At 39.7% G+C, this 144,179-nt stretch overlaps 4 protein-coding genes across 7 annotated transcripts in view; 2 read left to right on the top strand and 2 right to left on the bottom strand.

Moving 5' to 3' along the window:
• Positions 1-17,469, top strand: part of ATP6AP2 (ATPase H+ transporting accessory protein 2) — a 20,008-nt gene extending 2,539 nt beyond the window's left edge. The window contains exons 2-9 of the mRNA XM_004435030.3: positions 3,716-3,846; positions 5,857-5,988; positions 11,513-11,608; positions 11,753-11,890; positions 13,261-13,314; positions 14,270-14,419; positions 15,280-15,399; positions 16,419-17,469. Coding sequence (XP_004435087.1) covers positions 3,716-3,846; positions 5,857-5,988; positions 11,513-11,608; positions 11,753-11,890; positions 13,261-13,314; positions 14,270-14,419; positions 15,280-15,399; positions 16,419-16,613 — 1,016 coding nt within the window. The 3' untranslated portion in view covers positions 16,614-17,469. The remainder of the gene's footprint in view (positions 1-3,715; positions 3,847-5,856; positions 5,989-11,512; positions 11,609-11,752; positions 11,891-13,260; positions 13,315-14,269; positions 14,420-15,279; positions 15,400-16,418) is intronic.
• An 18,027-nt stretch (positions 17,470-35,496) lies between these two features.
• On the top strand, positions 35,497-35,940 carry MPC1L (mitochondrial pyruvate carrier 1 like). The gene has a single exon (XM_004435083.3). The coding sequence runs from the start codon at positions 35,497-35,499 to the stop codon at positions 35,938-35,940; it is 444 nt and encodes a 147-aa protein (XP_004435140.1).
• A 5,760-nt stretch (positions 35,941-41,700) lies between these two features.
• CXHXorf38 (chromosome X CXorf38 homolog) lies at positions 41,701-56,949 on the bottom strand. Its single transcript, XM_004435029.3, has 6 exons — positions 56,710-56,949; positions 56,397-56,531; positions 51,390-51,509; positions 49,664-49,813; positions 49,192-49,371; positions 41,701-42,302 (listed from the first exon to the last, which is right to left on the bottom strand). The coding sequence occupies exons 1-6, from the start codon at positions 56,923-56,925 to the stop codon at positions 42,141-42,143; spliced, it is 963 nt and encodes a 320-aa protein (XP_004435086.1). The 5' UTR covers positions 56,926-56,949; the 3' UTR covers positions 41,701-42,140.
• A 3,996-nt stretch (positions 56,950-60,945) lies between these two features.
• MED14 (mediator complex subunit 14) lies at positions 60,946-128,312 on the bottom strand. Of its 4 annotated transcripts, XM_004435028.3 has the most exons (31): positions 127,709-128,311; positions 122,480-122,506; positions 119,581-119,686; positions 113,888-114,061; positions 113,106-113,235; positions 112,510-112,638; positions 112,077-112,184; positions 111,393-111,525; positions 110,471-110,621; positions 109,873-109,984; positions 103,560-103,685; positions 101,621-101,699; positions 97,875-98,034; positions 94,660-94,854; positions 94,139-94,273; positions 89,147-89,223; positions 83,444-83,604; positions 83,211-83,357; positions 82,458-82,549; positions 81,066-81,218; positions 80,474-80,743; positions 76,877-77,017; positions 75,173-75,284; positions 72,313-72,444; positions 70,276-70,458; positions 69,118-69,353; positions 66,700-66,879; positions 66,502-66,609; positions 64,952-65,077; positions 64,373-64,565; positions 60,946-61,558 (listed from the first exon to the last, which is right to left on the bottom strand). In XM_004435028.3, exons 1-31 carry the CDS (start codon positions 127,921-127,923, stop codon positions 61,485-61,487), a joined length of 4,365 nt encoding a protein of 1,454 aa, XP_004435085.1. In that variant the 5' UTR covers positions 127,924-128,311; the 3' UTR covers positions 60,946-61,484. The 4 variants fall into 4 exon arrangements, with proteins under 4 accessions (XP_004435085.1, XP_014646544.1, XP_087283919.1 ...); XM_014791058.2 differs by lacking the exon at positions 72,313-72,444 and having other exon boundaries at positions 127,709-128,312; XM_087427793.1 differs by lacking the exon at positions 80,474-80,743 and having other exon boundaries at positions 127,709-128,312.
• Positions 128,313-144,179: the final 15,867 nt, after the last annotated feature.

The following is a 144,179-nucleotide window of genomic DNA, read 5'->3' as shown; positions in this document are numbered from 1 at the left end:
GGAGGGGAAAGGATTCATGAGATAGTAACAAAAAATGATCGACGGAATTCAGTGGTTGATTAGCTGTGGTACTGAGGAAGGATTTAAAGATGATCAATTCCAGCAGCTGCGTGGAAGGTGGTGTCCTCCTTTGAGAGAGAGAACACAGAAGGAGCATGTGGAAAGATGGTAAATTCAGTTCTGAGCCTGTTGAGTTTGAAGAACCCATGAGACTTAGAAGGAAATGCTGAGCAGACTGTTGGGTATGTAGGTCTAAGGCTCAGGGGAAATCTAGGATGAAAATAAAAATCTGGGAGCCCTCAGTGTGTTTTTGGCGTCTGCAGCCTTGGGAGCAGATGGGCTCAGCCAGGGAGAGAGATGTAGAACAGGAAAGCAGTGAGTCGAGAAGGGACGCCTCAGATCTCCAAAGAGAGTATACTAGGTGATCTATTGGGATGCCAGAAGAATGTACTAGAATTTCAATTTATACCTATTTTTTTATCTCATTTTTTGGTATAATAATGATCAGATATTTTGTAGAATGTCCCTCAGTTTGGGTTTGGCTGATATTTTCTCATGATTAAATTGGGAAGAATGCTACACAGGTATCTCATCCTTTAAAACTGTTTCTATTTTTGTGTGCTTTGTAATATATTTTGAATATGTAATCTATTAGTATACTACAAGTGTATACTTTATAAATAAATATATGTATATTGGGACTACTTTCAAATTTTGTACTGAAAGGGTTGAAATCTAAAAAGTTTGGACGTCACTGGCTTTAAAGGACCGGAGGAGAAAGAAACTGAAGAGAAGCAGGTAGAGGGATTGGAAGGAAAACCAGAGACCTGGGCTTCGTGAAGGCCAAGGAAGGAGATTTTTAAGGAGAGTTGCCAATATCAGATGCTTTGGGAAGTTAAATAAATCAAGGGCTGAAAATTGTCTTTGGATTTGGTGAGTCGCGTCAGTGGCGGGATGGGGTCAGAAGCTGTGGCTTCGGTGGGTGGTAAAGGCGCGATGAAGAAGCAGAGAAGCGAACAGTGACTGGCTCCTCTTCCAGGATTCTTCCTCTGAAGGGAAGCAGAGGCCCGGAGGACCAAAGGAGTTTTTTTGTGGTTTTAATTTTAGAATGGGACCACCCTAGTATATTTTTATGCTGAAGTGAAAGAGCCAGTTGAGAGGGGAAAATGGGTAGTGCGAGGTGTGGCTTCATTCACTCATTAACTCAACAAGTATTTAGTGAGCACCAGTGTGTCCCGGCACTGTTCTCAGCCCTGGGGACATTGCGTGAACCAGACAAACTGCTTCTACAGGGCCAGCTTTTTATGCCTGCAACCATGGAGCCACCCAATTCCTGATATGTTGTCTGTCCCAGAATAGTGGCTTACTAAACATTGAATGAATAATTTAATAGGGGAATGAGTGAAGGTCCCTAAGGAGGCAGAACCATGGGATTATTTTAGAGTGGAGGAGGGACATTGCTGCCAGCATCTGGAGGGAGAGGAGAGGAGGATAGGGGCGTGTGCACATAAATTTGTGGTGGGGAGAGAAAGCAAGTAGCTGGAGGAATCCCTCTGCTTTCTCTTGAAGCTGAGCTGAGCTTATCTGGTGAGACTGAGTCTGTAGTGATAAAATAGGAAGTTGAAAGAAGTTGGGAAGCCCATTTCAGTTCAGTACAAGGAAAGGACTAGAATGTTAGGACAGTGGAGATTGCTGGCAAACATAGTGTGTGTGAGTTGAGGTGGCGGCCCCCATCACTGGTCGTTTTCAGGTAGAGGATGGGGGACTGTTGATGGGGGACCTTGTGGGTACCTGCCTGAAGCAGTAGTTTCTCTGTATAGGAGTCCATCTGTAAGGTTTTCTAAAGCTCTAGGCTCCTGAAAGACTGTTTTGCCGGCACAGAAGTGGAATCTAACTACTACAAAGTTGAGGCAAAGTAGTTTAGTATAGCTTTGCTGGGGTTGCATGAGTAGGGCTGTATCTCAAAACACGGCTTCTCCATATCCAAATATGGTTCTTTAAATGTGTATGCTACTTGGAAAGTAGAGGTCTCTTGCTGCCCAATTTTCCTTAGAGTTTGCAATAACTATTACATTAGTGAACCAGGATGTCTATCAGTTACAAACGGCTGTTCTGCTAATTTTTTTGTGGTCTGCCTTTGGCTAGAACAATTTGGAAATTCCTGCTCTGGCGTCTGTGCTCAGTTGAAACTCATAACTCTTCCTGTTGTATCAGCACCATCCTGAGGCCTTTTATTTACTGTCAATACTGCAACACCAAAACATTTACTGTTGTTTCCAACTTTATTCCCACACTCTGTAAGACGTACTTTCCTTAGGTCAAGAGAATAACAGTGATGCTTTATTAAAGTCTAATTTTCTCATATTAGGTAGGCATGGCCAAGATTTGTTTTGGACTTGGAGCTGATCTTTTCATAGGAACCCGAAAGTTTCCATTAGCTACTTTTCCTTCTGTAGGCTGCACATTGGGTTAACACATGATGGCTTAAGAGGCCAAATACCTCATTCTTAGCCTTGGAGGGCCTATAAAATAGTCATTTTATTTTCATCCTTCATCTTTTTATCCCAGGCCTCATACTCCTAGACTAACTGGCTTTATTATTACAGAATACCTTTTGTCAGCCTCTTGATATGTCCATTGGAAATACTGTTTCCTGGACTTTGTTTGTAAAGTCTGAAGTGTTTTATATTTTGACTGGTAACATGTACCCCTGTGTGGTAGTCCTCATTTCACTAGGTTTGCCTATGGGACATAAGGAAAGATAAGATCTATCCTAAGACATCTAACGTGATAAAGGTTTAGAGTGAAATACTAAGAAATTTTGTGAATTTGCATTTTGAAGAGAGGGTCAATGGTAGAAATAATTCAAAGATTTCAAATTTTTTTTCTTTTTAGTTTGTGCCAAGATTTCATTTTTTAAATTCTGGATAAATGCCACTGATTTCTTTTGTTTGTTTGTTTGTTTGTCTTTTAATTTTATTTATGTATTTATTTTTCCACCAAAGCCCCAGTATATAGTTGTATGTCATAGCTGCACATCCTTCTAGTTGCTGTATGTGGGACGCGGCCTCAGCATGGCCAGAGAAGCGGTGCGTCGGTGCGCGCCCGGGGTCCGAACCCGGGCCGCCAGCAGCGGAGTGCGCGCACCCAAACGCTAAGCCACGGGGCCGGCCCGCCACTGATTTCTAATTCTTGCCAAACTGCTGCTTGCTCTTGTTGAAGGGCCATCTGTAGGAAGACATCTAGATCATTAGGAGCATCCTGTTTCATAGTTGTACCTTTGTTACAGCAGAATGTATGGACTTAAATTCTTTTTTTTTTTTTTAATTTTATTTATTCATTTATTTTTCTTTCAAAGCCCCAGTAGATAGTTGTATGTCATAGCCGCACATCCTTCTAGTTGCTGTATGTGGGACGTGGCCTCAGCATGGCCAGAGAAGCGGTGTGTCGGTGTGTGCCCAGGATCCCAACCCGGGCTGCCAGCAGCGGAGTGCGCGCACTTAACCGCTAAGCCACGGGGCCGGCCCTGGACTTAAATTCTTAGAGTGATACTTTGAAAAAGAATTTGTTGATATTTAGAATTCAGCATTTTGTCCAATCATAATTTAGTATGCTAAGTCAATGGAGAATGGGGAAACATATACTTAATAATTTTCAACGTGGATGCAAAAGATTTATGATGCTGATCATTTACTAATGTGTTTTTTCTTTTCAGGTGTTTTGGGAAACGAGTTTAGTGTATTAAAATCACCAGGGTCTGTTGTTTTCCGAGATGGAAATTGGCCTATACCAGGAGAGCGAATCCCAGACGTGGCTGCATTGTCCATGGGCTTCTCTGTGAAAGAAGTATGTGTATTTTTTAAAAAGTATTTGGAACTGTTTCTGAAAACATTTTTGTTAATTTCTGCTAACAGCCCAAGAAAGCAGCAAGCAAACATAGGTACATTTGGTACAGGTTATAAAAGTAAAAAAGTTCATTTGTAGTTGGGGAGATTTGGATAAGTGCTTCAAGCTTGGCTCATGAAACCAAATCATTATAGATCATTAACCATGTAAGAGTTTATTCTTGGTACTGACATTCTTTGCACATAAGAGAATGCATCTGGCCTACTATTAATAGGATGTATAATTTTATTTGTTCTTTTTAGTACATGATAGATTTGTGTCTCAGTCAGTTCGGGCTGCTATTACAAAGTACTATATATAGACTGGGTGACTTATAAACCACAGAAATTTATTTCTCACAGTTCTGGGGGCTGGGAGTCCGAGATCAGGATACCAGCGTGGTCAGGTTCTAATGAGGGCCCTCTTCCAGGTTACAGACTGCCAACTTCTTGTTGTAGCCTCACATGGTGGAGAGAGGGAGAGAGAGCTCTCTTGAGTCCCTGTTATAGGGGCACTAACCCCATTCATGAGGGCTCCATCCTCATGACCTAATTACCACCCTAAGGCCCCACATCCTACTACCATCACATTGGGAGTAAGGATTTCAACAGATGAATTTTGGGGAGATACAAACATTTGGTGCTTTTGATGTGGTCTCTAGATATCATCAATCACTCAAAGGAACTTTCCTCTTAGGTCCTGGGTGCCCTTGAAACCAGAAGTAATGCATGGGAACTCCCTCTCTGCTGGGTCTATGGGTGGTGCCCCTGAGCTCCTTGCATGAACATGACTGGTTGTTTACATTTAAGGATGAAATTTGTACCTAGTTCTTTACAAACTTAAATTTGACTACAAAAGGCTGTCAACCTTTAGAAATAATTATTAGTAAACTAATATGAGTTACTCTTAGCAGGAATTTTATTTATAAAGGGCTTAAAGAGAATGTTTTAATGATAGTCTTTCTATGTCACTGTGAAAGAGAAAAGTGATGCTGTAGATAAGGGCCAACAATGATATGGGGGAAGAAAATGTCCATAGTTAGATGAAGAAGAGAATATTTTGTAATCTGGAATTTGAAAAGTACCTATGTTTTGTTTACTTACCTGCTTTTTTCCACAAAAGGTTTGAGATGACTTAACTATTAGATTTTAATATTTCAAATCTGTAGAAATTTATGATGATGAAAAAGGTAGAAATCAGCATCCTTGATTAGGAGACTGCAGCTACAGTCATGCGTCACTTAACAAGGACACGTACTGAGAAATGTGTCATTAGGTGATTGTGTCGTTGTGCGAACATCATAGAGCATACTTACACAAACTTAGATGGTGTAGCCTTTTTTTTTTTTTCTTTTGGTGAGGAAGATTAGCCCTGAGCTAACATCTGTTCCCAATCCTCCTCTTTTTCTGAGGAAGATTGGCCCTGGGCTAACATCTGTGCCCATCTTCCTCTATTTTATATGTGGGATGCCTGCCACAGCATGGCTTGATAAGCGGTGCGTTGGTCCACGCCCAGGATCTGAACCCACGAACCCCGGGCCACCGAAGTGGAGCACTCGAACTTAACCACTACACCACCGGGCTGGCCCCTGTAGCCTATCTTTTTTTTTTTTTTTTCCCCCAAAGCCCCAGTAGATAGTTGTATAACATAGCTGCACATCCCTCTAGTTGCTGTATGTGGGACGCGGCCTCAGCATGGCCAGAGAAGCGGCGCATCGGTGCGCGCCCGGGATCCGAACCCAGCCCTGTAGCCTATCTTACGGCACCACTTCAGTATATGTGGTCCATTGCTGACCTAAATGTCGTTATGTAGCGCATGACTGTACTGCCTTAAATAAAATGTTTACTCTCCCTGTGAATTATCATTGCCGGTGTCATCCCGAAACCCCTTAACTCTGCTTATTAGATGGTATTGGGGAAATGGTTTTCTGAGTTGATAATTAAGCACTGCTTCATGCTTTTCAATGGTTAGGACCTTTCTTGGCCAGGACTTGCGGTGGGTAACCTGTTCCATCGTCCTCGGGCTACCGTTATGGTGATGGTGAAGGGAGTGGACAAACTCGCTCTACCCCCAGGCAGCGTCATTTCATACCCTTTAGAGAATGTGAGTATTTATTATAAAAAACTAAAGGGATGCATTTTAAATTTTGTCTTGCCAGCTGTCATTATTGATTGTGTTCTAAGCACACTTGTCTTTTTTGTGATGCAGTGATTGATAAGTAAAACAGTTTCTTTTTTTAAAAAAATTACATGGTGACGGTAAATTTATTGAGACTTGGCTGTTGCTTATGGGTGAAACTACTTTCTAAGGTAAGAGGTAGAGCAATTGCCCCACTCTCAGAATAGTCGGAGGCTCGAAAAAGAGAAACTAGTTGAGGGTGTATGTTGATATTTTCTTAGGCATGATCTTGTCATCTTCCCTTCAGAATTTTACCTCATTTTTGTGTAAGGAGGAGACTGGAAGCTATTTTGCTGGCTCACTTATTTCTTCACTGGCCTTTCAGGCAAGAAGGCTGACTGAGCTGTTGTGACAAACCTTCTTCCACTGCAAGCATATAGAAGTCCGCACAACATTTTTACATGCATCACTAAACTTGAAAGCAAGGGAGGGATACACACAGGTGCCAGATATGAATAGAAAACTCAAAAGCCACAGTGGTAAGCAGGAGCTGAAGCTGGAATTGTGTTCCCCGCAGACAGCCGGGCGCTTTAAAATGCTGTCTTGTTCTTGAAAGGAGGACTAGTAAAACCCCAGCTGTCCTAGGGCTACCACCGAGGAGCTGGCTTGCCACCCTTGGCTGTGGGGCCCAAAGAGTCCCCTAAGAGAAACTGGAACTACAGGCTTGTGCTGTGCAGAGTGGTGTGCTCCAGATTCACATGACCCACCCTATACGGATACCTCCACAGCCCAGGGCTCCTTTGGTAAAAAAAATCGAAGATGAGTCAAATTTACAAAACACTTGAAGAAAAAAAATGCCACGAGAGAGTCAGCAGGTGCACCAAATAGAATTTATCTCCCTAGAACTACAGATAATAGACCAGTCTCAAAGAGATTTGAAAATACATACATTAAAGTTGTGAGAGTTAAAGGAAGGGATAGAAACTGTGAGGCAGTTATAAGACATTTCTGATATGTGGTGCTTTCATTGATAGTCACTTCTAAATATTTCATAATTTTTTTTTTTTTTTTGTGAGGAAGATCAGCCCTGTGCTAACATCTGCCAATCCTCCCCTTTTTGCTGAGGAAGACTGGGCCTGGGCTAACATCCACGCCCATCTTCCTCCACTTTATATGGGATGCCGCCACAGCATGGCTTGACAAGCGGTGCATCGGTGCACGCCCAGGATCCGAACCAGCGAACCCCGGGCCACGGCAGTGGAGCGCGCACACTTAACTGCTTGCGCCACCAGGCTGGCCCCATAAATATTTCATAATTTATATTGTGATTTCTTTAACCCAGGAATTTAGAAGTGTTTAATGTGTGGGTTCTTTTAAAATAATTTTTAGTTTTTCAACTTCTAATTTCATGGCATTGTAAGACTGTGGTCTGTATGATGCTGATTTGGGGGGAATTTTTTCAGACTTTTCTGTGGTCTAGTATAGATTATTTCCAAGCACACATGACATGCTTACAAAAAACGACCATGTACTAGGCCACAAGGCAAATCTCAACAAATAATAAAGAATCAGTATCATATAAACCACCCTCTCTGACCACAATGCAGTTAAATCTGAAAACTGTAACAAAATATTACCTTAAAAATGTATTTGGAAATGGTAAAAACAAACAAAAGATATGACCCCTCAGGTTTAAAACACTGAACACCAGGGCCGGCCCAGTGGCGTAGCAGTTAAGTGCATGTGCTCTGCTGCGGCAGCTGGGGGTTCCCAGGTTCGGTTCCCAGGTGCACACCGATGCACCGCTTGTCAAGTCATGCTGTGGCAGTGCCCCATATAAAGTATAGGAAGATGGGCATGGATGTTAGCCCAGGGCTAATCTTCCTCAGCAAAAAGAGGAGGATTAGCATCGGATGTTAGCTCAGGGCTAATCTTCCTCACCAAAAAAAAAAAAAACAAAAAACAAAAACCAAACACCCACTAGGCTAAAGCCAAATCAACACCTCGACCTAGTGAAATTGAAGAACCACAAGAACACTAAAAATCTTACAAGCTATCAGAGAAAAGACATTGTCATTACAAAGGAGTGAGAGTAGAATGATAGCAGATATCTTATCCATAGCTGTTAGGAACCAGAAGAGTAAGAACGGAAAAGCAGTAATTGTATAGTATAAAGCTGGGCTGAGAATACTGTTTACATAGTCATAATAATGAAATGATATTGAGCCAATGACAATTACCATATAGCTATTGGGAGGGTGGAGAGAGAGAAACAATGCATGTATGGGGCAGGGGGTGGGGCTGTGGGTGGTGATGTGGCAGAGCTAAAACCTCTTTCTATAATGGGTGATAAATAGATAATGCAAAAAATGAAAAATCAAGATGTAGTAATATAAACATTAGTTAGAGGTGGCGGTAAAAGGAAAAGGAAACAGAGTTTGAAAGTGAGGGCCTCAGAGGAAGGGGAAATGAAAGGAGGGGTAAACTTATTTTTCATAACAAGTCTTACAGAACTATTTGTCTCTTTAAACCATGTGTATATATCTGTCTCTTTTTTCTATATAATTCTTGAAAATTTTTTTAACAAGTGAACAAGAAAAGATAATTGGAATAGATGCACTCCTAAATAATTCATGGGTTGAGGAGAAAATCACAGTGAAAGTTTTACAATTATTTGGAACTGAATATCAGTGAATGTACCATATATTAAAAAAATTGTAGGGTACAGCTAAAGTGGTAAGAAAAGGAAAATTTATAGCCTTAAATGCACCTGTTAGGTAGTTTAAAAGATTGGGAATTAATGAGCTAAAAAAAAAAAAAAACAGAAGAATTTCAGAGTAAATGGAAGGAAGGAACAATAAAAATCAAAAGGCAGATTTAAAAAAAATCTTTTTTAATCTTCACAAGCATTATTAAGCATGTGATTATGTGATTTCTGTGAAAATCATTGTGGAAGATCCCTTTAAAATAAGTATATTAAAATACAAAATGCTGTTAAGATTTTCATTAGCATACAATCCAAAACTGAACTTTTTTTTTTTTTGTGAGGAAGATCAGCCCTGAGCTAACATCCATGCTAATCCTCCTCTTTTTTGCTGAGGAAGACCGGCCCTGAGCTAACATCTATTGCCAATCCTCCTCCTTTTTTTTTTTCCCTTTTTCTCCCCAAAGCCCCAGTAGATAGTTGTGTGTCATAGTTGCACATCCTTCTAGTTGCTGTATGTGGGACGCGGCCTCAGCGTGACCAATCAAGCGGTGCTTTGGTGTGCACCCAGGATCCGAACCCGGGCCGCCAGCAGCGGAGCATGCACACTTAACCGCTAAGCCACGGGGCCGGCCCCCAAAACTAAACATTTTAAAACAGACTAGCCTTATTTTACATAAGTAGCAGTTGGGAAAAGAGCTCATGTTGCTTGACCCCAATTGACTGCTCTTAATACTTTTCCTGGCAGTAGGTAGTGAATGAGATACAAGGCTCGGGGTAAAACCCACAGAATATAAAAAAAATAGAATGTCTTAGAATTCCACCTACAAAGCTTCTATTTGATTAGTTAGCTGTTTTCATTAGAATTTCAAGTCATATAGATACAGAAATTCCATTTTTTCCAGGACAAACGTGTATCTTTATAATACAGTGGAAGAAAACAATCATTAGAATTTTAAGCAGCTGAGCTTTATCCTTTTTGAGCTTAGTGCTCTATATAATTTCTCTTTTCCTTCAGTTTGGCGCTCATCTGATTCAGTAGCTCCTCCAATTTGGTTGCTAGGGATGTGTTACCTTTAATCTTCAACTTTCCTGCCACGAGTGCCATTTCACTAGGTGAAGTAAGGCTGGAGAGGTTGTGTTACATGTTCTCACATTCCCTCCAAAGCCTGAGGAGGCAAACTGTGTGACTGCAAAAGGAGAGCACTCGTAGCTGACTCAGGGAGCTGGTAACAGGATGCTTTTCCAAGTTGGAACTCTCTTCCCTCTTCTTCAGTTATTAACTCATTTTAAGAGAATTTTGGGAAAAGTTAATATGCATCTTGAGTAGGAGAAAAAATTGATTTTATTTCACAGTATCATGAAATTGATAAACTTAATTTTTTTTTTTTTTTTGTGAGGAAGGTCAGCCCTGAGCTAACATCCATGCTAATCTTCCTCTTTTTGCTGAGGAAGACCGGCTCTGAGCTAACATCTGTTGCCAATCCTCCTCCTTTTTTTCCCCCGAAGCCCCAGTAGATAGTTGTATGTCATAGCTGCACATCCTTCTAGTTGCTGTATGTGGGACGCGGCCTCAGCATGGCCAGAGAAGCAGTGCGTCGGTGCACGCCCAGGATCCAAACCCGGGCCACCAGTAGCGGAGCGCGTGCACTCAACCGCTAAGCCACGGGGCCTGCCCGATGAACTTAATTTTGATGTTGGGATTTCATCAGTAAGATTTATATAACCACATTTATTTCTGCCTGTACTATATTAACATTGATTTGCTACATATAAACACGAACCTTTTAATAGTAAAGGGAATTACTGAAAAAAAAAATCATTGTAAGAAATCTCCATTAAAACAAAAACACTACTACTATACTGCTTGTTTTAATACTTGTAATAATATTGAGAATAAAATAATTTTTTGAGGGGAAAAATTACCATAATTTGTTTTTAAACATAAGGTGGGGCAAAAACAGATCTTTGGGGATAGAAGTCAAAATTTTGCTTTCCCTTGAGGGTGGAGCGAGTGGGTATGGAGGCTTCTGGATGCCGATAATGATCTTTGTTGTTCTGGGTGGGTTATATGAGTATATCCACTTGTAAACGTTCCTTGAGCTGTTACCCCAAGATTTGTTTACTATATTATATATACATTACACTTTAATAAAAACTTCAAGGAAAAAATGAAAAATGCTGTCAGACCTCTGTGGTAGATTTTATGACAATTGGTTATTTTAGTTTAGTAATAACATATGGTCCTAAGATAAAGGCTTCAAAATTCTGTGACATACTTTATGCCCTGTTGAGAGTCTTTAGTCTATCTGAAGGCAAACCCTAAATCTTATTAGACATTTTTTAAATTTTGAAATGAAAAATGAAGTCTATTTCTCTTTTAATTAAATTCAGTTCTTCAAATTCCTCTGACCTTCTTTTAAATGCAAGTTAATACTTTACTATAGAATATACATTCATTGTGGCATGTTTAATTAATGCTGAAACTAAATGTATTGCTGCTTAAAATACACAAATGACCGTCATAAAATGATGGTTTGTGCAAGACAGTGTCGTGTCCTGCCTGTTGGCAAGTAATTTCCCTTTGGGCACATGGAGAGAGACAAACTCGTTGGCCCACTAGGGCTGTTTAATCTTCTGTGCCCAAAAGGCTCTTTGTGTTTGGATGTGATTTGGTGGGTCTTTTGAATTTCCATAGAAGAAAATGCTGGTGCTTTTTTTTAAAAGCCTCCTTTTTTAATTTGAATGGTTTTTCTTCCCACTTTGGTTTAGATAATAATTAATGTCTTATCTCTTAAATTTCAGGCAGTTCCTTTTAGTCTCGACAGCGTTGCAAATTCCATTCACTCCTTATTTTCTGAAGAAACTCCTGTAGTTTTGCAGTTGGCTCCCAGTGAGGAAGTAAGTGGTACAGTTTTTATTTGAAATGGGCTAAAGAATAAGCTTTCATTATTAATGAAAATTTAAAACTAATTTTATGAAAAATGCTGTCAGAGCTCTGTATGTTGGAATTAATCTGTAGAAAATGTTGGATTCTTCTTGCAGCGAGTGTATATGGTGGGGAAGGCAAACTCAGTTTTTGAAGATCTTTCAGTAACGTTACGACAGCTCCGCAATCGCCTGTTTCAGGAAAACTCCGTTCTCAATTCACTTCCGCTCAATTCTCTTAGTAGGAACAATGAAGTAAGTGCAGTTATTGAATGAATAAATATCATTACTAGTTTCCCATTTCTTATGCTCCTGACTTCAGAGCAAACTTGAAATTTTGGAAAATGAAAAATTTTTCAGATTTACTGTTGGAGTCAATTGTTTTTCTTTTCTTCACTGCAACTTTCTTATGAATCTCATAAATAAACTGACTCTTTTCATGAGTTGAGCTGTAGTAAATAGTATTACATTCTAGCACGAGGGTTGCCACCAATTAATCCAGACAAACCAGAGATCACGGTATTTACTTGGTGGCTGGTGGCGCTGTGTCGATCTGGTAATGTGGGAGCCATTATTCACTGCCACTTCTGATGTCTTGCTTCATTTTTCTCATTCATTCTTGACAGTACAGTGGAGGAAGCCACCCTTACTTTTGACTCCTGTCTGTCAGCTTCACCACCTGCTCATGCACCCTCTTAACCACATGGCATGCCACCTTTGTGGAAGCCTCCCCTCTTTATCTACTATGAATGACCAGGGCTACCATCTTTTATTCTCCCATGTGGAAAGTGTTCAAGGGATGTGAGCAAACTGGGCCATTGGCAGGACCTCGTTGCAGTGCGCCACAATATTCTGATGCCCTGAGGGGAAGACCACTTTAGAGTTTGCATGCTTTATCAAAGCTGCATCGAAAATACAGCTATTGAGCAGTAGTCACTGTGCTGGGGAATGACCATCACCTTTTTCTTAGGAAATAATGTTTTAGATGCATTTTTTTTTTTTAAAGATTTTATTTATTTATTTTTCCCCCAAAGCCCCAGTAGATAGTTGTCTGTCATAGCTGCACATCCTTCTAGTTGCTGTATGTGGGACGTGGCCTCAGCATGGCCAGAGGAGTGGTGTGTCGGTGCGCACCCGGGATCCGAACCCGGGCCGCCGGCAGCGGAGTGCGCACACTTAACCACTAAGCCACGGGGCCGGCCCTGAGCTTTGTGTCTTTTTTTTTTTGGTGAGGAGATCAGCCCTGTGCTAACATCTGCCAATCCTCCTCTTTTTTTTGCTGAGGAAGACTGGCCCTGGGCTAACATCCACGCCCATCTTCCTCCACTTTATATGGGATGCCACCACAGCATAGTTTGCCAAGCGGTGCATCGCTGCGCGTCCGGATCCGAACTGGCGAACCGCTGGCTGCTGCAGCGGAGCACGCGCACTTAACCGCTTGTGCCACCGGGCCGGCCCTAGATGCATTTTGAATTGAAATGAACCTACCAAATGGAGGACAGTTGTTGCATAAATTCACTTCCATGCTTAACATTTGTAATATCCTATGCCTTACTTGATAAATGGCAAATACAGGTCTCAGATGCATGTTTATAATAATGCTCATTTCTTTCGGCTCTCTGCAGGTTGATCTGCTCTTTCTTTCTGAACTGCAAGTGCTACATGATATTTCAAGTTTGGTAAGTAGGCTGCTCTAATTTTTCAGTTCCATTTGTTTTGGTTGCAGAACACATTTCTGGAGAATCCTTGAATAGTACTGAAACCAACTGAAAAGTCTGATTAAGCATGGCCTAGATATATGAGCCCATGAAAGTTGAGAAATTAGTGGTGGTGTTGGGAATTTTGAGCTCATGTTACAGTCAAATTATTTTGCATTTCTACTTTTAGGAGAGACAGTTAAGTATATTCTCCAAGAACACAGACCTGGGAGTAAGGCCACCCTGGCTGTAGTCTAGACTGTTGATTTCTTGTCAGACGTTAAGACTTAATTCCTATATATATATATCTTTGGGTCTAAAATAGAAATAACAGTTTGAACTAATAATGCTGTCAACCAAGTCAGGAAGGAAGGGAATAAATCTGCCTGAAAGGGTTTTTTTTGGTGAATGATTTCTTTTTAAAATCCTCCTGTGACTGAAATAAAAAAACTTACCTGATTGCTTTCTACTGAGGTTGTTGCCCAAACTTTTCAGCACGGTTGGTTCAGGAAGTCTAGAAGCATAGTGCTGGGGGCCGGTGAGGTAGTCCACGAGGGCATATACAAGGCGTCTGCTCTCTGAGCACCAATGGCTCATGCTCTCCTGGGATCAGACTGGTCCAACCATCTGTTCTTTCATACCCTGGGCCTGTATCTGAGGTTTTAAACTAAGGAATTTTTTAAAGAGCTTTTATTAAATGTTAGGGAGTACTGTAACTGCCGCTTTACCCCCTAAAAATGAGATTTGTGTTGAGATTTGTGTTGGTGTTTTATCAGAAACTCCTATTTAAACCAGTTCCATTTCTACCATTTTACACTATTTGTCTGTTATAGCACACTGGTGTGGTCCTGTTCAGCCTAGTTTAAGTTAGGCCTGAAAATTCAGCTGGCTCTGTTTGACATTACTTTATCTACTTCCTTTTGTTTGTTCTCCCAAGTTGTCTCGGCATAAACATCTAGCCAAGGACCATTCTCCTGATTTATATTCACTGGAGCTGGCAGGTTTGGATGAAATTGGGAAACATTATGGGGAAGACTCTGAACAATTCCGAGATGCTTCTAAGATCCTTGTTGAGGCTCTGCAAAAGGTAAATTATCGATAGGATATGAGACATTAGAGTATGACCATTTCACTTTTAGCCTCTTAATAGAAAAACCTGCACAGTGAAAGACTGTTGATTGAAGTCTCACTCTCCTTCTTTGGAGGACCTCTAATTTTAGTGACTGAGGATAGAGGAGGTCAAAGGTATGTGAGATGTCTCTTTATAATGCTGGCAGGGGCAGCATAGGAAATGATCGATAACTCCAACACAATACGTTTTTCTTTTCTTTTTTTATCTGGATAAAATATACATAACATAAAATTTACCATTTCAGCCATTTTTAAGTGTACAGTTAAGTGGCATTAAGTATATTCACATTGTTGTGCAACTGTCACCACCACCCATTGCCAGAACTTTCATCTTCCCCAACTGAAACTTTTTCCCCTCTGTTAAATGAAATAATTGAAGGAGAACACTGAGCACAGTACCAGACATTTAGGAGATGCGTAATAAATGCTGGTTTTCCTCTGCCCTTAAAGTTACGTACCTGTACATCTTCAGTGAGGCCTCTCAGTTAAATCTTTGTGGATGTTTGTGATGAACCAGAGACCGCTTAGGAAGATTTCTTCATTTCCTTTTCCTACTTCCCCAATTTGTATGCCAACACATTCAGTCTCTTCTTCTTAAAGTAATTTTATTTTGAACATTTGAATATATGTTGAAGCTTAACGCTGTTCTGAATATCTTAACATAATCAAAACCTTTAAGACTTGCCTATTTTAAGACACAGTGTATTTCATGAGCCAATAGGTAAGTGTATATTGTTCTTGTAGGTGCACAGAAGCTTTACAAATAATTTTAATAAGTATGTGTTTGAGATTCATGGGATGTCAATAACTCTTCAGTTTGCAGATGACATGTACAATCTTTACGGTGGGAATGCAGTGGTAGAGTTAGTGACTATCAAATCATTCGACACGTCCCTCGTGAGGAAGACGAGGACTATCCTTGAGGCAGAACAGGCGGTGAGTAGTTTTAGATCCTGCTTTACAATTTTAAACTTAACTTTAAAAAAACCCACTAAACCCTATATCACCTATGGGCGCCATGAATGAGCAGTCAGTAAATCTGAAAAACAGTTTCAGTTAAAACATAGGTTTCTTAGGGACGTGTGTTTTGCCAGTGATGCTCAGTTCTTGGGGGTCATAATCAGATAATGCAAGAAGCTGAGTTAGGGATAAAAGCAAATCTGTCAAAGCCGATAAGATAATTCAAATGTTGGTATTACAAGGAGGCATCAGAAGTTAATGTGAGGCTGTGATGTGGCTCTCTCTGCCTGTGGACTCTGCTTTTCCAGGAGGTACATTATCTTCATGGCACACTCCCTCATTTTCTGGGATCTGCTATGTACACTCTATAATTTAATTTACATCTACAATTTTTTTGCCTGGATCTTGCTTTGATTTTAAGCATTTAGTGTGTCATAGGCAAGGGTGCCAGCCATAGCAAAAAACGTGTGTACATGCTCATTTACAAGAGCAGCAGTGTAGATACTCGAAAATGTTGTGTGGCCAAGAATATTCCTTATTAAATAAACAGAATCATGTGTTTTTGTGTGTTCTTTGCTCAGTGTTAAAAGTCACGCAAGCTGATAAACATAGCTGTAGTTCAGTCATTTTATTGCTGTCTGTTCCAATGTGTGGATATGCCACAATTATCCATTCTGTTGATGGATGTCCTTGTCCATGTCTCTTGGTACACATATAGTAGTCTTCCCTAGGGTATGAACTTGCTGGATCACAGGATATGCACACCTTCAACTTTACTGGCATTACCAGATTTTCTCAAGCAGTTGGACTGGTTTATACTTCCCCCAACAATGCACTTATCCATGAAGGTGCTGCTTCTTGGTTCCCCCTAGTATAAGTAGTTCTTACGCCACTTATGAATAATTGTTAGATAAATGAATCAGAGCTGCTAAATTGGGATAATTTCCTGTCTTAAAATCCTTCTCTCTTGATTTTCTTTCTTTTCTTTGTTGTAGAAGAAGCCATCAAGTCCCTATAACCTTGCATATAAGTATAACTTAGAGTATCCAGTGGTTTTCAACATGGTACTTTGGATAATGATCGCCTTGGCCTTGGCTGTGATTATCACCTCTTACAATATTTGGAACATGGATCCTGGATATGATAGCATCATTTATAGGATGACAAACCAGAAGATTCGAATGGATTGAACTTTCCTTATGCCAAACTTAGAAAACGGGTTTGGAAATTGGCTGTTTTGTTAAAATAAATCTTTTAGTATAGAGTAGATAGTATACTTCAAATTTATAAAAAAGCAAATTTTGTTCTCTATTTTGTGTGTGCCTGTGATGTTCTTTTAAGAGTGAATTATAGTATTGATGTGAATAGATTTGTGTGATATAGATTCCATAATATGCTTAAATATTATGATATAACCATTTAATATAATTTCATTCCATCTAATATTTGGAAATATACACTGAAATATATGTAAAACATTTAGAATAGCTTGTGTTATTTATGTTGGGAAAATGCACTGAATTTATTAGAGAAACTTAGGAATGCTTAACTTACACAGGATAGGTGAAAATGATATTTGGGCTGTTAAATACTATGAACCATTTGTAAATGTCTTAATTTGATGTAAATGTCTCTGAAACAACAGAAAAGGTTTTTAACTTCGAGCAGCCCTAAACTATGAATGTGCTTATACAGTTGCTTGGATTTAGAACTACATCTAATTGACAGATGGCCATTTTTTAACGGTGATCGGGATAGTCTAGTGTGGATATTAAAAATATTACATAGATCTAAGAGGAAACTAGCTTTGTGGAGTCATAGATATTTGTAATTATATACACAAAAACAAATATTTGGGGGACATCTTGGGGCATGAATATAAAATCTTTTTATTTCAATAACTTTTCCCCTGGTATAAGTTAGTATAGTTTGTGGTACAGCATCATTCTATAGACTATTAAGTGGAAGTAGATGCTCCCTACTTTTCATGTAGAAGTGGACCAATGTCTATAAAGAGTGACAAATAAAGTTAACAATGATTCCAAATTTGTGTCATTTCAATAGTAAATCTGTTTGTTTAATATTGATTGTAAAAACCTGACTAAGCAGGGTTTTATTTAATCAGAATTGGCTGTTTTGTTACACAAATGGTTCCATGGGTTTTTTGTTTGTTTTTTTGTGTGTGTGTTTTTGGTGAGGAAGATTAGCCCTGAGCTAACATCTGTTGCCAGTCCTCCTCCTCTTGCTGAGGAAGACTGGCCCTGGGCTAACATCCGTGCCCATCTTTCTCTATTTTGTATATGGGACACCTGCCACAGCATGGCTTGATAAGCGGTGTGTAGGTCCGCACCCCGGATCCGAACCCGCAAACCCTGGGCTGCGAAAGTGAAGCACGCAAACTTAACTACTACGCCACCAGGCTGGCACCTCATGGTTTTTTTTTTTTTACATTTGTTTATTCTCACTGCCTCCTGAGATTCAGTACCAATATAAAGAAGACATTTTAATTACCATTCTTATTATTGAATTTATACAGAATATATGATAAATTCACACTAGACTTTAGGTAGGAAAGGCTTAAATTTCCCAATAGCATTTTAAAAGATGAATAAACAACTAATCGGTTAGAATATGAAGGACTATCTAAAGTAAAGGCTTAAAGGTTATAATTTTCTTACAAGACTTACATATTAGAATTTTAAATTTCATGATTATGTAGCAAAATTCTTTTAGTATGCCAGTTGTGCTGCCCTGTTCCTGGGAATCTATAGTACTAGCTGTTTCTGCCTCTTTGGAAAGATCATCAAATCATTTTTATATAACATTGAGGTTGGCAGGTTTGAGAAGATGGAGTCTATTTAGTTGTTTTCTGCCACTTACTGCAAGATACCTTTGACAATTACAGTGTTAAACCTCCATAAAGTGGAGGAAATTTTTGTTTTCTTTGTGCCTCTCGTTGAATTATAAATAATAGTGAAGCTGATAATCAACTCCACAGGGAAGAAAGACTACATTGTTCTAAAATCACTCAAGTATTCTCCACTGCTACCTCCTGCCAAGTTTATGGGGTGAGGGGTTTTCAGCTGCCGAGCCCCAAAACACTCTGACCCCTGTGGAACCCAACAGAGCCTCTGGGGAGCAGGAGTCTATAATGCTGCAGAGTGGTTAAAATCCATTTTTCTTTCACAAGTTTCTTATATAAGCATTTCCATAGAAGTTAGATTGTTATTAAATATGAAGTAAACCAATGCCTTTGTAATTTAAAACTGATGCGGGGCCGGCTCCGTGGCTTAGCGGTTAAGTGCGCGCGCTCTGATGCTGGCGGCCCGGGTTCGGATCCCGGGCGCGCCCCAAGGCACCACTTCTCCGTCCAGCGCGAGGCCGAGTCCCACGTACAGCAACTAGAAGGATGTGAACCTATGACATACAACTATCTGCTGGGGCTTTGGGGGGAAAAAAAATGAATAAAATAAAATCTTTAAAAAATAAAAAAATAAAAAAAATAAAACTGATGCGACTTTAAGTTCTAGGGGAAGAAAAAAAAATTCATTACATGACAGCACTAATCCTTATAGGGTAAATGGCATCAGCACCCTTCTATCTATGTTAGGCAGAAAGCAATTAATTAAAATAAATGTTCTGCCAAGATTATTATACCTGTTGCTGATGATTTGCTCTTAAATTAAGTCTAATTTGTTCAGGAACATATATCACGGTGTCGAGATTTGTGTGAGAGGCAGAAAGCCAGACTCATGGCAGACTATTCCACTGACATTGAAAGAGAAAACCCAATCACTTTATATCTAACTGGTGGAATATTCCAGGTTTATAAAATATCTGAGATTCTGCATGTGCTAGATATTGCTTATGGCCTAATTCTATTAGGAATAATATAGAACTGATTTTTATTTTCTTTGGCTCTTTTTTGAAAGAAGGATATTCTGAATCCATTTTCATTGGTACCAAATAATGTGAAAGCCATAAACTTACTTTTTAGTGGATGATCAAACCAATAATTTCCAAGGGACACAAGAACCAGAGTCAATGACCAGGCCTACTGAGTCATGCAATGCAATGGCATCAAGCCTTCTAACCTAGAAAGAAAGCTTGGACAAAGGCAAAGTTTCTTTCTAGCCTTTTTGTGACAGAGTGACAATGCAGTGGTTTCTTGGAAAAATAAAGAGTTGTCGGAGAAGGCCATCAGTAAGAAGCACTGTGATTAAAATGTATTAAGAGTCATACAGGGGTCGGCCCGGTGGCATAGTGGTTAAGTGCGTGCGCTCCGCTGCGGCATCCTGGGGTTCAGATCCCAGGTGTGCACCGGCACACCACTTGTCAAGCCATGCTGTGGTGGTGTCCCATATAAAGTGGAGGAGGATGGGCACGGATGTTAGCCCAGGGCCAGTCTTCCTCAGCAAAAAGAGGAGGACTGGTAACAGATGTTAGCTCAGGGCTAATCATCTTCCTCGCAAAAAAAAAAAAGTACAGATGAATTCAGTTTACCGCTTCACCACTTACTAGCTGAACAATCTTGGGCAAATCCCTTAATCTCTCTGAATCAGAGTTTTGTTCTATTTTTTTTTTTGGTGAGGAAGATTGGTCCTAGGCTAACATCTGTTGCCAATCTTCCTCTTTTTGCTTGAGGAAGAGTGGCCCTGAGCTAACATCTGTGCCAATCCTCCATGTTGTATGTGAGTCGCTGCCACAGCATGGCTTGATGAGTGGTGTAGGTCCACGCCTGGGATCCAAACCCACAAACCTGGGCCACCAAAGCAGAGCACGCCAAACTTAACCACTATGCCACCGGGCCTGCCCCTGAATCAGAGATTTTAATCTATATGATGGGGATAGTAATACTCCAGGTTTGTGAAAATTACCATTCAGTGGGAGAATATGTTCTATGGTTTGTGAATGCGTAATATAAACTGTAATAACAGTACTAAATTCAAGGAACTCTGCTTGGACCCATCATGGTACTATTGATATATACTAGCCAGTTTCTCGATTGCAAACAATAGCAACAAACTTCGGTTAAATTATGTAAGTTGTCCTACTCATGACCTTTTGCTGGACCAGGATCCAATTCAGGAGCACACATTGCATTTACTTGTCATGTCTCCTTAGTCTCCTTTAATCTGGGACAGTTTATTTTTGAAGAGCAATGGCCAGTTATTTTATAGAATGTCCCTCAATTTGGGTTTGTTTGATACTTGCTCATGATGAAATTCAGGTTATACATTTTTGGAAAGAATACTACAGAAGTGGTGTTTCCATCTCACACATCCTTATCAGGAGGCACATGATGTCAATATGTCTCATTTTTGGTGACCTTAACTTTAAGGTGGTAGCTGCCAGGTTTCTCCCCTATAAAGTTACTATTTTTTCTTTTTTAATTAGACACTTGAAGATTATATTTATATCCCATTTTTCATCATACTTTCACCCATTCATTTTAGCATCCATTGATGATTCTTGCCTGAAATAATTATTACTGTGGTGTTTGCCAAATGATGATTTTCTATTTCAATTATTCCTTCTCTATTTATTAATTGGAATTCTACTGTAAAGAAGAGCTTCCGCTTCTCCCCCATTAATTTATTCCATTATTTATATCAGCATGAACTCACGGATATTTGTTTTAGTGTCTGTGTTACAATTCATTACTATCATTTATTTTGTTGCTCAATTGTTCCAGATTTGGCCATTGGGAGCCCCTTGAGTTGGCTCCTGTAGTCCTTTTGACATGTCCCCATCATTTATTGAGCACTTGTTTACTTTCTGGCACCACATGATAATTATGGACTAAATTTTCAAGTTCACCAACATACCTTTATGTGATGGGGAGAAAGATGGGTGCGGGGGCAGGTAAGGAAAGAAAAGGTGGTATCGGTTGGAATATGTAAACATACATGACAAAATGAGGAAGGAATTAGGGGTAGCTGTTCTTGTTCTTGTCACTTCAAAAGACAACAAGGTCATGGTTGGATTTTAGGACTTTTTTTGGTCTACTGCTCCTTCAATGTTCCCTTTACCTTCAGCTAACATCTCAGCTAGTTCTTCGCTCATCACAGAAACCCTCTATCCCTGAAAATCAAAGGAGTCTTCCAGTAACTTGCCAGTGGACCACATGGGCTGCTCAAAGTGGCCTGTGGACTTGTGCCAGTCTGTGGGCTGTTACCAGTCTGCAATGTGATAAGTATAAAAATTGAGATCAGTGTTGAGAAATTTTTATAGCAATTTGACATTACATGATATCCAAACACATGATCAATAGACTTACCTCACTGAACAAGGTACAGACCAGTTTGGGTGTTGTAAAGCCTGCGTGGTGAGTCACATACAGAACAAGCTGCATCCCAGCCATGCACAACAAAACCATGTCATAACGGGAGATATTTTAAAGTTAGTTTCCGAAGTGTTACCCAAAAATATAAAAAACTCAGAATTTATATTTAACTCTAACTTTTACATCAGAAATTGTTGGAAATGGATGAAGATTTGAAGACATATTTTGGGAATAAATCATCACTTGCTTTTATTTTGGATGAAAATTAAAAATGAATATCCTGAGCTTGCTGAATTACTTTAAAATATCTTCTTCCATTCCTGTGGACATAGCTCTGAGACTAGTTTCTCTACTATAAATGTTATTAAGACAAAACAGAGAAATAGTTGAGCTATGTATCATCCCCTACATGTACCATTGTCATCAATCCAACCTCAATTAAATAGGTTAACAAGCAACCAAGCTTATCTGTCACGTTTAAAACTTTGAGTATTAATATACATGGTTTTTGTTCAAGCATAGGCATTTAATATGGGGAAACTGCTTTGACATAACTTGACAAATATGGAATGATAAAAGTTATGAATATAATAGTGATTATCTCAACTGTCTATACATTCACTTTTAATGTATACAGTTTTTATAATTTTTTATGTTTCTTATTATATTGATTAAAAATGCAATTTTATCTGTTAAATATAATAAAACAATTTGGCTTGTATTTTTTTGTCATTTAAAAAATTCATTTTCAGGGCCGGCCCGGTGGCACAAGTGGTTAAGTGCATGTGCTCCACTTCAGCGGCCCGGGGTTCAGATCCCGGGCGTGCACTGACGCACTGCTTGTCAAGCCATGCTGTGGTGGCGTCCCATATAAAGTAGAGGAAGATTGGCATGCATGTTAGCTCAGGCCTAATCTTCCTCAGCAAAAAAAACAAAAAACAAAAAAAAACGAGCATTGGCATCGGATGTTAGCTCAGGGCTGATCTTCCTCACACACAAAAAAATTCATTTTCATTGTATTTTACAAAAACACTGGTCCACAACAGATTTGAAATTAGAAATTAAAAACTGGTCCTTTACCACAGATAGCACAGAAGCACTGCCCCAGTGGAGCCCCTGCCTGTCCCTCAACCCAACTCCCGCCTTGTGGGGCAACAATCCTATTTGCTCTTTGAGAGGAAGAAGAAGATGTTATTGAACTAGCAACTCTGTCCACAAAATGCCTGGGAGTAGGGGAAAAAATTTAACTCAATGCAAAACTATTTTAAGAAAACAGAAAATAAAAATCAGCTGATGAAAATTCTCCCCACAAAAGCCAACCATGAAGCAGAAGAAACTCTTAATACAGAAATCCAAATGGAATTAAATACTCTCAAGCATGTTTTTCAATATAAAAAATCCTAAAATCAGAAATGTAAAAACTAAGAATGGAAATGGACAAAAAAACAGAAATGCAAGAGAGTTGATTGAACTCAGGAAAGAAATTGAAGTCAAGGTAAAAGACAACCATCTCAGAAATGAATAAATTACAAGGCAGCCAAGGGAGAAGAGATTCAAATGAAAATTTAATAAAGGATACTGAATAAAGATGGGGGAAAAAATAAGAAAAGCAGATAAATAATAACAAGGGTCAGAGAAAAAGGTGGTTGAAATGGAAAATATGCAAGAAAACTCCAATATATATATAATTTGGGTCCCTGAAGAAAAACAACAATGGAAGAGAACTGATTTTTTAAAACTCTAAGAAAACTTTCCAGAAATAAGAGAAAACTTAAATCTACATATTCAAAGGGCCCACCATGTACTTGGGAAAAGTGACGTGAATCTATCAACACTGAGATGTATCAATAAAATTTTAGACTTTTCAGACAAAGAAAAGATCTTCAAGGCTTCCAGGCAAACGGTCAAATTACTTATATGAACAAGAAAATGTGCCTGGCATCACACTTCTCAAGCATAATACAAAAGTATTGCAAGAGTGGAACAGCATTTTTAAGACACCCAAGGAAAGAAAATGCAAGCCAAGAATTTTATATCTAGCCTGGCTGCCCTTTAAGAATCATGTATATAGAAAACAAGTTTCAATTTTGAAATACTCCTAAAAGACACAAAAATAGACTTGACAAATGAAAAGACATCTTTTTGAATAGAACAACATGTATATCACTGTGCTCCAAAAAATATATGAAATAATATATATTTATATACAGACACATATATATACACACACAGAGATTTATTTTAAGGAATTGGTTCATGGGATTGTGGGGGCAGGGCAGCAGGCTGGACACTCATGCAGTATTTCTATGTTACAGTCTTGAGGCAGAATTCCTTCTTATAAGAACAACAGTCATATTAGAGTAGGGGCCCACCCTACTCCATTATGACCTCATCTTAACTAATTACATCTGTAAGGACCCTATTTCCAAATAAGGTCACATTCTGTGGTACCATGGATTAGAACTTCAACCTATCTTTTTGGTGGACACAATTCAACCCACAATAGCATCATAAAAATGTCAGTCCTCCCTAACTTAATGAACAAATTTAATGTGATCCCAATGAAAATAAAAATATTTTTATGGAGCTAGACAAATTGATCCTAAAGTTTATATATGTAAAACTAAAAAAACACAGAAAAGGAAAAGTTACAAGGGTGAACTAGCCCTACCAGATATTAAAACATAAAGCTTCTATGATTAAAACAGTATGGCACTGGGGCATTAACAGACAGACAAACCAACAGAATGGAATAGAAAGTCCACAAATACTGAAGTGCATATGGAAATTTAGTATATGATAAAGGTGGCATCTCAAATCACTGGGCAAAGGTAGACTTTTTAATAAACGATGCTGAGGCAACAGGATACCCATTTAGGAAAAGATAAAACTAGATCCATATCTCTCAGCATACGCAAGAATAAACTCCAAATGGATCACAGATCTAAATTTTAAAAAGAGAGAAAGAGGGGCCAGCCCAGTGGCACACGCGGTTAAGTGCACACAGCCGCTGCGGTGGCCCAGGGTTCGCCGGTTCGGATCCCAGGCGTGCACCGACGCACCGCTTGTCAAGCCATGCTGTGGCGGCGTCCCATATAAAGTGGAGGAAGATGGGCACGGATGTTAGCCCAGGGCCAGTCTTCCTCAGCAAAAAAAGAGGAGGATTGGCAGATGTTAGCACAGGGCTGATCTTCCTCACAAAAAAAAAAAAAAGAGAGAGAAAGAAACCACATAAGTACTAGAAGAAAACAGGGTGAATTATTTTATAGCCTGAGTGTAGGGAACAGCTTTTCTAACTTGACTCAAAATCCAGATGCAATAAAAGAAAAAAAAAATTGATAAATTTGTCTATCTAAAAATTTTTAAATTTTTCTAATTTTATTGAGGCATATTTTAGATATCATATAACATACCTATTTCTGTTTTTGTTTTTTTTTTTTTGTGAGGAAGATCATCCCTGAGCTAACATCCATGCTAATCCTCCTCTTTTTGCTGAGGAAGACTGGCTCTGAGCTAACATCTATTGTCGATCCTCCTCCTTTTTTTCCCCCAAAGCCCCAGTAGATAGTTGTATGTCATAGTTGCACATCCTTCTAGTTGCTGTACGTGGGACGCGGCCTCAGCATGGCTGGACAAGCAGTGCGTTGGTGCGCGCCTGGGATCCGAACCCAGGCCGCCAGTAGCAGAGCACACGCACTTAACCGCTAAGCCACGGGGCCGGCCCCTAACATACCTATTTCAGCTATACAATTCAATGATGTTTTAGTAAATTTACCAAGTTGTGCAACATCACCATAAATCAGTTTAGAACATTCTCATCACCCCAATAAGATCTCTCATACGCATTTACTTTTAATCCCATTTTCCACCCTCATCCTCTGTCCCTGGTAACCACTAATCTATAAATTTCTCTACAGATTTGTCATTTCTGGACATTTCATATAAATGACATCATACAATATCTGGCTTTTTGAGTCTGGCTTCTTTCACTAGGCATAATGTTTTTGAGGTTCATTTATGTCATAGCATTTATCCATAGTTCATTCCTTTTTATTGTTGAATAGTATTCCTTGTATGGATATACCACATTTTGTATATCCATTTCTAATTTGGGGCTATTATGAGTAATGCTGCTAAAAACACTATAAAAAAGTCAAAAGACAAACTAGGAGAAAATATTTGCAAAATACATCACAGATAAAGTACTAATATCTCTAACATACAAAGAGCTTTCAAAATTTGAGGGGAAAAAACGCAAAATTCCTATTTATAAATGAGCCAAAGACAAGAATAGACAATTCACCTAAAAAGATATTAAAATGGCCCTTAAACATATGAAAAGATGTTCAAATCCACTCATAATAAGAGTGCAAATTAAAACTATACTGAGAGGGGCGGCCCCCTGGCGTAGCAGTTAAGTGCACGCACTCCGCTGCTGGCGGCCCGGGTTCAGATCCCAGGCGCACACCGACACACTGCTTGTCAAGCCATGCTGTGGCGGCGTCCCATATTAAGTGGAGGAAAATGGGCACGGATGTTAGCCCAGGGCCAGTCTTCCTCAGCAAAAAGAGGAGGATTGGCATGGATGTTAGCTCAGGGCTGATCTTCCTCACACACACACAAAAAAAACTATACTGAGAACACCAACTAGGATGGCTATAATAAAAAAGACAGAGAATAACAAGTGTTAGGATGTGGAGAAGTTGGAACCCTTATACACTGCCAGTGGTAATGTAAAATGTTGCAGCCACTTTGGAAGACAGTCTGGCAGTTCTTTAAAAGATTAAACAGAGTTACCACATGACCCAGCAATTCCACTCGTAAGTATCTACCCAAAAGAAATGAAAACATACACTCACACAAAAACTTGCACACGAATGTTCATAGCAGCATTATTCATAATAGCCCAGAGTGGAAACAACCTAATGTCAAATCAACTGATGAATGGATAAACAAAATGTGGTCTATCCACATAGTGGAATAGTATTCTACCATAAAAAGGAATGAAGTACTACCACATGCTACAGCATGGATGAACCCTGAAAACATGCTAAACGAAAGAAGCCAAACACAAAATATTACACTGCATGATTTCATTTATACGAAATGTCCGGAAGAGGCAACTCCTTAGAGTTAGAAAGTAGAGGTTGCCTGGGGTTCCAGGGAGGGAAGAATGAGGAGAGACTACTAATAGGTACAAGGTTTCTTTTGGGGGTGATGAAAATGTTCTAGAATTGATTTTAATGGTGGTCAAACAGCTCTGTGAATATACTTAGAAACACTGAATTGTGCACTTTAAATGGGTGAATTGTATGATATGTGAATTATACCTCAATTCAGCTGTTATATAAAAAAAAACTCAGTGAGATATCATTTCTCATCTATCATATCACCAAACATTCTAAAGCTTGATGATATACTCTGTTGACAAGGCTGTGGGGTAGCAGACACTCTTGTACATTGTGAGAATGAAAAATGGAAGGTGAATTTGGTAATATCTAACAAAACTAAATTTGTATTTACCCTTTGACTCAGCAATACCATTTCTAGGGCCTTACTCTTAAAATACACCTGTAACAACAAGAAAATAAACATGCACAAGGATATTCAGCATTACTTGTACTTGCAAAATAGTAGAAACTACCTAAGTGTCTAAATAAAGGATACTGGCTAAATAAACTATGATACATCCACACAATGGAGTATTATGTAGCTGTAGGAAAAAAAAAAAAAAAAAAAGAACGTGGAAGATCTTTATGAGGTGATATGGGGTGGTTTCCAGGACATACTGTAAAGTGAAAAAGAGTAGAGATAGTCTGTTCCCATTTGTGTAAGAAAGCGGAAATAAGTAAATATAAATATATCTCCTTATTTTTGCAAAAGGAAACACTGGAAGGATGAACCAGAAACCAATGAAGTTAGTTACCCATAAGGTGTGTGTGTGTAGGGTAGACAGCATGGAATAAATCAAGGGGGAAACAGCCCTTACAGGGTATATGTTTTTCTGTAGTTTAATGCCAAAAGGTCGGAGGAGACAGCTTCAAGGGGCTCCCACTGTCCAAATATGGGCCAACTGGAGCATCAAAAGTAAGAGGACAGTAAAAGATTATAAACCACGGGATAAAATAGCAATCCATGAGACCATGTTAATAATAAATAGGTAAGTATAGAAATGGAGGGAGAAGGGAGGTTCTTCCTTAGAGCAATGCTGACTGATATATACGGAAGGACTGGTGGACTTGGAAAATTGTCACTTTACATACATCACAGTAAATATTGATTTGGACAAAAAGCATCGATGGATGCTAACTCTATGGGAGAGAAAGTCTGATAAGGAACTGGATATTTACATACTCTTAAAGTATCTACCTACTGATCGTTTATTAGATGCAAGGGGCAAAGTTGTAACTCTACAGTGGAGAAACTGGACAATGCCTTGACTAGGTGATCAAAAGGTACGTTACCAAAGAGGAGCAGACAGACGTGTGCTTCTGGATGTGACACTCTGAGAAGGGCACAGATCACTTTGATAGTATTTTGGCTGAGAAAGTATAACCTGAATCTAACTATGAGGAAACATCAGGCAAGCCCCAATTGAGGAACATTCTATAAAGTAACTGGCCTGTGCTCTTCAAAAATGTCCATGTCACGAAAAACAAAGACAGGCTGAGTAACCGTTCCAGATGAAAGGGGGATAGGAAATGTCCTGCATGATACTGGACTGGATCCTGTACTGAAGGAAAAAAATGCTATAAAGGACAGTGGGACAATTCACAAAATTGAAATACAGACCATAATTATATAAAGTATTGTGTATAGTATTATATCAATGATAACTGTGCTATGGTTACATCAGAGAATGTCTTTGTTCTAGGAAATACACACTGAAGTAATAAGGAGTAAAGAAGAATGACGTCTGCAATGTTCAGATAGAATGACTCTCAAATGTTCAGATAAAATAAATAGTAATGTGTGTTTGGACATACATATATATTACATATATACAGATACACACATATAGATAGACACACACACATACACACACACATACATCATAAAGAGAATGATAAAACAAACATGGCAAAGTTTAAAATTGGTTGCAGTGGTCTGTTCTGTGTCAGCCTGGTTAAGCCAGAATCATGTTTCCCAGAATCCCCTTCCCTGTATGATTCCAGCTAAGAGTTGGCTCAGAGAGCACTGTAAGAGATTTGGCATAAAAATATGACTCTCAGAAGGCAGTCAGGGTTAAATGCAGTGGAAGACAGAGGCAGAGGTGCTGGCAGATGCCAGCTTGTTCTATTCTCCTCCGCTCCGTGGCCAGCTCTTCTGCCCAACTGCTGGTCTTACTAACCAACAGTGCCCCCTCCCCAGGCCCATCACTAGACTCTTGGCTGCGGCATCTCAGAGGGAAAAGCCCCCCGAGGCCTCTCCGCCAGCCTCCCTTCAGGGCCCCAGGCCCCGCTCTGGTGGCTGAATGGGCCTAGCTCCGCACGTTGACCAGAACCCTCTTTCAGACACCATCACCTCCCTCCACAGCTCTGTTCCAACTATTCCCTATAATAAATCATTCTCGCTCACAGGGCCCTACTTCCCTGATAGGACCCTGACATTGGTGAATCTGAGTAAAGGGTGTATATATGAGAGTTCTCTGTATTCTTGAACTTTTTTGTAAGTGTGAAATATTTTCAAAATAAAGTTTAAAAATAGCAAAGTTCTATGTTTTTATGTATTTTTCTAAGATTTAAAATACTGGATGATCCTCTCACCAAAAGGTTAAAAAATATTTTTTATTTCTGGTACAAAGATTAAGTATGAGGAGTAGGCACTAACCTATTTCCTATGACAGGACCCTCCAAATGAGGCCCTGGCAGGAGAGTGGGTGGAGGAAGGCTTCGCAGCCTTCTGCTTGTTTCACCATTGACCTGGTCTGTGGTCACATGAATAAGGCAGAGATGAAATAAAAGATCGGGAGGAAGCAACGGTGCACTGAGGGCTGGACCCAAGTGACCCCCTCCTGCCACTTGATTGCATCAAGCGACCCAGACCAGACTACCACACAAGGGGCATTTTATAGCTAGAGAAACTCAGGTACAACACGCTTAACTGACGTTCTCGAAGCTACTGGACGATGCTGGATAACCACCCAGCCTTCAGCTATTGTATTCACATGAGGAAAAAAACAGTGTAAGAAGGCAAAAGATTAGAATCAGGGCCACAGATGGCTCTAAAATTACTTTCAGCAGTAAGTGAAAATAACAGAGCCAATATATCCGCCTATTGTTTTATTCATCCAGCTTCTCTTGAGGCACTATGCTATTTATTCCCTTTGGTAGAATTTAAGAGCAAATATTCCATGGAAATCAGCATAGGATGTGTGTGGCAAAAAAAATTCATAAAATACCCAAATCCTAAATGTTTAGTTTTCACAGCCATAATTCAGGAACAGTCATATGTTTTGCAAACATTGGCCAGCATTCCAGGGCAACTTTAATGAAATACAATTTCTGACTTTTGTTTTAAACCACAAGACAAAAAATCATTTAAAAAATAAAATGTTGCCATCATTAGAGTAATACTTGATTCAGGCAAGAATCATCAAAGGATGCTAAAACTAGTAGGTTAAATATTTGATGAGGAAATGGATATTTACATAGTCTTAAAGTATCTCCCCACAAATTACTTATTAATTACAAAGGGGCAAATACTGACTGTACAGTGGAGAAACCTGGTGAACACTACCTTAATATCACCAAACAGACATCATGTACCTCCTAATGTGATGCACGGGGGACAGAACATCACTCCTGTGGGGTTCCTGCCAAAAATGAACACCCTGAAGGTAATCATGAGGAAACATCGAATGAACCCCAATTGAAGGACATTCTATCAAATAGCTGATCGGTACTCTTCTAAAATGTCAAGGTCGTGAATGCCAAAAAAAGGTGGAGGAAGGCACAACTGTTCTAGATTAAAGGAGACTAAAGAGACATCACAATTAAATGCAACATGTGATCCTAGTCTGGGTCCTAGACTAAGAAAAATAAAATTGTTACACAGGACATTATTGGGACAATTGGCAAAATTTGAATAAGGATTATAGTATTATGTCAACGTTAAATGCCTTGATTTTGATGGGTGTATTGTGGTAATGTGAAAGAAAGTCCACGAGGGGCCGGCCTGGTGGCGTAGTGGTTAAGTTCACGTGCTCCACTTTGACGGCCCAGGGTTCACAGGTTCAAATCCCGGGCACGGACCGATGCACAGCTCATCAAGCCATGCTGTGGTGGCATCCCACATACAAAACAGAGGAAAATGGGCACAGATGGTTAGCTCAGGGAAAATCTTCCTCAGCAACAAGAGGAGGATTGGCAACAGATGTTAGCTCAGGGCCAATCTTCCTCACAAAAAGCAAAAAAAAGAAAGCCCATGAGTGTCCATATGCTTAGGAAATACACACTGAAATTCTTAAGAAACACCCTTAGGGGTAGAGGAAACTATAAAGTGAATGTGGCAAAATGTTAACAGTTGGTAAATCTGGGTGAAGGATATACGGGAGTTCTTTCGACACTTCTTGTTTTGTTATCCTTGTTTTAAACTATTTTAACTTTTCTGTGAGTTTGAAATTATTTCAAAATAACAAGTTAAAAAGAACAATTAACAAGATGCGCTCTCTATGGTCCGCTGCATTGGAACTCACTGAAGAGTCATGCAGGTCCAGGGTCGTTAACGTCAAGCAGGATCTCATAGGACCTGTGACCTGGAATCTTGGTTAGAAGCACGTGTGCCATGGCACATTATCAATAGACTGGGAAAAGGTATGGATCTTTCTGTATTTGCTTGTCTTCTCCCATTGTTTTCCTTTGAAAGATGATCGTGAACTTGCCAACCATGTTCACGTTAGTGTCTCCAGGTTGAGTCACCAATAGGCCCTGACAACTTTATACCTGAGAGGCAGCACAGAGAGAACTCCTACTTCCAATAATATTAATGGTAAAGAAATATTATTTAAAATACTGAATAACTTTTACCTGTTTAGTCTCATCTATTAAAACACAGTGAAATCCACAGCAGGACTAATTCACCTGTGCGAAAGGGTAGTCACAGGACAGCGTTACCGATGTTCTCGAATCCTAAAACTGTTTTGTCACTATCTTGGCTTCAGCCAGGTAGAATTCTCTACAGCTTTGCTCATTCCTCACCCTCTATTTGGCTCAAGTCTCCCTTCAAGTGCTGGCCAAGTTCCACTACAATGTCTTACCCTTGGTTTGGGCCATTCATTGCAACTGTAACAACCAACAAATATCTACCAGGCACAAAAACCTTATACAAAGACTCTATTTGGCCAGCATCTACCAGCCTGGAATCTACCAGGAAAGTCACTTACACCTTGTCTGTACCTCCATTTCTCTAGCCATAAAATGCCCCTCTGAATAGGCAGACCTTGTATTGTTCAATCTGGGCCACGTCCAGTACAATACATTAGGAAGGCTTGTGGGAATGAACATTTCATTTGGGAATGAACATTTCATTTGGTAATACATTCCCTGGCCTGAGGGAACTTACAACATAGTTGGAAAGACAGAAACAGACCAGACGTTAAAGTGATTTGTGCAGAGGATTGACATGAGAAAAGGAAACCTTAATCCTGGTCTACCATGACTTCACTGTGTCACCATGGCAAAGGACACGATCTCTTAAGGCTTCATGCCTTATTTGTAAAATGAGGGGGTTGGACTGGATGATAATAATGATACTAACTAAAATTCACCGAGCACTTATATACCAGGCCCTATCCTAAGCACTGAACCTGGATTAACATACTGAAACCTCACAACACTGCTGGGAGGTAGGTACCACTATCATCTCCATTTCACAGATAATCTGTGAGATCCTTTCAACTCCAATGTTCTACAATTACATGATTTCAAGTTAAGTAATATGGTAAACTGTATTTTCCAAAAGTGGCCACAACAATATTTTCTATCCCACATGCTCTTCTTAAAGTGCGACTTCGACACTCCTGTCTTTGATAGGTGGACTATGCCCTCTCTCATTGTATTTGGGTGGGCTTGTGACTGGAGAAGATGTTATATGACTTCTGAGGCTAGATCGTAAAAGCCAATATAGCTGATATTAGTTTTCTATTGCTGCACAACAGATTACCACAAATTTAGTGGCTTAAAACAATACCCATTTATTCAGTCTGTAGGTCAGAATTCTGCACACAGCATGGCTGGGTTCTCTGCTCAGGGTCTCACAAGGCTGCAATAAAAGGTGTTGGCTGGACTGAGTTCTCAGCGAGTCTAGGGGAAAATCTGCTTCCATACTCATTCATGTTGGCAGAATTCAGTTCTTTGTAGCTGTAGGACTGAGGGCTGCCTCTCCTTGCTGGCTGTCAGCAGGGGCTGCACTCAGCTCCTAGACGCTTCCTGAACTCCTTGCCACGTGGCCACCTCTACCCTCAAAGCCAGCTACAGAGAATCTCCCTCATGTCAAATCCCTCTCATACTACAAATCTCCGACTTTCTCCATCTCTGACCTCTAGACCCAGATTGAAATGGCTCATGTGATTACGTCAGGCCCATTTGGAGAATCTCCCTGCTAAGGTCAACTGATTTGGGACCTTGATTACATCTGCAAAATCCCTTGTGTCATATAATCATGACAGTGATATCTAATTATATTCATAGGTTCTGCCCACACTTAAGGAGAGATTATGCAAGGGTCATTGAGGGTCAACTTAGAATTCTGCCTACCACATAGCTTCTGTTTGATTCTCTTATACTTGTTCTTAGAGCTTAGTCACCATGCTGTGAGGAAGCACAAGCAGTCTGCAGAGAGGAACCAAGGCCTCCTGGCCAACAATCCCACCTGAGCTCCCAGCCATCAACCAGTATCAACTTGCCAGCCATGTTAGTGAGCCATTTTGAAAGTGGATCTTCCAGCCCCAAGGTGAGCTGCCCCACTGGCGATGCATGAAGCAGATGAGCTGTCCCCATTGAGTCCCAGTCAAATTGCAAATTTGTGAGTAAAAGGAAGGATTGTTGTTGTTCTAAGCCACTATGTTTTGGGGTGATTTGTTACATAGCAATAGGTAATCAAAAGCAAGTAACAACCTATGTGAGATGATCTACAAGTACTGAAAGCTTTTTGTGGACAAGGAGCAGTATCTTACATTTCTTTTAGGACACTGGAGCATCTGGCAGTATAGGCCTAAAATGTCATTCAACTCATGCTTGCTGATTTATTAACTCAAACTTACATTGAACTGATTTACACCAGTATACTAGTCATCCATATTTGGAAGCCCAGCATTTTAAAATGGTTATCTAAAAATTATGCTGCTTTCCTTTTGAGCAATGGCTATGCCACATATTTTAAAGCTATATTTGTAAAATATCTGGGATATAAATGAACATAAATTATGAATGTATTAATTTTTAAAATACAATGCACTTGTTTATAAATCACTACTTAAAGTATTAACATTTCAATGTATACTTGTTTACTTTTCAACAATTGTTTTTATTGGAAAAAGTGGAAAACGGGGAAAATAATCATCAGTTTTGTCACTAAAAATTTTCATCAATGGATATTAACGATTAGGTGAAAGACTGTTGGAGAAGAGAATATCCATACACTCTCAAAGAGGCTCCCCCTGGATTATTTGTTGGTTACAGAAGGGAAATGGTACCTTTACAATGGAGAAACCTAGCAGACGACTCCTTAACCAAATGATCCAACTTAATATCACCAATGATGGAACAAAGTGACATCATGTGCCTCCCACTGTGACACACTAAGGACACAACATCACCTGTATTCTTGCCAAAAAATGTTTAACCTAAATCAAATTATGAGAAAACAGACAAATCCAAATTAAGGACATTTGGAGACACCACTGACTTGTACTCTTCAAAAATGTCAATGTCACAAAAGACAAAAAACGCTGGGTAACTCCTCTAGATTGAGAGAGATTAATCCAAAAGAGATGATAACTAAATGTGAATCTTGATTGGATCCTGGATCTCCTCCCCTCAACCAGAAAAAAAACAGCCATAAAACGATAAAATTTAAATATGCACTGCATATTAGCTAATAGTACTGTATTAAATGTTAAGTATCTGAGTGGATTATTGTATTGTGGTTAAGTAGGAGAATGTCCTTATTAAGAGCCAGATGCTGAAATATTTGAAGGGGAAATGTCACTGTGTCTGCAAGTAACACTCAGGCAAACTGTGTAAGGACTAAAATTCTGTACCTGGTTGAGGAATTTCGTGTCAACACTGTCCAGAGTGGACAGAACGAGCAAAGTTTCCCTTTGTGTAGCTGAGGAGAAGCAGGCAGCCGGACTCTCACCTCCCTCCTGGGGCCCTGAGAGCTTTAAGGCGACCGCAGCACGACAGGATGTGAAGGACGAGGCTAGGGTTCTGTCTCTGCTGGAAGGACACCCCCCCACACACACACGCACCACACTCTACACACTTTACAGCAGTCACGCTAAGATGGGAGCTGCTGGACACACACACACAGACACAACACACACAACACACACACACACTCTCTCACACTCTCTCTCTCTCTCACACAACACTTTACGGTAGTCACACTAAGGCGGGAAGGCGAGGCCACACCTCTCGCCCCCAGAGGCGCGCATGACAGCGGCACGTGCTGTCCGACGCACTTTACGGCAGTGACGCGACGGTGCGAGGCCTCGGGCAGCCGCCGAGGCCCACGTCACTGTGGCCTGGCTGTTAGTCCGTTGGCGTTCCCACGGCTCGACGATCATGGCGGCGGTGGCAGCACTGTGGCGCAGAGCGAGGGACTACATGAAGACCAAGGAGTTCCGGGAATACCTGATGAGCACGCACTTCTGGGGTCCAGTGGCCAACTGGGGCCTGCCGCTGGCCGCCTTTAAGGACATGAACGCACCACCGGACATCATCAGCGGCCGCATGACGACAGCGCTCATCTTCTACTCCATGGCCTTCATGCGTTTCGCCTACCGCGTCCAGCCTCGAAACTTGCTGCTGATGGCGTGCCATGGCACCAACGTGGTGGCGCAGAGTGTGCAGGCGGGCCGTTACCTAATTCACTACTACGGCGGCGGCACCACGGCGGCCCCCGCTGCCCCCACCGTCACAGCAGCCACTGCCACCACCACTACAGCTACCACCTGCGACCCTGAGGAGGCCGGCTCCGGCCAGCCGGCCGTCAACCTCGGTCTGTAGTCCCCGAAACATTGCTGAGAGGGCCCGATTGCATCTTTGCGGCTTGAAAGCACTGAACTATTCTTCTTCCTCAAGAAAGACCAATGAAAAGTTTGGTTTTGACTCTGAAACAGTGCGAATCTGATTTAAACCTGCAGTTTGGTTAATAAAAAATGGAAAATAGCACAGAACTGAGGCTGTTGAGTGTTGTTTATTTCGTGATCTGGAAATAAAATGTGTTTGAGAAGGTGAGGGTAGATTGGCTGGTCTTCCTCTTTACGGGACGGGATCTGCAACTCGAGGGTTAGTTTATGCAGGGGAGGGACACTGAATGAAGATGCTTCAAATTATCTAACTCATTGCTTTTTTTGTTGTTTGAAGTTCTCTTGGGGAACGTGTTTTTGTTACTTGTTTTGGGTATCCAGGCCAAATAAGAGTGGTTAGTGACACACATGACCTAAAACTTGGTACAACCATAAATCTCGTTACACCAAAAAATGCGCAAAGGCAATTTCTACTGAGGGCGATACTTCGAAGTGGGTTTAAATGAATTCAGTGAGATCCAGTTTAGACTTTTAAGGAGGACTTAAAGTGAGAACCTAGACTCTCTTGGTGATCAAGAGCAGTTATGGAATCTTTCATGGAAACAGAATAAACAACTCTGAGGTCCGTTGCTGTTAACCCTCAGTGCTAGGTAATTACAAAACAAAAATGACAAAATTATAATCCTTTCCTTTTTTCCTCGTGCCTAAAAATGGGGGAAATGACAGTTTGTCAAACTGGTTAACCTATCACCCTGTGTTGAACACTAGCTTGCACTGGGAGTGAGGGTCAGTGGTCACCAGTAGTAGCCCAGAGTATCCCCCCTAGGATTCCTATGGATGTTAAGGACTTTTCTTAAAGCAGGGAGCATGAGGAGGGAAAAGAGAAGGGTGGGACAGTGGGTGTGAGGCCATTACCTCTGCAACAGGGGCTGCCCTGTAGGATTTGACCCCAAATCTCCACCTGGCTCTGGAGGATGCAAGAAGTTCCAGAAACTGGGGAACGTTCCAGTTCCATACACTGGGAAACTCCAGTGTATGCGTTTAAGAGTGCTTAAACTCTGCTTTTGTTAATGATTTCAAATGCAAAGAAATTGAAAACAACTCTGAAAGGTTGTGAAGACATCAGGTCTTGGATAAGACAGGCACAATGTAAATGGAACTCTGGAAGATTCCCCTTTATCTTCTGTGGCATCTAAGCAGTAATCCTGTTTGTAGGCAGTTTCTGCATTTCACCTTCTGCATACAGGGGTGTGGGGGGGAACCCTGGAAAACTATAGTGTATTAGTTATCTATTGCTGTGTAACAAATCACCCCAAAACTTAGCTTAAAACAACAAATATTATGTCACACCACTTCTAAAGGTCGGGAATCTGGGAGTGGCTTAGCTGGGTGCTTCTAGCTCAGGGTCTCTCAGCTGTCAGCTGGGGCTGCAGTCTCTGAAGACTTTCCTGGGGCTAGAGGATCCACTTGCAAGCTCACTCACACAGTTGTTTGCAGGAGGCTTCAGTTCCTCCTCGTGTGGGCCATAGGGCTGCTCACAACATAGCTTCCCCCAGAGAAGATGTTCCAAGAGATAGGAAGGCCAAGATGGAAGCCACAGTCTTATAGCTTAATCTGGGAAGTGACAAACCATCGCTTCAGCTATTGGTCACATGGACCCACCCTGGTACATTGTGGGAGGACAATACAAGGGTGAGAAGACCAGGAGGCAGGGATCATTGGGGGTCATCTTGGAGGCTGGTTACCACACATGGTTCTGAAATAAAAGTTGTCATGCCTTTCTGAAACTCAGTAGAAAGTAATAATTTGTATGTAAGGTCGTTGCCCACCTTCCCAAAGAGATGTCAGAAAATGCTTAGTTTACAGTTTTGTGGTCATTACTAACGTGCATATATCATAGAGCATGGGTTTGAGAAGCAGGAAAGAAGTCTTGAAGATAGTGGTAGCTCCTAATATTTTAGATACTTCAGACTGTAATGCAATAATAAAAAGTAGTTCTTAAAGTTCTGAAGTGAATCATAACCTTTTATCAAGATTTTTATTAAAACTTGAAAGGATTTTTTTCCCTTCACTGTTACATGAGTAGAAATTAATATATTTTTAGATTTGTCTTACAAAATGTATTTTGTAATTTGAGTATTATATTTCAATAAAAGGCCTCTGTCTGTTGAAGACATTTCAGAGCAGGTAGGTTTCTAATTAACCTGGTAAGGGAAAAGGAGGCAATCCCTGCTGATCATTTCCTATCACTCTACATTTCTAATTTAGAGGGCAAAATGATTAGAGAAAATATCCAAAAGATTGCACCCCTCCACTCCATGCCATGCTCCACTTATAGGATCTAATTCATAGTGTGCCCACCCAACTAAGAGGTCTAACCCTTTGTTGCCTAGGATATTACTGTTTAAAGCCATATAAGTGATTAATACTGTAAAAAAAGTAAACATTTCAAATCATTAGGGTGACAATGATTTCATAATCTCCCAAAACTCTCAAAAGTAATCCTTTCTGGCCTTGGCAACTTGACTGTCTACAGATCTCTACTACTACTTTATGAAGCCAATAACATTTTCTGAATTGGCAGTTATTTTTCCAGAAGTTTTTGTTACTGACACACTTTTGTTAGTTCCCAGAATTCGTGTTTATTTTTTTGGTGAGGAAGATTGGCCCCAAGCTAACATCTGTTGCCAATCCTCCTCTTTTTGCTTGAGGAAGATTGTTGCTAACATCTGTGCCAATCTTCCTCTATTTTGTGTGTGGGACACCGCCAGAGCACGGCTTAATGAGTGGTGTGTAGGTCCACGCCCGGGATGTGAACCTGAGAACCCTGGGCTGCCGAAGCAGAGCACACAAACTTAACCACTATGCCACCGGGTTGGCCCCCAGAATTTGTGTTTTATACTGAGTTTAATAATGTCTTTCTCCTTAGGTCCTCTGGGTTTCCTGACAATGCATAGGCTAAAATCCAAAGAACTGCCTATCTTTGCAACTATAATGCTAAAACCATTTTTCTCCTCTAATTCTTTCAAAACTATGAACCACCTATTGTGTCCCAGGGAGAGACTGAGAGCAAATCACAGCGCTGGGTGAAAACAAGGCACTCTGAGATGAAAGAGCCCTGTGCGGAAAGGAAACTCCTTCCTGGGCTTCTGACGCTGACCCCTCACAAGTGCCCCCGGAGGTGGAGCTGATACCCACAAAATTGGAGGTGACATCACATTTCAGGAAATGTGACACATAAGGCTTGCAGTTTGAACTTATATTGTTCATGTCTCTTTATTATGTTGAAATTAAAAATTTTAATTAAAAAACCTCAAAATTCATGAGTGCATGTTGTAAAAATTTCATATGGGAGTATACAAAATAGAAAAGCCGAATTTCTTCTAACCAACCCCCTCAACTCCAGTCCTTTCACAGAGGGAACACAGCAAAAAAGCCTGGGAAAAGCGCACAACTTTCCAGACCTCTAGTATTTGAAAATACAAATAGTTTCACAGCATGCTATGCATTGTTAAACATTCTGCTTTTCTATTTAATATGTCTTAGAGACCACTCATATTACTGCATTGCAGCATTACCTCATTCTTTTTAACACTTGCATAATACTCTGTAGCATGGACATGCTGTGATTTGTATAACCAGCCCTCTCTTAATGGCTGGCCGCCAACGCTGCTGTGAACACCCTTTTGAGCATGCCCTGCACCCACGTGCACAGATCTGCAGAAGAGGCCCACAGGTTGATGGCCCTGTACATGCTACATTTGCTTTTAAAGCCCGCTCTGGGCATGTCTTCCTTTCTTCATTTCAATTTCAATGTAATTAAATGTTGACAGTATAATGTTTTCTGAACAATCTCTCTATCAGAGCAGACAATAAATCCAGTAAAATGACAGCTCATATACCATTGTCTGTACCTCACAAATCCTCACATTTGCATCCACTGCAGTGCCCGGCACATGGTTGACAGTTGAAAAATGTTTGTTGGATACGTAAGGAAAAACTAACTAGATACGAGAGGTATGAAATCAAAGTGTTCATAACCCCAAGTTCCTAAAGTTAGAAATCAGGTCTTAAAGTGGTTAGTGAAACAAGATTTAATTTGGTCTCAAGTTTTGTATCTTATATCTAGCAGCTGGGAAATATTTCATTAAGTTTCTTAGTTTGGGGGGGGTTGCAAGATGAATGAAAATTCTTACTTTACTATTGAAGTCTTCTAAAGGAACTGCGTGAGATAAAGGGAGAAAGAAAATGTAAGATTAAAGACCAAATAGTAATGGGAAAGGTTAAAGCAGGAAGTTACAGGCACATTTCCATTCACCCAGGTTTTACAGAATTACATTAAATGCATTTTAATCCAAAGATATACCAAATATACCCTACCCTCCACCCATTCTCTACCGATCACATCCTTGACGGGCAGCTGGGTAAGCCAAGGAGCAAGGCTTCACTTGGGCTCGGAATGGAAGTACTTCCTCTGGGCAGTGAGGAATATGGCAATTCTGTCCCTGAAGGTCCATAGGCGACATGGCCCAGTTAAGTACTGGGGGCTCTGGAAATGAGATGTAGGGGAAGGTGGTGGTGAGGCTGATCCCACAGACCACTGTATACAACAGGACAGCGGTTTCACAGTTCAGGAAACAAATAGGACAGTCAGAAGTGGATGACTTTTTGGGTAAAAGGAATAGAGGAAGCATGAATGAATTTATGTATTTGTTGAAAGAAAATGATGTCTCAATTTCCATAAGAATGTTGGAATTTCCTTCCTAAATGTCATAACAAACGACCACGCTTAGTTAATAGTATAACATTTACGTCTCTGAATACTCCTCAGCTATCAGTTGACCTTCAGTCAACAAATATTCATCGAGCTTATGAGGACACGCCCTGCGCTCAGCACTCGGGATATTACTGAACAGAAAGAGCTGTGACTGCTGTGGGAGTTTGCTTTTCCTAAGGGTGCCATACACAAGCCAGCCACTGCGGAGCTTTCCCCAACATCCCTGTTTGTGATGCTGGCCTGGGCCCTCCCCCTGCTTTGGTCAGTCAAGTCACTGTGTTCGCCAGCCCCCACAGACCAGCCTGAGCCCATCTCCTTGCCCTGCTGCCTCAGGCTACCAGAAACACCAGGTAGTAACACTTCTGTACTAACTGGAAATGGCTAGAAAATGGCCTGTCAGGCAATTTTTTTTCTTGCCTTCTTCCAAAAAGGAAGGATTTATATCTCAACATTTATATCACAGCCCACCCCTTGGGCATCTCATGAATGAGACTTTCAGGAAGGGGGAGCAGAGGCAGGACTTGTGTGTCAGTGGGCAGAAAATTGTGTGTGACCCTTCACACAGGCCTGGCCGAACACAGCCTTTACTGTGTTAAGCAACTAGAGTTTAGGACCAGAAAAGAATCTCATCTTTTAAATAGCAAAAAAAAAAAAAAAAACACCCAAAGAACAAAAAAAAGAAAAACCCCTGGATAATAGCAAGTTTTGGCACAAGAGTATCTAATATTTTTTGGTTGGTATAGGTCAAACAACATCAAGCTTACGAATATAAAAAAAAAAAATACTCCCAAAGAGTCAAAGGAAAGTCCAGGAAAAGAGAACAAAAATTCCTTTTTGTTTGGGTGGAGTACTCTTGTAAGTTTTTCCCCTTGTACAGAAAAGGATGGCTGAGATGGATGCCATACTGACTTCCATAGAACATGCCTGATGTTTGTCAAAGGGCAACCTAAAATCAAAGAATATATTTAGTTTTCTTTATTTGAGGGGAAAAAAGTAAAATATTGAAGACAGTTATTTATTTTCACAAGTTTTTCTTACGGAAATTAACGAGTTGCTATTGATGCCGCAGCTAACAGCTAGGCATCATCGGCACCACTTTAGGGCTGAAATGCTTTTTGATTATGTTATCAAGTTGATTCACTTAACAGCAGACCCATGACTTAAGGTATATTTGACTCAACAAACCTGAGAGGGAGTTTATGTTGAATTACTTCACCGATGTGAGAATTATCAGTTAGAAAGAGCACAAAGCTCAGTGTCCTTTCTTTCAAATAATAAGGACATAGGGAAACTTCAGATGAGACTAAGTGGTGTGTTCATTATGGCCTTACATAAGAGAACAGCCATCAAAGAGATGAGGTTATCCTGTCCTTATTTAACCTCATATGCCTAAACTCATCTCAGGCCTTCCCTTCGGGTGTCTGTGCCCCAGGTTCCTTTGAATCCGGTTTTTGATGCTGTAGATGGAGGCTGTCTAGCTTCTGCACATCTTCTGTAAGACCATTTCTAAGATCCTTGTTGTCTCTCAGAAATGCTTTCACCACTTGCAGTTGATTCAAGATCTGCAAGAAGAAACCATACAATGTACAGCTGAGATAATTTTATAGCAGACTTGTAATTCAAATGAAAAACTTACTAGCTCCAAGACTGGCTCCTGCTCATGTGTCCACCAAGAGACAGAAACCTTGGCTACAGGCATCTTTCTGCAGACAGGTTAAGGTTGGAAAAATAAAACCAAAACATCCTTTATTTTATTTATTTATTTTTTTGTGAGGAAGATCAGCCCTGAGCTAACATCCATGCCAATCCTCCTCTTTTCGCTGAGGAAGACTGGCCCTGGGCTAACATCCGTGCCCATCTTCCTCTACTTTATATCGGATGCTGCCACAGCATGGCCTGACAAGCAGTGCATCGGTGTGTGCCCAGGATCCAAACCCCGGGCCGCCAACAGCGGAGTGCATGCACTTAACTGCTACGCCACGGGGCCGGCCCCCCAAAACATCCTTTAAAACAAAGCATCCTCGACTCAAATAAAACAAGACCCAGGATAGCTGGTTCTGGGCCACACAAGGTGGTGTTTGCTTGTCTCCTCAAATTTTTTTGCTTTAAAACTTCCTGCATTTGTATGAAAGGGCCACACACATATATATATCACATGTATACACATATATATAAAATAAAATGAAGTCCTTTCATTTTGAATTTTGTACCTGTACGTGTATTACTATTAAATATATATACACATATACATACATATGGATACCCACGGTATGTATGTATGTGTATATACATTTAATAGTAGTATACACATATACATACATATAGATACCCACGGTATGTATGTATATATGTATATATATTTAATAGTAATATATGTATGGGTACAAAATTCAAAATGAACACAAGGGTACAAGGTAAAAAGTCAGTCCTCTTCCAAACCCTGTCCTCAGCCACCTAGCTCCTCCCCCTAGAGGTGATCACAGTGAAGTTTCTTGTGTTTCTTCCAGAGATATTCTATGCATTTATGTGTCAGCACATGTATATATTGTATACACATTTTTAAAAATACAATTGGCAGCACACTAGAGTCTGTTCTTCAACTAATCTTTTCTATATCAGATTATAAAGAGTGGCCTCATGTATTTTTTAATGGCTGAACAGTATTTCAGTTACGGATGTTTCTTTTTGTTTTCTTTTTAGAGGAAGACTGGCTCTGAGCTAACACCTATTGCCAATCCTCCTCCTTTTTTTTTTTCCCCCCCAAAGCCCCAGTAGATAGTTGTATGTCATAGTTGCACATTCTTCTAGTTGCTGTATGTGGGATGCGGCCTCAGCATGGCCGGACAAGCAGTGCGTTGGTGTGCGCCCGGGATCCGAACCTAGGCCGCCAGAAGTGGCGCAAGCACACTTAACCGCTAAGCGACGGGGCCGGCCCCTCAGTTACGGATGTTTCATATTTTAACATATCGTTTCAAACTTTCTCCTAAGACAAACACTGCTGCAGTAACTAACCTGGTACATGCATCATTTTGCATAAGTGACAAGTCTACTTGTAGGATCTGTTTTTAGAAGTGGAATGCAGTTTTAATTCTGATGGAGTTTTCTGTTTTAATTTATTAATAGACTTTGCCAAAACTGCCATCTATAGAGGTTGTACCAATTTAAACTCCCACCAGTAACGTACTTCCAACATTTAAACTATTAAAAGTACTCTCAGAATAGTACCATAGAAGTGTTTTCACTGGGCTTATCCCAGAATACCCTCACTGTGCTTACTACAAAGATGAGAGTTACCCATAATTTTGGGTGTGTTGAATTTTTTTAATGGGGTACCCCCAACTCCAAGCTAAGTCAAGATGATCTAAATCTAATGAAGAAAAGTGATGGACTGCCCCACCGCTAGCAGAGAGGTGGTTCTTAAACTTTAGAGATGTACATAATTGATCCTGATGCAGTAGGTCTAGGGTGGAACCTAAGCAGGCACTCAGGTTATTGTGATGTTAGCGAATAAAATAGCCAGATGCTGGATGATGGCTGCCAGGGATGGAAAGGAGGGGGAAGACCGGCTATGGCGTGTGGCCAGGACAAACAGGGAGCAGGGAAGGCCAGGGAGGAGCTGAGGATGACGGGAGGTCTTCAGATAGGTTAGTAAGTAGATGGGGACACGCCCCTCAGCGGCAACTGTTCATTACACGGCTGGAAACAAGCCTACAGCTCCTGAAAGATACCTGGGCTTTAAGTGTGTGTGTGTGTGTGTGTGTGTGTGTGTGTGTGTGTGTGTGTGTAAGATCAGCCCTGAGCTAACATCCGTTGCCAAGCCTCCTCTTTTTGCTGAGGAAGACTGGCCCTGGGCTAACATCCGTGCCCATCTTCCTCTACTTTATATCGGATGCCGCCACAGCATGGCTTGACAAGCGGTGCATCAGTCTGTGCCTGGGATCTGAACCGGTGAACCCCGGGCCCCGAAGCGGAGCATGCAAACCTAACCGCTATGCCACCAGACTGGCCTCTGGGCTTTAAACAATAAATCTGGACACCATAAAAACGTGAAACAAAGATTACACCAATGACATTATTCACAGTGCACATTAGTAACCATGGGTACTGCACTATTAGTGGTTACTGCCTGTGCCTGGGGCCCTAGACACACTCCAGGGTCCTTCCCATGGTTCCCATCAGATGCCCACGACTGTGCTGGCTGGGTCTGTGCACCACACACACGCTTCAAGATGGAGTGGGGTCCTCCCTCCCCCTGTTTGGAGACCTTCTCATTTGATGACTTGGGAGCTGTGATCCTTTCTGCTGTCACCTCTTGACCCTCTCTGCTCTTGAAATGTGCTTAAGAGGGGCAATTATTTTAGCTGGGTGGGGTGGGTGGGGAGAAAGAGTCAAAAGGAGGTTTTTTTAAAAAAAAATTAAGAATGGTGAAGGCTTGTGCGAATTTATATGTAAAGGGAGAAGAGGAAGTCAAGATGGAAAAACTGAAAGTACTAGAAAAATTATGGAATATCCAGACAGACTCGGATATTGAAGCCCAGCTTTGTCACTTAACCAGCTGTGTAACTTTGGGCAAGGCACGACTTCTCTGAGCTCACTTCCATGTAAACAAATAAAGGATGATGATACCAACACCATCTAGGATTCTTGTGAGGATTAGAAATAATCTACTAAAAGCACTTAGCATTGTGTCTGGTACATTCCTTCCCTCCTACATTCATTTAACAAATGTTTATTGAGACTCGACTATGTCCCAGGCACTGTTCTAGGCAAAAGATGCTTAGCATCTCCATTATTCCAGTCACTTAGGCCAAAATTCTTGGACTTGTCTTTGACGCCTCTCTATCTCTCACATGTCACATCTGCCCACCTTCTTACCACCTCTACACTTCCACCCTGGTCCGAACACCATGTCTCTTACCTGGTAACTGTGGCATCCTCCTAACAGGTCTCCTGCTTTTATCATTCTTCCCGTCCTCCCACAGGGCAACCTCAACATAACAGCCATGTCATTCTGCTGCTCAGAATTCTGGCACAGCTCCCCTCTCAGGAGTAAGAGCCTAGGTCCTTCCAATGGCTCACAAGGCCCAATGTGACCTGCTTCCTCCACCTCCACTTCTGTCACCTCCTCACCCAATATTCTCTCCCTCACCCCACTCCAGCCACCCTGCTCAACTTTTTGCTGTTCCCTCTGCCTGAACATTCTTCCTCCAGATGTGCACATGGTTAATCCTCACCTCCTCCAAGGTACTGCTAAGTCTCACCTTCTCAATGAGGCCACTCTGACACTCATCCCCACTCTGCCATTCCTGATCCCCCATACTTGGCTCGACACGGTGCTTCTCCTTCTTCTAATGCACCACATCTTTTATTTACTATGTTGTCTGTATACTGTCTGTCTCCCCCTTCAGGGATCTTTGTTTTGCTCATTGATGCATACCAAGCTTCTAGAACTGTGCCTGGCACATAGTAGGCGCTCGCTCAGTAAATATTTCTGGAATATAAAAAATGAAGTGTCCTTTCGCTCCTTTCTCCGACTGCCTCGAGTACATTCTGTCACTGTCCCTTCTCCTCAAGCTTCTCCATGGATCTCTGTGAAGGTGGTTCCCTCACCAGGGTTTAAGAAATCAGTAAGGATTTTAAAGAACGTGCAAATTCTTTACATGTTTTTTAGCCACTTACTGCGCTGAACGATCTCGAGCTAAATGTTTAAGCCCCCAGATCCTAACAGAGCACCGAGGGCTGGCGGGACAACGTGAAGGGCTCTTGAGTGGCAGCTGAATTCTGTCGCAGATGGGCCCATGGTGGACACACTCCATACATGTCCTGAGGGGCCTGAGCAGCTGCTGCTCCCATTTGGCTCTGAAGCAGAACGCATTTTACAATCCCAGTTATACACGCATAGTGTACTTTAATGGGAGCCCCTTTTTATAATGTTATATATCATTAAAGCTCGTCAATCGAACAGAAAAGAATAGAGATGAGGAGCTCTCTCTGCGATGTGTTCCTTGGCACTCCTATGCTCTGTGATGTGTTTGCGGTAACCTTCACACTAAATTACCACCATTAACCATTTTTTCTCAATTTGGCTTTCCAACCCTAGCTCTACTCTTTTACTGAATATCAGAAACAGGTCTTGTTAAACATTTGAAAAAAAAGTCCTGTGGTCATAATATAATCACTGTATTTCTCGATTTATAGATGCATATTTTTTCATATTTTAACATCTCAAATGAGAATGCATCTTACCATTGATAGTGTCTTACAATAAATTGGCAATTTTTTCTTTCTTAGAAATAACCGAATTAATGGTGTGTCTTTCAATTGATGGCATTTTAGATTCACTGAAATTTGGTTTATTGAATCCTCTGACATTGGAGACTAACCCTAGAGAACATGGACAACCATATATGGTATTGAACTTTCAAAAGAGGTCAGTTCACCCATCGTGGAAAGCCACCCCCCAACTTCTTAGAGATAACATGCCAATAAATCAGAACTTACATTTTGATCAATTGAAATATGAAGAGAAATGCCATGGTCTACTGAACAGAAAGCATGAAAAATGAGAATTTATCAACTCTATCTAGACACTTTGGGACCCAGAGGACAAGCCAATTAACCCCAATTTCCTCTCTGTAAAACAGAGATAATGAGAGTTTGAAATTTACAGTTGCTAGCTCCTTGGTGATACAAGATCTACAGCGCGGCATGTGGAAAGGCAGAGGACCAGAGCGGGGAGAGCCCCGGGGCCAGCCCTCACACCCCAGCATGTGGTCTTGCATCCTTGCATCCGACAGTACCTGCTCTTTGGGGTCACTGCTCACGTGTAAAGCAGGGGATATGATAAGACTGCCAGGTTCTCTTCCAGCTCCCAACTTACACAGACTCCTGGCTTGAGTGTGTTGCTACTGATGCATTTTGCTCCTTGTTACACAAACAGGAAAAGACCTGCAGCTCCCTCAAGAGAGAAGGGAGAACTACTGACAACTCAGGGGCCCTGAGCCTGATCCCCCGGTTGTCTTCTCTTGCTCTGCTCTGCTTCGGAAAGCAGCAGCAGCAGGAGAACTGGGGCTGCTTCTAATGGCATTTTAATATAAAGCAAGATGAAACACACGGATTCAGAAAACAGAAGATTTAACATTCTTATTCATCATTTTAAATACCTATTGTGTGCCAGGGTGGGCACACCCAATAACCAGTGGTACCCAGTCCCTGTGCTAAAGGAGCTCACCACGCTAAATAAAGCATCTGGGTCAAGGTCAGAACAGTTAACATAGGCATATGGACCAGTAAGGAGCATGGCTTAATGAATGAAATACACATTTTATATTAAATAAACACTCTGTCTATGTTTAATGAGATAATCAGCAAAACTACTTTCCTCAGACAAGGTGGAATAGAGAGGTAAAATGATTTGTTCAAGATCCCCTGGTGATCTAGAATTCTAATCTAGCAAGTGCTGGAATATTTCTGAATCTTCCTGGAATACAATTCTATTACTGTTCGTCTTTTTTTAAACTTTGCATGTCACAAAGGGGATTCATTTCTCCTGTACTCCCTATCAGGACTTAAAACCATCATTAGCCTGCAGCGTCCTAAGCTAGACACCTTGTTGATCCTTTAACCTGCCCCACCTTCTCCACCTCCTTCCAGCCCCATGCCATGCTCCAAGTAATCTAAGCAGCCACTAGGAGCCATCAGCTCTGCCCAAGCAATGCCTCCAGAATCTAGCTCCTCCACACACCTCTGGTTTCTGTCCTCTTTCTCTCACCCTCACATGACTGCAAGAGCCTCCTAGCTAGTCTCCAACTTCCAGCTGCCAGAAGAGTTAACTTTCTAAAAGCCCTATCTGATCTATTTCATTTACTCTTTCTTGCTTAAAAACATCTGTTGGCTCCCTACTGTTTTTCGGGAATGAGGTCCAAACGCCTTGGTGCAGTATAGAAAACCTTTCAAAATAGGGCTTCCACCTACCTGAGCACCCTCACATCTGACCATACCTCCTATGCTTGCCCAGGCCCAGGCCATTCTTTCATGCCTTGGCAATTGCTATTCCTTCTGCCAAGAATACCCTTCTTCTCTTGCCAATCTGCCAAACTCTTATTTGACTGTACTAGTCCCAGCTCAACATCACCTTCTCAGCAAATCCTTTTTTGCAATCCCCCCTGACCTGCAGAGAACCCTCAGTGTCTTTTCTTCTGAATTCTGTGGTAGCCCGTACCACAGTGTTGTTCCACTTTGTGGCACATATGCAGCACTCAAATGTTTGCTGATTAAGTGAAAATATTTGTTTAAGGGTAATAGTAATCTGTGCAAAAAGAATATTCATTTCTAGAAATTATTTGACTTATAAATCAAAAAGATACTGGCAATATGTGAAAATGATGCCACTTTTCCTCCCTGGCACCTTTGTTTTATTTACTCACACAGAGGATGTAATATTTTTTTTACCTCTTCAGGCAACATCTCTTGTTCTTTTGCTTGAAGATATATCTCTCGCAGTTTTTCCTTTAGTAATTCCATTTCTATTTCATTCACTTGGCTCTCACTCAGGTAAACTCGTGTTTCATAGTTACACCCATCTCGCTCATCTTCCTCGGGGATGTGAACAGCCCAGTCAGATGTCAACAGCTGTTGGATTACCGAACAAATATAGGAACTGATTGAATGGAAAAGGTATTCCATGGATTACTCAAACAATTTACAATTCGACATCATTGAGTAGATCCACTGTAATAACATCCTGTGACCACAGAAAAGCGCCTCAGCCTAGCACAATTCTAGATTTCATATCAACATTTCTTCCCCTACTTACATTCTAAAATTCCATTTAAATCTAATAAACTTCAAATTCTAAATGAGTGACTGTGGTTGGTTTTTTTCCTTAGTTGTTTATGCCAGAACTGTTAAATATGATTTTTACCTGTTCTATTCTGGAGTATACGGCCACAATCTCTGGGATATTCTTGAACTCACTCAGGAAATTTTGGATCTTAATCTGAAAACCTCGAAGCCACATAGAAGACACTTTCATCTCTGAAGAGTGCATGATCTCATTACGACACTTAATCACCTAGAGAAAGACAAAAAAGATAAAAGGCCTCAAAGTCAAACAATGGGGTAAACTGAGATTTTGTATTTCCAAAGAAAAATTGCAGAAAGGCTCTTGTTAATTACAAAATCCATAAGTGTGGCCTGTGGGCGTTGTCAAGGCTCGAAGGGATGTTCAACCCCCTGCCATTTGAATAATAAATTAATCAGGGTAAGAAATACGAGCAAGTGTCCCACTATCTTTAGCCCTTGACATCTTATGACTGGTTGGATACCTCTTTCCCAATCCCCCAAAATCCCTTAACTTAAAACAACCTGCCAAAGAGCAAGAGTACTGACTACTGGCTCTGGGTATACCCAAAGGCTGAAGCAGACAGTACAAAAATCTTTAAAATATTGTTGGAGCTCCAGGAAGCTGGGCCAAGGGAGGTTTTGGTGTGAAAACCATGATGAAAAGAAAATCAACTTTTGCCTCTATTTTATGACAAATAGTTCTGTCCAATCATATATTAATATATAATTCATGTAAAGTCTTCCCCATTTTTGGTTAAAAGATATCAAAGTACTGTGATAGTTTTTGTCTCTGCTGATGTCATAAAGGATTCTTCATCTTTTCAGCTGCTGGCATGGTAGCAAAATATACATGTATTTCCTCTACATATTATAAATAATCCACATATGCTATAAACTCTTTTCAATGACCCTCAGAGTAATAAATGTGCAAGAGCTGTTCTCTGGTGAAGCAGAGAAAGTCTAAATCTCCCAGAGGAAATCTGACAAGCATAGCAATCTATTCTGACATTGTTTATCCATTAGTGTTTGTATTTTCTTCAGTTCTATGTAACTTGGCCTTGCAACTGTTTAGCCAATGAGATTTAGAAGGGCAGGATTCAAATGCTGGCATACAATGGACAGAATGATGCATTGCTCTGTATTTGTTTTTTGTTTTATTTTTTTTGTGAGGATGATCAGCCCTGAGCTAACATCCATGCCAATCCTCCTTTTTTTTTTTTTTTTTTTTTGCTGAGGAAGACTGGCCCTAGGCTAACATCTGTGCCCATCTTTCTCCACTTTATATGGGACGCCACCACAGCATGGCCTGACAAGCGGTGCATCGGTGCCTGCCCGGGATCCGAACCCGGGCTGCCAGCAGCGGAGTGTGCGCAATTAACCACTACGCCACGGGGCCGGCCCTTGTATTTTTTTGTTTTTTAATATGGAAAATTACTTTGCTTCTCTTTATGGCAGGACAGGGAAGAGAAATCTGAGGTTCATCTATTTTAGCGTCAAAAGGTAGAACAGCAAGTTGTCGGGAAACTTCAATTAGGGAGAACTAAAGGGTCAGTCTCCTGACTGTATTTGCACAGGGGTTCTTGGACATCACCAAAGGTGCACTTGATGTGAGCCCCGCTAGCCTGCATAGCAATGCCAACTTTGAACCAAAGTCTAAGTTTCTTTGCACACCACCGTTTTGGGGAGAGAACATGCACTGTGTCTGCATGGCTGCTTTAGCATCACATAGTGTGTTTCCTGGCTGGTCTTCGCAGTACCCACCCGACAGACTCGCACTGTATCGTTTTAAATCTGACAGCTCTTACCTCTGTGACTTTCTTCCGATCAACCATGAAGTGATCACAGGAGTTGATGAGACTTAAAAGAGCAACTGCATCACATTCCTCGGGGCCTGTTTTGTCTGCCAGTCCTCGGGGCATGAAGGCCTGTAGAAGGGGGCGCACAAGGGGCACTTGAGTCTCCTCCAACTCGAGGAGCTAGTGGGGCAAATGTTATTGGCCTGTTTCCCAAATGATGACTGAAATTCTCTTACTGAGGTTTCAAGTTAGAGCCTCATGAGTCCAAAACACAAGTCAGGAAACAGTGTGACAGCTAAGCCTTGGCCAAGGGCAATAACTGAAAGGTTGCTCTATCTGTCCCTCTGCTATTAGAGACACTTACACACTTGACATAACTGGTGTTCTGTCCTTTCTTAAGGACATAAAAGCAGGAAGAATGGGTAGAAAGCACCTTTTTTCTTTTCCTTACTGAAGTTTCAATGGCTGAGTTGTTGAAGAAGATTGAAAATTTAAAAATAATAGTTACTCCAAAGTGGCCACTTTAAAATGACTTGAGAAAGCTAGGCATGGTTGTATAAAGTTAAAAGTCTGGACTTTGGAGTGCAATAGAGCTGGGTTCAAATCCCAGCTCTGCCACTTGCCAACTGTGTGAACTTGAGCAAGTTACTTACGCTCAGATTCCTCATCTACCTTGAAGGATGTTGCGAGAATTAAATGAATTAATGCAGGTAAAGCACTCGAACGGTGCCTGGCACATGCTAATAAACAGGCCATAAATGTTGGCAATTATTATGCTGATGGTGCAAGGTGAGCAGGACCTACATATGAGTTACAGATGACTTCCAGGGTTTGAGATACGAGATATACCAGAAGGGCCTCGTTCTAGCATGATCTTGCCTTTCATAGGATTTTTTGACACGGACCCCAAAAATGGTGTTATAGCAAGGCCTGGGCATATTTCTTTCCTGAAATATTTCCACATTTACTTCTGAATGCAACAATTCTACCAAGCTAAGAAGCTCAAGAGTACATTCCTGCCAAGGGACTAGAAAAGATGACGTGAAAAATTCCTCACAATAAGAACTCCGGATAAAGAGACTTGTTCCCTTGAAAACACATTTCAGTAGGCAAGAAGCCACGATGCCTCCTGCAGTGCTGCTCGTGATGGTATTCCGAAGACTCATGGGAGGTGCTGACACACCCCAAGGAGGGTCAGGTCTATGCTCCTGATGCTGGTGGAATACTGCCCCCGAGCCTCACATAATTAAGAATTTTATATACACTGAATGGCCCCTATCAAAAGGTACGGTGGCCAGTACCATCACTGTCTTTCTATGTCTTAATAGCTACTGACGTGCCAACACTCTGAAAGAAGCCTATTATGGATGCTACAAATGTTAACAAAGAAGCTAACTAACGTACCACACTAATTCAGTAAAACGGAAGAAAAGAAACGTTGCTTATTTCAGCTGTGGCTGAGAGGAAAATCCAAAGTTAGAGGGGCCTTAGTTGCCTCAAAACCAGGCATGGGTTTTTCTTTTCCATTATAAGGTATGTCCCATCTGGCATCTTCTCACCAAGATAAACCTGTGTCTTCCATGTTAAAGTTTTATTCTAGTACTTATTCCCTTTCTTCAGAACTACAAGCTGATAGGGAAGCTCTGCTGCCTCCTTGCCACAGAAAGCTATTTCTTAAAATTGTATCGCATACCACCGTGTTCCACACGGTAAATGCACAGTGGTAAGAAAGGCACCTTATTGCCTCTCACTACCCTCTCCTGTCTCTTCACTGAGCAGTAGGAGACAAGGCTGGAGAAATAAACAGGGGCCAGATCTTACTGGGCCTTATTGGCTCTGGAACAGAGTTTGGAGTTTATTCTAAGGACCTCAGGAAGCCATCCAAGGGTTTTAGGCAAGGGAAGAAAATGATCTAATTCCCACTTGAAGACCATCCTGCTGTGTGAACAAACCAGAGATGACCACAGCCACAGGGGTAGCCAGGTGGGAGGCTACAGCCAGAGGCCAGGCAGGAGAGGGCGAGAGTTGTGACATGAAGACGGAGAGAAGGAAGATTCCAAAAATATTTTGCAGGTACAAACAATGGGGGTAGTGAGAGGGGAAGAGATGAAACAAGAATGACTGTAGGTAGTTGGTGGTGGGGCATGGGTGTAGGTTTAGGGGCTAGAGATGCAGAGTCCTGCTTGAGAAGTATTCTGCTAAGTGAAATAAGTCGGAGAGAGAAAGACAAATACCATACAATCTCACTTACATGTGGAATCTAAAACAAAACAAAACAAAACAAAAAATGGAGCTCAAAGATACAGAGAAGAGATTGGTGGTTGCCAGAAGCAGGGGGTTTGGGGGGCGGGCGAAATGGGTGAAGGGAGTCAAAAGGTACAACTTCCAGTTATAAAATAAAGAAGTCATGGGGATGTAATGTACAGCATGGTGACTACAGTTAATAATACTGTATTGCATATGTGAAAGTTGCTAAGAGAGTAAATCTTGAAATTTCTCATCACAAGAAAGAAAAAAGTTTTAACGAAGTATGGTAACCAATGTTATCTAGACTTAATTGTGGTGATCATTTCACAATACATACAAATATCAAAATCATTATGTTGTATACTTGAAACTAACATGTTATATGTCAATTATACCTCAATAAAAACGTTTTTTAAAGTGTACAGTTCAGTGGTTTTTAGTATATTCACTGAGTTGTGCAACCATCATCACAGTCGATTTTAGAACGTTTTCATCACTCCAAAAAGAAACCCTCTACCCATTAGCTCTTACCCCGCTCTGTTCCCCAGACCCTGGCAACCACTAATCTACTTTTTGTCTTTATAGATTTGCCTATTCTGGACATTTTATATAAATGGAATCATACAATATATGATTGGCTTCTCTCACTTAGCCTAATGTTTTCAAGGTTCATCCATGTTGCAGCATGTGTCAGTACTTTATTCCTTTTTATGGCTAAATAATATTCCACTGTACAGATAGACCACATTTTGCTTGTCCATTCATTAGTGGATGGACATTTGTGTTGTTTCCACCTTTTGGCTCTTGTGAATATGTTATTATGAACATTCGTGCACAGGTTTCTGTGTGGACGTATCTTTTCATTTCATTGGGTATAGACCAAGGAGTGGAATTGCTAGGTCATATAGTAACTGTTTAATCTTTTCTTTTTTTAAATGAAATAAACCGAGGCAATATTAAAGCTATTTGTATGGTGATGGGAATAAGCTGAGAGGGAAGAAGAGTGGATAACTGAAGACTCAAAGTCCTTGGGCAGGTGGGAGGGGATAAGGTCCAACACACAAGTGGAGGGAGAGGGCGATAAGAGGAGAGACACCCTTTCTCCTTTGTAACAGAAGGAAGAAGATGGTGCACACAGAGGTAGGTTGGTGGGTCTGGTAAAAAGATGAGGAAGCATGTATCTGAGGGCATCCAACTCCAGGAAGCATGAGCAAGGTTAGCGGTGGGAGTGAGGGTGGAGCAACAGGAGTGGGAGCTTGGTGAGGCTACAACAGTCCTCTCTAGGAACAGGAGCCTATGGAGAGACATGGCCAGACTGCTGGGGCTCATGATCATGAACTGAAAGTGAAACCAGTGAGCTCCCTTGTGAGATTCTTCCCGAGTAGAAGCAGATGATGGTGTCATCAGGGCTGGAGTTGGGCCAGGCAAGTTCACAGGAAGGAGAAAAAAGGCCAAGACAACTGCAAGGGATTGATTAGAATGATGGACCGTGGAATCTGGAGACAAAGGAAGACAAAGGAAGCCAGGAGGGCAGAGGCTGCTGGGTATTGGGAAAGCAGTGGAAGCCTCAAAGGTGCGGAAGCTGGGCAAGGGGTGGGGCGAGCGTGTTTGAATAAGTGTGCCAAGGGCAAGCAGGATGTTGGACATTGCAACTTCCTGTGCTGACACAGCCCCTGAGCATGCAAGTGGGAGGCTGAGGTGGAGTGGACCAGAGGATGCTAGAGCAGGGAGCCCAGGAACTGAGAGGATGGGGTTGGACTAGGTCTGCAGGTGACAGCAATGAAGACGGTGAAAGAGTGGCATAAACAGGTAGCATGGGCTTCAAGAGGATTCTGAGGGTATGAAAGTAGCAACAGGGACCAAACAGGTGAGGAAGAGTCACAGCAGAGTTTTGTTTTTTTCTTTTCTAAGTAAAAGTAGAAGTTAGCAACTCTATGGTGGCAATGAAAAAAAATGGAGAAGAAGGTGTAGGTATGGTGGGTTTACTGGTCCAGGAGAGCCAAAAGTCTGGGGGCCACTGATATAGTCCAATTTCTTCATTTGAGGTTTGGGAACAGAGGCTGGCCCCATGTCACACTACAGCAGCTGCTTGCTGCTAACCAGCATGTAGACTGACTCCAAAAGTTAATTTGTGTTAGGAGGCCACTTTGCCACTCATCACCCCCTACTTGCCCTTTTGGCAAATTATCAAAGAGTTAAAAAAAATTCTGCAATCAGCGCAACCAGTAAGTCAAGTTGCCAAGATCTGAAAACAGGACTAATAATCTCCTTCTATCTGGCTGCCTACCCCACCCCCACCTCCCCAAAGTTTTATTCCTTAGCCGAACACTTAAGGTCCTTTCTATCTTAGCCCTAATTTCCCTTGGCTTCTCTGCCATCCTCATGGCATCCTATAGACAAAATGAGCTACCAGCGAGCCTACCCTCAAAAACGCCCTACATGCTTCTCCCTCTGTGCCTGTGCCCATGATCCTTGCTCTACATCTTGCCCCAGCATCTCCTGTTGAAATCTTTGCTATCGCTTTCCAAGCAGGAGAAGCAAACTCAAACGCCTTCAGGAAGCAGCCAGGCAGAAGAAAGCTTCTACTTTACTAAACTGTGTTGGGTCCAATATAACAGCCCTGAGCCTCCGAGATTAAACACCCAATCTTTCTCTCTGCATCAGTTTATGAGGCCGAGGCTGCCACACAGACTCAACAGACGCCCAGGGCTCCAGGTGACCCCTACCTGGTGAGTCACCTCCTCCTCCCCTCCGACCGCAGGTCCTTACCTTGGCCACTTCCCAGGCGTCGACGGGCCAGCGGCCCGGCCGGCAGTTTCCCCAGTGGACGTCTCCATTTCTGCTGGTATGATGTTTCAAAATCTCCCGTTTCCACTCCGCGCACACCTGACACTGAGGCTGAAACTACAGGGGTCGGCGGTGAGGAGGGGCCCGGGAGGGAGGGGCGGCGACTGGGCATCTGAGCCCCGGTCACTGCGGTCGGCCCCCCCTGGGGAGGGCACGGGACACTGCGCTCGGGAACGGGGAGGGGGACGGGGATGGGGTGGAGGGCAGTGGTCAAGGCCCCGGGCCAGGAGCTCACCTGGCGGGCGCGCGGGGTGCACCGCGAGCCGCTGCGGCAGGTGGCGTGCGGGCCCAGGCCGGGGGCAGCGGCGAGCAGGCTGCGGTGGAAGGCGAGCACCTCGCGGCCGACGAAGCCCTGCAGACAGCCGCGCAGCAGCAGCAGGCAGTAGCCCGCCTTCACCCAGTTCTTGTACTCGGCGCAGTTGAGGCGCGCGGCCAGCTCTGACAGCACCATGTCCCGCTCCGGCCCCGGAGACTACAGGGCGAGGGGCGGGGCGGGCGGCAGTGCGCAGGCGCAGAAGCCTAGGCGGCGCCGTCGGTGCGTCCCCGCTCGGAGGCCGCCCCCACGTGTAGGGCGGGGCTGGCAGGGCGCGCCGTGCGGCGTCCTCGAGCCCCGGGGTGGAGGCCCCTGGCTTCCTGGGCACGGCGGACCCACCCCAGTTTTCGGGGACAGCAGCCATGTACTTCCCCGGTGCTTGCCCAGAAAGCCTCTACCTGAAACTCTTGCGCCCTCTTCTCTGTTCCCCCAATCTGAGACCCCGCCGGCCCCCGATTCGACTCCCTCTCCTGATGTCCGTGATCTTGTTTTTTTGTTGAGATGTAGGTGCTCAAGACACACTTCTTTAATTACATATGTTCCTTGCATTGTACAGTTCTATAAAGTTTACTTAACTTGTTCCTAAGCCCACAGATTGACTGTAGCAAATAGGGGCATTAGTGAAACGCGACCCGCTAGCTGCCTGTATCGCGCACCTATTATGTGCCTGCGGTGTGCCAAGGCGACACAAAGCTCAAAAACATCCGCCATTGGGCCACCTAGCAGAGGCAAACAGCACGACGCATCACCTGGATTCTGGAGGGCTGCATCGCCTCGAGCCAGATAATGGCTTCTTTCACTATGGCCCCGAAGCATTGGAGCTCAGATGATTATTTAGTACTCTTGGTTATATGATAATTAGTGCTCTTTGCATAAGGCAGTCTTAGTTAAGTTCCAAATAAGTGCCAGGAGGGTCAGAAGGCAATGGATTGTCAACTCCAAATGACAAGAAGTCATCTCAGTTTTAGTTGCTTTTATTGAGCTTCTTGAGCTTAGAAAAAAATGTTAAAATTGTGCGTAGTCAAAAGGCTCTGAAAGAGTCTAAACATTGAAGCCTTCCCCTGACTTCGTGGTTCACAGCAAAGTGGCACAGGGTTTAGGAGCGCTAGCTCTGGACTCAAACTGCCCCTTCTTAGCTGATCTTAGGCAAACTTAATTTGATCTTAGCAAATTACTTCATTTCTCTGGGCCTCAGTTTACTCATTTGTAAAAGGATGAATATTAATATTCATTAATATTAATACCTATCCTATTTGGTTGTTGTGAGGATTAAACACACACTGAAATACTTAGAACAGTGACTGGAAATAGTAAGCTCTCAGTAAATATTAGCTATTATTTTATATTGACCTTAATGTGCCCTCTCATCAATCAGTCATATTCCTGGGCAAGGTATTTTAACAAATCACTGGCCACTTGGAAGTGGAGGCAATTTACAGAAAATTGTGAGCAGATCATGGTCTCCTGGAGTTGTGCAGCACAATGGTGGCTGGCCTCGGCTAATTTTTTCTTCCTCAATAGTAAATCCATCCTAAGTAAATTTCAAATCATTCCCTTAGACATACCGTACACTCCCATCAAACCAAATGAAAAAGAAAATTTCACAAGAAACAATGAAATATACATTAACATTTTTCCTTTCTGTCCCTGAAGTTCCCTGAATATAAGTTCTCTTAAAATTTTCTGTATATTGATTTTATATCAAGAACACTTGGATGATAAATATTAAAGTAAAATGTAACAGGTATTTCTTTGGGGGAAAAATCATGCAAGGGACAACTTTTTTTTTTTTTTATAATTTTATTTATTTTTTCCCCCAAAGCCCCAGTAGACAGTTGTATGTCATAGCTGCACATCCTTCTAGTTGCTGTATGTGGGACGTGGCCTCAGCATGGCCAGAGAAGCAGTGAGTCGGTGCGCGCCTGGGATCCGAACCCGGGCCACCAGCAGCGGAGTGAGCGCACTTAACCGCTAAGCCACGGGGCTGGCCCAAAGGGATAACTTTTTAAGCTGGAATTGGATCCAAATTTAGAGTAGCAAAATTCTACTTCTTGAACTTATCAAATTAACCATGGTCCAAAGAATGACTAATAAACTGTTAGTATCCTGTGGCTGAACAGGTTACTGTGTTAACTGCAACACAGTCAAGTTATTAGTGATATTTAAATTAAAATCCTGTATAGTTTAGTTTATGCTTGCACTTAGCTCACTCAGAGTTAGTTTTCAAACATAAGGTTCAGCCCTTGTTATTAATAACTTGATATGTTCTGTTGAAATTTTCACTTTCTCCCTCTCTAATTCTGAAAGTACTTCTATACATTCCGAAACAGCATTTCAGCAGATGGAAAAAAGGTGCCAATCAAGACCAATTTCTTCTTTCAAGATTAAACTAATACTAAACCAGACTACTATCCAAAACATCTTCATAAAAATTAACTAGAGAGAGTTGGTAGTTCTCTGAAACTTGTATAAATTTTATTACTGAAATTACTAAAATCACACTGAAAACACTTTTAAGTTAAGACCCAAACCACCTATTAGGAAAAATCACTATGGGCATCCAGTCCCTTTGATAGAACCTGGGTAACAAAAGAGGCAAAAGACATGGTTTGTGATGAAACCTAAGACTTGAATGCTAATGTTTTCAAGCTTTAATAAAGTGTATACCAATTCCAAATACCAAGCACGATATCAAAATTCGTATTCATGGGTTTATTCTTCATAAGCATCAAAAGCAAATGCTGTTCACAGAATCCTATCTTACTTTTGATTTGCACAATGCATTCAGAGATGAGTTATAATTAGGAATACAAGTGTCCACTGAATGCATCATGTTTAAAAATGCAATTAACATTTCAAAATCACACTTAAAAGCGAAAATACTTGAAAAGTTAACTCTATTAATCAAATTCGAGACAATATTATCCTGCAGATAAAAATACATTTCTTGTATATACATGTAGATTTCCACATGAAAGAAAGGATTCAGCTCCAAATAGAGAAGGGCTGACCCTTGATAAAGACATCTCCGATTGCCAAACTGATGTGACTACCATTGTAAGGAGAAGTGAAAACAGAAGGATAAGAGGTAAGTTGAAGGATAAAAGTTTAGTCACCTGCTCGTGACTAGGGGCAGAGTTGGGCAAGAAGCAGCAGATGAATGCAGAAGATATAGAAGAAAGGCAAAGAAGGCCTCAACTCTGACCAGAAATGAGCGGAGAATCAAGCAAAGTTGAGAACAGATATGATACAGCTGCAGTGAGATGCTTGAAACTACAATTTGGTAGTTGACAGTTACAGAAGCTCAAATCAGCTTAAAATGGATTTAGACAAAGCATCTAAAATTTACTGGAGAACCAATGTCACAGTGATCGGATAACTCGGCATGGTATTATTATTTTAAAAACTTTCCCAAATAACATCGTCACCAGAAGACCTTTGCTTCCAATCATGTTCTTTGAAGCTTAAAAAAGTCCCTGACTGACTGGGAGAGACAATACAGTGCTCCAAACAGAAACTCTGCTGAGATGTGTCAGTACCAGAATCTCCATTTGACCCTGGATAGGCACTGGATCTTGGATTCTTCAAAGTGAGAGGACTGCACCAGGTTTCTTCCAAGCAAAATATTTTATCGTTTTGTTGACAATGAATTAAACCGGGATTGTTTAGAACAACCCCAATTTTGGTAGGAAAGGCAAGTGGGAGAAGTTAAGCAAGATAAAGAAACATCATAGAAATTTCATGCAAGAGTAGAGCGTTCAAGTTCTTTGTTTCCTAATTAATGCTGTATGCAGAAGCATCCTGTAAACGGAATTTTACAGGATAACCGAAAAGTTCCTGCATCCTCAACAGATGAGAATGACTGCAGTATCTGGGACCTTTGATCAATATGAACTACTCACTGTCTCTTCTCAAAGACTGGGTTCTTTCTTTTTTATCCAAAATCCTACTGTGAAAGACAACCAAAGTACTAAATGTTCACCACCAGTCAAGTTAGGAATGTCTGAAGAAAATAAATTAACCTTGAAACAAAGAAGATGTTTTTGGTCAAATTTCAGACACGTATCATTAGAAATTAACTACTGGCCCCATCAGGTTAAAGATGAAGGGAGGCCCTGAAAAGTCTACAGAGCTGATATACACACAAGTGAGTGTCACTGTTTTTTTTAACCTAGTTTTATTAAATATTGCTTCTTTGGGATGTGTTTATAACAACTCCCAGAACATTTTCACGTAAGGATTCAAAGCGGTCATATTAAAATACAGCTTCAATATAAAGTTTATCACAGTTTTACAGTATTCAAAAATGACAGACCTGCCTTAAAAAACAAAACAAAAACCAAAAAAGGACTATTACACCCAAAACATAAGAAAACAATTAAATAAACAAGTTTGGCATTTCCATAACTTTATAGTATAAAACAGAATATTAAATCTATTATTGGCAAGCGGACACTGACGTATTACCTAGTTTGAAATGTGCCCCATTTAAACACACTATACAAGTTCACTATACAAAAAGATTGATGGTCTTTTTGATGAAAGAAGTGCACCCTGAAAATTGTTGCCAGTTTAGAATATTAACCACTTAAAGTCAAAAAAGTCCTTTTTCTTTTTTAAACTGAAGGCTGAATTCAGATTTTTTTGTTGTTGTTTTGTCTCATCTGTCAGCCTTCCTGGTTTAAAAACAATAGTGTCTATGGACGCCCACCAGGGGGCAGTGTAAGATTAGCCATTAAATCACGGACAGCTGCAAATATTGTGCATTCACCTGCAACAGAGAAAAATGGTCATTAGCTATTCGAAATACAGGAAAGATGATGTTAACACACCGGTGGGGGTAGGGGTAATTAACTCTAAAATTAGCAAGAACTTTAAAGATCAAAATAAAAGACTAAATTTTAGCTGCACAGACTATAGGGGATTAAGCTTTGGTGTTAAGTATCAAATGATATTTGGTTTGGCTTTTGTTTTTTCCTCATGAGGAAATTTTGGGCAAGTCCCAGTTAGGTTTGAATTTAAGAAGATACGCTTCGGGGCCGGCCCCGTGCGGTAGCAGTTAAGTGAGTGTGCTCCACTGCTGGTGGCCCAGGTTCGGATCCCAGGCGCGCACCGATGCACGGCTTATCAGGCCTTGCTGTGGCGGTGTCCCATATAAAGTGGAGGAAGATAAACACAGATGTTAGCTGAGGGCCAGTCTTCCTCAGCAAAAAGAGGAGGACTGGCATGGATGTTAGCTCAGGGCTGATCTTCCTCACAAAAAAAGAAAAAAAAAAAAGAAGATACACCTCGAGTTTCTCTATGGAAACACTGGAGCATTGGATAAGCCTTTGAAGTTGGGCTTCAAGGCTGCTGACAACTTGCTTATGCACTTTGACTCTCATGAAAAGATCTAGTTTATATTTATGCATTAGTTACAACACTAATGGTGTCCTTCTAATGTAGCCTTAAAGGCCAGATAAAAATGTCTATGATAGCACTGTCCAGTACAACTTTCTGTGATGATGAAAACATTCTGTATGTGCACTGTAGTTTACTAAGCATTTGTAATGTAGCTAGTGTGACTGAGGAACCGAACTTTAAATTTTATTTAATTTAATTAACTTAAATTTAAATAGCCACATGTGGCTAGTGGTAGTTATATTGGACAGTGCAGTTCTATGACATCTATTGGAGTTTTCTCCCAAATTTCAAGGAAACGGTCAACTTCTGGAGTTCAACATTAAAATCAATTAATGCAAAATAAAGTGATTTTTCTTAAAAGCACTTCACCAGTGGGAGCGAAGTGATGGGTTTGGGAGGAAAGGAGGGAGGCTGAAGTGTGGCACAGCAACAATCTAGAAACAAGATTTATTTGGGGGAGAAGGGAGGCTAATGAGTCATCCTCTCAATTTCCCCTTTGCTCAAAGAAACCAAATACCCTGCCTCTTACTTCTTGTAAATATTACATATATTTAAATATAATAAACGAAAACCAGTTGTAACTATTATAAACCAAAAGCTGGATCCCTTCCCTAGAGCATAGCCTAACACTATAGTGGCCAAAAGTGAGGGAACTGAAGCCCTCAGTTGAATAATGGCCTTTGGCAAAGGGCAGGATGTGCAGTGACCCTGTGCAAGTTACTGCAACCTTCTCTCCAACCACTGGAAAATTAAGGTACAGAAAGAAAAGGAAATCCAAAGGTTTGCCTAGTCTAAGGTAGAAATAAAAGAGCAAAAGAAAAACACTTCCAAAATATCACAACAATTTCTTAAATAAAAGAAGTTATATCTTTTTCTTTTTTAAAAACACATTTTCATTATTGATAGGTAGAAAAACTTGCTTGATCCCAATAGGATCAAAACATTCTTTCCTTTTAAATTCCACAAGACATAATAACGATAGTCATCTGCTTATGAAGGAATGGTGTTCATTAGCAAAGTTCTACTGGACTGCTACTTTGAAACTTCTGATAGCTTTAAACTTTGACTCTTAAGGACCTATTTTTAGCTGAAAGAAGACATAAGTCAAAGGATGAAAGCAGAAAATTGTAAGAAGTAGAAGTAGTAGTACAACAAAAGAAGCATACCCTTCTCTACTGTCCAGTGCATTCCTTATAAACTACACTTGAGTGAGAACTTGCCTATGTATACAATATGGGGAAATAGCTAAAAACACAATTTCTCCCATGATTCCTGTTTCTAGTAAAATTTTGACTGTGGTACCTAAAAATGTTTCAGAGAACAACTTTCCCTCATTTAAAAACAGTTCTGTTATCATACTATTCTAAACTGAAAGATATAGAGGACTTTCTTAATATTAGAAATATGCAAAATTTAATTTAAATTTAATTTCCTTAATATTAAAAATAAGCAAAATGGAAGAAAAGTTCTCTTTGCTGAGCTTTATGTTTTGTAACCAAAAAATTCAGCACTGCCAGGAGTTACATGTTAAGCGTAGGCTACTACAGTATTGAAGGGACCTTGTTTATCTGCCAGAAACATTCTGGTTTCCTTGAAAATGTTCAGTTTGAGAGCTTCCTTGTGCACTTGGTGAAAAGGTTCCCTTGCACCCACCTGACACTCATATAAGAAGCCCAAAAAGCAGTGATGCCATTTGTATCAGCTTTTATTCTTCACAAAACATTTAGAAGATACAGAACTTTGAATGATATTATTCTATTTGTGATCGAACCATGAAATATGAGAAATCAACATGCATTTCAACTTGGTGATGTACAGAGTGGCAGGTATTGATGGAAGGGCAGGAATTCACAGCCATGGAAAATTCTATCATCCTAACCTAGGGCTTTGTGGCAATGTGTGCTATAAATACAAGCTTCTGGCATTAGCAACTGGGTCAGTCCCAATAGTAAATCACTAACAAAAATAAAGTCCAGGCAGCAGAGACATGGACAAAAATGAAGAACCAATGAGAAAGGAAGAAAGCGACAGGCAGACATTAAGAGGGCCATGGCAACCAGAGCTCTATTACTAGGATTGGGGGGCAAGGTGGGTAAAGAGGGAGCAGAGGGGGAAAGGGGAAATCTCTCAAAAGAACTTTTATAACATATATGCAATAAAATACCATCTACTCGTCATGTACCTTGTCGCGGTGGGTTCATCTCTGCAAACCTCTTCAGAATGTTGCTGACCATCATGGGAGCAGCAACAGAAGAGTTCTGCTGTCTGGGAATGTCTGCCTGCTGGGTTGTACCTGAAGCCATGTCATAAATGATTGGAACTATAATACTAACAGGTTCTTGGGGAGGGACTGATGTTTTCTGAGTTAGTTGAAGCTGCAGACACACAACACACACAAAGAGAATAAAAACATCGTTAAGAAAATAAAACATTTGACTAAATTTATCAAAGGTACTATCATTTACTCTACTGTCAGATTAAGATATATCAAGCAAAAGAAAATTAAATATGACAAGAACAGTGACAAACAACTGAATATTATGACTAAGATGCAACTGCGTCACACAATTATCTAGTTCAAGTCTGTCATTACTAAAGGAACCAGGATTACATGAAGTCTAAACTGACAATTAAGGCATCTGGGCCTATGTTTGGCAGCAACAGATAATTTCTGCAGTTATCCAAAAGTTGCTCTATTATCCTCACGTGGCTTTTTCCTCAGAAGCTCTGCACACACACACACATGCCGGGTGGTACTTACAAAAAATAGCATTTTGGATTTCAGCACCACAGCAGGCGTCCCAGGAGGTGCAATCGGCGGTGCGCTGGGAGGGATCGTTAGGCAAAACTGAACGTTCCATTTTAGCTGTGTTGCCTGGTCAGGAAACTGTTTTGAAAAAAAAAAATCATGGTAAAATGATATGAAAATTTAAAATTATACTGTAGTATAGGAGTCTGAAAGGTTAGAAAGAATTTTATTTTATACTCAATTATCAACAGAACATAAAGATGATAATCTACATTTTTTCAAAGGAAATATATATGTGAAGTTACTGAGAAGTCAACTGGATTTATGTGATAAGTTCCCCTTCCTTCCCTCCCACTTCATTAATTCCCAAGGCCTATGGCTTCTGCTTCCATAGCATCTCTGACATCTGTTCCCTCCTCTCTATTTTCACTGATGCCACCAGGCTCAGGGCTTCATAACTTCTCCTGTGGCCCCCTAATGGTTCCAGTCCCTTTCAATGGCTGCCTCTTCCAGTCCATCCTTATATCACTGCCAGACAAATGTCCTAAAGCATGGTTCTAATCTAGCTGACAAACGTTCAGTGACATGCAGTGACACATGCTGTTCTCCCACCCCCACCCGACCAGGACCAAGACCTGGCATTCAAGGCCCTTCTTAACTGGTGCCAATCTAGACTTACCAGTCTCATTTCCAACTCCTTCACTAAAACATACTAAACTGTGTTAGTAATTTTAAATTATATTCACTGGTGCTTTTCTAGCCACATAAATCCTTTAAAAACTCAAATGGATTTCTTTTGGATATAAATTACCTTTCCCATAGCCTATCAGATTAGAAGCCTAATGTTTAGACTATTAGCAAAGGAACATTGCTGTCCCAATATTAACAGTAAAACACCAACTGAGAAAAGGAGAGAGCTATTTGGAACTACCCCAAGCAATACTAGAAACATTAAGATGAAAGGATTGTGAGATTGGAAAAATATAATCAGCTGCCACTTGGATTCCATCTATATAATTGTCTACTTTCCTAGGAAAGAAGAGGAATTAAAAATCTCCCGAGAGAAGATAGATTTTTCGATAAATGGGATTAGGGTAATTGGGGGCATCTGGAAAAGCTGGATCCATACCTCACATTTGACACCAAGATATATTTAAAATGGATCAAAAATTTAAATAAATAATTTAAAAAATGAATCCCTAACAGTATTAGAAGAAACAATGGGAGGATTATTTCATTATCTGGGAGTAGGAAGAGTATATTAAATGTATTTGCTTTTCTAAAAGGTAAGCCACTGGTAACTCGGGTTGCCTGTGGGGAGGGGTCTAGATGGCTGGACAGGGATGGGTGGGAAATTTCCCACTGTATCATCTTGTTCTAAATTCAAAAGATACAAGAGAATTGTGTTATTTATTCAAAGACAAAGTTTAAGTTAAAAACTAAGAATTTAAAAGAAAAATGGAAGTACATAAATGGGTGAAAACCAACAAACACTGCTCCCACCAACTCCAACCTCCTCAAACAGACCTGGCTATAAAAGTTTGTGTTTCTCTGTAACTTACCAGCTCTAGCTTCATAATATGCACACAGTCTCTGAGGATGTGTGTAGGAGCTCCTAACAGCTTGGTGAAAGCTATTAATGTATTGGCTTTAAATGGCGGTCCGGCAACCTACAGGGATAAATACAAGTTACTCTTCATTCTACCTTGACTCTTCTGTTTCATTGATTACAATAAAATTATGCATTAATAAACACATACTCTTGTTTCAAAGAATTTCTCCAAAACTTGAAGTTCATCAGGTTTCCACTGTCCTGCATTTTCAGGTGTCACTTTTAGCTGAAGTGTTTGGTTGGTTTTGGGACTAAGGGCTACTCTGCATTTCAGCGCATCAGTCTTAAACATGATCACTCCAGGTTCGTTGGAATTTATCAGCTGTAGCTACAAAACAAGAAGGATACATCAAATTAACATGTGAGACAATATGTAAGATAAAGAGAAAATGAAAATGTTGCTGAGAGAAGTGTTTCAAAAGGGAAACAACTAAGTTGATACCTGTTCCAAAACAAAGATATCTAGCTTTGATACAGTGAGCACCAATAACTGCAAAAAACATCGCAGAGAGAGAGGCAATCAGACATTACATGTCTCTTGATGGAAGACCATAACACCACTTATGAAATATTCTTGCAAAACAACAACAACCTTGAGCCTGAATTCAGTAGTTAGAGCTGTAGGATTGTTCATTATAAAAATATGGGGGTCAAAAGAACGTTAAATGATTCCAAAGGGATGCGATCAGCAAAATCCAGACTGTGAGAAATTCTAGAGGATAAATGATATGGTTTCTTCAACAAATAAACTGTGTAAGGAGAAACGGAGAGGGAACCTATAGTTTATTTTTTTTTGTGAGGAAGACCAGCCCTGAGCTAACATCCATGCCAATCCTCCTCTTTTTGCTGAGGAAGACTGGCCCTGGGCTAACATCTGTGCCCATCTTCCTCCACTTTATATGGGACACCACCACAGTATGGCCTGACAAGCCGTGCATCAGTTCGCGCCCGGGATCCGAACCCCGGCCGCCAGCAGCAGAGTGCATACACTTAACTGCTACACCACGGGGCCGGACCCCCTATAGCTTAAAAGGAACTTAAAAACTTGTTTGGGTTCTGATTCAGACAGTAAAAACTGTGACAACTTGGGAAATCTGGACACCAATTAGACATCTGATGATAAAGAAACTGTATTTATGGATGAAATGATGTCTGGGATTTGCTGTCAAACAATCTAGGGGGAAGAGCTATAGACAAAACAATATTGGTATGAGTTCACTGTTGAAGGTGGGTGATGAGAACATAGAGGTTCACTGTACTATTCTCTCAAATATGCTTAAAATTTTCCACAATAATAAGTTTTTAAAAAATGGCACATTAGAAAAAAAGAATAAAGAGTTCAATTACAAAATGTTAGCTGGATTGGAACCTTATGCTAGCCCAGGGGTTGGCAAACGTTTTCTGTAAAGGGCCAGAGAGTAAATATTTTAGGCTGTATGGTCTCTGTCGCAACTACTCAATGATGCCATCATAGCTGAAAGCAGCCACAGACAATATGTAAATGAATGGGTGTGACTGTGTTCCAATAAAACTTGATTTACAAAAAACAGGGGAAGGGCAGGACTTGGCCCCTAGGCCTGTAGTTTACTGACCTCTGCTCTAGCCTAATATGGTGATTTGCAGATGAGGTTCAAAGAGCTGAAAGCTTACATGGCATGTAAGTGGCAGAGGTGAGGCTAGATCACAGGTCTCATGATTACTATTTTAAATGTTAATTTATTCACCTGATGTTAAAACTTTTATTTTTTTTCAAATCTGCACATAAAGGTTGCAAAATAGCGTGGTGCCATCTTCGGAGTGGATATTTTAAACATTCACCATTCTGACTACCTCATCAACATATACATATACTAATAATTATAAACAACTAATTGTGTATTAAATACCAAGATAGTATGCTAAGGGCTTTATATGAAATATCTCTAATTCCCACAATTGTTATGAGTTAGGTAGATATTATCACCTACTAGTATCAAAATGGTGAAGAAATCTGCCCAAGCTCACACTAGCAGGTGGCATGGCCTGGCTACAAACCCAGGCAGCCTGACTCTAGAACTGGTGCTCTCCACTCTATCACCTAAGGGTACCACCAAAGGATAGGCTAGAAGTCTTTTTCTATAAGGGTTTGAAATCAATTCAATTGTTCATCTATTTAAAAAGTAGTTTTCATCCTTGTGATCATAAATAATTTTATTTCAGTAGAGACACAGACTCAAAGTCAGCCTGCCTGCAAGGGGATTTCAGAGGGCAAATAGTTACTTGTATGCTATTCTCTGCAAAGCCAGATCCTGGGCGCACTTGTCCTATGGTATTGTGGGGACCTATCTCCAGGTCCATGTTAGCCACAGCACAGTAAACTATAAAATGCAGAAATATGTTAAGGTAAGAAGGTAAAAGAAAATAGTGGAGTCCATTTTTAATGCTAGGGCAGGGTGAAAAGCACAATTCTAACAAGCTGGCTAGAAGAGGTGAGGGAATATCACTTTAGTTCAGATCCTATCCTGCAGGACAACTTAGCACTCGCCTTTGACAGTTTACCACTTATGAGTTCACGAGGTACCCGTACCGTTTCTTGTTGAATAATTCTTTGAAGGTGTCTTCTCATGATGACTGATCCAAGGAATCGCTCAAGCGGAGAACAAAGGTAACTACCTGCCAGGCCGGGCACGAGGCCTGGTGTTGGAGAGGGCAGCAATAAAATGTTCAAGGCACTGTGAGTGAGGATGGTGGGTATGGAGGCCGCCCAGGAGCGCTGAGGTAGTTTACGAGGTGGAGGCATGTTTGTTGGCATCGTTTGGGAACCTTTGGGAAGGAAAACATGTCATTTAATTTACAAAAACATACTATTTCATTGTTCTCTGTTTTGCCTTTATTACTAATCTTTGATATTCTAAAGCAATCCATACTGTTGTAGTTACTCCTTGTGGTTTACCAATCACGTATTAGCTTCCTGTTAGCAAACAGCCACAGTGACTCTCCTCCCTGTAGCCAGGTCCCTTGCAATGTGACTTTGCAGCAACTCCTTCAAGGGGTGGCATCTGTTTCTCTACCTGGCATTTGGGCTGGCCCTGCAAGTTGCTGTGGCCTACAGAATGTGGTGGAAGTGCGACGGCGCCAGCTGCAAGGCTAGGCTTCCACTCACTTTCTTGGAACCCTGTCTGGCCGCTAGTGAACAAGGCTGTAAGCAAGTATGACACCACCTTAGACCAATCAGGCCCCAGCCAACCCAGGAGCTGACTGCAGACGCAAGAGTGAGTCCAGCAGAGTCTGGAAGAACTGCCCAGCTGGGCTCAGCCCAAATTTCTGATCTGCAGAATAGTGAGCTAATATATGATGGTTGTTTTAAGCCACTAAAAGTCATGCAGCAAAAGTTAACTAACATATTTGTACAATTCTTCTGTTCTGTGTTAATTTGCATAACCTTATCAGTTAACTTTAGCTATCTCTTAAGGTCTAATATTGCAGCTAAGTTAGTAGTCCTAACAGACGTACTAAGAGTCACCTCAGAAGACTTCTGGGGGAGACATTTCTCTTTCTTACATTTTGCCTGACTTTGCAAATTAACTATCGTTACAACCAATTTACTAAATGGATAAAAAGTTTAAGTTAATAAATATCCCCATTCAACAAGTAGGTCATGACTTTCAAATGTGAGGATGGAATAAAATAGATCATTTGTTGGTTATACTAAAAGCAAACATAAAAAAATGTTGATGACACTCACTTGTTCCAGCTCGAGGGGAATGAGAAGCATCTGGAACTGGAGAATGTAGTGATGGGTTGGCTGGTGACATTCCAGGCATGCGTGTTGCTGGTGAAGGGCCGGACACTTGAGGAGACCCTGGCCAGTTCCCTGCTCGTCCACTTGGTGACACCATAGTGTATGGAGAACTCGGGTCCAAGGTTCCTGTAAACCCGTAAACAAATGGTTTTCAAAACCTGTATTTTAATAACTGAAAAATATTTGACAGCATTCAAATGCTTACACCTTACATGGTGATAATTTTATTTTTGCATCCAATAAGATATTTCACTGAAGCATGATGCTTAACATGGCACATCTGAATCTCTATTTTGTGCAGTTTATGTACTTTTTAACATGGTACAAAAATTAGAAAAATTAAAAAGACTGAGAAAGGATAAAATTTACCTTCACACAAGCTTCAACATGCGTAATATGTAACAATCCACTTTATGTTATATAACCACCCTACTATATGCTTGAAAATATTAAGCAAAAAAATCTCAAAGCTCCTTTAAAGGCAGAAATCTTGTATTTTTAAACTAACCCTGACAAATTATGTTTTCATTCTATTCAGAGAAGGCTGAGGAAAGGGAAATCTTCCATTTTCTTTATTTAGGAAAGGCTAAATTGACTAAGAAATGAACCAAGAATCAAGTTTTGAAAGCAGCAACTTTCTGAACAATTTGATATTTAAATTTCATCCTGCAGATACCTTTAACATATGATTTATACCCCTTGTAACCAAATGACAAACTGAGAAAATACTTCCACCAAATATCAGAGAGTAAATGGTCTTACAAATCGGTAAGAAAAAACACAAGCACACAGGCAAAGGATATAAACTGGGGCAGGCATAAAATAAGAAATACCAAAGACTAATGAAAATAAAAAAAAAGGTTCAACTTCACTAACAAAGAAATGCACACTAAACAATAAGATAACGTTTTTCATCTATCTATCAAGATTTTTAAAAATCATAATACCCCATGTTGCAATGATGCAGGAAAACAGACATTCTTGTATGATGCTAGAGGAAATTGGTACAGCCTTTCAGGTGAGCAATCTGCAATATGTTTAGAATTTCTCAAACCCTTTGAGATAGCAATTCCTCTTCTAGGAACTTACCTAAGGAAATAACCATGTGAGCAGAGATGACACCATTTTTAGTTGTGAAAAATGGAAACCTTCTAAATGTATAATAATAGGAGAGCAGTTAAAATTATGGTATGCCCAGACAAGGGAGTACTATGAAGCCATTTAGTATGGCAATGTAGAATTCTTAGTGACAGAAATGTTCCCACAAATATTAATAATAAAGAGTAAAATCACAGATGCTACACAGCTGTAAAAACTGAGGAAGCTCTTTATGTTCTGATTTGGCATGGTATTCATGATATATTAAGTGAAAAAAGGCACTGAACACTGTGTGCAGTATGCTGCCATGTGTGTAAAAGAGGGGGAAAGAACACTTACGTGTATTTGCTTGTGTATGCATAAAACACCTCTGCAAGAATGCATGAGAAATTAATAGCACTAAATGCCTCTGAAAGAGGAACGAGGTGGTTGGTAGAATTGAAAGAAAACACTTCACTGGCTACCTCTTCTATTCTTTATCTATTTGAACCAACGCAAAATAGAATTTTTGAGTTAAAAAATTCAAGTCTCAAAACAATACATACGGTAGGGTCCCAATTTTTGGGGGGTAGGGGTGGTATTTGAGGGGACGACAAGCAAACAGGTAGAAAGCAAGCGAGAGCAACAGAGATGCGAGCAGGCAGGGAAGCAGGGGGTGCGTGACAGAAAGAGCAAGACAGAGTGAGGGAGACAGAGCGAGCAAGTCCAAAGCAGACAGACTAACTGTTAGATCTTTGTGTGGTGGGATTAGGAAAAATTTATTTTCTTTTGCTATTTCCCCAATAAACTTTAAGTGCTAATTTTGTAATAAGAAAATAATTTAACAAAAACTACTTTCACATCAAACTCTTATGCTATAGAGATTTCCATGTATGGACTCACCATGTGGACTAGCAAAACTGGCCCCTGGTCCTATTGAGATTCCATGCGAGGATGGGGGAGGAGTTGGAACAAATGACGCTGGTGATGGGGCTCTCAAAGCCCCACTGGGGGAGCTGGCAGCATGCAGATTTCCTAATAAAGGAAAATAATTACAGATGATCTCGCAGGACACATACTATGTCCTGTCCAAGGACCCCAAGTTAAGATTCTCTCTACAGACTAAAGAAACGAGTAGTAAAGCTCCCACAAATAGCACAAAGAAAAACTAGAACAATTTCATTATTGAAAAAAGAGAGATCAATTCCATGGGGCCCAAATTCTAGCTCTTATATTGACTGATTTTTTTTTGTTTTAAATATCCAGTGTACTTTTTAATTCACTCATTCAACAAGCAGGCGTGAACATCAATTTCATGCCAAGCATTGCTGTAGGCACTGGGGATGCAGCAGTTAATAAGAGACAAAAATTCCTGCCCTCGTGGAGCTTATATTCTAGTAGAATGAGAAAGACAAACAAATATACATCAGGGTGTAGTAAGTGCTATGGAGAAAAACAGGGCAAGGTAAGGGGACAATATCGTGTAGTGGTGGAGGTGGGTGCTGTTCTTTATATAAAGCAACCAGAGAAGACCTAAGAAGGGGACAAGTGAGCTGAGACACAAACAAAGTGAAGGGTAAGGCATGAGGATATCCAGGAGATAAGATATTCCAGGCAAACAGAAGAGCTAGTGCCAATGCCCCAAAGGTAGCAGTAGTTATAAACAACAGGGGGAGGCCAGTGTGGCTGAACAGTGTGAGCAAGGGGGGAATGGGAGGAGATTAGGTCAGAGAGGTGGCGGGGAGGTCCCCAGATCACACAGGGACTAGTAGGCCACTCTAAGGACTTAGGGTTTACCCTGAATGAGATGGGAAGCCATTGCATAATTTGCAGCGGAGGAGTCTTAAACTAACTTCTGTTCCAAAAGGATCACTCTAGCTGCTGTGTGAAAAACAGCCTATAGGGCAGGGGGTAGGGGCAGGGAAACCAGTTAGAGGCAACTGCAATAATCCAGGTGAGAGATGGTTAGTGACTTGGGCAAGGGTGAAGGTTGAGATGGTGAAAAGTGGTTAGATTCTGGATAAATTCTGAAGATACAGCTGACAGTATTTGGTAATGTGGGTGTGAGAGCAAGAGGAGTCCTACATGACTCTTAACAGCTTTGGCCTAAGTAGCAAGAAGGAATAAGCTAGCATTTACTGAGATGGGGTGTCTATGAGAGGAGCTGCACAGGGCAGGGTCAGGGGGTTAGTTCCAGAGGAGCTTAGTTTCGGCCATGCTGAGTTTCTGATGTTGACTAGATATCGACAAGCAAATGCTGAACAGATAGCTGGAAAATGGGACTCCAGTTCACGGGAGAGGCCTAGATGAGAGATATAAAAAACTGGGAGACATGAACTTAAAGATGGTATTTAGCCACAGGACTAGTTTTAATTTAGGATTATGAAAGGGGGACCTACAGCTACCAAAACTATGGATAAATGCAACATTAAAATACTTGCTACATTACCATAACTATCCTCAATATCAGCAGGTTTCAAATTCTCTACTATGTAAGAGAATTTCACATTTTTTTATGTTCTACAATACCTAATGCAGTGCCTTACATTTAATAAATGTTAATCAACTTGATTAACCTTTAAGTATTATATTTACATATTTACCTGCATGACCTAGACAAGTGACTTAACTTCTCCATGCCTCAGTTTTCCTCTATAAAATGGGGATAATAATAGGACCTACACCATGGGTTTGCTGCGGGGATTAAATGAGTAAAGTGCTTACAACAGGGCTTGGCACACAGTAAGCACTATATATCTGTCTGCTATTGTAATTATTTCAGAATAATTATTTCTCCTTCCTTCTATGCCAAACCAGTCTCAACTCATATCCTGGAAACACACTCCCCACCTTGGGTTCTATGACCCTGTTTCTCCTGTTTTCCTCCTTGCTCCCTAGCTGCTCCTTCTCAGGTTCCAACACCACTGACTGCCAGTGCTCCTCAGGGGCTGAGCTCACCCACCCACTCGGGCTTCAGCGACCTTCAATGACATGGCAACAACTTCCAAGTCTTCATCTGTGGTCTAACCATCTGATGAGCAAGTAAGGGATCATCTACCCAAGAAATCTGACACCAATCTTCCCCACTTGATGATAAGCTCGATAGCAGGGCTGGTGTCTGTCTCACTGCTGAATCCCCAGCACCGTGCAGCATTTGGCATAGAGCAAGTGCTTAAGAAATACCAACGAATTGTTCAGTTAAAAGTAAAAATTTGGCATTCTCAAGCAATTTTACAGCGCACTTCACGGGGCTGCCAACAGAGCCATTTTGTTTCGACAAGCAGGCTGTGCACTGCCCAACTCTGGGGGGCAGGGCACCATTCACATATACCAGGGCTCAGCAAACATTTTCTGAAAGGGGTCGTCGTAGCGGGAAAGCAAACACAGACACTACATAAATGGGTGTGTGGCAGTGTGCCAATGAAACTATTTACAAAAACAGATGGTGGGTATGACTTGGCCCACAAGCCTCAGTGTGTCAACCTCTGACCACAGATCATGTGGTGATTAGCTCTTCTTGGAGTTGTGCCATGAGTCTGGCTCTGCATGACAATTCCTCCACTTAATTCAAACTTTTCAAAGTGCTCCTGAATCAGGAACAAAGATTTCATAACTCTGCCATAATGAATGAATGGCAAATATCTAGCCACAGACTAGAAAAGTTCTCTCTGAAGTCTAAGGCTACATGTGTAGTGCTTCTCAGTGGGTGTGTGTATTTTGGTTTTGAAAGTTGAACATGACAAGAGAATAAGTAATATCTTACCTGGAGACTGTGTGTGCATCATAGAGGGAGACTGGTTAACTGTGCTGTGATAAGATGTAGGGGGCGAAGTAAGAGGATAAGCGCCTGATGATCCTGGCTGTTTTGGAAATGGCTAAAGAGAAGAAAATTAAATGGTGGTAAAATACCCAACCGCGTATGGTATGCGAGTGTGGCTTTCCCTAATAAACAGCTACAGTGTTAACATTTACACACTTCATTGGTTACCAAATAGAAGTTGTGAGGTATGAAAATGCCTCATCAATATACAATCAAAATATCAAAATATACATCAAAATACCCATCAATAACACAAGTTTTTAAAAACACCCTCACTTTCAAAATGTTTTAAAAATAGCGACATCCTCATTCTCGACCTTGCAATACCATTGTTTATATCCCTCAAGATGTTTGTTGCTCATTTTATCTACCATATCACTAATTTATCTATATCGTTTATCTAACATTGCATTGATTCTAAGATAATTTTTTTCCCACTTTTTAACATCTCTGAAATCAGGGTGTGTCTTTCAATTCATGGTATGTCATAGTTTAACTGGCAGTGTTGTTTCTGGCAGTACATAAAAAAAAGTGCATCTTACATTTGGTGGAGTAATGAAAAACCCAGGACAATGTAATCCTTCCTATTCTATTTTTTAAAATTGAAGTATGAATCACATATAGTAAAGTGCACAAATCTTAAATGTACAGTCTGATGAATTTTAACAAATGTAAATGCCAAATAGATTAAGATACTGAAGAACATTACCAGAACCCCAGAAGCCTCCCTCATACATCTTCCAAGTCTTTATCGCCTCACCAAAGGTAAGCACTATTTTGATTTCCATCACTCAAGCTTGGTTTTGCCGGGTTTTACATTTCATATTAACACTGAATGTACTCATTAGTGTCTGGCTTCTTTTGTTCAACGTTATGTCAGTGAGATTCATCATGTTGTTGCATGTAGTAATAGTTTTTTTTTTCATTTCTGTAAAGTATTCCATTGCATGAATACACTCCAATTTATTCACTCATTCTACTGTTGCTGGATAGTTTCCTTGTTTAAAATTTTTTTGACAAATAACATTGCTATGAACATTCTTGTGTTCTACTGATGCATTTCTGTTGTGTATATATATAAGAGTAGAATTGTTAAATCACATGTATGAATAATGTTCAGCTTTAGCATTCTGGAATATTGCTAAACACCACTGCAAGGTAGTTGTACCATTTTACACACTCTTCAGTAGCAAATGAGAGTTTCAGTTGCTCCTAATACCAAATGTTGGGAAGGATTATCAATTTTTTTCTTAAAGCCATTTCTGTGGGTATGGAGTATCATCTCACTGTGCTTTTAATCTGTATTTCTGTGATGCCAAAGGATGTTGAACAACTTTTTTGTGCTTACTGGCCATTTGGACATCCTCTTTTGTGATCACATGGGTGATCAGCTGACATCATTTTAAGTGCGTGAGTCTGAGGTAAATGCTATTTCCGGTATGGTTAATGCTATTTCTGGTTCTATTCACTTCCCATCACCAGAAGCCTTCTCCTCACCTCCCTCTGTCACTATATTTTCATATGGATTTCCTGGGCATCTTGAGCCCACCAACGACCTCACTGCCTTTCAACAAAGAAGCCCAGACACCTGTAGAACCTGTTAATTACACAAATGCGATACCATTTGGAATTTCAGCTAGACATCACCTGTTGCTGGGGTGGCGGCTGGAGTTGTGAGATTAAAGAATCCATCATATCTCCTCCTATGGGAGAAGGGGGATTATCATCCTCATTTACAGACCTTCTTCGAGCATCCTGATTGCTGTCAACAAACATATTCAGGAATGTCTATGGATATAAACAGGTAAAATTTAGATTATTTTACCTAACTTTAGTAAGATATTTTTAATCATTTAGAATGTTTTAACAGAAAGAAACATATTATGTCCATCTCTGAAATATGTTTGACACATGGCCACTATTATTAGAACAACCTGGAAGAGATATTGATAATTTTGAAGGAAGGGGGGAAATTGAGGAAAACAGTTACCACCACAACAAAAACAGTATCTAAGTTAAAAAATCATATCAACTAAAAAGTATTGTGTAAGCAAAATGCTGAAGAAAGAAGTACACCCTGGCATCTCCTAACACCAGGTCAAGACATTTTCTTATTAACTTCTGAATCAGAAATGGGGAAAAAAATGAAAAGTTGTATGTTGGCCATATAAGTAACTTCAATGACTTGGAAAATTTCCTATTTAGTGAAGAGGTTTTGTTTTTTTTTTTTTGTGAGGAAGATTGGCCCTGAACTAACATCTGCCAATCTTCCTCTTTTTGCTGAGGAAGACTGGCCCTGGACTAACATCCATGCCCATCTTCCTCCACTTTATATGGGACGCCGCCACAGCATGGCTTGCCAAGCGGTGTCAGTGCACGCCCAGGATCCGAACCGGGAGAGTTCTCACTTTTTAAGCTAGAAAATATTACAGAGGAAAACTGAATAAAGAAACTAAGCCACCTTTTCCCTTTTTATCTTACATGACTTCAACCATCAAGAGTGGGACAGTCTTGTTTTATGGAATATGTCATCAAAATTAAGCAAGGCTACCAGAGTTTGTGTCTTAAGCACAGATTTTCTGTCTTTTAACACTCTCCACCTTCCCAATCTTCAAAAACATAGATCATAAGCTTATCAGAATCACTAGAAAGCTTTTAAAAGTACATAGTCTGATTTCTAATTAAAGATGATGGATTCACAACATACATTTCATCTTTTCCCAATACCCCACTGAAACTAAAAAAAATTTTTTAAAGCAATAAGTCACAAAGACAAAAAGAATGGGAGAAGAGAAAAATAGCAATAGATTCTGGAGGCTGCAGAGCAGATGGTTGAGTGGTAACTGAACTATTCAATGTGAGGAAATTGTATCCTAGGCAAGCAGTGGGGAAAGCCAAGAAGCAAAGCTATTTTCATCTCTATCTCCAAGACATGTAGGAACTGGCAGCACCAGATACCTCTGGAAATAGGGATGAAGGTGGGACCAAAAACAAGGACTGGGTGGAAGTCTCTTTAATTAAGAGACAGTGAAACCCTCCCAGAGCCTCTGTTAGTTACTTCATTGAGTTAGGTTGACCTCTACCACCTCAGCGGAGAGTCTCTGACTTGGGGGACTCCAGAATAATTGAGAGAAGGAGTACCATGTTAAAAATGGAGATTAAAGTTTACATATTGAATGTTGAGAGTACTAGTTTCCTTCTCTTATTCGACTTGCCCAAAATTGGGAGCCCAATGCATGCCATCTATGCAGAGACTTAGAAACTCTTCTCTTGGTACTCACACCACCCCAACAAAAAGACCTAAAGCTACTGACTTTGGGAGTTACCTAAAGAAATTGCCCAAGCAGATCATCCTGCAGTGAAGACTACAGTTAACAAGTCTCACCTTTAAATAAGAGCAGAGAGTTAAGAATCACTTAATATTTGAGGAAAGACACTAATACAAAAGAGATCCAAAAAAAAAAAAGCAAGGTGGATGAAATGGAGATTATGTAGGAATAAAAGAGGTAAAAGAAGATAATGTAGCCATATAGAACAGGATGTCATAAAATGAACATTTAGAAACAAAAAAAAAAGCTCTTGGAAGTTTTTTTTAAAATGGCCAAAAAAAAGGTCAGCAGAAATAAAAAATAGGATTGGAAGGATAAAATGAGGAAATCGCCTAGAAACAAAGAGATAAAAAACAGAAGAGGTAAGAAAATTAGAGGATAAGTCCAAGATACCCAACATCAGAATAGTAGCAGTACCAGAAAGAGTGAACAAAGAAAACAAAGGAGAATTAACAAACAATGCAAGGAAATTCCCCAGAGCAAAAGGATGTAAGTTTCCAGACTCAAGGAGCCCACTTAGTCACATAAGGTTCAAGAAGTAGAACAGGATTAAACATCTCAACAGTCACAATGGAAGCTGGAAAACAATGGAACAATGCCTTCAAAATGACCACAACCTAGAATTCTACACCTTGCCACTCTCTCAATTAGATGAGGGTAAACTAATAAAGACACTTTCAGACATACAAGGTCTCAAATTAACCTCCCATGTACTTTCTCCCAGGAAGTTACGTAGGAAGTATTCCACCAAAACAATGGAGTAAACCAAGAAAAAGCCGTGCAGTCCAAGCCACTGGGCAGGCACCACAGGAGAGAAATGAAGGAATTTCCTGCTTTACCATCCTTCTGCAGATTCCTAAGTTAAAACCGTGCAAAAGGTCTGGAGTGTTACCACTCCAGATTGGAGGTCAGAGGACTGTGGAAGAGATTTCTTCAAGATGAAACGGGGAAGGTATCTGATATGTGAACATACTGAGGGAAGAGTTACATACATGGGAGAGACTTTAAAGTTGAGTTAGTGATAAGTACAGAGAAAGCTAAGCAGAAAAAAAAAAAGGTAAATTAATAATTCCCAGGAAAATAAAACGTTGAGCAAGAAGGAAAAGTAGTCATAGTAGGCCTGGTAGAATATGTTTACATATTCATAATAATGTGAACACTGAAAAATTAATCAAAATTGCTCCTTAACCATATTAAAGGACAGGAGGAAAGGCAGACAGTGTATGTGTACTAGGAGCAGCCCAGAAGGGGGAAGGGACATGTAAGAAAGAACTAAAAAACAATTAAATCCTCATCTTCCATTGTGAGACACATAATACCCTCAACTAAGAAGTCAACCAACAGCAATGTAAGCATGCTATTTAGAGATAAGGATGTAAATACCAAGAGAATCAGCTACATAGAGTTGAAAACAGAGCAAGAAAATGGCAAGAGTGGGTTGCAGGGGACTAATTTTCAAAACAAGCCATTTGGAACTATCTGACTCAAAACTATAAGCACATACAATTGAGCTATCACACCAGAATCTCCAGGGATTGCGGCCCAGGACCCAACATTTTAAAAAAGCATCATAGTTGAATTGATAATCAAACTTTCTCAATTATCAATGATAAAGACTACTTTTAAAGTCCCTTAAAGTTCCAAATAGAAACAGGACTCTTCAGTATTTTCCACTCTACTCATCACGGGGTAAGGACATAAAGGAAAGGATATTTTATCATCTCATACACATAGGCACAGCACTTGATCAGAACTTCTAGCTGCTCCAGAATGAAGTTGCACAGATGATGAATTAACATGGCTACTTATTAAATTTAAATAGGAATTTTTTGCTTTTCCTCATTATTTTCCCCTTGAAGGGATTTTTAGAGATCATATTTATGTTGACTCATGCTATAACACTAAAGTCTGTTACCTTTAGTCCTGGTGCAGGATAAAAACCTTCAACTAACTTGCTATTATCAAAAAGACTATAGGCACCATCCCGTATTGCCACAACACCTCGACTCCGGCAGTATATATCAATGCAATACATGTTCCTGAAGGCCAGCCTGATGTGGGTGGACGACTGTGGCAGAATGGAGAAGCACTGGTAGGCAGTGTTGGTTCTCTGGGTCAAGCCCAACATCGGCACAGTGGGGAGTTTGTTGATGGCATTTAATGGAGCTTGAGTATCAAACAATACCTATATGGAACAAACACAGTAAGAGCAGCCAGTTTCTGTACGAATGTTAAAACCTCAGAATTTTCAATGTATAACCGTCACAAATGAGACAACGTCCTTCTGGCACATTCCATAAAATTTTCCCTTGAAGAGACCACAAACTAGATCACTGTGTGCACTTTAATCAATGAAAATTCTCCAAAAAGAGTGCAAGATATAAAACACAAGGCACCCATCCTCGTCATTTAAGACAAGTTAAGACCACATGATTTTTTGAGGAGTTTTACATGAGACACTAACACGGACTGAGACTTATTTTTAAACAGAAAATAAACTTAATTACCTGTAATAACTGAACCACATTTGGTGTTTTGTTGAACATTTCTTGAAGCTGATGGAGAATGGTATTGTGACAGTTACTGCAACCCGAGTTTGGGCCAACAGTTCCCAAAGAAATGTGAAATTTCTGATGTATAGAATTCCATTGGATACTAATCTAAATCAAAGAGATTACATGTTTCAGAAAGTGAGGACATAACAGATTCAAGTAGAAGAAAAAAATAATGTTTAAACAGTAAGGCAAAATGCCAAAGATCTAAATGAGGTCTTTTTTGAAAGCAACTAATAAGGCTGGACTCTGCAAACTCCACATATGTTGTTACTATGGACCAGTACATTCTAGTAAATAAAACAGAAAGAGAAGGCGCTAAAGAAAAAATTTTGATTAAACTTTATTTGAAAATTATCATTGGTGTTTCTTACTTTTCATTTTTCTCTTGAAGTGAAGAGCCGTTACTCTCTTAGTAAGCACTGTCATAAAGGGAAAGGAAGCCGTCCCCAACACAGACACCTTCAGTTAACATATTTTAAAACACTCCAGTAATTTCTGATATTACTTGATGTGGAAGAGTCCAGAGAGAAGCCAGAAAGCTGAGGTTTTATACTAAATTTCTAGGGCTTTATATATGGGGTGGTGAAAAAATAAGGAACCATGGATTATGGGGAATACCTTTAAGATTAAGATAGGACTGGGCTGGCCGCGTGGCTCAGCAGTTAAGCGCATGCACTGCGCTACTGGCGGCCTGGGTTCGGATCCCGGGCACGCACCGACGCACCGCTTCTCCGGCCATGCTGAGGCCGCGTCCCACATACAGCAACTAGAGGGATGTGCAACTATGACATACAACTATCTACTGGGGCTTTGGGGGAAAAAAAAGGAGGAGGATTGGCAATAGATGTTAGCTCAGGGCCGGTCTTCCTCAGCAAAAAGAGGAAAATTAGCATGGATGTTAGCTCAGGGCTGATCTTCCTCACAAAAAAAAAAAAAAGATTAAGATAGGACCAAACAATGTTAATAATCATGTGACCAAAAGCATAGACATACCATATTGTTCAAAACCATCATACATAATCTTTATTACAGTAATTACATTGCTAAAGAAGCAGATGTGAAATCTGTGAAGAAAAAAATACAAACACCAAAAGTACATTACCTTGTCCAAAACTTTTAAGATTATATACCCCATCAAAGAGGGTATTATTCTTGTTTTCCATTTTAAAGAGTTAAGCATTATAGTATATACTTATATCGAAGAAGTATTCAAAATTTACTATTTTATTCCTAATTTTTACTTGATCCTTTAATTATTTCAAGGCAGTTTTCATAATTTTTGAATTCTTAATTTTTAAAAGATTTGTGAGAGGAATTTCAGTTTTAATTAATTCATAGACTTACTGAGCTTCCCTTGGTGGTTCCATAACACAAGATAAGTTTTCGGTAATTATAAACACGAACTTCTGAGAAAATATTTAGATGAGCAGGTATATCTAAACAGAAAGGAAACGAAAAGGAGATTAAGATTATACATGCAGAATTTTAAAATACATATTTGAAAAAGAGGGCAGTTTGGCAATATTATATGCTTAGATAGAAAGGTCTCTAAATATATCATTTAGTAAAATAGATAGTAGGCTTCCATTTCTACAAAAAGGGCCAGGACAGGGGTACCGAGATATTGAAGCAGTACAGCACAGAGGCTGGGGGTTCCCAATTCCAGCTCCACCATTTACTACCTATGTGATTTTTAGCAAGTTTCTTAGTCTCTGTGACTTGTTTTCTTCATTTGTAAAATGAGGAATAACAAAATACCTACCTCACAGGGTGATTGTGAGGATTAAATGAGTTAATATAAGCACTGTGTTTATTACATTGTATGGCACATAGTAAATTCTCAGTAAGTATTGACTACTATTATAATATGGCATACCTGTGTATAAAAATTTCTAGATACATAAGGAACTTAACAGTGATTATCTCTGGGGGAAGGAAATGGAAGTCTAAGGTAAAGGGAAGCTTATTTTTCATTAGACATACTTTTGAATTTTTTTTTTTTTTTTTTTTTTACAACGTGCATGCTTTACTTCTTCAGTTAAAAAAAGGCGGGGGGGTGCTTCTTCCCTGCCCCCAAAGGAAGACTATCACGTGTACCTGGTAGAGAACGTGCAAATTCCAATACACACTCATATAATCGTGCGATGCTATTCCAGTCATTAAGGAACATTTCAACCACTTTTCGACCACCAACAGGTTCAGATAACAGGTTTTCATATGTCAGGTAAACATGCCGGGATGGTCCTACAGGATTAAAAGAGAAGATTAATAGCAATCAATGCTAAAAAAATCCAGAAATATGCGAAGACAAAGTGTGTGAATCATCTCACCTTGCTCCCTGGTAGAAGTGCCATTAAGTGGACAATTTGCAAACACTAACTCTGCCACCCACGTGCGGTTATTTCTACCTTGTAATCGGAAAGTGCAATCGAGAAGAGAGCGGTCCAGAGCCTTTTGGGTTTCCTCATTTATACCCTTACAGGGAGGAATTCTGGTGATGAAAGATAGCATATGAAGTGTACTTCACATCAAGAAAGACAAAAGCACAATTTACACAATGACAGGCAGGGTATCACATTAGAGGTTCAGTTCAAACTCCACTACTAGGCACCTTCTGCAAAGGAAGGAAGCAATTCATGGCAATTCACAGCAATTAATAGCATTTAACCCATTTCCATTCACAACAACATGGATTAGGACTCTCATTTTAACGATGTTTGTCTTCATCCTTAATCTTTTTATTAGAAAAGACTATAACTCTTCAGAATGAAAATCAAGGATACTGGCTTTCTACAAAATCTACCTAGAACATCCTCAAGGAAAAGCTAAGGGGAACAAAATACTTGTAAAACCATCCTTTGAAGGCAGGATGATATAGCAGAAAGAACATGGGCTTTGGAGTCAGGGACCTGCATTCTAATTCTGACTCAGCCACATTTAACCTCTCTCAATTTCAGTTTCCCAACTATGAAATGGAAATAAATAATTACCTTATGGGCCATTGATTTTAAAAGGACAAAACATATAAAGTGCTTATGGTGGCTGATACAGCAAGTACTCACATATGTTAGTTCCTCCTTGCAGTAAAACCAAGTCTTGATCACTGACTGCCATGACAAGATTCCAGGTTTATTATCCCCCCTTTCTCCTCCTCTGTAGATGGATAAACTCCTCATTGCGATGGAGTTTTACAAGTATTAACTCATTTAACATATATATTGTCACTTACATATATCACATATACAAGAGGAATGTATTAGCTTTGGTGTCTTAAAATACCTACCTATCCATTTTCCTCCTGCAGCTTTATGGACTATCTTATTTGTCAGAAAATGTTATGAGGTGATATATTTTAGCTGTTAATGAGTTATTTCAGTAATGGATGAAATAAGGAGATAATACATTATTTAATTACACATTATCCTTTAGCTTATAGGCAACGTGGGTTAATTCTCAGTCTTGGCATAACAATTATCAATATCTAAGGCAAAATATAATTGGAAATACGGAATCTTGGTTCAGTCCTCTTATTCAGAATGTAACACCTCAATCTTGGCAACATTGACATTTTGGGCCAGATAAATCTTTGTTGTGGGGGCCTGTCCTGTGCAGCCCTGGCTTCTACCTACCAGACACCAGTTAGCACCTCCCATCCCTTCTTCTCAGTTAATAACCAAAAATATCTCCAAACATTGCCAAATGTCCCCTGGACGGCAAAATCACCCTGGGGTTGAGAACCACTGACCTAGAATACAACACTTCATAGAGCAAGAATGAGACAGAGATTGCATATGGTAAAAAAATTTGTAGGGGGGAAGAAAGAAAGCTATACAGGTTGCATAAAAATAGAATTAATGTAGTTCTGAAATTTTCTCACCACAGCTCCTCTTAAGTTTTTCAAAAGTTAAATCTTTCATACCACATACGTTTTATCACTACCAGAAAGATTTTGTCTAACGTTATTTGGGGTAGTTATTATAGAAATCACATACATTGCATATACGCTTTTCAACTTAATTGGTATACTGAGGACTTTTGCCTGCCCCTACCCCTCAAAACATAGGAGTTAAAAAGCAGCAAATTCAGACTTTGAAAGTAAAAATGCAGTACATTATCTTCTTCACATAAAATAGGTATTTCATGAAATCCATCTGGTCAGAAAATGAACACACAGAAGCCAGCATGTTTTCAATGATGAACCAAGGTAAGAGAAAGAGTCCTTTCAATTTATGCTCTCAGGGACAACATGAAAATGCATTCTATGTCTCTTTCTTAATCTATGATACAGACATACCTGGCTCTACTTTGAAGGTTATAAATGCAACAGAGAGAATAAAAATAAACTACAATTATAACTTTAATCTTCCCCGCATGATTATGTGAGGGGAAAAAAAACAAAACAAAAGGTTGCCCAAAAGGAGATCTGACAAAATTGTTACAAATGCAAAATACTGCAAAATACTATTATATTCGCCAAAAACTAAGAACTGAGGAAGATAAAATTAAGAATCTTATCTGAAAATTTCTGCCAATTCAAAAAAGGTTTTTGATCTGAACAGCTCTACTCCTGACTGATATTCCCCCCGTCATTCCGAGTACTGAACAAATCTAGGAACTGGGCTTTGGTCTTCTAGGGCAGATGTGTGTCAGCACTGCTCTTTTTCGGCTATCATGTGCTGTGTGTCAGTTTCGTTCTGAGAGGTTTTACAAACATCAGTAACCACATTATGTCCAGGTGGTGCAAAAGTGAGGCGATCACTGAAAGTGCTAGTAAAAGAAGCACAACTGTGCCTACAACGAAAGTGAAGAGGGTTTTATAAGGTTGCACATGCAGATGCAGAAAGACTGAATCACACAACTTGCAAAATAGAGCTGTGGCTATGCATTATTTGCATAAGCTACAAGAGGCAAAGAAACACAACGGACAAGATGAAAAAACCTTCTGGGTGTGGCTAGAGGACCAGCGCCACTGCCTGTTGCTGTAACGTTAGCTCAAGAGAAGGCGGGAAGTTTGCTCAGGAGCTCAAAACTAGGCACTGTGAGAGTGCTGCTCTTGAGACTTGTGTCATTTGTGCTGGAGGATCAAGGCTCTTTTGAATCTGCACAAGGCACCAGGTCCATAAACCAGAGCAATCTAAGGTGTTTACCACGATACTTTCAGAGATACAGCAAGGAGGCCTGCTTAATAGATTTTCAAGGAGATAAGCTGAACAAGAACAGAACATATTTTTAGCAAAGAGGAGAAAAATGTGCTCAATTTTAAAGTTTTGAAGTATCAACTCATACTCTCATTTATAATATATATAATAATATATCTAGGACTAAAAGGTTAAAAGAAGTGTTTCTGAAGGTTAAATGCATTAGAGCAATTACATGCTAATTAGATCTATGCCAGATTTTAATTTAATAAAATCATGTTTAGACATTTATCATTACTTTGTCCTTCCTCATTTCTATCCCCTACCCCCATAAAGGACAGCTTGTACGAGACAAACAGATATCTTTAATTTATCCATTTCTATATATTTTCCTTTTAAGTTTTAAATAAAGAAAACAATAGCCAGGATATAGTAAAGACTTTCTTAAAAATTATTGTAAAATGAAGCTAAAAAATATGAAGTGCTTCCTTCCTAGGTAGAACTATTATGAGTTCTCTTGAGTTCAAGAAGAAAGGGGACTAAAATTTCTTTCATAAAGATGCTGACAGCAAGGTATTTTAAAACTCTTGCGGGGCCAGCCCCGTGGCATAGCGGTTGAGTGTGCATGCTCCGCTACTGGCGGCCCGGGTTCGGATCCCGGGCGTGCACCAACACACCGTTTGTCTGGCCATGCTGAGGTGGCGTCCCACATACAGCAACTGGAAGGATGTGCAACTATGACATACAACTATCTACTGGGGCTTTGGGGGAAAAAAAGGAGGAGGATTGGCAATAGATGTTAGCTCAGGGCTGATCTTCCTCACAAAAAAAAAAAAAAAAACTCTTGCCAAACATGAAAAATATAACTAAAGAATAGAACACAAATGTTAACATCATCTAGTTATCTGCAGCTGCCAAGAAGAGTGAAAAAAAACCCCTATATTTTAGGCAGAAGGAATTCAAAACCAAAGGCAATTAAATTAGAAGTATTACATTTTCCTACTGATTTCTGTTATAAGAACAGCTCTCTCTCCTGATGGCGTTAAGAAAGCCAGGAGGTGGGGGCCGGCCCAGTGGCACAAGCAGTTAAGGGCGCGCACTCCGCTGCGGCGGCCCGGGGTTCGCCGCTTCGGATCCCCGGCACGCACCGACACACCGCTTGTCAAGCCATGCTGTGGCGGCGTCCCATATAAAGTGGAGGAAGATAGGCACAGATGTTAGCCCAGGGCCACTCTTCCTCAGCAAACAAAGAGGAGGATTAGCAGATGTTAGCACAGGGCTGATCTTCCTCACAAAAAAATTAATTAATTAAAATTAAAAAAAAAAAAAAGGCCAGGAGGGGAAGCTATTCTAGTTCTTCAACTCTTTATCTAAAGTGAGCACCATGACACACAGGTGGAGTGCACACTATTTGCTAGCCCTTCCCATCTTCCACAGAAACAAATTGATTCCCAAGTAACAAAAATTAAAGCCCCGCTGGCTCAAACTGCAGAGCTGTCATGTCTTGGTAGACAGAAGAATTCAATAAATGAAAATTGCTTACATGATTTATGTTATTAAGCAACATCTAAGAAATAATGCAAATGCCAAAAAAAGAAAACTGTTTTCTGCACCAAAAAGTTTTCTCTCTTAAATGGCATGCTAGCTTTGAAAGTCCATCCTGGTCACCTTATACAGCATACACACTGTGTTAGCTTTCCTTCTAAGCATTCTTTGGCTCCTTGTCCTCTATCTGTTGAGAACCAAATCCTCTGCCCATCTCCCTCTGTATACTCTTTCCTGGTGATCTAATTTACTATCCAGGCTCAATTACTACCACCTTGGTGATGACTCATCTACTTCTCCTGCCCAGACCTGTCACCTGAGCTTGAGACACACCCTTGTCTGCCCAAAGGGATGTCTAGGCACCTCAAACTTAGCAAAGCCCCTTCAAACTCACATCTTCAATGTCCCTTATCTCAGAAAATACCACAATCATCAATCATTTGCCCAAGAAAAAACTAAGAGTCATCTTTGCTACCTTCTCCTCTTTCTCACCTTCAACATCAATCTAATCACCAACCCTTGACTATTTCATCCCCCAAGTCCTTGTGGAACCTTCTCTGGTCCAAGCTACCAACAACTCTGGTAGGAACCATTTCAGCAACTGGCCTCACTACTTCAGTCTTGTTCCCCTCCAATTTATTCTCTATATAGCTATTAGAGTTAGCTTTCAAAAACACCTATCTAATGATGTCAGTTTCCACTTAAAATCATCTGATGGCTTCTTATCGCCATTAGGACAAAGTCTAAATTCCTTAAGGACACTTACAAAGCCCTACAGGATATGACCCCTTCCTACTTACATCTCTAGCCTCATCTCTCCCAACTACTGCCACGTTGAACTTCTTTCAGTTCCAGGACGCCGAGCTTTCTCTTACCTCCAAACCTTCACATTAGCAGTCATCCCTTCTGGTTAGGACTGCCCACTCCCACCCTAGCTCCCTTTCCTCCGGCAAATTCTCACCTCTCCTTCAGTTAGACTATAATTGGTACATCCTCAGGGATACCCTTCCTGACTTTTGAACTAGGCCAGAACCCCCTGCTATGTGAACCCCCAGCATCCTGAAGGGCCCCATCGGAATTCAAGCCTGACACATAGTTGTACTGAGTAAACATCTGATGAATGAATGAAAGAAATGCAGAAAAAAGACATCCTAAAATACCAAGTGGTGCTGGATCTCCACTCAGCAAGTGAAAGAGAATCCTCCCCCAGACCTTAGAAATTCTATGCAGAAATCTGTGACATCCACAGGTTCTGAACTCTGCTTTATCTGTCTCATGAAACGAGAGGAGCAGCTCTGGCAGTGTGGCTGCAATGTGTGGCACCAAGTGAGACACATGACAGGGACTTACTTCAATAAGCGAATTGCGTGGCTGAAGCCATCACCTTCCATTTGCACCCCTTGATGTGGAATCTCCAGATTGGACAACTGGAAAGAGAAAAGTACAGTTACATCAGACCACCAATTCTACAAAGGAAACTACCTTTTCTAAGTACCACTGTCTCTATTCTCATGGATCTGTTCTAGGGCCACTCTGTCCCAAAGTTACAACATATTAAGCATGAGCATTATCCCACATCATTTGATCTCCTGGGAAACTATACTAAGTCCGGTGAAAATTAAAGATGACCCAGAGCTTCTAGTTAAAAAAACACCTCCATGGGTGGCAAATCTTCGAAATGCAGGAGAATTGATCTAATTTTTGTATCAAGCCAAAAGTAATCCAAAATCAATTCTGGTGGTTCTAAATGATGCAGCTATAAAATAAGATTGGTTTTCTTGTGTAATTCAATTATGCTTGTTCAAAACAAAGTTTGAGTCAGTCATATCTCACTTTTAATCACAAATGGTATTTTTTTTTTTTAGTTTATAACTTTTCTGGAATACATTTTTATTTTTACCAATTAAACTATTTTCTGCATGAAACCCAAGAAGAAAAGATTTCCAATTTACACATTTATCCAATGAGATATCTTTCCCAATTGGAGGATTCAGAAAGTGAGTTATAGAGATGAATGCAAGCATAGTGCCTGAGACCCTACCAGTGGAACTACAGATTATTTAGGTATGCCAGGAAGTCATCTGATCTACTAAAGAAATGCTTGCTTTAGGCAGCTGTTTCCAGGTCTTCTATGGCAGACTATTTATTTACACCCACCTTGTTCCAGAAAGGATTTAAGGCAGCCCTAAGTATCTGACTGAGCCCTGCTTTTTGGGCCTGAGAAGGGCAAATAGCTGCTAATCAAATAGACAGTAGGGGCTCAGATTCAAAAGCAGTGAAGTGTGGGAGGGCTCAAAAACACTGCCTCTATTCTATGGATCAGAGATATAAACATCCTTCGTAAGATTAAATTTAGTTACTCACATCTCAGTATAAGTTATTTCAAGGAGAAAATATGCTTGCTGTTGTCTTTAACATGTCTTTTTCATTGAGAGAAGAAAAAGTAGGTCAGTTTTTAAGAGGTTGATTGAGTTCAATAGAGTACAGGCATACCTTGGAGATATTGTGGGTTTGGTTCCAGACCACCGTAGTAAAGCGAATATTGCAATAAAGTGAGTCACACAAATTTTTTGGTTTCCCAGTACATATAAAAGTTATGGTTACACTATGCTGTACTAGTAAGTGTGCAATAGTATTATGTCTAAGAAAACAATGTATATACCTTAATTAAAAAATACTTTATTGCTAAAAAATGCTAACCATCATCTGAGCCTTCAGCGACTTGTAATCTTTTTGCTGGTGGAGAATCTTGCCTTGATGTTGATGGCTGCTGATGGATCAGGGTGGTGGCTGCTGAAGGCTGAGGTGGCTGTGGCAATTTCTTAAAATAAGACAGCAGTGAAGTTTGCCACATTGACTGACTCCTCCTTTCACGAACAATTTCTCTGAAGCATGCGATGCTGTTTGATAGCATTTTGCCCACAGCAGAGCTTCTTTCAAAATTGGAGTCAACCCTCTCCAACCCTGCAGCTGCTTTATCACTAAGTTTATGTAATGTTCTAAGTCCTTTGTTGTAATTTCAACAATCTTCACAGCATCTTCACCAGGAGTAGATTCCATCTCAAAAAACCACTTTCTTTGCTCATCCATAAGAAGCAACTCCTCATCTGTTAAAATTTTAACATGAGATTGCAGCAATTCAGTCACATCTTCAGGCTCCACTTCTAATTCTAGTTCTCTTGCTATTTCCACCACATCTGCAGCTACTTCCTCCACTGAAGTCTTGAACCTCTCAAAGTCATTCATGAGGGTTGGAAACAATTTCTTCCAAACTCCTGTTAATTATTTATATTTTGACCTCTTTCTATGAATCACAGTGTTCTTAATGGCATCTAGAGTGGTGAATCCTTTCCAGAGGGTGTTCCGTTTACTTTGCCCAGATCCAACAGAGGAATCACTATCTATGGCAGCTATAGCCTTACAAAATGTATTTCTTAAATAATAAGACTTGAAAGTCGAAATTACTTTTTGACCCGTGGGCTGCAGAATGGATGTTCTGTTAGCAAGCATGAAAACAACATTCATCTTGTTGTACATCTCCATCAGAGCTCTTGGGTGACAAGGTACATTGTCAAAGAGCAGTAATATTTTGTAAAAAATCTTTTCTGAGCAGGAGGTCTCAACAATGGGCATAAAATAGTCAGTAAACCATGCTGTAAACATACGTGCTGTCATCCAGGCTTTGTTATTCCACTTATAGAGCACAGGCAGAGTAGATTTAGCATAATTCTTAAGGGCCCTAGGGTTTTCAGAATGGTAAATGAGCATTGGCTTCAACTTCAAGTCACCAGCTGCATTAGCCCCTAACAAGAGAGTCAGTCTGTCCTTTGAAGCCAGGCACTGACTTCTCCTCTCTAGCTATGAAAGTCCTAGATGGGATCTTCTTTCAATAGAAGCCTGTTTCATCTATATTGAAAATCTGTTGTTTAGTGTAGCCACCTTCATTAATTACCTTAGCTAGATCTTCTGGGTAACTTGCCACAGCTTCTAGATCAGCACTTGCCGCTTCACCTTGCACTTTCGTGTCATAGAGATGGCTTCTTCTCTTAAACCTCATGAACCAACCCCTGCTAGCTTCAAACTTTTCTTCTGCAGCTCCCTCACCTCTCCCAGCCTTCAGAAAATTGAAGAGAGTTAGGGCCTTGCTCTAGATTAGGCTTTGGCTTAAGGAAATGTTGTGGCTGGTATGATCTTCTATCCACACCATTCATGTGTTCACTCGAGTAGCACTTTTAATTTCCTTTAAGAACTTTTCCTTTGCATTCACACCTTGGCTGTTTGGCTCAAGAGGCCTAGCTTTCCACCTGTCTTGGCTTTTGACATGCCTTCCTCACTAAGCTTAATCATTTCTAGCTTTTGATTTAAAGTGACAGACGTGCAACTCTTCCTTTCACTTGAACACTTAGGGGCCACTGTGGGGTTATTAATTGATCTAATTTCAATATTGTTGTGTCTCAGGGAACAGGGAGGCCCAAGGAGAGGGAGAGAGACGGGGGAATGGCTGGTCAGTGGAGCAGTCAGAACACACACAACATTTATTAAGTTCGCCATCTTATACGGGCGTGGTTGGTGGTGCCCCAAAACAATTATAATAGTAACATTAAAGACCACTGATCCCCATAACAAATATAATAATGATGAAAAAGTTTGAAATATTGCAAGAACTACCAAAATGTGACAAAGAGACATGAAGTGAGACTATTGGAAAAATGGCACCGATAGACTTGCTCGACGCAGGATTGCCATAAACCTTCAATTTGTAAAACGCACATCATCTGCAAAGTGCAATAAAGTGAGGTGCAATAAAAAGAGGTCTGCCTGTACTATAGAACGCTCTTACATGTCCTATGTGTGCAACAGGTATAGAAGCACAGAGAAGGAGGACAGACAGGACATATGTCTATAGGTCTTAGTCTATGCGGGCACTACAGAGACACAAGTTTTTGCAATTTGTAGCCTGTGGGAAGGGAGGGGAGAGAGCAGGCAGGCAGAGAGGCATTACACTGCCCCTGGATCCCAGGTAGCCTCCCTTCCTACTGCAAAGGTAGTAACCGAATGACATTCATGTAATCAATCCACATAAACAATGAAAAAGCCCAAGAACACAGTCAAGTAGACAGGAAACACGGACACTGTACAGGAAACTGTACAGTCTGTACAGTTTAGGAGCTATGGCCAGTACCCAGACAAGAAGACATTCATCAAGCTCACTGTTCTAGGAGCTGGGACACTGAGGACATGAGTTCTATTTTAGGTGCCTGTTTCTGGGCTTGGATTTCTCTGGGCTATTGCTGCTCTTCACAATTTCACACCTTATCCTCTGCCTTCATATCCCGAAGCCCTATAAGGCAGGGGTCAGTATACAATAGCTCATGGGCCAAATCCAGCCCACTGCCTATTTTTGTAAATAAAGTTTTATTGGAACATAGCCATACTCATTTGTTTAAATAACAACTATGGCTGGTTCACACAACAGCAGATCTGGGTAGCTGTAATAAGAGACCATATGATCCACAACACATAAAATATGTACTATCTGGCCCTTTACCGAAAAAGCTTGCTGATCCCTACTCTAAAGCATGAAAGTGTTTTCAACAAGTCTTCCCAAGACTATCATCATAAGCTCAACTGAAATAATCTACTTGCACATTTCCAGGTCTCTTCTGCATTCACAATAACTTAGAGAGAGGAAGAGTCTTACAAAAAGTAAAACGTTAAACTACAGGGAAATAATTAAGGTTTTAGTGTATCACTTTTAAGGGATGCCGATCCTTGGCCAAAGCCCTTTTTGGAAATATAAAACTACAGGTTGTGTTACCTCCCTTTACTTTTATGTTTGGGGATCATGCTAGATATCACAACTGTGTATTCTTGAAAGATACTAATTTTGCATAAGGTTATTGCTTCTTGGTTTAATATTCTTCCTGACCTGCTTCACAGAAAGGAACACCCAATTTTATTAGTGTGTAAGCAATATGCATGGCTTCACCTAAGCCACCCCTTTATCAACTGACCATTTCTAAGAGAGTTAAATAATGCTCCTACTAAGAGGTATACGAAAGATGTTAATTCTCAAAAGTTGTCCTTTTTTTAACTGGAAAGAATTTACTTTACATTTTCACAAAGAGCAGAAGGCCCACAATTTGGAATCAGAGAGATAAAATAATTTAAGTCATGTTTTAAATGTATACCATGAGATGCTATGATTTCAACCCCACTCCTCCCAAAATGAACAAGATCACCACCATTCTGGTTCTCCTAAAGGAATCCATGTAGCTTTAGCAAGGCATTTTAAAAATTACTCTTTCATTTAGAGTAGCCAAAATTGTTCAAAAAAATTACCTCCAACCGAAGTCCTACAAATGGCATATTTGTATCACACATAGCGACAAAGTGAGCTAGGATTTTATTGAAGGCACACATTTCTCCTGATCGTTTGGTCTTCTTGGGTTCTACTGGACACGGATCATCAGACAACTAGAATTTAATAAAGAACACAAGTGGGTAAAAAAGTACATGTGATGCAATTAGTTAAGGCAGTTAAACTACTGTAACAAAGCTCAAAGTTAGCCAAAAAAAATGTTATTCATTTAACAAATATTTACTGAGCAAATATTGACCTAAACAACGGAAATTTAGTAGTAAACACTGTCTTTTTAACAAGTTCTCTTGTGGAAAATGGTGTATAATTAATTATTAATTAAAAGCATTTTCAAGGAAATGTAGATAATTATTACTTAAACCTTATTGCTGCCCAATCTCTTAAAAATCATATCTAATTCTTTCCCATATTAAAAATGGTTAAAGAACACAACAAAGTTAACATACACAAATTCTGTGCTCATTTCCACATGTGATCATACCTTGTGCTTGTTACCAGTTCTAGGCTGTTTCCCGGTTTTTGTACGAAAAACCAATTCCTGGATGTTTTCCTTGAACTGCTGCAGCAGGAGTGCCATGACAGGGCTGTCTTCACGATCTGCGGCATTCACAGACATGAAGTAGTACTTGTATGACAGCTGTGTGGGTTTATTTGGAACCTCCAACATCTCCACAACCTAAAAAGGCCCAAATCAGAAATGAGACTCAAAGAAATAATAAGTGTTGGACATTTTCCTCCTTATACCAAGTAGGGCTCAGAATTATAAATCTAATGTAGATGTCTTTTTTCTTTAAACAAGAACAAAGCAATCACAACATCAAAAAAAGCATTTGTAGTAAATATATAATTTGCTTTCTAAAAAACAGATCAGACCAAAGAACGCTAAAAGTAATCATAAACTATACCAAATGGGACATTAGACTATTAGGTGTTTTTGATATTCACACCATAGCTTATAAGCTGAAAACATTTTATGCTTAAGTCCAGTGCATCTGCTATATTTTCTAGAGTGGTATCTATTTTAAATTGCCCTCCTGTCTCCCTTCACCATTAAAACATCCTAGGAATTCCACTACTATGGCAGAGAAAGATGACAGCTCTCTCTCATACTTGGAAGGATATAAAAATAAACCCTGATTTTTCAAGTGAAAAATCTGGTCACTGTAAGGATAAGGATAACAACAACATCAACAATAGTTAACACTGATATAGGGCTTTCTATGTGCAATGTACTGTCCTAAGAACTTAACAGATGTTAACACGTTTAATCCTCCTAATAACTCTGTGAAGTAGGGATTATTATCTTCATTTTTCTGATGAGGAAACTGAGGCAGAAAAAAGTCAGGTTACTTGCCCAAGGTCTCAGAGCTAAGAAGTGATGGACTCATGCTTTGATCCCAGGAGTCTGGCTCCAGAGACCTTGCTCTTACCCACTATAGCAGCTTACAAGGTCTGCCTAAAATTTAAGAAAAGTCCTCTAAATACTTTAGTGAGAGAAATAAATGCCACTGGACAAGGCTCTTAACCAACATACACTTTCCTGTCTCTCTCTCTGCCTCCCTCTCCCACCCCTACTCTCTTCAGGAAACTGTTTGGCCAACACCTAAGCATCACACTTATGCACCTGAGGAAATAAAAGACTTAAAAGTAAAATGGACACTTCCCCAAAGGCTATATGGATGGCAATTAAGCACATGAAAAGATATTCAACATCATTAGTCATTAGGGCAGTGTAAATTAAGACTATAATAAGATACCACTACACATCTATCAGAATGGCTACAATTTTTTAAAAAATCACAATGCCAAGTGCTGACAAGAAGTAGAGCAACTAGATTTCTCATATATTGCTGGCTGGAACGCAAAGTGGTCTGGTCACTTTGGAAAACAGTTTGACAGTTTCTTATTTAAAGCTAAACATTCACTTACCATATGACCCAACAATTCCACTCCTAGTTACTTATCCAAAAGAAATGAAAACTTAAGTTCACAAAAAAACCTATATGCAAATGCTTATAGCAGCTTTATTCATAACTGCCCCAAATTGGAAACAACCTAGATGTCCTATCACAGGAGACTGGTTAAACAAACTGTGGTACATCCATACCATGAAATACTACTCAGCAGTAAAAGGAATGAACTATTATAAACACAACAATATCAATGAAAGTCAAAGACATTATGCTGAGTGAAAGAAATTTGACTGAAAGGCAAAAACTACAGAGACATAAAACAGGTCAGTGGTCATGAGTTGAGAGTGAAGGGAGGGTTTGATTATAGAGGGGCAGCATGAGGAAATTTTGGGGGGGTGATGGATCTGTTCTGTTGAAATGGAGGTTACAAAACTGTATGCATTTATTAAAACTCAGACACTAAAAAGTCTGAATTTTTACTGTAGGTCAAGTATATCTTAAAGCTGACAAAATAAAATGGCTGAAAGACATTTAAAGGCAGCAAGCCTTTCCAACTGTTCTTCTTAATGTCCATGGTAGCAGTTTTTTCCAACTTCTACGAATGTGTCATCCCTAAGAGAGGATGAAGAGTAACATATATTCAGTTCTGTATCTAAATCACGTGAAACAAATTATTGTTTTATAATAAATCACTAATCATTGAAACCAAAGCCTGGCTTTTTGTTGACACAAAATAGGTCAGAAAATAATAAATTATAACCATTTTATTTTGTATGTCGCTGAGGATAAGAGATCTTTGTGTATTCACAGGTTTGATTATTATGTGAGTATTCTGCATATCATTTCACATGTAGACCAGGCAGCTCACTGAGAACTGAAACAATAATCCTTTGTCACGTGCCAAATCTAGTTCCACAGCTGGTGTTTTAAAATTCAGAAAAAAGTGAAATTCACATCAATGATAGACTTATTAGACTACATAAGTAACCCTAACTTAAGATATGTCAGGCTATACAGGGTACCTTTTTAAGATATCTTTTAAAAGTACAACTCAAAACCTTAAAAAAATTTACTCCCATTACCTTCAACCAACAATCCTGAATTATTATTCAAACACCTTTGAGTCTTAGCCAAAAGTATCTACTTGGCGTACACAGAACTTTCTACAAGCAAGGAAATAAACTAAGGTGAGTCCATATTTCAAATTCTTGGAAATCTTAACCAGTTCAAAGATCTCAGAGAAACTAACTGGAAAACACCTAGAAAGAGTGAAAAATAAGAAGAAAAGATCTTACTGTGCTCTGAAAGGTACATGCAGTCAGTAAAACAGATATATACGCCTTCAATCAATGAAAGATGAGAAAATAAAGCTACTTGAGGCAGCCCATATTTAAAAGTCTGCATTATGCAAGTTAACATTCAATTAAAATCAAACAAGTTTATCTGACACCAAAACATCTCCAGAGCTTCAGAGTAGTTGCTTTCAAATTTTTTCTTCTTATACAGAGGAGACGCCTCATTCCAGGCAGAAACCAGGCCTCACTATCGGAGAGTCCTAGGGTGAGGGGTGGCGGCATACCTTATATTCCCCAACCCTGCCTGATCATTATATAATTTCTTAGAGACACGATTGTCCTCTCTCCTCGCTCTCCTGAGTTGCAAATCACTATACAAAAGTCAAATACGCAATAAAATATTGCAAATTAAATTAAACAATAAATCATTAAAGATACTAATACAATTACTGAACTCAATCACCTAAATCACCCCTTTGCATACTTACAATGTAGTATTGTGGAAGACGGGTAAGTTTAATGAAAAGCTTATTCTTAGAAAGGTTTCCAATAGGATGGGTTGAGTAATTGGACAGCTGCAATGTTTCACTGCTTATTGTAGGCAGATGTTTTATAGACTGTTTGCAACGCTGTTGTCCAAGCCAAAACCTTAATTTAAAAGAGATAATCCACATCATAAAATTGTAGAGTTTTCTGATTAACTGTGTGCTATTGATTTATAAATAGATTATTGAAGACCACTAAAAAACCAATTAATTTAAAATTTAACCCAACTAGTAAAAGGATACACGACCACAGTGATGAATCATTTCTCTAGTTTTATATTGGACTATTAGTTCTAGTTCTAGTTTAAGGAGTTTAAACTGCAATGTGAATGATTTTGATTAGTTATAAGGTAGAATTAACTAGTATTAAGGCTCAGACACTCTTATCAGTTTATTATAGGGGATGACAGATTTCCTATGGTTTATGACAGCACAAACTAATCTCAACATCCTTTATAAAATGCCTGAAGTGTTTATAAAACAAAATAGAACAACAAACAATAAATAAGTATAAAAGTACTTCATTTTTCTGGTATCACTGGAGATATATAGTTCCAGTTTTTAAACTGTGTATCAAGTGACAAGTATACCTAGCAGGTGCCAGTAAGTATTAATTTCCTTCTTTCTCTCCTCTCTCTCAGTTAAGCCACCAGATTTCACTTTGATGCTTTTTACAGCACTCCTCTCATTCCTTCTATTTGATTATCTATCCTTGAGGCTAGAACACCATATAATACGTGAATAAGGGATAAAAGGATTGGTCCACAAACTCTCACTGACTCATAATGAGACTATAGAAAATAAGAATACAAATTTAGAAACCTCCACGGCAACATAACAATGCCACAATATCCAAGTTCATGATCAGTAGGCTCGCCTTGCTGAACAGGGTATAGACCAGTTCAGGTTCTGTTGCTCACCAGTTCAGGTGAGCTGCATATGGTACAAACCGCATACTAGTCATGTGCAGTAAAACCATGTTATAATATACGACATTTTAAGGGTAGTTTGTCAACTATTACCCAATAATGTATAAAATCTGGAAACCACTTTTCTCCCTGAAAAACAACTTGAATTTAACTGCAACTTCACAGGATCAATTACTAGAACTGGCTACTAATGAAGAAATAAAGATAAATTTTGAAAATACATGAATACTTGTTTCATTTTGGATAAAAGTTAAAAATGAATATCCTGAACTTGCTAAAATTACTTTCAAATCTTTACTTCCAGTCCCATCAACATACCTTTGTGAGACTGGTATCTCTACTACGTATGTTATTAAAAGAAAAACACAAAAACAGTTAAGATATACATTATCTCCTGTGATTAGCATCATTATCAATTTAACCTAGATAAGTTACAACAGGCAAGAAACAAGCTCATTTGTTACATTATACATTCTAAATATAAGAATATTCTTTTCAAAGTGTATATGGAATTGCTATTTTACTCCTGACTTTTTGTTTTGTTATGACTTTATGGAACAAAAAATTTGAGCATAAGAGTCAATTTTCTACATTAATTGCCTATATGTGTATTTTCAATAAAAAATGTATAAATTTTGAATTTTCTTTTTTCTTACAGTGTTTGTTTTGATTATGTTTATTAAAATGTAATTTTATGTCTGTTGACTCTAATAATAAAAAAATTAAGGCTTATATTTTGTACATGTTTTTTCATCTTTTTTCTAGAATTTGTTTTCATTGCATATTATAAAAAAAGTAATCACAAGAACAGATGCTCAGCATCATTAGTCATTAGGGAAATGTAAATTAAAACCACAATGAGATACCTTGTCACACTCACTAGGATGGCTATAGTCCAAGACAGTAATAAGTGTTGGCAAGGATATAGAGAAATGGAAACCCTCACACATTGCTGATGTGATTGTAAAATGGCAGAGCTACTTTGGAAACTAGTTTGGCAGTTTCTTTAAAAAGTTAAACAAATTTACAGTATGACCCAGCAATTCCACTCTTAGTGGAATGAAAATGTAAGTCCACACACAGACTTGCACATGAATATTCATAGCAGTATTATTCATAATAGCCAAAAAGTGGAAACAACCCAAATGTCCATCAATTGATGAATGGATAAACAAAATGTGGTCTATCCATACAATGGAGAATTATTCAGCCATAAAAAGGAATGAAGCACTGATACATGCTACAACATGGATAAAACCTGAAACACTATACTAAGTGAAAGAGGCCAGTCACAAAATATCATATACTTTATGATTCCACTTACATGAAATGTCCAGAAAAGGAAAATCTACAGAAACAGAAAGTAGACTCATAGTTGCCTAGGGCTGAGGTTGGGAATGGGGATTAACTGTAAATGAGCAACTTCTTGAGGTGATGGAAATGTTCTATATGTTCTAAAAGTGGATTGCAGTTAATGGTTGCAAAACTCAGTAAATTTACAAGTCACTGAATTGTACACTTAAAATGAGTGAATTTTATGGTATGCAAATTATACTTCAATAAAGTTATTTAAAAAAATTAATGTCTCATGATAGATTAGTGGTAAACTGGTCATTCACTAAAGATCATCTGAGAAGCACTATTACAAGTGACAACTAGGGGACCTTTCTTATGAATAGATTATATGAGTTTAAGTATAGACAAACATTTGATAAGTTTAAGGCTTTTGGGACTTAGCTTTCTGGTTTTAGGTTGTATTTCTGCTAGCTGGAACTGCCAGATAAACAACCTCAAGTTATACAAGATGTGAATTATTAAGGATTTAAGTACTTAAACCTTGTTTGGCCAAAATGCACAAAAAATGATGCTAACTACTAAAAATTTTAGAAATTGTTACCCAGCATACCACCCTTTTCCATATACAGATAAACCAAACAGTTGTTCAAAAGAAGGTTCATATAATATTATGTATCTATTGGCATTAAAAATCATGTCTTGTTAATGAAAAAATTACTTGATTATATCAAATTCTTCAAATATTTACAAAACCAAAACCAGCACAAGGAGAAGGGATAGGCTAGAAGATCACAAAATCAGTAGATCCCACTGAACAGTCTAGTCGCTCCCCTCTCTCCATTTGCCAGTTTGGGTTTTGATCTCTGAAATTTATTTTTATCCCTTAGAATTTTGTTTTATTAATTTTAAAAGAGAATTTGTTTGAGTTGCAATAAAGGTACCTGTGTACCAGGGTGGTAATGAAGCGTCATAGAATTAGTGCTAGCTCCATTTTCAATTTTATTTAGTTTAACAGTATGAAGCATTCAAAAGATTTTGAGACAAACTGAATGACAGTATTAAAGAAGTAGAAATGACTGTTCTGAAAGTTATCAGCTGGTAGATTCACAACATGAAGATTATCTTGGATAAGAACAAATAAGACTCTGTTGCAGAGAAGACTAGATACAATAAAATTCATTGTGTAAGTGATCTGTAGAGCGCTCGTACAGGAGAAAATGTGGCAAGGAATGAAAGTTGAGTGTTATGCCCTTCATACCTGTATTTGCTCTAGAGGGGAATTTAATAGGAAGCACTGCCATCTTGGACCTATTTCAAGAGAATTTAGATTCTAAGTACCAAAAGGTGCTCAAGTTTCATGTCATAAACATTAAGGACAGTGACTGATCAAGAGTAATAATGGAGAAGATATATCTTGCCAAATACGTTTCCATTTTTAGTCTTGAGCTAAATAAATAAGCTTACTTAAGTTGTTGAATCCAAGGAACGATCCGTTTCATATCATCATTTATAGACTTCTCCATGTCATCCAGCGTGGTCTGGTCTATAGAATAAAGCACTTCATTAATTAATTGCTTACATGAGACACAAAATACCTAGGTAGCCCAAAACTTAAATGAAAATTGTCTAAGGCAGAAAGTAGTGTTATTTTTGAGTCAGAGAAAAACTAAACTAAAGGCATCATCAGGCATAAACTAACCTAATTTGTTGTCTCTCTTTAACATTTAGGGAGAGTTATAGTTAAGACAACTAATTAACAGCAAATGTACACTAGCAGGAAGAACAAGTAACAAATACATGAATTAATTCTTTGCCTGTATTTTAATTCCCAAAACTCTTAGTCTAGTTAATTAATATTTTTAACTTATATGTATTTAAAACTCATAGTATTACTAGACTTAAAACCTTAAAAATTATAAAAACTATAAAACTTCATTAAAAATGTTTATCAAACACAAATGGTCTCTGGCAAAAGCAAGAACTGTTGGCTGAAGATTAGCTTGCTAAATGTCATTTAGAATTTTTAATGACTCTAGAAAATGCTAATAATAGAATGCTGAGCAAAAAGCAAAATATAAAATGATTTCAACTAAAGAAAAAAGTATAGAAAAAATTAGAAGAGCATTGGTATGGATTGAATTGTATCCCCCCAAAATTCATATGTTGAAGCCCTAACTCCTAACGTGATGGTATTTAGAGGTGAGGTCTTTGGCAGTTAATTAGGTTTACATGAAGTCAAAAGGGTGAGGCCCTCATGATGGGATTAGTGCCCTTATAAGAAGGGACACCAGAGTTTGCTCTCTCTCTTCCTGCCATGGGAGGATATAGCGAGAAGGCCAACATCTACAAACCAGGAAGAGAGCCCTCACCATAATGTGATCATGCTGGCAACCTGATCTCAGACTTCCAACCTCCAGAACTATGAGAAAATAAATTTCTGTTGTTTAAGCCACCCACTCCGTGGTTCTTTTTTACGGCAGCCTGAGCTAAGACAAGCATACATCTCCTAAAATAGCAATGATTGGCGACAGGTAACTATTTTTTGCTCCTTCTCTCATTTTTACACAGGTTTTTTATTTTTGAGTATGTACTGCATTAATAATCAACAAAACAGTTAAATAAAAAGTTGTGAAGAACAAACAATTGCCTTGTTGGTTTGGAACCATAGTTAAATGTGTTACATCATTTAGTCATCATAAATGTGACGTGATTTAAAGTAATGAGGATAGTTTTCCACGAGCAGTTCATAGAAAAATCTATCTTTATAGCCATACAATATAACTAGAAAACCTTTTACTTTCATCAGTCTTATCTAGCTCAATATTAATTTTAAATGGCAAATGTGCTAATACATTCAAGAACAATGTTCCATTAGCAATTAAAAAACACTCAGTTCCTAGTATTTTATCATTTGAGAACACCAATTTGGTAACAGAATATGTTAGAAAACAAACTTTAATTTCTACCATGTTTAAGCCAGAAAAAAATCCTTTCCTCCAGGATTCTGTACCCTAAGTCATCTTAGATGTTTATACTGTCATAAATGAGTTCTTCAGCCATGAAGGACATTAGAATCCCTTGTAATCATCTCCACCTCAACCAACTATTAGTGGTAAAATAGTTAAACTAAAAAACATCAGCCATCAACATTACCACTTTTACATAAGAGAAACAACATGAATGTACTTCATAGTGGGAAGTTTAACTCCCAGTACAAGAAAATCCAAAGCAGAGTTAAAATGGGTCCCAAGGAACAGACATCAGCCAGAGTTTTTATTTCCAGATCTACTTTTTCCACTGCTTATACCACCCCTCCCAATACCTAATGACAGAAAATTTTTATTTTGCTTTTGTTAAAAATATTTTTCCTTACACTGAGTGACTATATCATTTAGTAACTTACCAAGTCCATAAAGCATCAATTGGAACATTCCAGAATGCAAATCTACATAAATGTGTAGACACTCCGAATTACCACAGGGCTCCAAGATGGGAACAACGAGAGCTGGAAGTGCAGTCTCTATGGAAGCTGAACAGTTAAGAATTAAAAATTATATTTCTATCTGAATGTTTAAAAAAAATATTTCTCAGTTAGTAGAAATGAACCAACTATTGAACAATCCTGACTGTTAGAGGAAAAACATGATTTTGCAAAACTGAAATAGTACTATTATGTCAATCAGCAGCTTAAAGGGAAGCATGTAATCTTCAAGGTGACTTGAAATAAACATATTTTTCTTAAATACTATAGCAAAAAAATTCTAAGATTCCTTAAAAATGGTTAAAATAGCTAGTGAAAATTTAACCTCACCAGTGAGCTGAGTTCTAGTTTTACTTTCATTCAGTAATTACTAATAAGTTAACTTTTAAGGATTTTCTTTTTATATAGTGGGAAGAAAATTAGTTGTTTGGTAAATAGAATGGCCTAAATATTTTCAATGCCATTCTTCATAAAGAGAGGTTTTCTGGCAATTAGAGCCCATGTGTTTAAAAAAACACTTGAAAGCTATTAAACATTATTGATTACATAGGAAAAAAATTTTTTCAAGTTACTTATGTACCTCATTTTCAAGTCACAGATGAAATAAGAACATAGGCAATTGCTAAACAAATTCCCAAAGCTGCCAATATACTTGTTCTAGAGTTTCATAGGATTTCCACCAGACCCAATTAACTTTTCCCTTAATCCCACAAGTTGGCATAACAAAATCCAGTAAAGGAGCCAAGCACTGAAAGCACACCATGTGCTGATCAGATTGAGGAATTGTAAAAGGAATACGCTCTTCTGGTCACCATATTCCTCTAAAGCTACAACACAGAAGAAAGGCCAGCAGTGAGGAGAATGGTAATATAGGCCCAGGTTTTCACCAGGTGTGACGTCTCTGTGCTACTCTGTTAAACAAGGACAATAACATCTTCCTGTCCATGCCATGGGTCCTTAGGAGGAAGAAATGACAAATTTTTAAAGGTGTTTTAAAAAGCAAAGTGCTCAACAATGTACATTATCTGTACTCCTTTATATGAATCAAAGAAACAAACCGAAACCTCTTATTATGAATTTGCAATAATTAAAATGGGTGAAATTACCATTGTTACTATCTATACAAACAAATTATCAAATTAATAAAGTAAAAAGATTGCAGGAGATATATTTAACCAGACAAAAATAAACTGCTTTCAAGTATATTGAATACATATTTGTATACAAATGTTTAACATGCAAGTCCAGCAGAACTCTCACCTAAAAAAAGAAAAAAAAAGGCACAAATAGAAATTTCTTTTACAATATTTTATAATTCAGACCAGTGTGACAAATTAGTTCAAATCATGTTTTGCTGAAGTTACTATGTTAATCTAATAAAAAGTGCTTATAGATTTGAAGCAGGGTTGCTGATTTTTAAAAACATACCTGTACTATTATAATTCCTAATGAGGTAGGAATGTATTCTTTAAAGCTAAACCTTTCAAGTGTAGCAATGGAGTAAAACTAGTTCTGACAAGTAAAATAACAATCATAATTTCAATCTAATTATCAAAATTGAGTATTCTTCAAAAGATAGGGCATCAGAGAATATAGAGAACACAGCACAAAAGATAGAAAATACTTTGATGTATATCTATGAACATATTTTATGACTGCCAATGTCCATATTTTTCTTTACAGAAAATAAAATATGTAAGGCCTCAAGCATTTAAAGGCACAGGTGTTAAGGTATACAAAAGTGGAGACACCTATGAATAAAATATAGAAGGGAGAATTAAAGGCAGTGGAAGATGATAGGACTGTACGCTACTTTTTCCTGCAGCAGGAATATACCTATATCTATATATCTGTATCTATATAGATAGATATCTCCTCTTTTATTTCTCCATATCTGTTTACTGAGGACAAGATGAAAATGAACCAATAGACAGTAATACAAGCGTGAAGACTGAAGAGAAGCAACTAAGCCCAATTAGGAATGGCTGTGTGTGGTTCACAGTTTACCAGCTGATCTCGATACCCTGATTCCAGCACTGACAGAGCACGACACAAGGAGAGCACCTTGGCTTCCAAGAGTCAGGCAATGCTGCGGATGGGGCCACATGGCAAGTTACCTTTAATGCCTTGCACTGCCTTTTTTGAACTTCTCTCCAAAGTCCTGCCTACTCTCCCCTGAGCCATTCCCACTCCTACCTCCTGCCTTCAAGACACCACACCATTTGGGCCATCTGGGCTGTCTAAAATCTGCTTTCTGTGCATTCCCTTGGCAATCCCTTGAAACGCTCCAATCTCTGAGCTACTCATCTCCTCAGCTTATTCCAGTGAGGAGCTGGAAGAAAAGCCAGCTGATTAAGGGTGATTACACTAAGGGATTCCAAGAACAGCCCCTGGTACCAGTCAAGGATCTGACTAAAGCACACTTTCCCATCAAGTAAGACTACATGTACAGTATAAATGTGTGAACATGAATTTAAAAAACAAGTTAAAGGGCCGGCCCCATGGCTTAGCGGTTAAGTGTTCGCGCTCCGCTACTGGCGGTCCGGGTTCGGATCCCCGGCGCGCACCAACGCACCGCTTCTCCGGCCATGCTGAGGCTGCGTCCCACATACAGCAACTCGAAGGATGTGCAACTATGACATACAACTATCTACTGAGGCTTTGGGGGAAAAAAAGGAGGAGGAATGGCAATAGATGTTAGCTCAGAGCCGGTCTTCCTCAGCAAAAAGAGGAAAATTAGCATGGATGTTAGCTCAGGGCTGATCTTCCTCACACACAAAAAATAAAATAAATGTTTAAAAAATAAATAAATAAATAAAAAACAAGTTAAAGCCTATGTCCTAAAATGGTAGGTTAGTAGACCCTTTCCTATAGCAGTCCTCATTTTCAGAAATGTTCTGATTAAAGCAGGACTGAGGGGCTCAACCCCATATGCAAGCACCTCCCTCTCCTCCAGAACAGTCTCTGAAGCATCTTTCTCTAACACCGAGGACTCTATAGACACCTAGGGCTTGAAAACCACTGCTGCAGCACACTCCCACTAGAGTTAGAGATCTAGGAAGAGCCTGGACTAACATCCTCAATTTACAGATGAGGAGAATGGGGCCCAAAGAGTATAAACGACTTGTTCAAGAGCACGCAACTGAACTCAGATCTTCTGGCTACTCAAGCAGCGACATCCCTACAAAATGCTGAAGAAAAATCTTCACAACTTATACGAACAGCACACAAAACTATTCCTATGTAAACACATGCTTAGAGTCTATTTTTCTAAGTAATTTGAATACCCCCTGGGCAATCCTACTGAGTTTTTAACTTACTAAGTCTTGTTTACAGATGATACTAAAGTAAACCAGAGCCTATCAAAAGATCACAAACCCCTATTTTTTACAATCCCAACAAATGAAATTTTAGAATTTTACTATTTTGAAAAATTAGAAATTAGAAAAACTAAGATTACAAAAATACTCTAAAGTTTTCTTTAAGAACAAAAGGAGATTTCAACAAGGGTGCCAAGACAATTAAATGAGGAAAAAACAGTCTTTTCAAAAATGTTACTGTGACAACTACATATCTCATACAAAAGAGCACAGCTAGACCCCTACCTCACACCATATACAAACATTAATTCAGAAAGCAATCCAAATGTAAGAGCTAAAACCATAAAACTCTTAGAAGAAAACATAGGAGTAGGTCTTCATGTCACTGGGTTAAGAAATGGATTCTTCAGGTTATGACAACAAAAGTATAAGCAACAAAGAAAAAATAGACAAACTGGACATCACCAAAATTAAAAACTTTTGTGCAGCAAACGACACTATAAAGAAAGTGAAAAGACAACCCACAGAATGAGAGAAAATTCTTGCAAATCACGATACATGAAAAGGGACTTGTATCCAGAATACATAAAGAACTCATAACTCAATAATAAAAAGATAAATAATCCAATTATAAAATGGGCAAAGGATCTGGATAGACATTTCTCCAAAGATGTATGAAAAGATGCTCAACAATCATTAGGGAAATGTAAATCAAAACCACAATGAGATGCCACTTCACACCCACCAAGATGGCTAGAAACAAAAAGACAATAACGTGTTGGTGAGGATGTGGAGGAATTAGAACCCTCACACACTACTGGTGGAATTATAAAGTGGTGTTAAACATGTCAAAAGGTTAAACACAGAGTTACCTTATGACCCAGCCATTCCACTCCTATGTGTATATCCAAGAGAAATGAAAATATATGCCCACACAAAACTTGTACATGGATGTTCACAGCAGCATTATTCGTCATAGGCAAAAAAGTGGAAACAACCCCAGTGTCCATCAATGATGAATAGATAAACAAAATGCGGTCTATCCATACAACAGGTTATTTGACAATAAAAATTAAGTATTAAAGCATGCTATAATATGAACAAACCTCAAAAACATTATACTAAAAATAATATGCAGAAGACATATGATTTCATTTATCTGCAATGTCCACAACAGGCAAATCTAGAGACAGAAAGTAGAACAGTGGTTGCCAGGGGCTGGGGGTAGGGGTGAATGGGGAGTGACTGCTAATGGGTACAGGATTTCTTTTGGGGATGATTAAAGTGTTCTAAAATTAGGTTGTGGTGATGGCTGCACAACTCTTTGAGTATATTAAAAACCACTGAATGAGTGAATTGTATATAAATTATATTTTAATAAAGCTATTAAAAAAAGTAACAAAAAGGGGGGTTCTAATTCCAATGACAGTTTCAATTATACTTTCTAATCATAAATTTTAGGCCTGTATTTAACATCTTTATTTGAGGGATTAAAATGGGTGGTGGCAGGGAATGATGACTTATACTGCATCTTATAATTAAATTAAAATTATCAAGATCCGATGAATCTAATGTTAAACCCTGATGGAGCTAGGGTACATGTCCTCTCAAAATATATTTAATCACTACATTCACCAGATGTCTGGCATACCCTTTCTTTAAGGCCTGTATTTGCATTTTTATTAACTTAAGTTGCCCTTCCCTCTAGTCATTGGCTTGTCTTAGACCCTCTTTTTCACCTCTATTCTTTCACTTTCCTTGAATGAATACTGTATTCTAAATATAAACTTATTTCCCTGACTTTGCCTTTTCTTCAGGCAGCGTTTTCATCTACTTCATCAAAGCAGTTTTAATCCAGTGTTACTAGTCTGTACCCAAGAAGCTGCTTTTTTAAGTATAATAGACTGAGCTGGGCTCTGTGATGGTGAAAGGCAGTACTTTTGCTACTAGCGCCATTAAGACTTCATACTTAGAGGCCAGCCCAGTGGTGCAGCGGTTAAATGTGCGCACTCTGCTTCAGCGGCCCGGGTTCGGATCCCGGGCACGCACCAACGCACCGCTTGTCAAGCCATGCTGTGATGGTGTCCCATATAAAGTGGAGGAAGATAGGCACAGATGTTAGCCCAGGGCCAATCTTCCTCAGCAAAAAAGAGAAGGACTGGCGACAGATGTTAGCTCAGGGCTAATCTCCCTCACCAAAAAAAAAAAAAAAAAAAAAAAAGACTTCATACTTATATGGCACTTCGCCTACATCATCTCACTTAATTAAAGGCTGTTCACTGTGGGCACAAGGTAATCATGGCCAAAAACAACGGGTAGGGATAGTAAATATGCTCCTTATGATACTGCGAAACTATATTCCTAGAACAAAAGCACTTACTTTCTAGATGATTGACTGTCCCCCAAAGCTCTGAATATACTTAGTAGCTAATTAAACTTAGAAGATTTTTCACTATGTGTGTCTGTCTACCTGTATTTCTTATTTCGAACCCTGTTAATGTATTAACAATTCAAAAAATTTTTTAAAAAGACAAATTCTGCTCTGCTCAAAGAGGCATATTTTATAAATACATTACAAATATTTGCAAAGTTGCCTTATCCTTAGAAGAAACTTTAAAAATAAGATTCATATTAAATGTTAAAATATCTTCCATTTCAATAGGAAAAAAAGTTTTAAGGGGAAGTCAATATGCAAATATTTCGAAAATAAGGCCAAGCTAAATAAGAAGAAAATAAGGGAAAAATTAGGACAAGCTTGACAGATCACAAGTTAAAATGCAGAAATGCCCAGCCTCCACAACAAAACCAGTATATCAGGAAAAAAAAGTCATATTAAGACAGACCCTTCATAAAAGAAAAGTGGATATTAATTTAAACAAAAGACAAGACAGAAATGCCAATTTAAAAGAACCTACAGTTTTCGTTGGCATTGAAGCCTCTAAGAATGGCCTTCAGTTCCTGGAGCTTCTGATGAGCTCGTGCATGGACGCTGTCAATCAGGAGCTTTTCTATTGATAAGTGATCAATCTGCATAAACAACAACAGAATGGTATGTGCAACTTAAACATTTTTACTCTAAAAGCCTGAGATTACTGTGCTTCACGATATTTCCTTTTAGAATCACACTGATTAAGTGTTAATCAGTAAAAGAAAGTAAACTTAAAGTCAAAAAAATAAACTTATATGGTATTGGTAGCTTAACATTTTGGTGAGTAGCTCAACATTTTGGTGAGTACCAATCAAGATACCTTATGTATCAGTTATCATAGTGATCAAATGCTGGACTTTAAAAATAAAATGGTGATCTGATCTAAATTACAAAATTTGAAAGAACATCTTGAAAATTATACATCGTAATATTAGATGTTAAAAAAAAACTAATGTAGAAGCATAACATTCTTAACACCTAGGAACAATTAGGTATTTTAAAGAATTTGTGCTAAAAGTTTAAATGGTAAGTTATAATATATTTATTCAATCAAACCAATACTGAAATATATTGAGATCTTTCACCTTCATGGCTCTTTCTACTAATTTGGAATCAGAAGCTGGCAAAGGAGGATCATGAAAAATCTGTAAAGGCTTGGAGACATCATTCTCGTCAATTTTAATTGTAACTTTGTGAACAGATGCCGTCCCTGTTTTTCTCCCAAGAACCTGTTGACTAAAGAGAAAAAAGAAATAATTTTTTTCAGCCCAGCCCATTAACTCTTTGAATAAAATAGAGACAATCTATTTTGCACCTTAGCCAGAGCCTGGAACATGGCAGGCCCTCACTGTTTGTGGAGGAAATAAATTAATATTGGGAAGATAGCTATTCTGTAATCCAACACAATATTTGATTTATTGCATTTTTAAAAAATAGACACAGAATTTAAAAGTAAAACACACGCACACATACAAAAAAGCCCCAAAACAAAACAGCCTATCTTCTAAGTGATGTCTATTCACCTCTGATTCCTTTACAGAAAACGGGAATCAAGCAAAGTTCAAACAGGGAATCGAAGACTATAAATAGCCTGATACTGATTCTCCCTAAAACACTCCCAAGAAAGTTTTTAAAAGGTGCAATTCAAAATGTACAACTGTGATAAGCAAGTGTGTTTTTAAAAATAATACCTAATAATCTAAACTAATGGTCTTTTAGCAATCTGGTACGAGCCCAGAGTAATCTAACTTTTTAAGAGCAGCCAGTCTTAGTACAAATAGATAAATGTCTACGTATTTAAAACATGCCATGTTCTAAGAAAGGTGTCAATTACGGATGTCCTATGTGGTCTATATAATACCACGGGACTGTACTATACAAAATCATGTTGCTAGAGATGAACAGCTATTGATATATAGTAAATCAGATGTATGAGAGAAAAAGAGAAACAAAAAGACAGAGTATTTACAGTCATAGCATGAACCCACCAGAACCAACTTTACTTACTTCCAAACTGAGAGGGAGAGGCACTTTCCAGCATGATACCTTTCCACCTGCACAAGGTCTCCCCACCGCTCTCGGATTAACATTAGAGTTTGGGAATGTAGCACTTCTAACTGAAGTGATAAGCAGAAAGAATCTGATGGATCTCGTTAAGCAAATCTAATATAACATATTACTACAACAGCAAATGAAGTACAAGCAAACTTCATTTAACAAAAGCTCTATTCCCAAAAAGCTGGCTATGAAGGAAATTGCTGGAATTATATATCTCCAACGACTTATCCTAAAAAGTGTTACAATTTGTGGTATAATTTTAGAAAAAGGTTTTATATTTAATTTTGAACCAATATAAACAAATTATAAGATCCAGGTTGCCCCTTAATTCATCATAGTCTAGAGAATATAGGTAGACCAAATAGTGCTACTTTTTTTCTCCAAATAGTACTATTTCTAACTCATCATTTTTTATTTTTACCTGCAAAGTCAACAGTAAAATTTAAAACTTGGTTTATTATAGATGTATCACTATTCTTCACACTGGCCAGTTCCCCAGTCCCATTTCTACTCAAAAAGGGGAGGAGGAGAGTTTAGGCTGCTAAAGTTCAGGACTAGGGGCAAATGGAATTGTAGGGGAAGAGGGAGACACAAAATCCTTACAAATACATGTCTGAAATTTCAGAAGGATACGTAGGCAGTTGTACATGTCCTGAAGAGGTTTCTCATCAGCAAAGAGCCTAGACTGTACCAGCTGATGGATAAAGTTGATTTGCATACTATGAACCAAGGCTCGCCCATCTTCCATTGGCAGGAGAAAAGAAGGTGGTTAATCAGAAAAGTGTACAGATCGTGTCATGGCACCAACCAAGGAAGTGTATACTAATTAAAAATGAATTTAAAAAAAAGAACTGAAATTATCTATGGAAACCATAAAAAAACATTATATTTGAGAAACACTGAAACCTCTATGGTCAGTCGATAGTTATGATTATTATAAAATCTGCTTCAAATTACAGGATAAAATGCTAAACACATTTATTATCCTGTAAGAATGTTTCAATAATATAAAAACACCAAACATTTAAATCATTACTTATGATTTAAATCAGTATTTATGATTTACCTCCGGTTTCCTTATCCTCAACTAGAATTTCTAGCTTGAGAAGACGCCATGGAACATCAGGGTCATCTCCCATCACGGTTAAAGTGGCTTCAAATTCTCCTTCAACTCGAAACTTCACCCGGCCATTTGCTTTTAGAAGAAGAAGAAGAAGTCTACTTTGCTAGAAAATAAGCAGCTTCCTGCTAACCTAGAACTTTCAGTCTCGCTAATAAGAAATTTTAAAAAGATTGAAGATTCTTTTCTAAGTGTTCAAACAATTCAGTGGTTCCTACATAAGCAGTAGCCAACTTCCAAGTCATCAAGAAACCAAAGGCGACTCTTCTAACATCAATGAACAATACTTTCTTGAGGCTCAACTCTGGGATCGAGTCTCTCCTCCAGCCCCATGTGATCTTACCCACTTCCCAGCTTCAAATACCAGCATTGTATCTGCGGGTACTAAAGAGAAATGATATGGCAGACAAGTCACAGATTCCAACACCACCAAAACCGTAGGTCAATACTTCACAATGATAATTCTTTGAATAAAATCCCAAAAGTTGTTTAAAAAATATTCTAACAAGTCAATTCTTAAAAAATAAGCTTCAGGTACATACCAACTGTAAGATTTGCTAACTGAGGAGGAAGATCTGTGGTTACAAGCCGATGTCTAAGAATCTGGTTCAGCTGGTGAAGTGTGGCTTGTTTCTCAATTTTGGTAATTGGGTCTGGAGGAATAATTTTATCCTACAAAAAATTTAAGTGGTTTTTAAATAACATATGAAGAGACATAGTTTTTACCTGCACCTGTCTTAACAAAATATTTTCTTACCTTACCCAAGAGAATCTCAACACTCATTTCTGCAGTCTATGTGCAATAATAGTGACCATTACTATAAGGCATTGGAGTGCCAATGATTCTACCAGTCACCCAGCTACTACGGTAATAACATGATCTTCATGCTCTATTTATGAAACCAACTTAATGTCACTAGATGACTTCCACCACTTCTTAAAAGTATAAAATACAATAGCACCATAAGTAAACAACTACCACAACAATAAATTTTAAAACATACTTCCAAAAAGCAACTAGCAGGCAGTATTTTCACATCTGAAATAGATGCAAATTACATTCGCACATCTGTTCACCCTCATACACACACACACACAAAAAGATTCATCCATTTTGATAGCTACTCACATTCTGGCCCCAATTTATTTCAAAAAACTACAATTTTAGTTATAGAGGAAAAAAAGCAAAAGATATGAAATATTTGTTTTAAAAATATAGAACAGTTTTTTGCTGGGCTACTTAATGATACAGTAGAATCCAACGCCAAAGCCTTCAACTTTTAAGAACAGATTGGGGGTAAGGGGGAGGAAGGAATGCACTTACCCTAATGCAGGTTGGCAGCCGTGGGTAAGACCCAGTAGTCAGTACATCAATGGCATATGGGATGGCAAAACTAGGCAGGCGTGCATGGACTAGAGCATCTCTAGCCAACGAGGCCAGGCGATCAGCAGTGTCCACAAACAGGATGGCTTGCTGATCTAAAAAGCTGGAGATCATCTTTAAAGCAAAAGGTAAATGTATTAAGCTTCCTTGAAAACTAGCCGCTTTTCACTTCAAATATTTATTCATTCCAAAGTAAATTTCAAAGGGAATTAATATATGTTTTCCCATATTTCAAAATATTTCTTCCAAAATTTTCCCAGTAATTTGAAGAAGAAATATTTTAACAAAACAATAATTTTTTATCAATTGGTTTTTCAATTCGTTTCTCCATTCTTGTTTTTTTTTTGTTTTTTTTTTTTGCGAGGAGGACTAGCCCTGAGCTAACATCCGATGCCAATCCTCCCCTTTTTTCTTGAGGAAGATTGGCCCTGGGCTAACATCCGTGCCCATCTTCCTCTACTTTATATGGGACGCCACCACAGCATGGCTTAACAAGCGGTGCATCGGTGTGCGCCCAGGATCCGAACCCGAGAACCCAGGGCCACAGCAGCGGAGCATGCGCACTTAACCGCTGCGCCACCAGGCCAGCCCCTCGTTTCTCCATTCTTAACATTTCACATACATAATATAACAAGTTAGGAAAAATAAATAGAATAAAATGTTTTTTACTCTTACAGACTTTTAGAGTTGGCTGCTAATGAAGTAGTTAAAACTATCGACTCCTGGACCCAGACTGTCTTAGTCTCAATTTTAATTCCGCAATTTACTAGCCCTATAATCTTGGGCAAATTACTTAATCCCTCTGTGCCTCATTTTTTTCCAACTGTAAAATGGAGATGATTTCTAACCTCATAAGGTTGTTCGGAGGATTATGAGTTAAAGCATATGAAACCTTCAGAATAGTACCTAGAACATAGAAAACACTCAATAAACACTGCTCATTATGAGATCTAGGCCAACTTCATGTCCAATACAGAAATCCTTTCCATCAGTTCTCTACTCAACGCATGTCATAAGGGCACCTAAACTAGTAGAGCTCATCACAGAGCTGAAAACTACTTCCTTGAAACTTTTATCTTCTAGTTCTATTCTGGAACAATACTTAAAGTCTCTTGTGTCCCTAAAACAGGGGAAGCCCACCCCATCTTCAAGCTAAACATTCCAAGTCACTTCAATTAGTCTTCACATCTCCAAATTCCTGATTCATCATCCTTGTTCCACTGCCTGGAAATGCTCCAGTTTATCAGTGGCCAACTTAAAATGTGGTGTCCAGAATTAATACTGCATCATGCACACATAATGCCCTACATTTTCTCAGTATTTCCACACTCATTTTATTATCTGATTTTCACAACTCTAGGAAATAGACAGAACCAGATAATTACTATCACCTCTGAGATGAGAAAACTGAGACTTAGGTTCAGACACGTGCCCAAAAAAAGCCAGTCAATAATCAGACAAGCTGGAACCAAAAAATGTTTCTTCCAACTCTTAGACCAGCACAGCCCAGTAGAAGTGCTACCTTCTATGACTAGGAAAATGGATTTCTATCAATGCCACCAACACTAACTTCTTATTAGCAGCCATGATACTGCTAACACATAGCAAGCTTGGAGTCAACTAAAAGGCCTTTATCTTTTGTACATGATCTCTATCAAGCAAGGTCCCCTTTCCCATCCTGAACCTAAAGCAACACGGTCATCTGTCTGATTTTAACATATTTAAAACCATTTTGAATCCTATTTCTCTCAACCTCTGAACTGGTTTTTACTCAGATTTAGGTCATCCCAAGTCTCCCTTTACTCAGGACACTAAAAATGCTTATCAGACCAAAGCCAAGGCCAAATAACACTAAAGACTGCCCTCCAGAAAGACATGTATCAATCCTAGCGGGGTGCCACAGTTTATCCAGCCCACACTGCTCCACCTTAAACATGGGTAATTAATGAAACACTCTAAACTACCTTGATCAACTCAAAATATACTAGCTTCAGCTATATCCCTTTGACTTAGAAATCAAATTAGTAAAGCTAAAACTTTAGTTTTGAGTAACTTATTAGTGAATCCATGTAGGTCCCTAACAATCACTATGTTCTTTTTTTTTTTTTTTTTTGGTTTTTAAAATACTCACATACCAGCTGTTAATATGGTTAATAATAATCTCCTTTAAAATTTAACTGAGTACCGAACAGACATTTCTCTAAGCAAAACAGAAAAATGGCCAAAAGCACATGAAAAAATGTTCAATATCACTAGTCATCAGAGAAATGCAAATAAAAACCACAATGAGATGCCACTTCACACTCACTAGGATGGCTTAGAATCAAAATGTCAACAATAACAAGGGTTGGCGTGGAGAAATTAGAACCCTCACACGTTGCTGGTGGGAATGTGAAACGGTACAGCCATTTTGGAAAACAGTCTGGCAGTTCTCCATATGATTAAACAAAGAGTTACCCTAAGACCCAGCCATCCCACTCCTAGGTATATACCCAAGAGAAACAAAAGCTTATGTCCACACAGAAACTTGTACATGAATGTTTATAGCAACATTATTCATAATAGCCAAAAACTGGAAACAACCTAAATGTCCATTAACTGATGAATGGATAAACAAAATGTAGATCCATACAATTCAGCTATAAAAACGAAGTACTGATACATGCTACAACATGGATGAACCTTGAAAATATTATGCTAAGTGAAAGAAGCCAGTCACAAAAGACCACATGATTCCATTTATATGAAATGTTCAGAATGGGCAAATCCATAGAGACAGTAGATTAGTGGTTGCTTAGAGCTGGGGGGAGGTTTTGGGGGTGACAGCTAAAGAGTACAGGTTTTCTTTTTGAGGTGATAAAAATTTTCTAAAATCGACTGTGGTGATGGTTGCACATATCTGTGAATATACTAAAAACCATTGAATTGTACACTTTAAATGGGTGGATTGTATGGTATATGAATTATATCTCAATAAGGCTGTTTTAAAAAAAACTCTAGGAGAATGAGAGATATTTTCTCTTTTCCTTAGATAAAACATTACCCAGACTGTTTTATCCTTAGAGTTCTATAAACTGTGTATTTATACACTCAGCTACACATATAATATGTCTGGCATAGCTAAAGATCATTATCCATTGAGAACCTCTAATGAGACCAGTTAAATAATCATTAGTTTGAGAAAAGAAGTGTCAAAACATGAATAATCCTCTAATTCTCCAGCTGATGGACTTTATCCCTGACATAAACACATCTGTATCTAGACTCGCAAAACAAAAATACCAAAACTTTATGTAAGTTCAATATGAGACTTTATTCAGAATGTGACTTCTTACAACAGCCAATTTAAAAAACTGATAGAAGAATACTATACTATGAATTAATGAAAGATGAATACAATATGGCTCAATAACAAAACCAAGAGTTTTGGATTTTGCTTGTTACTATGTTATTGAAGCACAACTCAGTAGTATCAAACAGATAATTTAAACACCCATGGTATAATTAGAGATTTAACATCAGATTTGAAAAACTGAACACTGGGATTTGATATACTTCAGTAAAACCTAACTTTCCCTGAAAGTTTGAACATTTTTAAGAAAAGATTACCCCAAATTAACTAATTATTGAAAAGAAACCTTAGGCTTTTCAGAAATACTATACCATGTTTCTTCATTTCAGCCAAAAGAGATTCATTAGACTTGGTGCCCAAATTTCCAAAACAATGAAATGAATTGTAAACTTTCTGATAAATAGGCTTGGAATAAGCCTATTTATTAATAACAAAAACTATTCTTTGTATGATGCTTTACAGTATACAAAAGACTCTCTGTCTACAAACTTTAATTTCCCAATCATACCAACAGACAACAGATCAATAAAAGGACCTTCCTCCCCACATAAGGAAAACTTAACATATAGTACAAAATACTCTCCCCCTAAATAAACCTTTGATCAATGTTATATAGAAGGATGGTATCAGTTTACTACTAGAGAAAAAAGATAGGTGGCTAGAAAGTGTCTTACAGAATTCTTCCAGTCTTGTCATTGACTTAGCTAGCAGAACTGGAATTGAGCATTAATTTCAATGTAAATCAGGTTTTATTTTTGGCTTAAAAAAAAAAAGAATATTATTCTAGAATTTTAAATTCTCAACTTCTTCATAACCTCTTTTTTCTTTTCACTTGAGCAATTTTCACATAAGCTTTATGTCTAACGATAAGGGAACCTGGTGAAACTGAGGATAGCAAATGCAGTGGACTCAAACTGAGGTGAGATGTCAGGAAATCACGTGCAACTGTGTTGTAGATTTCTTTCTGAAGTGAAATTTTATGGAACAGGCAAACCCCAATAGATTTACAAATATAAAATTACTATAAAAATATTTTCAACTTAGCTTGTCAGGGTGCTAAAAATAAATTTATTATGGTACTTCTATATTGACTGGGTAGCTGCTAATTTTAATTTATTCAGGAAGCCTGATAAACTTACGAGAATTTAAAAATGAATTGAATATAATTTAACCAATGTAAAGTTGTTTTTCTGCTTTCACCTATAAAAACTGATAAAATTTTTAAATGTCATTACATAATTGATTGAAAAAAATTTTTGAGCATCAGTGTCAAGCTTACTTAGAGAATCTACCCACTTTCCCCCATTTTCCAAATATAATTGACAATGGCTAGAAGCTTACTTGGCCTTGTAAAGCTGGGCCTGGAGAGCTGACTTCAATTAAAGTGAGTAAATACTCTCATTATTTTGGGACTTTATTCATTTTATGATAATTACTCTACCCCTTCCAACATGAACTCCATTCCCCTCATTAGAAGTGACTGAAATAAAACAGGAAGGAGTAATCATGGTCTCATCTGTTAACACCACACCATTCTCTCGAAGGTATGAGCTCAACAGGCCACACAAGATCCCTACTGACGTTTTCCCTCCTTAACACTTCTTGAACATAGCTTAAAACATTTTTGTTCCCCAGCAAATTTTAGCATCTTTGGTACACTTCACTACGTGTCACTCCTTTGAATTCAAAAGAGCGCTTCAACAGTCCAAAGACTATGAACTTCTTGAAAGCAGGGACTGTGTCTTATTTAAGTCTCCATCCCATACCCTATATACCGTGCTCAATAAAAGTTTGGAGAATGAGTAGATGAATAAACAAATGAACAAATAAATGCTGTCATCAGCTCTGAGAACTTGAAGAAGCCATTTAGCTTCTAGGAACCTTATTTCCTCATCTGCAAAATAAGAAAAAAATACCGGCTCTGCCATTCTCACGAGGCAGCCAAGAATCAATAGGCAAAACTTAAGGGACTACTTTGCAAACACTAAGGAACCGTACAAATGTAAGCTATTTTCCTCCTTTAGTTCAAGTTCCATATTTAATGTCTTCAAGCATAGTGATATCTCCAGACATCATCTACTCTTTTTTCTGATTAGGTGTCCATAAACAAATACTAAGTTTCTACAGAAATATATGCAGAAATATGATTACTCACATAAGTAATGTCTCTCAAAACAAAACAGCAGACATAAGTTAAAGCTAAAATTAGAAACTATGTCTATTATAATTTAATATTCAAAAAAATTATTTTATATAAAATAAAATCAAAAGTTTAACTCACCGCACATTTTTCCACTTTGCCAGCATTATTAGCCCATTTTACTAAAGCTAATAATCGAACAAAGAGTTGGCGTGTCCGGCTAGCAAACTGCACTATTTCTATTTTCCTATAAAATAAAACAACCACATATGTGAAAGAGTATTTCACAATTTATTTCATTTAGCTAAAACACAAATCAATTTTTGTTTACAATCATTACAGTGAAATGAACCACCTAAAATATTTATCTCAATATAAATTATTGTCACATTTTGTATACTGCCTACATATGCTTTATTTTTCACCTCAGAGTAATAAATCCAAAAGAATGTTTTAGCAATAAATCACATTTTTAATTTTTTTTTCTTTTTTTTTAGTGAGGAAGATTGGCCCTTAGCTAACATCTGTGCCACTCTTCCTCTATTTTTTGTATGTGGGATGCCACTACAGTGTGGCTTGATGAGCAGTATGTAAGTCCACGTCCAGGATTCAAACCTGTGAATCCAGGCCACCAAAGTGGTGTGTGCGAACTTAACCACTATGCCACTAGGCTGGCCCCTAAAATTAATTTTATATTGCAATAAAAGTTGTTTACTAAAATATACTAAATTCACAAATATAAAATTACTATATAGAAGTTAACTGGGTCAGAGAGGAGACCAAATTAGGAGTTACGAATTACGAATTTCATAATTGAAATTATGAGTTATGAATTAGTAACCTTTTTGGTAAGAGAAAGGAATTGAAAGAGATCTTTTTTTTTTTTTAATTTTTTATTTATTTATTTTTTTCCTCCAAAGCCCCAGTAGATAGTTGTATGTCATAGTTGCACAGCCTTCTAGTTGCTGTATGTGGGACACGGCCTCAGCATGGCCGGAGAAGCGATGCGTCGGTGCGCGCCCGGGATCCAAACCCGGGCTGCCAGCAGCAGAGCGCGTGCACCTAACCACTAAGCCACGGGGCCGGCCCTGAAATAGATCTTTACCAAAGCTTGAAACTGTACTCTTTCTACAAAAGCAGGGGCCTATTTCCCATCTTGCAAGAGCATGATTTAAAAAATTGAATAATCAAAGAACTTAACTAACTTGCTTATGGTAAAAATTTACCAAATTTATTTCAATGACAAACTTAAGATATTAAATTATCCAAGCAAAGTTAAAGAAGTTGAGTACTAAAAATAAAAGCTAGAAGGTCTGTCCATATCTATTTTTATGCTATTCTCACTACAACGCTTTTTCTCCCAATACTCGTCAGTATTTTTATCATCTCCTTATAAAGCCTTAAAAGCTTTACATTGTCAATCAATGTGTTAGCTAGACCTCTCAACTTCATGTCAGCTACAAAACTGATAATCACACCTTTCTTAGTTTACCTTAAGACACTGAAAAAAATATCCAACAGGCTAGGACTGACGACAGGACCCAGCAGGACTCCAACCTCCCTCCAAGTGGACTCTGACTTATTAATCTTAATTCAGCTGTTCAATGACCTACAGATCCAACCCACATCTCTGCATCTCACCAACAGCAACACCATGATGTAACACACCAAAATACAAGTTTTTGCCGATATATAAGCCTAACTGAAGACCTCAGAGTCTACCTCCTATTGAGAGCATACATAGCCCACAAACAACCTTAAAGGCTTCTTTAAAGCTCAGCCAGCAATATGATTATTGGTAGTGTAAAGAGAAGAATCAAGGACACAGATACAATTAGGACTCTGCCAGTGTCTGTGAAGGATCCTAGGAGATAAAACAAGCAGAGCATCACAGGTTAGACTGGGACACAGCAGAAATGTTAAATATACATTAAGCTCTGGCAGCCACCTCGGTGCTAGGAGCCTAGTACTGTCACTCTAACTCAGCAATGGCTTACAGAATAAGCAAGGTCTCTGCTTCTCTTCCAGAGCAAACATATTTGTATATTATTAATTAGCTTTCCCAAATGAGCTCCTCTACTGGAAAGGAGACGTCTCCCTTTGTAAACTATTATAACGTTTTTTTCTGACACCATGTTGTCTCAAGTGATAGGCAGCATGAGTCGATTTTCCAAGGCCCCGTTTCCCTTCCTGCCCCACAGTGGACAGAACAAACCCTGACTTTCAATTCCTTCCTTTAAAACTGAGCAGCCAAACTATAACACAGGTATGCTTCAATTGTCTCTTCCACCTCCACCTTTTTGATGTATGTCTAACTTCTATCAGAAAGGTCAGTTGGGGGTAGAGTATAAATGCTAAAATCCTCCCTAGTGACTTGGTATTAAAAAAAGAAAAAAAAAATCAACCAAGGAGCATAAGTAGTGCCAAAAATATAGTCAAGCAGTCTATACTGTAGCCACAATTTAAATCCCAATCACATGATTTCTTTAAAATCTTAATTTATCTTGTTCCTTTGGCCTATGGAAACACACTAGTGTTTCGTTATGCGTTAAGCCCCAAACTCCAACTGAATCAAAATTCTCTCAACTATAAAATAGCAATAGCAGTAGGCAAATATCAATTCTCTAAAGATATCTAATAGCATCATTGTAGCAAATGGTAAATTTGCAGCCAACTTTCTAAAGCCAGTCTGCTCCTCAGCTTCTTCCATTAGGAACTATATCTTCTACATCTTCCTAGCCCCCTCAGGGACTTGACCTGGTCAGTGACTCAATAAAGGTTTCTATAACAAAAGGTCTAGAGCTGGTCTCACACCAAGTATTGTCAAGGATGAGGAAATTACATTTCCCAGGGCTCCCAAAACAGATGGTGTAAAAAAATCACCCTAGGCTCTCTGGGCCTAGGTTTCCAATCCACGGCCCTACCACCCATACCCACATACACACTCCCACTCTCTCTCATATAAACACACACACACTCTCACTCACTCACTCATAGCTATACCAACAAAGAGACAGACTTAAGGTTTTTTCATACTCACCTTTCCACATCAGATTTCCTTGGCAGTCTAAGAAGAAGAAAAAAAGAAATTGACTAAATATACACACATATTCATCAAAATATAATAATGGTCTTTACTTTGACTCTCTTAAATACTTTAGTGTTTGAGAAAAAAATGGATAAATAGCCTCTATAGGCTTGTGTGGCTACCTACTCTTTTTTTTTTTTTTCTTTTTGTGAGGACGATCGGCCCTCAGCTAACTAAAATCTGCCAATCCTCCTCTTTTTGCTGAGGAAGACTGGCCCTGGGCTAACATCCGTGCCCATCTTCCTCCACTTTATATGGGACGCCGCCACAGCGTGACTTGCCAAGCGGTGCGTCGGTGCACGCCCGGGATCCGAACCGGCGAACCCCGGGCCGCCGCAGCGGAGCACGGGCACTTAACCGCTTGCGCCACCGGGCTGGCCCCTACCTACTCTTTTTTATTTTTATTAATTTCCAGCAATACAGTTATAAGGGAAAAACCAACAAAGGAACATCTCTCTCCACTCAAAATTCAAAATCAAAAAGTAGTACATGAACCTCAAACATTTAAAAAGCCCAAGTCTTACATTAGCACGCTATATCATCGAGTGTCAGAGAAAATATTCTTTTAAGACCAAAATGGCCACGGATGCAGAGTACTACTTAGTTGCCAGCCTCCCGTACCCAATGGAACCTTGCTTCCAAGCAATAATCCCTCCATGTTTTGTTATGGTGGGAAAACCGTAAGCTAACCACACAAAAGGGCCAGTGTCAGCCAAGGGGTTTACAGTAATTATGACGTTGCATGGTGGTTAGTTGTAAATGATTTATATTACTTGTAAACAGCTCCAGTAAGGTATTGATTTCTTTTTTCTTAGTTCTCCACTACCGATAGCCAGCAACCAATGTCACCATTTTCCCTGATAAATTATACCATCTAACACTCTCGCATCCACTGATGCTTAGAGAAGTCCCAATCTGCCTCCTGAATCACCACATTCTGTAAACCCCTATCTCATGGTCCAAGATTTAACAGCCTGAATAACTCTAAAGTCTCCCCTACATCTAATCGCTTCTTGAAGAATACACACTGAGCCGCTTAGATCCTCTCCTCCCACTCACATGCCACAGGTGCAAAAAAATTAAAACCACCTCCAAAGAGTCAAGGTACAAGGAGGGGAAACTATTAAAATGAGTTCTGGCTTGTAGTTACCTATAATTCTTAGGGTAGACAGTGGGATGGAAGCTGAAGCTATGATACAAGTGATAAAGGAAACTAGGTAGGAGCTGGAAGGACCAGCAGATCAGAGGATGAAGCAGAAATTAAGGCCTTATTATAAGACGGCAACTGGACAGTTCTACATGCAAAAGCTCCTGAGAACAGTCCTCTCAAAGCCACAACCCTTGTCTTCAAGGGAGGGAGAGAACGAGAACCATGGATGCTTGTGTGTGCACGAGAGGGGGAGAAACAGAAGAGTAGAGCCTTTGGGGGTAGAAAGAACAGGAATCATTGTTCCAGCACTTCCCACCTGCCCCAGAGACCTGAAAAGGATCATCTCATGTCAGAGGTGGTAGAATTTCAGGGACAAAGGATAGGTTTTGCTGCCTGCATCCCTTTTCCCCCAATTTTTCTAATCTATTTAAAATTCCTTTATGGATAACAAATCCACCATTTGGGGCAAAAGCTGTAAAATGCAAATTTTTGGAAGAAGTCAGTCACAGAAACTTATTTATACCAAAGCGTGATAAGACAAGTTTACATGACTGAGATCCCAGCATTTTCTGATTTTAATTAAAAGAGGTTAAAAAAAAGAGTAGAACTTAAGTCCCTAAAAAGTCAAGGCAGAGTGTAAACTCTAAGATGAGAGCATGTATGTTGAGGGGAAAGAGGAAGTGGACAAGCAGAAGGAAAAAACCAGAAATTTGGGGCCAAAAACAAACCACCTAAAATTGCCTAGGCTGACCTTTTTACTTTCAATAGTTCACAGACAAGCATCAAATGTGGCAGAAATATGACTCTTATAAAGTGTACCTAGAACACTGGTTTTACATTAATACGTTAATCCTGACAGTTTCTACCTGGAACAAGGAAAAATACATGATTTAAGAACTGCCAAGGTTAGTTCCCAAACTAATTTTAGTTATCACAAATCAAAAGAGAAAAAAGTTATTTTATGCCTATGTACCAAGAGCAACAGTGAATTGTCCCATTAAATTCTCCATGGTCTAAAATGACAATTCTAAAAATCCATTCGTTGATGTATTAAATCAATAAATACTTAGTTAAGCCCCGACTATGTACCAGGCATTGTTCTAGGCCCTGGGGAAAGTAGCAAAGAGATCAAAATCCCTGTCCTCATAGAGCTTCCAATGGGGAGGAGACAGATAAGAAATGAATAATGTCCGGTGGGGATAAGTGCTGTAGAGAAAAACAAAGTAGTGAGTAACGAACGATAGATTGAAGGGGCAGAGTACTTTTCACCGGTGGTCAGAGAAAGTCTCTCTGATAAGTTATACGTGAACCAAGACCTAAAGGAAATGAGAAAGCAAACCACACAGATTTCTAGGGGAAGAGCAAAGGCTCTAAGGTGGGAGTGTGCCTGGCACTATTAAGAAACATCAAGAAGGGTACCGTGGCTGAAAGGGAATAAGCAAGGAGAAGAGTGTTAGGAATGAAGTTAAAGAGGTAAGGGAGAGAAGGCACAGATAGCATAGGGCCTTAAAGGTAAGGTGATCACATGTCCTGGTGTGCTCAAGATAGTCCCAGTTTATGCCTGTTGCTCTGACATTATTATTAACAGCACCTTTCATGCTCAAAAGTGTCCTGATTTGGACTATAAATTTTACATCACTCTACATATTCGTGACAATAAAAACTTTTTACTCTTTTTTTTTTTTTTAAAGATTTATTTATTTATTTTCCCCCCAAAGCCCCGGTAGATAGTTGTATGTCATAGCTGCACATTCTTCTAGTTGCTGTACGTGGGACGCGGCCTCAGCATGGCCGGAGAAGCGGTGCGTCGGTGCGCGCCCGGGATCCGAACCTGGGCCGCCAGCAGCGGAGCGCGCGCACTTAACCGCTAAGCCACGGGGCCGGCCCAAAACTTTTTACTCTTAAGTGAGATGGGGGACCACCCGAAAGTTGTGAGCCGGAGAGTTTTAAAAGGATCGTCCTGGGGCAGGCCTGGTGGCGTAGCGGTTAAGTGCACGCACTCCACTTTGGTGGCCCTTTGGCGGCCCGAGGGTTCGCAGGTTCGGATCCCGGGCACGCACTGACACACCGCTTGTCAAGCCATGCTGTGGCAGCGTCCCATACGAAGTAGAGGAAGATGGGCACGGATGTTAGCCCAGGGCCAATCTTCATCAGCAAAAAAAGAGGACTGGCAATGGATGTTAGCTCAGGGCTGATCCTCCTCATAAAAAAATAAAAATAAATAAATAAATAAAAGGATCGTCCTGGCTATTTAATGGAGGAAAACCTGTCGAGGGGCAAGGGTACGGTAGAGATACCACTTAGCAGACTACTACAGTAACACGGGTGAAGAATTAACACTTGATGGAAATGTTGAAAAGTGGTCAGATTCTGAAGTCAGAGATGACAAGGCTTGCTGATGTACTACTGGGTGTGGGATGGGAAGAAAGAGGAGCTAGGAATTACTCGAAAATTTTTGGCTTAGGCAACAACAGGAAGAATGGAGATACTATTTAGTGAGAGGAAAGGTCTGGGGAAATCGAGTGGAATCAGGAGTTTGGTTCTGGACGAGGTATATTAAAATGCCCATTAAGTATTCAAATGTAGGCATCTGGATATAGAGTCTGGAGTTCAGTGGAGAGGTCTGTGCTGGAGATGTAAGTATGAGAATCATCATTATATAAAGAGTGTGGGACTAAAACTATATACTTATTCTATAACAATAAAAGAGATATTTCTCTCTTCATAACTAAGTCCTAAAATAGTAAGAAGAACACAATATAATTCAAAGAATGTCTACAAATCCACTATGGAAAAACAAATTACACAAATCACACAACCACTGATAGCAATTTTCAACATTTTAGGACAGGTGACCTTCACATACATCAAATTTTCTCATGGATACTCTTGGATTTTTACGAAATCCATCAATAGATGGTGCAGAGAAGTATGTTACTACAATAAACCCTGATCATCACAGATATTTAAGTTTCTCATTAGACAAGGGTAGGCTTCTTTCTGTCCCATTCAATAAAGTACAGTATATCAAAATTCAGTGAGAATGATGTTTCCCAGGAATAAGTGGAATGTATTCTAATTCTTTTAGTCACCTGCAAACAAATATTTTAACAGTCTCTAGTAACAAATTACTGTGACACTTTACAGCCATATTTCTACAAACTAATGTACTTCAACAGAAAACACTGATCTGGAGTCTAGCAATAGATAAAAGATAAAAATTAATCTAGACAAAAACTAATAATTCTTACTTTTTCTGAACCTGGATTAAAAAAGGTAAAATAGTAAAGTATTTATACTCCCCAATTTTATAGTTCTTTTCACACACTGAAAATCATTACAGTGTATTCTGATCCTATTCTGAAGGGATTAACATCCTACTCATGTCCCAAGGCATTTCATTGGTAACTTGGTGATTTATAAACTCCCTTCATACTCCAAGAGACAATAACAGCAGGCCAGCTACAAAAAATCTTTTACTCACACTAAATGCGTGAAAACTTCAAACACTCTCAAACGTTCCAGAAAAAACACCCTGGAACCCAAAATTTTGGATTACAATACACCTCCTGAGTTCAAACTCTATCAGAAGCAATTACAACCTACATTTAAAATGTACAGTCAAGACGCTGTAAAACAGATTTCCTGTCTTTGGGATTTTTTTTTTTTTTAAAGCTCGAATATTATGTATTCCTAAACCCTAATCTTGGGCTTTGGGCTAAAAAGCTTCCAGCCAAGAAATCAATAGGCTTCTGTTGGCAACTCGAGCAAAAAATCCCAAAGACGGAATTTTTAGTGAAAGCATAATAACATGCAAATTAACAAGCCTCCGTTGCTTCATGTCCAGAAAAACCCCAAATGCAAAGCTGCTCCTCCACCTCCGCTGAGCCCCCTGAGTTCAGAAATTCTAGACTAAGAGCCCGTAGAGAGGGGAAAACAGCAGCCTCTTGGGGAAAGGGAGGTGAGAACCTCTCAGCCGGTTGGGCGGGAAGGGGGGGCTGGGGAGCAGGCATGGGTTTCGCGGCACTTACAGGTCCGTCAACACCATGAGCTCCGAGTAGGCCCGGTGCAGCAGAAATTCGATGAGGGTACTCAGCCTGTAGCCAGGGCTAGCCGCAGCCGCAGCGGCCGCCGCCACGGCGGCTCCGGGAGGAGGAGGCGCCGGGGCTGACGCGGGGCCACCGCTGCCCCCGCCACCGCCTCCGGGCGGGACCAGCTGGTGGTTCTCCAGCTGCACTGGGGCCATGGCGGCGCAGGGCCGGGCTTGGCGCAGCGGCACAAAATGAGGCCCTCGAGCCTCCCGGGCGCTCGGTCACCGCGCCTAAGTGGGCGCGGGCAGAGTCGCCGCCACCTACTGCCAGGCCGCCTATGAACAGGAAGCCGTGCGCCGGCCGCGGAGGCCCGCCCCCATGTAGCGATGAGCCCGCCGGCTCCAGGGACGGGAGCGAGGGGCGGGGGAACGCAGGGAGGGCGGGGAAGCAGGGCGGGCGCCGCCGAGAAGCTGCGCCTCCGCAACGGATCAGAGGCCGCTTTGCCAGGCAGCCGCGGCATCCATGTTGACGGCCCAAAGCGGAAGTCGTTAAGCGGAACGGAAGGGGAACCCGTAGGGGGACTTCCGACCGCAACCTGAGCCTTTTCTCCCCGCTGTAGGGCGCCGGAACGCTAGCGGGGTGCGTGGGAGTGGGGCGGGGCCGGAGCGCGGGCGGCAAAAGCGGAAGCGGGGGCCGCCCGCCGCCGGAAGCGGGTGTGAGGGCGGAGCCGGCGTCGTCACCGCGAGCGTCATCAGTTGCCGCGCCCTTGCCCTCGCCGCTCTCCGGGGTTTAAAAGGCTCCAATTTGGCCTGAGGTATCTAGCAGCGCTGTGCTGTGGGCCGCGAACGCGGCTAGGGAGTGCTCCCCCGCTCTGGTGTTTGTGAGTTGTGGTTCTGGAATCGGGAAGAAATTGTAGCGGCTGCGCGCTTGTGATTTCTCAGATCTTTGCACCGCCCACAGTCTGCCCATGCGCCTTTCGTGGGATAGAAAACGTTTCCGTCATTTTTTTTTTTTTTAACTGTGGGAAAATATTCGAGAAAATATGATTGGGGTAGGAGCAGGGCCGCTAACAGAATAACTTCACTTTGATGGAGTTGGATATATGCTGATTTTATTACCGACCCTCAAATCTCGGCAGTTCGACCGCAGAAACGGCCCTTAAATCCTCTACCGCTGGCTGTCACTCAGTTCTTGTCACTGCTCTTGCAGTAGCCGCCCTGCCCTCCAAGGGCTTTCGGTTCATCTATGCCCTACTGCCACTCTTTCCCCCTCAAAATTCACGTTTAATATTTTGCTTCTTGCTTTAAAATGGTGATTCTCAACCTCGCCTGCAGGTTGGAATCACGGAGGTGGAGGAGGGCTTTAAAAATACTTATACCTACGAATACTCATGCCACCCCCAGAGATTCGGCTTTAATTGGTCTGATGCGAGATCTGGGCTTCGGGGTTTTTAAAAGCTTCCTCGGTGTTTCTAATGTGCAGCCGAGTAGAAATCCACTGTTAAAAAAGCGTCCATTGCTGCGCCCCTTCTCGGACATCTTTGTGCAGATTCCTATCTGTAACTCTTAGGTGTAAGAGATGCTTTTTCTGTTTTCGAAGGTTAAAATACTCTCATCCTTGTCCACTTGTGTGATTCTTAGTCATTCTTGAAGGCCATTCACCTGTCTTCTGAAGGTGTAACCTTTGGAGTGTAATCTCTTGCTCCCTCTTTTGTAGTCCTAAAGCATATTTACACACAGTATCATCAGGGTACTTATCAAAAGGCGTTAGGATTACTTAATACCCTTGCACGTGCAGTTGCCGGAGGGCAGAGACTATCAACCATCCCTATGCAAGCAACCTCAGGGAACAAACACATTTTTATAAGTTTGCTAGAATCGTACCATTTCTTTTGCAGCTGTTTTGATTTGTTTTATTGAAGGTTTTTTTCCTCTTTTGAAAACTATTGACTTCAGTGAAAAAACCCCGGTGGTCGCATACACAAAAAAGATAGGTGGTTGTCTAAGATGGTCCTGAAGGTCTTTTCTAACACTCAGATTCTGATTCTTTGTGATGTTGGGTTTTTAACTCTGCCGGATTGCATATGTTAAACAATTATACACCATGCCTTTTGGTATTCATTCTATTTGGCAGTAAGGTTCTACCTAGAGAGAGTACAAGCAACTTGCAAATAAAAGAAAAAAATTAATGTGTGGATGGAGGTTGTTGTAGAACACAGAAAACTTCACCCACATCTATCAGATTAGATTTTATTGAAATTTCTATGTTGAATAGATATCTTTAAAAATTGAAAAGTACTAGGGGCTGGCCCAGTGGCATAGCCATTAAGTTCTCGAGTTCCGCTTTGGTGGCCTGGGGTTCCCCGGTTCGGATCCTGGGCATGGACCTACGCACTGCTTGTCAAGCCATGCTGAGGTGGCATCCCACATAGAAGAGCTACAACTCTACAACTATGATACATGACTATGTACTGGGGCTTTGGGGAGAAAAAAGAAAAAGGAAGATTGGCAACAGATATTAGTGCAGGGCCCATCTTCCTCCAAATAAATTCAAAAGTGTTCTGAAAATGTCTGAGATCGAACAGATAAGACCATGAACTGAGCTTCTGAACTCCTTTAAAAAAAAAACTGAAAAGTACTAGTTACTAGAAAAGGTATTCTAGAGGAAAATAGGGCAAAAATATAGGAATAAGACTGTGAAACTTGTGCTTGAATTGTTGGAAATCAGGGAAGTAATGGAAATGAAAGCTCCTAAAAGAGATGATAGCCCACCTCTCAACCTGATAGTATAATCACTAGGCAAATATAGGAAGTACTAGTAGAAGAAATGAATGGGGAAGGAGAGAAAATGTTAGCATGTTTGGCTGAGTTACTAAAGGAATGACTCACATTTAAACCACTTTTGGAAATAGTGTAATTTATAATTTTTAAGCCTACAGTACAATGTTTGGCACTGTAGTATATGTACCTAATTCTTTCATGCACACTTTTCAGTTGTTCCTCTGTTTGGTCATCGGAGTCTATCACATCTCAGATAGTTCAAGAACTAGCAGCATATTTCCTCAGCTCTTAAATTGACCTAAACGCTTTAGATCTTGCATGAAGTCAATCTGATTTTAATAAAAGGAACAAATTGATCCCAAAATGTGGAAGAAAAAAAGAACATTTCCTTTTAAGCCCTTTTGATGAAAAAATGAAATTGTGATCATTTTGAAACATACAGCTACTGCTCAGACACAAAAAGGCGGGAAAGGAATTGAAAAGTAATTTTTTCTTTCTTTTTCTATGATATTGAGATCAATTCCTCCAAAATGGAGAGTAAAAGTGGTAAGTGTATTCATTCAACAGATGCTTCATTCATAGTGGAGTTGAGGGAAGGAACTCATAATACTGTGAGTATGGTCTGACTAACCTAGAAAAAATGAGAACACTTTAATGGCTTTGCGTATAAAAGAAAACCCAAACTTCTTACTGTGGCCTCTAAAGCCACGAACAGAGTGGCCCTTGCCTGCTTTTCTACCTCCATCTCCTGCCACTCTTTCCCTCACTCACGGCTCTGTAACCTCACTGGGTCTAGTACGTGCCATTCCCTAAGGTGTTAGGACTTGTCCACTGTTCCAGACACCTGAAACGATTGTTTCCCGGCTCTTCATGTGGCTGGCTTCTCATCCTTCCACTATCAGCTTAAATGAGTAAATCCTCAGGGAGGTCTCTCCTGACTATATGATATGTCGACTGAAATAGACAGTCTAGGTGATATTAGTGCAGGAGTTTATTCAATAATCAGCGTGAGGAATTCGAACCCCGGGAAAACAGTTCAACAGAGCACTCTGATGGAACTGCTCCGAGGGGTGTGAGTTTAGGTGCAGCTTATATCTCTTTCACAAACAGTGCATGTGCAAGGAAGAGGAAAAGGAAAAGACTTACAACTAGATTTTTTTAAAAAAGGGATAGAGTACATCTGGGCTTTTATCTAGATTATACATTGAAGGTAACACAAATAAGAATTTCTTGGTTATACATCAAACAAGTTCAGAGATGCTGTAGTCCCTCAATCTCTAAGAAATGCAGCTGGGAAATGTGAGAGCGAGGTACTCCTTTATCTCTTCCTGTTGTGGATCTGTCCAGCTGGCATCTTCAGTCCTGAGATGTGGGGTTGCAAGGTCATTTGACACAGGCTGAAGATGCCTGCACAGCTGCTTCACAGTACAGCATGGATTTTGTTGTACTGACTTAAAGCCTATGCAGTTTGCTTGTTAGATTCGCCTCTTAGACCAGGGAGGGGGTCCCAAAAATCTGTCCACAGATATTAGCATGTACAAGGAAGTTCACTGCAGCATTGTTTGTAGAAGCAAAAAAATATGAACAATCTTAACTGTCTCTCAGCAGGAGAATGGATACGTGAATTACTACATTTCTACATAACTGTTCAAATGAATGAATTAGACCTACATGTACCAACATGGATATATCTCAAAAACAATATTGAATGAAAAAAGCAATCTTTTTTGATGCCATTTCTGTCCATTTTAAAAGCACACAAAATAACACTATAATTTAACATATTGTAGTAAAAGTAAAAAATGTAAATGAGGATGATAAACACCACCTTCAGGATAGTAGTTACCTCTAGGGAGGGGTGAGGGATGAGGTGATGTCTTATTGATTATTAGCTATTAGTTATATCTAATGGGTTTCTTGAAGAAAAACCTGAAGGAAATGTGACAATATTAATATCTGTTAAATCTGAGGATAGAGATATGATTATTAATGTATTCTGTACTTTTCAATATTTTTTACATATTTAATAATTTTTAAAGTTTAAATTAAAATGTTTCTATTCATACAATTTACACTAGCTGCCATAACAAACCAACTCCAAAATCTCAGTGATTTAACACTGTAAGAGTTTATTTCTCATGCTCCCAAAGTTCAGTCAAGATGTACCTGATGGAGAGACTCTCCTCTAAGTCTTAACCCAGAGATCCAGGCTCCTTCCATCTCAAGAAGCCATCACTTTAACCAGGAGATGATTTTATATCCACCCACATTTCATTAGCCAGAATTAGTCACATGGCCCATTTAAAGGCTAGGGAGCTGGGAAATACAGTCTTCCCATGTGCCTAGGAAGAAAATGAAATGGTTTGGTGAACAAATAACATTGTTTTTACCACAATATTAAGGTAGACTTCTCTCTTTTTTTTCCTTAGAGCACAGCCTCTGAAATCAGACCTCTTAGAATAAAATCGTGGCTCGACCACTTAAGATCTGAATGCTCTCCAGTAAGTTCCTTCACTGCTCTGAGTTTCCTCATCTGTAATAATAGTATTTACATCACAGGATGATTATGAAGAATAAATGAGTTAACGTTTGCAAAGGGCTTAAAACAGTAAGTGATCTGTAAATATTAACTATTCTCATCATCATCACTTAGGAGCAATAATTCCTGTATTTGTTTTTTTACCTACTAACCTATGAACTTTCTGTCTTCTCCTGCCCTCATGTGGCTCTGTCTCTGATACCTCCAGCACCTAGCATGGTGCCTAGTTATCTGGCTTTAATGGATGAATGGGACAGATATACTCCTTCATCTATACACTGTAGTTCTATTTATATTGTGTTAACTTATTTGGGATTAAGATTGACATACGTATATTTACATGTGAAATGAAGTGTTTAGGATTTCTTTTAAAATACTTCAGAAAAAAAAAGTTGGGGGAGGTAGATGAAATAAGATTGGTAGACTGTTGACAGTTGTTAAAGCTGATGATGGATACATAAGAGTTCATTATACTCTGTTCTTTCTCTTCTGTATGTGTGAGAATATACATAATAAAATGTTTTAAGAAATTGAGAATGGGTAGTCAACTAAAGGCCCAGATCTTTTTTTCTTTCCTAATGAACAGCCTTTAATATATATCTGCTCAATATTTCTGATTTTTAAAACATTGTAATTTATATAGGGTTTAACATTAAAAAAAAGAAAACTACAAGGAAACTTCAATTATAACTGCTTATAAAAGAGATGAAAGTGTCAAATATTTTAACAATTTTGGTTTCAGGCCTTGAAATAAGAATGCTTCCAAGGAGCTCTCAAAAAAAAAAACTTACACAAATTTATAATCTTAAAAATTTCTAGCTATGCTAAAATTCACTATCTTTTCTTACCTCACGTAGTTACCTTTTTAAAAATTTTGTGGTGAGAACATTTAAGATCTACTCTCTTAGCAACTTTCAAGTATACAATACATGTTAATTATAGTCACCGTGCTGTACATTAGATCCCCAGAACTTATTAATTTTATAACTGGAAGTTTGTACCATTTGACCAACATCTCCCCATGTACCCTGCCCCCTAGCCCCTGGCAACCTCCAATCTACTCTTTGTTTCTATGAGTTTGGCTTTTTTAGATTCTACGTATAAGTAAAATCATGCAATATTTGTCTTTATATGTCTGACTTATTTCACTTAGCATACTGCCCTCAAAGTTTTATCCATGTTGTCACAAATGGCAGGGTTTCCTTGTTTTTTATGCCTGAGTAATATTTTCTTTATCCATTCACCTGTCGACAGACACTTGGGTTGTTTCCATGTCTTGGCTATTGTGAATAATGCTGCAGTGAACATAGGAGTGCAGATACCTCTTTGTCAAATTCCATATCTTTTAAGTAAATGATTTCTTTTTTTTTAATTTTTATTAAATAAACGATTTCTAATGGGTAAACAAAGGAAGAAGAAAAAGAGGGTTATTATTATTGGGGGAAGGAGCCCATTTAGAATGCAATTATTATGTTCTTCATTAAGAGATAAAAATCTCATCTTGCCTTGTTCTATCTTTGTTAGGGAAGAACCACCAACCTGTGGGTTACAAGGAGTAAACCTGCCATCCATACGTGCCAAAAAGTAGACCACGTGATCAGAGTAAAACTCAGCGCAGCAGATAGCAGGGGCATCAGCTTGATAGCTCTGGCTTTCATGCCCCAAGTCCCACGGAGTGGTGCAATGGGTCCAGATGGAGACTCTGCTCAGTGAGTTCCATCACAGCTGAGGAACCAGGACCAAGGGCTGAACGCCTTAATTCTTATCAGTCAGGGTTACACTGGTGCACATAGGCAGAGGGAGCTGAGGAATCAGGCACAGCTGAGCAGTCCTGCTTTTGTGAGGGTGTTGGGCAGAGCTGAATAGTCCTGCTATCGTGAGGGTGTCCAGCACAACAGAACACTTCCAATCCAGCCGCTCTCACATGAGCTATTCTGTTTTCATAGCACGAGGATGAGATGATAAACTCAGCAGCAGGGTCATATTGTCAATTGCAGCTGCTGCTTGACTCAGGTGGACCATGTGATTGTTTTGCGATGCTGCAGTGCTGGATCTAGGGGACAAAGAAAGCATCACATATTCCCACCACCCCCACACCTCCTAGGGACGAAGGTATTCCTTCCTCAGTACCAGGCTTATTGTTCTCTGTCCATGACCACATAGTTCATTTGTTCTAAGTCAGTGCCACTGTTTCTCCCTTCATTCAGCCATCTCCCACCTCCACCCAGACCTTCTTCTGTTTCAGATGGGCACAATGGTAGAACTTGCAACGACCATGATGTTCCCTATCACTGCCCAAGCAGGCCACTGTAGGGATACTCTAGGGTTCATGAATTTCACCAACTGATTGTCATCCTCATGGTCAGCACTCTTCCACACCCAACAACTGAAACCAAGTGGTAGCAGAAGCAGAAGGTTGTAGTCACCTTTCCCCCGTTGTCTAACTGCCACCTTAAGATGAAACCAGTTAGGCTTCCCAGGCACTAGGACCAGAGGAAAAAAAAGAAGCGGAGTGACTAGAGATTGTCAGGGTGGAATCACAAATAGGGAGTACCAGTCTCCCGTTGCTCCCACCCCTTCAGTCCTGACCTTCCCTAAGGAACCGTTCCAAAGAAGATATTCCCATATGGTTCCATTCAGTCTGTCGACTGAAATAGAGAGTCTAGGTGATATTAGCGAAGGAGTTTATTCAATAGTCAGCGTGAGGAATTCAAACCCCAGGAAAACAGTTCAACAGAGCGCTCTGATGGAACTGCTCCGAGGGGTGTGAGTTTAAGTGCAGCTTATATCTCTTTCACAAACAGTGCACGTGCAAGGAAGAGGAAAAGAAAAAGCCTTACAACTAGATTTTTTTTAAAAAAAGGGATAGAGTACATCTGGGCTTTTCTCTAGATTATACATTGAAGGTGACATACACAAGAATTTCTTGGTTATACATCAAACAAGTTCGGAGATGCTGACATTATGTGTGGAGGGTGGCAAGGACCAGGATCATTAATTATTCCCTCAATCTCTAAGAAATGCAGCTGGGAAATGTGAGAGCGAGGTACCCCTTTATCTCTTCCTGTTGTGGATCTGTCCAGCTGCCATCTTCAGTCCTGAGATGTGGGGTTGCAAGGTCGTTTGACACAGGCTGAAGATGCCTGCACAGTTGCTTGGATTTTGTTGTACTGACTTAAAGCCTATGCACTTTGCTTGCTAGATTCGCCTGTTAGATCAGGGAGGGGGGGGGGTCCCAAAAACCTGTTCACAAGTTTCATCTGGGTGTGAACTCTTTCCACAGGTGTCCACCTGGGCTACATAAATGTCCTGTTGGGCTGTGGCAGTGGCTTTCCAGAGCTCACAGCCCCATAGAGGGGTGTTTTTACTATACCAGTCAGTTGTCACCCAGGTGCCTGACCAGATCTAGGGCATTAGCCACAGCTCAAGAGTCAGTGACAATATAACATGTGTGGTCCTTAGGCATACTGCCTAAGGCAAAGGTGATAGCTTTCAGTTTGTCCCGTTGTGCTGACCAGCCCTTACCATAGTTGGTCTCCCAGAGTTGTTGGGGCTGGACAGCTGCTGCTGCCCAAGACACATCATCAGCTTTTAGTTTGGCTGAGCCATCAGTAAACCCAGCCCAAGCATCCTTAGGGACTCTCTGGAAGTGGGGTCCCTAGGTAGCTGCCCCTATGAGTGATCTAGGAGAGGGAGCTACATTGGCCTCTAAAGGTGTGGCCACGATCTCTTCATGTGAAGAGGACACACCTGTGGGGCTAGGCGTGCTTCTCTCTGGACTATACCATTTTCATTAAATAAGAAAAGACTGTTGTGCCTTTCCAACTCTGTTAGCATTGAGCAGACCCAACCTAAAATGAGAATGTCTAGGTGCAGTGCTGCCTGGAGGTACTGTGTAAGACGCTCAGTCTCCCCAAGTGCCCAATAGCCGACCAGTAGCTGTTTCTCAAATGAAATGTGGTGGGTAGGTGTCGGGGTGGCGGTGAGTCCAGAACACCACAGGGCACCTCCAAGCAGAAGCAGCCTGCCTTTGCCAGAGGTGTACTACAAGGGTCTGAACAGCCTGACTCAGGTGGTTACAGTTAATTTTCTTTCTCATTTTATTCCATCTCCAAATCTGGCCAGTTGAATGCATGGCTGTGAACCAGCACTGGTATTCAAATGAGTCATAAAAGTGTTTATCCTACTTCCTTGCCCCCCCACCTCATTGTACCCTCGTTCAGACTAAGGCCTCCGGTCTGCCCTGAAGGTGGAGAAACTTCAGCCCCGTCCCTAGCCGCCTTTCTCCTTAAAGGCAGTTAAATCAGAATACATAGTTCACAGTCAAGCAGTAAAGGTACTGAAGGAGGAATTTGTTTTAAGGCAGCCACTTGGCTTATTAGTTCCTCCAAAAGAGAGAACAATTTGTGTGGAGGGAGCTGGTTTTATGGAGGCACTTCCAGTTCTAACTGGGTGGACAGCTAACTGTCTACTTGGGGCTCCCCCTACCATAGCTCAATATCTGGACCAAATTTCTTGGGCATTCACCCTATCAGTTTCTTCTGTGGAAACCTCCTGCTTGAATAGCCACATCCACATTGTCTTATGGGTCCTTTTGGAGGGAGTTTGATATTCCCTTCCCTAGTTTTGTCTCAGATTGCAGAGTCTTTGCCTGTTTTGAGGTGCCCATCTTTGTTCTGGGCATCTTTTTTTTTTTTTTTTTTTGTGAGGAAGATCAGCCCTGAGCTAACATCCATGCCAATCCTCCTCTGAGGAAGACTGGCCCTGGGCTAACATCTGTGCCTATCTTCCATCCACTTTTTATATGGGACGCCGCCACAGCATGGCCTGACAAGCGGTGCCTTGGTGTGAGCCCAGGATCCAAACCCGGGCTGCCAACAACAGAGTGCAAGCACTTAACTGCTATGCCACGGGGCCAGCCCCTATCCTGGGCATCTTTTGGCTCAATGTCATCACAGCCTACCACAGAGAGCCTCCAAGTATTAAAAACAAAGGTAGTGGAGTCTTCCACTTGGGGCAGGGGGGTAGCTCACAGCATCTTTTCAGCCATTCTCTGAAGTGAGGGGCTCATCATGGAGGCTGTCATTCTGTCCATTTTGCAGTCAATCTGGAGCACCTATAGCACTCAGGCTTGGAGTGGCTTTTTCCTTGCTGTTCCATAGGATTTTTATCAGCCTTGGGGAAATCTTCCTGGGTTGGCCATAAAGTAGTCATTGAAACAGAAATCCAAAGTAGCAAGCCTCATTGAGGGCATGATTCTGTCCCAACTGAATAGTCTGCATGTAGCTTGAAGCATGTGAGACAGACAGCCTAGCTGCTGCCATTCATCCTTGCTCCCTAGTTACACAAACACACCAGCCAGGTCTTTAACAGCTCCCCAGTCCATCAGGAATATCTAGTACAGGTAAATAGTCATAAATGTTTGAGAAAGAAAAAAAAATTAATAAACTGTGTTTCTTTCACTTTAAAAAATATATCACAAGTAAGTTTAAATAATAGCCTTTGTTACTATAGTTACAAGGTAAGAAGAATGTCTTCTGGTTTTAATCTATAGAATTAATGCAAGCAAGTGTTCTAGTTTATATAAAACTAAGGCCAAACTTCTCGTGATTTAAACTTCCTAAGTCTCCTATATTGGTTTTATAGATCAAATTAAGTTTTTATTGTTTCCACAAAATTTTAAAGGTGACAAAATATAAAATAGTGTTTGACTAAATGAAAATTTAGTGACAGATGTCTTTTAAACGAGTTTGAGCTTATATTTATTTTTTTTTCCCCCCAAAGCCCCAGTAGACAGTTGTTTGTCACAGCTGCACATCCTTCTAGTTGCTGTATGTGGGATGCGGCCTCAGCATGGCGGGAGAAGCTGTGCGTCGGTGCGCGCCTGGGATCCAAACCCGGGCCGCCAGCAGCAGAACGCATGCACTTAACCGCTAAGCCACAGGGCTGGCCTCGAGTTTGAGCTTATAAATTTCTTATAATTCTACGAATCATAAGGGCTTAATGTGTTAGCTAAAATTATAATTTCTAGATCTTTAGTTAACATTTGTTAAGGTTTTAAATATTAGGTTGAATTCATGGACAAATAATCTTTTGATGCTTGGACAATTTCTAAGTACAAAAATATATAAAACTTTGTTCACTAAACATAGTTTCAGTTTACCCTTATTCTTATATATTATAAAACTGTTGTAAATTAACAGAATGTTCCAGTGCTTTGGATGATGTTATGTGCTTATTTTGTCCCCTTAAAATTTATAAATATAATCTAAGAAAGTGTATTCAGGGAAAATTAGCTAGATGGTTCTTGGTTTCCTGTATAGTGATTTTCTCTGGGTCTAGAGAAAACAAAAGTTGGCTGTGTAGATTAAAGGAGATAATAAAAACAATTAAGACTATACACAGTATAATAATTACATAAAATATGAATATATGTAAAAGAAAATGGATAGGATTTATCTGTTAATTAAGGAAATTATTTGTTAAAATAGTAATTTCAACATAATATGTATATTATTTTATTTAATACGCTAACACTAATTATACTTTAATTTTATTGTCTATTTATATCACTATATATTTACATCCAAACATTTATATAAAAGTATATTAAGGAGTATTGTCATGAAAATTACAGAGTAGAGAACTCCAGGGCTGCATCTTCCCACAGAAGCAACTAATGAGCTGGCAAAAGCTATCATCAACTTTTGCGCAACTCTAGAATCTAGTCAAACACATATGACAACCAGAGGAAGGCTTGGTGAAGACAAAAGCTGCTGTATTGTGGAAAGAGAGCCCAGTGGCACTTAAAATTGCCCACCTAGTATCCCTCCCCCCAACCCCAGATTGGTGGCAGCCAGGAGGACAGCAGCCCATACTCCTGGTGCAGGTTGCTAGTGCCTAAGAGAGCAATATGAACCTTATTCCCAAATAATTGTAGTTGTGGGTTTTGACTTGTCTGGCATCTCCCTAAAGGACCTGCACAAAGCTTACCTTTGTTTCCCTCAACTCGGAGCATTACTGGGCCTGGGGCGGATTCCCCACCAGCTGTTGCCAAAAGCTTTTAAAGGCCCCAGTATTGGCTGTAGCAGCCTGGGGCAAGGGACAATAGTCAGGACAACAAATAGGCAGACCATAAAGCCTGGGAAGGAAGAGATTGGGAAAGGAGGTACATGAGAGATTAAGGACTTTTAAAAGCTCCTCTGTATACCTGGGAATCAAGAAGGCCACATGCATGCCCAGGGCTGGATGCATGCTCAAAAAAACCCTGAAAAGACCCTAAGCTTTCACCTCTGGTTGGTCTTCAGGCTCCACGCAAGCAGGACATGAAGGCTAAGGCAGAGTTCTAAATGGCCTGGCTAAGCATTGAAGGAGTGCTCCCACATGAGCCAATCTGCAGAGACTGGGAGAGTGGGTTTTTTTTTCTCTTTTTCTTCCCTTCTTCTCCTTGTTCTTGTCCTCCTCCTCCTCTTCGTCCTCCTTCTCCTCCTTTTCTTCTCTCCAGGTGTTTAAGGAAACTGTCAAAACGCTAATTGACCACAAAACTATCAGAACAGAAACTTAGGTGGCCACATATGACAAAGAATACAGACTTTACAAAAATAATTTAGAAAAGTCACTAAACAGGAAAACAACAACATAGATCAATGGAATAGAGTTGAGAGTTTAAAAATATATGTATAAATATATATATACCTGTATATCTTGGGCCAATTGATTTTTGACAAGAGCGTCAAGACCATTCAATGAGGAAAGAATTGTCTCTTCAACAAATGGTGCTGGACAACTAGATATCCACATGCAAAATAGTGAAATTGGACCTTTACTTTATACTATATATAAAAATTAACTCAAAAATGGGTCAAAGATCTAAATGTAAAAGCTAAAACTATAAAACTCTTAGAAGAAAATATAGAGATAAAACTTCATGACCTTAGATTTGGCAATGGATTCTTAGATATGACACCAAAAGCATAAGCAATAAAAGTAATAAATTGGACTTCATCAGAATTAGAAACTTTGTACATCAAAAAACACTATCAAGAAAGTGAAAATACAACCTACAGAATGGAGGAAAATATTTGTGAACCATAACTCTTATAAGGATCTAGTATTCAGAATGTATATAGGACTCTTAGAACTCAACAAAAGATAAACAGTACAATTTTAAAATGTGCAAAGGACTTGAATAGACATTTCTCTAAAGAATATATACAGATGGCCCATAAATACATGAAAAAATGCTCAACATCACTAATAATTAGGGAAGTGCCAGTCAAAACCACAATGAGATACCATTCCACACCTGGTAGGATGGCTGTTAATAAAAAAAAAAAAACCAAAGAGAAAATAACAAGTGTTGGTGAGGATGTGGAAAATTGGAGCCATCACACATTGACAGTGGAAATGTAAAATGCTAGGGGCTAGGGGGAGGAGAGAATAGGGAGTGATTGTAAAATGGTGCAGCTGCTGTGGAAAACGGTTTTGTTGGTCTTCAAAAAGTTAAACATATAATTACCATATGACCCAGCAATTCCACTCCTACATAAATACTCAAAAAGAATTGAAAACAACACAATGGAATACTACTCAGCCATAAAAAAGGAGAAAATCATGTCATTTGCAACACATGGATGGACCTTGAGGGTATTATGCTAAGCAAAATAAGTCAGAGAAAGGCAAATACCATATGATTTCACTCATGTGTGGAAGATAAACACATAGATAAGGAGTACAGATTAGTGTTACCAGAGGAAAAGGGGGGAGGGGAGTGTGAAAGGGGTAAAGGGGCCATGTGTATGGTGATGGATAAAAACTAGATTATTGGTGGTCAATACAATGCAATCTATACAGAAACTGACATATGATAATGTACACCTGAAATTTACACAATGTTAAAAGCCAACGTGACCTCAATAAAAAAATAAAAATAGGGGCCGGCCCAGTGGCACAGCAGTTAAGTGCACGTGCTCCACTTCAGCGGCCCAGGGTTCACAGGTTCGGATGCCGGGCGCGCACCGATGCACTGCTTGTCAAGCCGTGCTGTGGTGGCGTCCCATATAAAGTAGAGGAAGATGGGCACAGATGTTAGCCCAGGGCCAATCTTCCTCAGCAAAAAGAGGAGGATTGGCATCAGATGTTAGCTCAAGGCTGATCTTCCTCACAAGAAAATAAAAAATAAAATAAAAATAAAATAAATTTAAAAAAAGAATTGAAGGGGCCGGCCCAGTAGCACAAGTGGTTAAGTGCATGCGCTCCCTTGCAGTGGCCCGGGGTTCGCTGGTTCGGATCCTGGGCACGCACCGATGCACTGCTTGGCAAGCCATGCTGTGGCGGCGTCCCATATAAATTGGAGGAAGATGGCCATGGATGTTAGCCCACGGCCGGTCTTCCTCAGCAAAAAGAGGAGGATTGGCAGATGTTAGCTCAGGGCCAATCTTCCTCACAAAAAAAAAATAATTGAAAACAGGTATACAAACAAATACTTGTACACAAATGTCCACAGCAGTATTCCCAATAGCTGAAAGATGAAAACAACCCAAATGTCTGTCAACTGATAAAAAGATAAACAAAATGAGGTATATCCATACAATGGAATATTATTCAGCCATAAAAAGAAATGAAATACTAGTATATGCTACAACCTGGGTGAACCTCGAAAACATGCTAAGTGAAAGAAGCCAGACACAAAAGGTCACATATTGTATGACTCCATTTATACGAAATATGGAGAATAGGTAAATCCATAGAGACAGAAAGCAGATTAATGGTTGCCAGGGGCTGGGGGGAGGGGAGACTAGGGAGTGACTGCTTAATAGATAACAGGGTTTCCTTTTGGGGTGATGAAAATGTTCGGAATTAGATAGAGGTGATGGTTGCACAATATTGTGAATGTGCTAAATGCCACTGAATTGTGCACTTTAAAATAGTTAATTTTATGTTATATGAATTTTACCTTGTTATGAAAGTATATTGATTAATTTTTTTTTTAATTTTTTGTTTATTGCAGTAATATTGGTTTATAACATTGTATAAATTTCAGGTGTACATCATTGTACTTCTATTTCTGCATAGATTACATCATGTTCACCACCAAAATACTAATTACAACCCATCACCACACACATGTACCGAATTATCCCTTTCACCCTCCTCCCTCCCCCCTTCCCCTCTGGTAACCACCAATCCAATCTCTGGCCCTATGTGTCTGTTTATTGTTGTTATTATCTACTACTTAATGAAGGAAATCATGCGGTATTTGACCTTCTCCCTCTGACTTATTTCACTTTGCATTATACCCTCAATGTCCATCCATGATGTCGCAAATGGCTGGATTTCATCGTTTCTTATGGCTGAGTAGTATTCCATTGTGTATATATACCACAGCTTCTTTATCCATTCGTCCCTTGATGGGCACTTAGGTTGCTTCCAAGTCTTGGCTATTGTGAATAACGCTGCAATGAACACATGGGTGCATGTACCTTTACAAATTGGTGTTTTCAAGTTCTTTGGATAAATACCCAGCAGTGGGATGGCTGGATCATATGGTAGTTCTATCCTTGATTTTTTTGAGGAATCTCCATACTGTTTTCCATAGTGGCTGCACCAGTTTGCACTCCCACCAGCAGTGTATGAGAGTTCCCTTCTCTCCACATCCTCTCCAACACATGTTGTTTCCTGTCTTGTTAATTATAGCCATTCTGACGGGCGTCAGGTGATATCTCATTGTAGTTTTGATTTGCATTTCCCTGATAGTTAATGATTTTGAACATCTTTTCATGTGTCTGTTGGCCATCTGTATATCTTCTTTGGAGAAATGTCTGTTCAGGTCCTTTGCCCATTTTTTAATTGGGTTGGTAGTTTTGTTGGTAAGATGCATGAGTTCTTTATATATTTTGGAGATTAAGCCCTTATCAGAAGTATGGTTTGCAAATATCTTCTCCCAATTGTTAGGTTGTCTTTTCGTTTTGTTGATGGTTTCCTTTGCTGTGCAGAAGCTTTTTAGTTTGATGTAGTCCCATTTGTTTATTTTTTCTATTGTTTCTCTTGCCCGGTCAGACGTGGTGTTTGAGAAGATGTTGCTAAGACTGATGTCGAAGAGCGTACTGTCTATGTTTTCTTCTAGAAGTTTCACAGTTTCAGGTCTTACATT

This window comes from Ceratotherium simum, chromosome X (genome assembly GCF_057802395.1).
Source record: "Ceratotherium simum simum isolate JZ-2026a chromosome X, ASM5780239v1, whole genome shotgun sequence".
NCBI lineage: Eukaryota > Metazoa > Chordata > Mammalia > Perissodactyla > Rhinocerotidae > Ceratotherium > Ceratotherium simum.
The sequence above is the reverse complement of the archived record's forward strand: the minus strand, read 5'-3'. Positions and strand labels throughout refer to the sequence as shown.

What these genes read in the sequence shown, in the direction of transcription:
- MPC1L (XM_004435083.3), top strand. Translation starts at nt 35,497, where the DNA reads ATGGCGGCGGTGGCAGCACTGTGGCGCAGAGCGAGGGACTACATGAAG.
- CXHXorf38 (XM_004435029.3), bottom strand. Translation starts at nt 56,925, where the DNA reads ATGGTGCTGTCAGAGCTGGCCGCGCGCCTCAACTGCGCCGAGTACAAG. An exon ending in ACGCCTGGGAAGTGGCCAAG is followed by an intron (nt 51,510 to 56,396) that starts GTAAGGACCTGC and finishes CCCCTTCTACAG; the next exon opens with GCCTTCATGCCCCGAGGACT. An exon ending in TATACTCCAGAATAGAACAG is followed by an intron (nt 49,372 to 49,663) that starts GTAAAAATCATA and finishes GTAATCCAACAG; the next exon opens with CTGTTGACATCTGACTGGGC.
- MED14 (XM_004435028.3), bottom strand. Translation starts at nt 127,923, where the DNA reads ATGGCCCCAGTGCAGCTGGAGAACCACCAGCTGGTCCCGCCCGGAGGC. An exon ending in GTTAGCAAATCTTACAGTTG is followed by an intron (nt 112,639 to 113,105) that starts GTATGTACCTGA and finishes TTCTTCTAAAAG; the next exon opens with CAAATGGCCGGGTGAAGTTT. An exon ending in CACGCAATTCGCTTATTGAA is followed by an intron (nt 83,605 to 89,146) that starts GTAAGTCCCTGT and finishes TTTCATCACCAG; the next exon opens with AATTCCTCCCTGTAAGGGTA.